This window comes from Centroberyx affinis, unplaced genomic scaffold, assembly GCF_046629955.1.
Source record: "Centroberyx affinis isolate AG114_WGS23_722 - 3 ecotype Tasmania unplaced genomic scaffold, CSIRO-AGI_Caff_v1 ptg001911l_1, whole genome shotgun sequence".
NCBI classification, from domain to species: Eukaryota; Metazoa; Chordata; class Actinopteri; order Beryciformes; family Berycidae; genus Centroberyx; species Centroberyx affinis.
The window spans coordinates 1,498-145,676 of NW_027280274.1; the positions used below are offsets into that span (position 1 = coordinate 1,498).

At 40.1% G+C, this 144,179-nt stretch overlaps 2 protein-coding genes across 2 annotated transcripts; both read left to right on the plus strand.

The window, feature by feature from the left end:
* The first annotated feature begins 1,452 nt into the window (after positions 1–1,452).
* Positions 1,453–79,840, plus strand: LOC139653304 (E3 ubiquitin-protein ligase HECW1-like). The gene is made up of 25 exons (XM_071530303.1): positions 1,453–1,686; positions 20,859–21,001; positions 21,417–21,517; positions 23,176–24,209; positions 25,487–26,047; positions 32,327–32,342; positions 39,041–39,139; positions 52,851–53,004; positions 55,862–55,965; positions 56,992–57,098; positions 59,350–59,535; positions 60,520–60,654; positions 61,742–61,853; positions 62,331–62,427; positions 63,825–63,908; positions 64,976–65,082; positions 68,825–68,939; positions 69,767–69,880; positions 70,451–70,603; positions 71,214–71,312; positions 72,373–72,502; positions 73,185–73,331; positions 74,731–74,845; positions 75,784–75,982; positions 79,729–79,840. Exons 1-25 carry the CDS (start codon positions 1,453–1,455, stop codon positions 79,838–79,840), a joined length of 4,458 nt encoding a protein of 1,485 aa, XP_071386404.1.
* An 8,545-nt stretch (positions 79,841–88,385) lies between these two features.
* Positions 88,386–134,685, plus strand: stk17a (serine/threonine kinase 17a). Its single transcript, XM_071530306.1, has 7 exons — positions 88,386–88,567; positions 116,305–116,517; positions 130,323–130,470; positions 130,933–131,059; positions 131,148–131,196; positions 132,482–132,661; positions 134,310–134,685. The coding sequence occupies exons 1-7, from the start codon at positions 88,386–88,388 to the stop codon at positions 134,683–134,685; spliced, it is 1,275 nt and encodes a 424-aa protein (XP_071386407.1).
* The last annotated feature ends 9,494 nt before the right edge of the window (positions 134,686–144,179 follow it).

Consider the following 144,179-nt stretch of genomic DNA (forward strand, 5'->3'; position numbering starts at 1 on the left):
TACCCTACTTTTCACCATTAGGTGTCAGGCTTCACCACAGGTTTGGGTTTGGGGTTTAGTTACTCTTTAAATGTTTGTGCCGCACATTGTGAAGCCATCACGCCTCCAACAGAAGAAAGGGAAGTAGCCAGCCAGGAAAGAAAATCGAGCAAAAGTTGATAGTGACAGTATCAGAATTTTCCTCAGTTCAATTCAATTCAGTTTAATGACCACACAGCCAGGCTGGTGGAATTTGTTGTTGGTACAGTCAGTGTAGCAGCTTAGTTCCAACATTAAAGAACATGAGACCAACATCAGCATACAGTAAACACCAGACATATTGCACAACATCAAATATCCACAAATACATGATATCACATACACACAACAATACCAGCATTACAGTGGGAAACAGTGCAGAATTCAACTGGGGGGTTAGCGGGATGAATTCAGGATCCGTACTGCAGTGGGGGAAGAAGCTGTTTTTAAAACGGTTTGTTGTGGTGGGCAGTGATCTATAGCGCCTCCCATAGGGCAATGACTGCAAAAGGTGGTGTGCTGGGTGGGCGGGTTCGGAGATGATTTTCCTCGGCCTTTACACAGTTCATTTTAGGTAAAGTGACTCAGTTGATGGCAGGGGGATTCCGATAATCTTGGATAATTTATTGACAATGCGCTGGAGTTTTTTATGGTGATGACTGTCCGAGCTGTTGTACCAGACCGAATTATAGCATAAGTCTGAAATTATATAGGGACCTCCATAGAAAAGCTCTCCTGGAAGCCTGTTTCTAACCAGGTGGGCATACCAGGTCTTTTAAAAATGCAGTGGAGATCTATAACCATCGGATGTTATATATTGGATGTTATATTGTATATATGCAACACTAATAACAAGCTGAGAATGGTTGTCCTCAGTTTTTTTGCACTACCCCAAGTTCATAAAGCATTTAGTCAAGAGTTGACATGTATGCAGTTCCAAATTCATAACAATAAAATAGCCATTGCAATTGAAATTAAGAGAGGATTGCAAGATAATATAGGGCTCTCTCCTTCATATTCTCTCTTCCTCATTTGTTCACCTCTCTCTCTCTCCCTCTCTCTCCCCTTCCATTAGCTTTTAAGGACGGGCCTCTCCTTCTGATGTGCTCAGAATTTATTAGTGTCTGGAGAGGGAGAGGATAAGCAGTTAGAACCAGTGTCTGTCTGAAAAGAGGTTTTGAAGGCCAATACTTATTTTTGCATTAAAGCTGCTGATATCTGTCTTCATCTTGAGCCGATATTTAATATCTTTATATTTCACCATTTTAATGCCAAAAAAATCCCAAAAATGACAAGTATTCCCCATAGAATTGTATTCTTGTCAGGGTGGAAAAGCCTCTGAAACATCATGTAGACCATGGAACACTAAACACTTTGCTCAGACCAGATGCGTATTGGTCTGAACAATGGCCAAAAGTCGCCATTTCAAGGATGATGATAGAATCCTCCTTCTGTCCCTCCTTCTTCACTTCACCCGCTCCTTCTCTCCCTCCTTCAGACCTCCAGGCGATGGGCTTGAAGAAGGGGATGTTCTTTAACCCCGACCCCTACCTGAAGCTCTCCATCCAGCCCGGGAAGCACAGCATCTTCCCCTCCCTGCCGCACCACGGCCAAGAGAAGCGCTCCGGGATCGTCTGCAACACCGTCAACCCGCAATGGAGCACAGAGGTACACACACACACACACACACACACACATTTGGTTTTAACCTTAACCGTTAACAGAGCTTCCAAACTCTTTTCCAGCAACACCCTGCTTCACATTCCCACAGTTCTGCTCACACTGCCCAGTACAACTGCAGTCTTCTTCTGTTGGGCAATGGGAGCTGCCCAGTTCCCTGTTATAATACACAGCAGAGGTGGAGACTCGAGTCAAATTTTTAATTGCTTGAGACTTGACTTGATGCATGAAGAGAAGACTTGAGACTTGACTTGACTTGGGTTCTGGTGACTTGAGACTTGACTTGACTTGGGTTCTGGTGACTTGGACTTGACTTGACTTGGGTTCTGGTGACTTGAGACTTGACTTGACTTGGGTTCTGGTGACTTGGGACTTGACTCTGACTTGGGTTCTGGTGACTTGAGACTTGACTTGAATTGGGTTCTGGTGACTTGGGACTTGACTTGACTTGGGTTCTGGTGACTTGAGACTTGACTTGACTTGGGTTCTGGTGACTTGAGACTTGACTTGACTTGGGTTCTGGTGACTTGAGACTTGACTTGACTTGGGTTCTGGTGACTTGGGACTTGCCTCTGACTTGTACTTTGATGACTTGAAAAGGTTTCTAAAGTCTTGACTTGAGATCTTGTGTTTGTGTAAATGACTTAGATTGAAAGTGATGAGATTTGTTCCAGCAGACGACTGAATTTAAATTCTGTTTTCTGAATTTGTATGGAATGATTGAATTTATTGAAGTTGAAACTGATTCTAGAAATCAAACTCATGATGCTCTTACCAAGTTTTTATCCTATTAAAACCATATTGCATTGAAAAGTCCTAGATATTTAGTTTCCTTTAAGATATTAAATTGATACTGGACTCTTGATTTGTTCTGACTTGACTTGCTGTTCTACATTTAGACTTGAGACTTGACATTAATGACATGGACTTGACTTGGACTTGGTCTATAATCTACATTTAGACTTGGGACTTGACTTGAGACTTGTGCCTCAAGACTTGAGACTGACTTGGGACTCTCACACATTTGCTAAAAAAAAGCAACACAAATCCAACAATACTTTCTCTGTCACACACATCCTCTCTCACTCCCATATTCACACATCCACCTGCTATATTTAAAGATTGAAATTGTCCAAGCTAGAGTGTCTGCATCCATATCCCTCCCTGTATCAGCTGTGTCCTTGGTAAATACAAATCCAGCATCTGTGGGACTTTAAACCGACTGCAGCTTCACAGACTTCAGCTCAAAGTCACCGGCTGCTATTGAGCAAGTGGAGAAACAACAAGTCTGGCTTTGAACACATTACAGTTTCCCAGGAGAAAAAAGGGGAAGGTTAGGAATGTTATCATTTCACTCCGGGGGCCTGCGGAGTATCGGTTTAAAAGATGGAAGGGAGAGTCTTTGTGTGTGGAACTTTTTTGGTGTGGAACTTCTGTAGCGGTGTTCTCCTTGTCTGCAGACATGTAGGTTTTGTCTCTGACTTTGAGAGGCGCTTGAAAGCAGGACTCCTGTGGTTTTTTCGAGGGTTTTCAGGGTTCGGCTCCTCTTTAATCCTGCCGGCGGGTTTCTTTTGAAAAAGACCAGCTGCTGGGTTTCGACTGGAGAGCGCGGGATTGACAGATTTTCACTGGAAATGCTGCATGAGGCTCCGTCTCACAGAATGTTTGCCTTTTATATATGGGTTATGTGTGTTTAGCTGGGCTCGTGTGGAGGTATTTTTATACAAATTATGGGTAACACTTTATAATAACCATCATTAATAAATGGTAAATTGATAGTTAATTAAACTTTAGTTAATAGTTATTTTACTGTTAACAAACAATGAAATGATCATTAATAATGTTTACTAATTATTAGTAATGTTATTTTATCATTCGTTTGTGTAATATAAAATCATTTGTTTATAAATTATATATTGTATCATAGCTTTTTACACTTTTTACCGTCTCTTATCAGCTATGATACAATATATCATTTATAAACAAATGATTTTATATTACACAAACTAATGATAAAATAACATAAATTGTAGCATTACTAATAAGTAGTAAACATTATTAATGATCATTTCATTGTTTGTTAACAGTAAAATAACTATTAACTAAAGTTTAATTAACTATCAATTTACCATTTATTAATGATGGTTATTATAAAGTGTTACCAAATTATGTACTGAAAGTCTGAATAGAAACTTCACCATGATTGTGAAAAAGTTTTTATGTTTGCGTTTTGTCAGTAAAGAAATTATGTGATAAATATATAGCGATAGAAACGCATTTGTGAATTAAATAATGAGGTGGTTGTCTGTATAATATGCTTCCATAAGTCTCTATTGTGATTGTATGACCATTGGTTGGTACATTAGAATATCATATGTGTTGTTTCTATGTGTCTGTTAACCTGTTGTTAGCAGAGATCCCTTGGTATTCAAACGCACACGTTCACAGTGGTTGTCAAACTGGGGTCCGGGGACCTCCAGGGGTCCTTGAGGGAGTTCCAGGGGGTTCCCAATAAAATGAGGAATAGTTTAATTTCAGTTAGAGAATGAATAAGAATTACTGGTAACACTATACAATAAGGGTCACTAAGTTAAGGGTTAGTTAATGCTTAATCATTAACTAACCCTTAATTAACAATTAACTAATGTGTCTGGTAATAATTTACTAATGGTGTTCATGTTAACTAAGGTATTAATTTATACATTATTTAATAGTCATCTTTATAGACTATTAAATAATGTATAAATTAATGCTTTAGTTAACATGAACACCATTAGTAAATTACACATTAGTTAACTGTTAATTAAGGGTTAGTTAATGTTTATTAAGCATTAACTAACCCTTATTAAGCATTAACTAACACTTATTTAGCATTAACTAACACTTATTAAGCATTAACTAACCCTTAACTTAGTGACCCTTATTGTAAAGTGTTACTGAATTACTATTGTAATCCTAGATTTCCCTCTCACCACCATTATCTCTCAATGTACAGTGTAGACAGTTGTACAAATCAATACAAAATCATCAACAACTATGGGGTCTAATGTGAATCTATTTGGGGGAGAGGACTGAAAAAAATAAATAAATTCAGAAGCCCTGGTACAAATTATCCTTTCAATACAATAGTATTATTAGTAGTAGTATAGCAAATGTCCTAAAAAGCCATGAGGTCCCAATATACACACATACAACACACAACACAATAGAGGGATGATTGGGTGACAGATTGAGCATGGTCTTATTCAATCAGCGGTGCTTATTGGGTTCCAGCAGTGAAGTAAAGGGATCAATCTAATCCATGGAAATCACATTTACTCAGATCAGCCAATTGATTTTCTCATTCGGGCCGTTTTTCTGAGTTTCTATTCCGGACGTGACCCATGAGCTGTCGTTAATATTTGCTTTTTAAGGTGTGCTGAATTCTCATACTTGACCATTAGACCCCCCCCCCCACACACACACACACACACACACACACACACACACAAAAACAGCTTTTCAGGAATTCAGTGAAGGATTCTCACTTAATGCCTCATGTATTATTGAAGCCACAAATTTGGATATGAACAGATCTCATCGGCCCTGGGGAAAATTGAGCAAGCACACGTTCTCTTTTTTCACCAACACAGGCTGGATATTGAAATCAGTTCTTTCTAAGTAGTAACCGAACAACATCAGTACTGCCAAGACGTTTAAAGTTTAATCGTTTTAAAAGTTTAGTGCCGACTTTATTTGTCAGAAATTACTTTTTTCTTTTGAGAAGTGCCTCTCTTCTTCCACTATACAGTTAGTGTTGTTTCAGCTTTTGCTTGTGACTGGCAAAGCAACAACGTTAGGCACATATTTACCTGCAATGCTGTTGGATTCATTCCAGACATGAACCAAAATTTGAAAAATCAAAACATGACTGGCCGCTCCATAGAGAATGAATTGCGGGAAAATGAAACAGCTATATTCACCGGTTCAAGTTTTATCTGTCTGTTTCCCGGCTCTGGGGGAAAATTGCTCATATTTGGAAATATTTATTGTAATGTTCTTGACAGTAGGGGTAATATAAATTCTTAAATTGATCATTTATGAGGCTACAATACATTCTTTCTGAGGCTAATCATGCTTTAAATAGACTACCAGTATGTCCATATTTCAGAAGTCTAAAGATTCCTTGATTTCACGAATACATCATCATTTTACATTCCCATCTATATGTTTGCAAACCTTTTCAATATTTTAGCAGGAAGGGGGCTATTGAAGGAGTTTATATCCACAGGTCCTACACCTCTAACCTAACCACACACACACACACACGTGCACATACATGTGTCCTTATGTGTCTGAGTTATGGCCGTGTGGCAGCATTGTATTTCTCACCGGTTTCCCCCGGGAGAGTAAATCTTCGTGGATCTTTAGGGCTTGGGGAGATAACCTTGATCATAAAACAGAGAGAGAGAGTAGCCACAGGAGGCGCAAGGTAAAGGAAGCAGGGGAAATCGAATACATAATCCTTCCCAGACTTACGCGACATAATAATGTGAATATTACGGGTGGAATGATTCATAAAAGTCCTGGTTCTATATGAATCGCGGTACTGAGATTGCGGTTCAGTGCGTTTTCGGTACAGTAGAAAGAAAGTGTCAGTGCCTGCTGGTTACCATTGATTTCCCCATTGAAAAAATAGACAATAACACTGACAATAACAGTCATTTTTTATTAAATAAGGTTATAAACTATAATTTATAATGATTCACAGAGCTGAGATGACATTACTGAATCAACACACTAGAGTAGATGACTATTTCTTATAATATAGAATCGTTCATTATTGAACAGAACAATGAATCAATAACAAATGCCTTTTGTTCCATATTTTTATGATGTTGTGATTAGGGTTAGACTAATTATCGGTTTGCCAATATATCAGACTGATATTGGCCTTGCTGCATGATGCAGTATGATTTATTACATATTTATTGTAGAATTGATCAATACTGTACTGTTTGTCTTGGGTTTCAGTGGAGAGTTTTAGTGTCCCATGATGGTCTAAATCCTGTTTCGGAGGCTTTACCCTGGCAAGAATAAAATTCTGCTGGAAACACTGAATACTTGCCTTTTTTTTTTGGCATGAACATGATAGCATGAAATATTAATGGTAATTTAAATACTGGCACACATATTGCAATCCAAAATATTGGCCTTCAAAACCCAAATCAGTCAAACCCTAAAGAACACATTCACAAATGCATGCCTGCATGCACGTGCATACACATGTGCATACAGACACACACACACACACACACACACACATAGACACATGCACATGCACACACAGACTATTGCTGGTTAACTGTCTGGGTGACAGTTACCCAGTAATATGTTCTGACATCACGAGGCCACATTGATATGGCAACACCATAGAGACACTATGGAGACTGTGTGATCTCCATACACATACACACACACACACACACACACACACACACACACACAGAGTTAGAGAGCTGCGTTAACCCAAGTCAGTCCATGACCTTGTCGCTCCCTTTAGTCTCCTCTTTCCTCAGCATTACATCAGCTTCTGTTTGGACCTTTTCTCCAGTTCTCTCATAGATGTGCCCAATTTGATTTTTTTCTCCTCCAAAGGCATCTAGGAAGTCTGTCATCATGCGGTGAAACTAATCAGTGCATTACATCAATGCTGAGCTGAATTATAAGGACAACCTGAAGTAGCTGAGAGATGTGAAGAGAGGCCTGGTTGCAGCTCTGAAAATACAGAATGAAATATTTACATTTGTATTGCATTTTAGGTATTTAGCAGACAGTGCTACCCAAAGTGACTGAAAACAGTCACTGTGCAACAGTAAAATAAGATGTTCATGTCTTATCAACATAAGAATAAGTGAAAAAAGTCCATTGTAATATTTAGATAGGCCTTAGATAAGTGTTTTTTTTTTCCTGAGCAGTGTCCTCAGCTGAAGGACTTTGGATTTTATGTAAGACTGGATTGTGACAAACCAATTAAACATCAAAGTCTTGGAAAGTTGAGAAACATTTAGCCTCAATCATCCACATAATCATAGAAGATTATTGTGAAAACAGCATTTTCTTCTGCATCAGAGCGCAGCCATCTGGAAAAGCTGTCAGGAAAATTACTGTAATGCAACTGCACTGCAACTCTGAGGCTTAATTAGTTAAATCGTGCTGCATAATAAATACTCACTGCCCGGCAAAAGTTTGGGGACACCTAGCTTTTGAAAATGTTTGATAAAAAAGCATGTTTTCTTTGTCAGTTTGCAATAACTTAACCCCATTTGAGACTAACTAGGTTTAGTTTGAGATAGAAAATCATACATGCAAATATTTGTGATGATAACACTAAAACAATAGATACGTTCATCAAAAAATCCTCTAGATTTGTGGTGCTGGTTGGTAGGCAAAACCTTCTCTTCATACCAAAGAAGACACTTTGATGAATATGTAGCTAAGTGTTGAATAAATAGATCCAAAGTATTAGGAAATAGCTATTTTGTTAACAAAAGCATTGCAGGCATTTTTTTCCTTTCTTCCTCATTGAAAAATAACAAAAAAAATAAAAAAATAAAATAATGCTTTGAACATTTAGAAAAGGTAAGGTGTCCCCAAACATTTGACCGGCAGTGCGGCAGATAACCTTATCTCTACTCCAAAACAGCTTGAGCTTGAGGCTTGAGTTAGCGTTAACCTGAACAAACTGTTAGCTAGCTAACTAACGAGCAAGCTGATTTAACAAACAATGTCAACATGCGACCCCTACCCCTACTAACGCTAGCTTCTGCTAGACATGTTAGCTGGAGTGCTAATATGTGTTAACAACAAGACAGTTAGCTGACATAGCCTACTAGCTAGCTAACTAGCTGACAATACAACCCGGTCTCACGGCAGTTCGTGAAATAGTCACAAAATTTAATCTATTGATTCGTGTACATGGACACGATTTTTCCATTTTTTTCGTGACACTCAGTACGACTTTCAAACTAATGTATTTCAATTGGAAGTATCTTTCGTGCCTGCAGCACGTTTTTTTCCTGTCAGTTGGGACTCAAGACCGATTTCAACCGTAAGCCACATTTAAATTTTTAACAAACGTTTTTCTTATTTAACCATGACCAAACCATTTCTCTAACCTTAACCAAGTTGTTTTAGTTGCCTAACCATAACCGTAACACAAGTTGCTTTATTTGCCAAAACTTACGTTTTCAAATCGTGGTGGAGGAACATAATTTAGGTCGTGGTGGAGGCACGTTTTTTAGGTTGTGTTCATTTCACGAAAAAAATGGCAAAATCATGTCCATGTACACAAATCAATAGATTAAAATTTCGTGACTATTTCACGAACTGCCGTGAGACCATGTTGGACAATATCTAAACACAGTGATGAAATGATCAGTTCCCAGTCAAGAACAGCACTGAAATTAACCATGTCTATTCACTTATGTTGAAATGGCCAAGCTGTATGTTTAGAAACTATATCAGCTGTTCACCATGCTGCCCAAGAACCAAGGACCTCCAATATGGCCGCCAATATGGCTGAAAACACTATTTGTGTTTATAGACAAACACAGATAAACAGAGCTGGAGAGTGTGAGTTGTGTGTCATTAATTTTTGCTTCCTCCTAGCCAGCTGAGCGGTGCAGCTGGCCCAGCAGCTTAAGTCAATTGCAGTAGAGCAAACTCAACAACTCCCCTGTCAAATCTTTAATGACAAACGTGCCTACAGAGGAACGCTTTTTTCCTTTTAGTTATTACCTTGGGGTAGAGAAACACAACAGGATTTCTCGCACATTTGCTTAAGTAATTAAGCACCAGCGTTGTTCTCCCAGCCAGCTTTTCAAAGTCAAAGTGCTCCATGGACAGTGGGGGAGTTTTTAACCCTGACCCATTTAATCACTCTGCTGTATACACAGACATTAGCCTCAAAGGAAGAATCCACCCTAAAACATTCTGCTAAAAAACAGCTATTGGCGATGTGCCTTGCGTTCCTGGGTACATTTTGCTCTTTGATGGTGTATTTTTCCTTGTGGTTTCACATTTAGATATTTCCAGCACAGCTACATTGGAGTTTAATAGTCAAAAAATGTCAGTTATCTATGAATCAAAGAGCGAGGGCTTCTTTCTAGAGCCGCCGTTTTGCATTTTTCAAGAGACGTTCAACAATCATACAGGGAGAAACCCATCGTAGAAGAGGAGAGAGACCAATTTTCTCCACTGACAGTAGCCTCAATAGACCAGAATGCAATGCAGCCACAAGACATGTCGCATTTTGAGTAAGGGGCACGACACTCACCTTTTCTCCACTTGAAACTCTTGCTCTCTTGCCGTTACTATTGTTATCATTTATCCATTTAAATGTCCAACAAGTCCAGGTGAGTTCTCTGGGCATGTTGAAAGGCATTCTGGGAAATGTAGGAAATCACAAACTGAAGCAGAAGTAGGCGAGGCAAGTTGAGGGAAAGTGGGTACAACAAAAAGGTAAATTACCACACTTCATCACAAAAGTAATTCATCAAATAACGTCATCACTATTAATTCAGCTAGCTTGAGAAGCTATAGAAGAAGTTTTGGATGTAATGAGCCTTGTCTGAGCCCTAAAGACATACCCAAACATCAGTTCAGAAGGCTGTTACAGTTGTGTTCAGTGAGCTCCGATGACCCAGATTTATAGCCAGGCATTAGCTCAAATTAACCGTCTTTGCTTTGGCTGATGTACAATGTGCCTCAGGGTCTCCTGTAGTTAAAGAGAGTGTTCAGTCATCTTTGAGGCCTGGCCATTACTGTTCCATTGATTTTATTGCATTGGAGTCACAAAGAAACAGCATTTGAATGGTGTTTTGCTTCCGAAATTTGATGTATTTCCGGTTGAAACAGAATGTTGGAAATAAGACGGGAAGGGACGGTTCAAAAGTAGGTGGTTGCACCACAACAAACATGGAAAGTGACTTAGCGCTTTGTACATAATTTTGAGCTGTCTTAATTTTTTAAAATAAATCAATTCCAACCACCGGAATGCAGTCATGGTGTTCTCCATGCCAGCCGTGGCCGTGGGCATTATGTTCTCGGATCGTCCGTCCGTCCGTCCGTCCGTCCCATTCTCGTGAACGCGATATCTCAGGAACGCCTTGAGGGAATTTCTTCAAATTTGGCACAAACGTCCACTTGGACTCAAGGATGTACTGATTAGATTTTGGTGGTCAAAGGTCAAAGGTCAAAGGTCACTGTGACCTCACAAAAGACGTTTTTGGCCATAACTCAAGAATTCATGCGCTAATTATGACAAAATTTCACACAAATGTCTAATAGGATAAAATGATGAAGTGATGACATTTTATATCCAAAAGTTCAAAGGTCAACTTCACTGTGACATCATAATGTTTTGCTTACCACTGTAGCTGAGAAAACGATCTTGGGTCATTCTACAAAAACGGTGGAAGTGCTGTCACTTACTTTTGCAGACACCAAAATCCTTTAAGTTGACCTAATAATCACATTAATTATATATGTTCAATAAATAAAGCTAAATAAAGCTAACTAGCGTTGGCTAGATCCCTAGCTAACCTAGCTAACTGTGACCAAATATCTCAAGTAATCCGAAATAAGCTTGTCTCGGCTGATCTTCATTAACAGTACTTGGTGTTCCACTGACGAGTTGGAAATGTCCGATGCAAGTAACATTAACACTGATTTCGTTGTCTATAGTCACTTTATTAAGTTACAGCAACTCTTACACTCTCTTCAGTACGACTGAAAGGCAGTCAGGAGGTAGCGTATTGACCGGGACAACTGGTAAAGCAAAGCATTATGGGAAGGGTTAAAATCCTCTATGTAGCACTGTCTGGTACCTGCCTTGTAGCAAACATTCACACACTGCTACAATAAGATGAAGTACGTCTCACTTCCCATTGTTCCATATGTTCCTCAGGGACTCCTGTAGCTGGAAATGTACTGCATGTTGCTGGATAATACTTTCGTAGCCCAGCCATACTTTGCATATATCTTACTTTAGAGGGAGTATCTCCTCAGAGCAGTGTCTCTGTTGTTTCAGTCTATTTTTTTCCCACTTGACTGTAGCAGTAATGTATATGCCTCAGGCTGCTCCATAGCTACCTACCACAGCACAGTCTCTCTTCCATTATGTCCCTCAGGGGCCTCCAAAGACTGATTTACTGCAGGGTCCCTCTTGGTAGCATCCGCTCAGCTCAAAGCCACTTTCCTTCTCCAAATAGCTGCCATGTTGAGCGGAGCGTGATTGCTCGGTAATAATGTACTGTATGTCCCTAATGGGCCTCCATAGAACGCTGGCCCAGTCAGCATAGACTCTAGAGAGGAGAACAGCACTGTGCAGTGTCGGGAGGGAAATGTGAATCATTTTAATAGTCTAAAAGGTCTGTGACATATTGTTAAAACATAATATGTCATGAGAAGAAAAATGCATTCCTGGAACGCTGTTTGATGTTGAAAACTAACTTTCAGATATATGCTGCTCTTGAATTCTATATATTAGTGATGAGATTATGCATTTGCAAATAATTACTATATGGTTTGACCAGTAATTGTCTTTGCCAATACATTGGGTTGATATTGGCCTTTTATTACAAACAAGATATCGGCTTGCCAATGTCATCTACTTCCAATATGATGGATATGATGCATGAAAATGCACAAAACTTTGCAGAATATCCCAGTACGGTCCAAAACAACACAAACTGTAATATGGGACCAGTCTTCCTGATGGTGGCTCTATAGCAACCATCCAAAATTTAAAACTTCAAAAAATCATTGAAGCCATATGTGCTACAGGTGTGCAATTTTCTGAGGATATAGGCTATATACAGTATGTGAATGTAAACTTTTGTACACTGCTACCTAGTGGAAATTATGAAGTTAATCACTCACACAATCATACATTTTTTTCAGATACTGTGAAACGAATTAAGTCGAACTCCTCCCACACCATTAAGGGAAAAATTACATTTACATTTTTTGTTTAACAAAAAAACATTTACAAAAAGAATAGCATTTTTTCCCTTTTTTCCCTGATAACTAATCGGCTAAGCTATAATTATTATTGTCCTGTGTTTCAGTGGAGCGTCTTAGTGTCTAAATGTTCTAAATATAATTTCAGAGGCTTTGCCACCCTGACAAGTATAAAAATCCAAAGGATACACTGAATACTTTTGGATTTTTTCAACAAGAAAAAGCTGAAATTTAAAGATACTACATATCGGCTTTCAGCAGCTTCAACCTAGAATCATTGATATCAGTATCAGCCTTTAAAAACCCATATCAGTTAAACGCTAGATGACTATTTATAATTTTACAGTATTGCAGCTGTAACGCCTCTGGGGCCAAACGAGGACTCTACCGATGTGCACCCCATAGTAACTCCAGCAGTCAGCTTCTGTAGCCATGGCGACGGCTCACCACAGCATAATGGCTGCACCTCAACATGCAAAAGTTCCTTACTTCATCTCCTCTACTTGTATTTCTCACTCCATATTCTGACTCTACTGTATCAACATTTCATGCTCGGTTGAGTCTTAGTCTTATATTTTCAGGTCAATGAAGGACCTTGTAGGACACTGCCATGCTTTATGGGATGTTAGAAGAAGTGAACCTCTTGTGGGGAAATGTATTGACTTTATATTTTTAGCAGAAGTTGGGTTGTGGTCCCATTGACTTGCATGTTGGGCGGTTTGGAGTTTTTTTGGAGCCAGCCCCTAGTGCAGTGGTTCTCAATGTGGGGTCCGGGGACCACCAGGGGTCCTTGAGGGCATTCCAGGGGGTCCCCAGCAAATTGATGAATTGTTAAACTTCATTATTGTGTCATTTTAGAATGACTATTTTGATCATAGTTTCACTGTTATCTCTCTACCTACAATATAGACAGTCTTGGAATTCTGGACAAAATCATATCTGACAATAAAAATATTCTCAGATTTGGGTCCGAGAGACAAAATCTCATCAAGTGGGGGTCCGTGGCCCTAATGTGGACTAAATTAGGGGTCCTTGATATGAAAAAGGTTGAGAATCACTGCCCTAGTGGACATTAGAGGAATTGCCGCCTGTTGCCACTTCCTTATTGGCTTCGAAATTCACCCGTGGTACTGGACCCACATGCATATGATATAAATATAGAAGCATCAAAGAAAAATATACAACATAGAAGAAACAATGTGTGTGTGTGTGTGTGTGTGTTAGCTGTGGCTGCTACAGTAGATTTCAGCTGCAGTCCTGTGCTAGGCTTGCTTGCTATTGAGCTGCACTTTAGTTGGCTTTAGAGTCAGTTGTTCTGTGTGCATCCGTGTGTGTGTGTGTGTGTGTGTGTGTGTGTGTGTGCGGTTGTATTTGTGTTTTCTATATGGGTGATTATAATTGTGCGTCTTTGTGTGCCTCTGTGTGCTTAATCTAAAATTGAAAGGGCTCGTGATGTTCGATCTTCAATCCCGGAGCTGAAGGAATAAAGAGAGGGAGAGAGGAGAGATAAAAAGGAGAGGAGAGGAAAAGAGGACAAGAGCGAGATGAGGAGCGGAGAGGATACAAATTAAAAAAAAAAAAAAAATGCATTTGGCTGCACGGGCTGGAAATGGCGTTGTGGTGCCGAAGAGATAGAAAAGGGGGGGACAGAAAATGGGAAATGGGAAGAGGAGGAGAAGAAAGGCACGGGGAAATGAGTGTGGAGGGCGATAAAGGAGGAGGATGAAAAGGAGTCGGAGTGAATAATTTACAAGAGGAGCCGAAAGGGAGCAGATAGAGGAAACGGAGGAGGGAAGTCAAATTCGGTGAAAGGGAAGAGGGTCGGATGGTGATGTAGAGGGAGAGAGGGATGGATGGAAGAAAGAGAGAGAGACAATGATGTGGCGGAGGAGGAGGATGTTGAGGACAAGAATGTGAAAGAATCGGAGGAAGAGGAGGAAGAGGAGGAGAGGTGCGAGGACGGAAAAGATAGGAAGGGTAGAGGAATGGAGGGAGGAATAAGGGAAGACTGTATGCAGACAAGAGGGAAGCTATGAAGGTAAACTCTGTAACGCAGTGGTTTTCAACGTGGGGTCCAGGGACCTCCAGGGGTCCTTGAGGGGGTTCTAGGGGGTCCCCAGCAAAATGATGAATTGTTAAACTTCAGCATCATTTCATTTACAAGAAGTTAACACAATTAGAGAATGTAGAAGAATGACTGTTTTGATCATAGTTTCTCTGTTATCTCTCTACCTACAATACAGATAGTCATGGAATTCTGGACAAAATCATATCTGACAATTAGGGTCTAACTGAATTAGGGTCCTTGATATGAAAAAGGTTGAGAATCTGATATAGAGAACCTTTCTGAGTTCTTTACAGCATTGATTCTCAACCTAGGACCCCTGATTTAGTCCACATTAGAGCCACGGACCCCCATTTGATGAGATGTTGTCTCTCGGACCCAAATCTGAGAATATTTTTTATTGTTAGATATGACTTTGTCCAGAATTCCATGACTATTCCATGACAACATGATCAAAACAGTCATTCTTCTGCATTCTCTAATTGTGTTAACTTCTTGTAAATGAAATAATGCTGAAGTTTAACAATTCACTAATTTGCTGGGGGACCCCCTGGAACCCCCTCAAGGACCCCTAGTGGTCCCTGGACCCCACGTTGAGAACCACCTATAGTACCATGTTCAGATGGTTCCACATAGAAGCTTCATGGAGCTGTAAAGAACGCTCTAAGATTGTATAAAATGCTCCAAATGCAGCAATATGAAAAGAACTTCTTAAGAACCACACTGGGTTCTTCATTCTGATTTACCCTTATTCTACCAAATCAGAGGGTACTTTGAGTCATTATATACAGTATATTGATTCCCTTAAACCCTTGAAGAACCCTCCTATTTCTGTGTGTGGTGCAGGGGAGGAGGGATAGGGATGTGGGGAGGGAGAGGAAGAAGCGACAGCATGGGGAGATTTAAAATGGGAGGAGGGGGAGGAATTGTTTTAACTAGGCCAGTGGGCTTTGGCAAATAGGAAGCACAGTTTTCTCAGTTCTCGATTCCAAGGTTCTTTATTGGTATGAAATATAAAAGGACTTACAGTGTGGCTAAAGCAGAAACAACACGACCAGGTAGCAACCTTGACGAAATGGTTCAACAATATTATACTGTCACTGTCTGAAACTGTGACAGGTTGATACAGATTTTGAGGCAAGTGTGGCACACTCTTTTTTTCCTACTAGAATAGATTGTAGTTTTTCATTGGGAGAAAGGTTTTCAGATTTTAGCGTTTAGGGTCAAATATATTTACAGGAGTACTTTAGTTAATTCTCTCGAGAATGTTTTATATTTCCCTTTTTGTTTAGTTGTCGATTTGAGTTTCTCTTTATGTGGGTCAGCCAGCCAACACAGTTAGTCCAGGAGGAAGCATATATAAAAATATCATTCACCTCAGCCTTCAGATGGTAAATACTACTAGAAAATACTGTTCAGTCAGCTTTGAGATGTAAATACTACTAGAAAATACTGTTCACCTCAGCTTCAGATGGTAAATACTACTAGAAAATACTGTTCATTCAGCTTTCAGATGGTAAATACTACTAGAAAATACTGTTCAGTCAGCATTCAGATGTAAATACTACTAGAAAATACTTTTCAGTCAGCTTTCACATGGTAAATACTACTAGAAAATACTTTTCAGTCAACTTTCACATGGTAAATACTACTAGAAAATACTGTTGTCAGCTTTCAGATGTAAATACTACTAGAAAATACTGTTCACTCAGCTTTCAGATGTAAATACTACTAGAAAATACTGTTCACCTCAGCTTTCAGATGGTAAATACTACTAGAAAATACTGTTCACCTCAGCTTTCAGATGGTAAATACTAATTGGGAATGGATCCTGTTTTGTCAGATTTCCAAGTTGTTTTGAACCATCAAGCTGTTTAGATGGTTCTTTCTACTTATGTGAATGCAGGATATGCTGTAGAAACCAAGCCAGCCATCCAGCAGTCGGCTATCACAGCCGCTGTTCTAGGTAGGTGGGTGGCATCAGGAATGATAGAGGCCCACGCCGTTTTCACATCTATCATCTCATGCAAACTTTATGTACACTAAATGTCCTGCTAGAATCGGGCAGTAGAACTAGGATTCCTCTCCTCCTGTGGCGGTGAGGTTTGGACAGGCTCCAAGTCCCTGGCTCTGAAGCGACGTTTAAGAAGCTTGGACGGTAGTCAGACCCCCACTGAGAGACAGAGAGAGAGAGAGAGAGAGAGAGAGAGAGAGAGAAGGGGACAGAGCACAGGGAACAAGAAAGGGAGGATATATATTTAAAGAAAATCAAACCACATACATCTATAAGCGGCTTGGAGAAATAAAAAGAAACCCTAATTTTAGCTGCTAGAAACCTCTGGCAAGACATTGTCATCCTGCAGAATAGCTTGTCTCAGTAAAATAAATACCTACTAATGTACTGAATCAGAGACCACGACTTGGCAACTGAAAAATGCTGACATGGCAAGTCGTGAAGGCCTCTGTTCACACTGCAAACCAAAATGAGACCGAAGATGCGATGCCAAATATCTCCCAATCAGAGATGTGGATTTTCCAGACAGAATCGAGGGCCTCCAAGCCCTGACAGACAAAGGAAAGATGAAAATTGTATATGGTTGAGGGCAGCCAAGGACAGCTTTTGTGTATTTACATCACAATTTGCAGATGAATATTGACCAGTCAGAAAGAATCCGGCTGAAAAAAACCTCCGGTAATCCTTGAAAGGTCTTGCTTTATTGTTTTCGATCCATTTTCTTCTGTGAAAGTATATGAGTTTGAGTTTGAGTTTGAGTTTATTAGTATTCATGCTCACAGTTAACAACTGAATGGAAGCAGAATTTACATTAATAAAAATAGAGATATATCTATACATGATTGTACCTCATAAAAATGTAAAACTATACATATCTATATACACACATGCACCCATACATTCATACTCATACATACGCATCTACAAAATACAACCATACACTTACATACAACCATGCACACATTTTAAAATGCCATAAAAAACAACGATATACAACACAAAACACAAAACAAACAAAAACAAAAACAGACCCAAAAGACCAAAAGCTATCCATCCAAAAGATATCTGTATAAACTTGCTTTTACCTATGAACATTTCATATTAATTCTTATTAGTATGTATGAGTGCTCTGGCTCTGTCAGACATTACAAAAACCTCCAATACAAGATTATAGAGCACATGACCTCAAAAATGACATGTCATCTACAGTACATGCCCTATAATTAGCAGTCACAATACCAAGAAAAAAAGAGACCATGACAGCACTTTACTGTCAGACATTAGTCAGTCAGTCACTCAGTCTGAGTGGGAAATGAGTCTCAAACTTCATTACAACCTCCTTCTCGGTCATTCTGCTGTATATGTGATGAATGAATGAAACCTTTATTGCCCCTCGGGGGAATTTGCTTTGCACAAAGAGCATAAAAGAATATCAAAAACATCAAGAACCATACATGGCAGCACATGTCATAAAAAACACATCATAAAAAGCATCATTTGAATTTTGATCAATAAAGGACATCAAGTGCAAGTTCAAGAACGTGCCAAATTCAGACCATGTGATCAGAGCTCGTTAAGCAGCTGAATGCTGCGTGGGACGAAGGATGTGATGCCTCTTTTAGTCTGCATCCTGGGCCTGCTATACCTTCGCCCTGAAGGTAAAAGTACATATTCAGACCATAGAGGGTGCTGTGGATCTGCTATGATCTTGTGAGCTAAGAACCACACTGGGTTCTTAGCATTGAACACTGAATACAAAAGGTCAAAATACTCTGAATGCAGGTCTTGTAAAACAGTGTCAGCATAGTTCTGTCCACCTTAAAACTTCTAAGTTTCCTTAAGAAGTTGCTGAGCCTTTGCAAACCTAGCGTTGGTGCTAGCATTCCATGTCAGTTTGCTATCAATAATAGTGCCCAGGTACTTGTACTCCTGTATCCTTTCTATGGTGGCCGAGACGTGTCGAACGAACTGCATATCCAAAACGCTTTGCAAATTCGAAAAACACAAGCGCATTAACGGAAAACACAAATGCAAAAATCACAACACAAATGCAAAAGCCACAACATAACAACGGAAGTGAGCAACAACGGATGTTGACAATGAAACAGGCCGACTATTATTGCCGGCGGACTATTATTGCCTGCACATTGAACAACATTGCTCAATTGTGACAATCACATAGCAATAGTAATCATAGTTAGCTAGTGAACAACGTTTCACTTACTTCTCAAACGGGCAAGAACTTTCCTCTTCCACACGTGCAGGCAATAATAGTTCGCCGGCAATAATAGTCGGCCCGTTTCATTGTCAACATCCGTCGTTATGTTGTGGCTTTTGCATTTGTGTTGTGAATTTTGCATTTCTGTTGTGGCTTTTGCATTTGTGTTGTGATTTTAGCATTTGTGTTTTCCGTTAATGTGCTTGTGTTTTTCGAATTTGCAAAGCGTTTTGGATATGCAGTTCGCTCGACACGTCTCGGCCACCTTACCTTTCAATGGTTATGTTGCTCATAATTACAGGGGACAGAGAGCAGTTTCTTCTGAAATCAATGATCATTTCTTTAGTTTTCTTTGCGTTTAAAATCAGTGAGTTATCGGAACACCTGTTATCGAAGTGGTTAATCTCAGCTCTATAAGTGGTCTCATCATCGGTTGATGCGCTCATAGGTTGACTCATCGGTTCAATCCATCCTTTCAAATTAGAACGAGGGGAGGATTTCCATTTCCTCATCACTTTATGTTAATTGGGCTGGATTGAAATGTGAAACGGAAATGAAACGGATAGAGAAGCAGGTGACCGGAGATGTGGTTGGCTGATGTCCAACATCAGATCAACATTGCTGCTGCTACTGTTGTGTCAGAGGGGAGAGAGCTATCTGCCATCAAAAGAAACTGTCCAAATCTCTTAGTTTAACATGGTGTCACTAGCATGCTGAATCTGTTGATGTCTCTACTAGACTTATTTCAAATCCCCTCCGTGAAATATCAACTGGATGATATGGTTTGTTCTGACATGACATGTTATTTCTTGTGACTGACACAGAAAACATTGGCTTGTTTTTTTTTACAGAACAAAGCTTGTTCCCTTCCTTTGAAACAACTGGATACAACATTATTATCAGGCAATGTCATGGCAGCAACCAATGTTTGTGGGTTTTTTTTTAAATACTTACAATATACAAGTCGTAGAGTCTATTTGTTCCTAACTAGTGCAAGTGCAGAAAGTGGTATGAAGCCCACACATTATCAAAAAATGAGAATAAGAGGTTTCCTATGCAAGATACGTTTCAACCAATGAGGGTTTTTGTAGTTGGATGTAGGGCTGAACAATTAATTGAAATTTTATTGAAATCGCAATATGGCCTACTGCAATTTTCAAATCGCAGGAGGCGCAATATTTGTTAAAGGTGAAATGTGTGTCAAAAATACCATTTTAAATGAAATATTGTGGTGCTGCAGAGATGTCCTGGCCTACACATCATATTCTACAGACTTAAGAAAACATCTTTGTCTGGTACAGATCCCCGCAAAAATCACACCATAATCATTTTAATGCATTTTTCTATGAAAATGAGAATAATGATGTAAAAATGATCATTCCCTCTAATATCGCAAATCGTATCGCAATTGCAATATCAGTCAAAATAATCGCAATTAGATATTTTTTCAAAATCGTTCAGCCCTAGTTGGATACTGATATTGATATTTTTTGGAGAATATAATTCTTGTCAGGGTGGAAAAATCTCTGAATAATCTGAAACATTTGGACTATGGACATTCATGAATACTTGTGTGGAACTTGATGAAAATGTATTATTAGAATTCAGGGTAAGGGCTTCCCATAGACAACCAGTTTGATCAATTCTATAATAAAAATATAACCAAACTACTTAACATCCATCATATCAGAGGTGGACAACACTGACTGGACCAGATCCCATGTTTAATAAAAGGAAAATATCAGCCCAATATATGGTCAAACAGATATAATGGTCGAACCCTCATATCACACATCAAGTGAAATCCAATGACACTGACCAGCTTAACCTTTATGAACCTCTCTTCTCTGTTTGTCCAGAGGTTTAACTTTGTGTCTCTGCCCACCGACGTCCTGGAGATCGAGGTGAAGGACAAGTTCGCCAAGAGTCGGCCGATCATCAAGCGCTTCCTCGGGAAACTCTCCGTTCCCGTCCAGAGGCTTCTAGAGAAACATGCCATCGGGTAGAACAGAGATACACACACACACACACACACACACTCCCTGCCCACTACCTAATGGTCATACATTGTTTTACTCAGAAAAAAAAAATACTTTTGGCAATTTGAAATGTCTTGAAAAAATGAAAAATCTAAAATATAGATGCAAAAATATACTGGACATTGGTTCAGTTTACATTTTTGTTTTCCCAGATATTATTATTATTATTGTTATTTGAAAGTAATAGCCTATACATTTTCAAACCAGACCTCCTATCTTGGGCATTGTCAGTCGTGATATTGGACATATTTGAACAGCAGCACTTGGCAAGATTATTGGAGTCAAATCATTTTTCTGTCTCTGTTTTTCTCCCTCTCACACTGTCTCTCTCTCTCTCTCTCTCTCTCTCTCTCTCTCTCTCTCCCTGTCCATCTGCAGGGATCGCGTGGTGAGTTATTCTCTTGGCCGCAGGTTGCCGACAGATCACGTCAGCGGCCAGCTGCAGTTCCGCTTTGAGCTGACCTCCTCCATTCACCCAGGTAGATCTCAATGCAGACATTTAATCGATCCCGCTAGCTCCCTCTAGCACAGCCTTAAAGAAATCCTTTGACATTTATAGTCGGTTGCTCTTCCTTTCAAGGCGTCTGTCACCTTAGAGAGGAAAATAGTAGACTCTTTTTAAACTGAACCAAGAGCAGCCAGGGGTAGAATGAGTACCAAAATATCCTACTCAAGTAGAAGTAAAATTGCTGATGTAGGCAACTCCTTAAAATGTACCGACTTAGTTTAAATAAAAAAGAAACAGGTAACACTTTACAATAAGTGAACATTAATTAAGGTTTAGAACCCTAACCCTTATATTGCATAATGGATGCAATATAAAATGCATCAAAGTAAAATACTTCAGTAATTTTACTTTAACTGACTAAAAATGTACCCATATACAAAAATGCAACAAGATTAAAAGTAATTTGTTACTTATGCTTATAGCTTGTTCATTCAAACCAATGGATACAGCTAGCAAGATAGCTTGAGGGAACGTGCAACTAGCAGTTCCCATTACTTTCAATGAGGAATGCCTCAGCAATAATGTAGACAAGCTGTTTTAGGGCACATAACGTTTTTCTTACAATATGACAAAACCAAGCTTTCTGTCAATAGTTGTGTTCTATTTGGAAAGGAACAATTTTTTCTCAAAGACGCACTACCTTCGAAAGTAAGTGGCCATGAGAGCCAGAACAATGGTATTGTCTCCAAAAATAACTGCTGACAGAAAGCTTGGTTTTGTAAAATTTTTTCAAGATAACAGACTGACACCGGTATGATTATACTGTGAACGTGGTGTTTTGCAAAACAACGTTTATCATAGTTTTCAAAGACTGTGGCGTATGCCCCTAGGTTTCTATTGCAGTAGAGTAGGAGGGGGCCGCCCAGTGTTACCGGACGGGCGGAGCAGGCGGCTAGCGAAGTTATGGTTTCTACTAATAGGGATCATGACGGAAAACATGTTATTTGGGCCCAGGGTTCAAACTACCAAACTATTCCTATAATTCAGTTTTCATCCAAGTAATAAGATTATTATTAAAAAATTATATTATTAGATACTATTAGATAATATTATTAGAAAATATTGGTATCATCAGCAAAGAGAATGGACAATAACTCTTGATACAACTCGTGATACAAGATATAAATCATTAACGTACATTAGGAAGAGGGGGGCCAAGTATTGACCCTTGAGGTACCCCATAAGTCAGGTTTAAATCATTTGAGGCAAATCCATTCCAAAATACATATTGTTTACAGTTACATAAATAGTTTTTAAACCACTGTAACTCAACTCCTTTGATTCCAAAAGGCTGTAATTTTTTTAAAAGAATATGATGATCTATTGTGTCAAATGCTTTTGATAAGTCAATGAACACACCAATGGTTAGTCCATTTTTACTTATGTCATTGTTTGTCGTTAGAATTGTCTTTGCCCATTCTGTGTTGTTAGTGTGTATTTGTGTTCATGGACCCCAGGAAGACTAGCAATCACTTGTGGTCCAGTTCCAGTTGTTTGAATTATATTGAGAGAGGAAATAAATATCACATATCCCAATTTAGAGAAGAAATAAGAGTAACTTTGCGTAGTCTATCCATTATGGATAGGATAGATCTCCTCCATCAATGAAGTGGATTGTTCTCCTCTTAGATGATGAGGAGGTCTCCCTGGTCATAGAGCCAGCATGTCCTGAGAGGGAGGACCAGGAGAATGTAAACCACAACGCCGATGCGCCTGACGATGACACACTAAGCCTGGGACCCGACATGCCTGACCTCCCCTTGGACGGCACTCCGAACCCGGAGACGTCCAGCCGACCGACCTCTCCAGCTGTGGCCTCTACACCCGAGGAAGTCCATCCTGAGGAGGAGGAGGCTGAGGAGACACGGGAGGTCGAGCAAGGAACCATGGAAGAAGACAACACGGTGAGGGAGGCCCACCCGTCTACCGACCCCCAGATGGACCCTGAGGACGGGGGCTCGGCTGAACGGGAGGAAGAGGCCGCCGGAGAGGGGAGAGAAGAAGGAACGAGGGAGGAGCGAGAGCAGGAAGAGGAGGAGCAGAGAGGAGAGCCTGGACCCCAAGCGGAGGAACAGGTGACAGGAGCCGCGGAAGAAGAAGAGGAGGCCGGGGAGAAATCGCAGGCGAAGCCGGACTCGGAAAATCCTGCAGCAGTATCGGAGAATGACGGGGCGGCTACTGCGGTGGCTCCTGCAGAGGGAAACTCCGAATCCCAGGAAGCCGCTGTAGAAACACCAGGGGGAGCTGTGGAGAGGGTGGGAGAGGGAGAGGGAGCGGGAGAGGACGGAGGCTGCCCCCCTTGCACCTGCCAGTCCCAGTTCAGTCCCAGCTACAACTCCGGCGCTCCCTTGCGGCGTAAGAACCGCCCCTGCTCCCTCCCGGTGTCGGAGCTGGAGACGGTGATCGCGTCGGCGTGCGGCGAGCCGGAGACGCCGCGGTCCCATTACATCCGGATCCACCACCTCCTCCACAGCCTCCCCTCGGCCCAGCAGCGAGCTCCCAGCCAAGACGAGGAGGACGAGGCCGGGGACGGGGAGAGCACCACCATCACTCAAGACACTACCTCCACGTCGCCGACGCTGAAAACCTCCAAAGATGGAGAGGAGGAGGGGCAGGAGGACGAGGAGGAGGAAGAGGAGGACACCACCCATTCGCCTTCTCAGGTATGGCCAGTGGTAAATGGGAAGGCGGGTAAACGGTGACCTCCAGTTGGCGCTCATCATAAGAAAACAGGCACTAACAGAAATGCAAATTTAGACTTTCTTTTCTTGACTTGAGACTTGACTTGATGCATGAAGACTTGGGACTTGACTTGACTTGGGTTCTGGTGACTTGGGACTTGACTTTGACTTGGGTTCTGGTGACTTGGGACTTGACTTTGACTTGGGTTCTGGTGGCTTCAGACTTGACTTTGACTTGGGTTCTGGTGACTTGACCCTTGACTTTGACTTGGGTTCTGGTGACTTGGGACTTGACTTTGACTTGGTTTCTGGTGGCTTCAGACTTGACTTTGACTTGGGTTCTGGTGACTTGACCCTTGACTTTGACTTGATGCATGAAGACTTGGGACTTGACTTGACTTGGGTTCTGGTGGCTTCAGACTTGACTTTGACTTGGGTTCTGGTGACTTGGGACTTGACTTTGACTTGGGTTCTGGTGGCTTCAGAATTGACTTTGACTTGGGTTCTGGTGACTTGACCCTTGACTTTGACTTGGGTTCTGGTGACTTGGGACTTGACAATGCATGAAGACTTGGGACTTGACTTGACTTGGGTTCTGGTGACTTGGGACTTGACTTTGACTTGAGTTCTGGTGACTTGGGACTTGACTTTGACTTGGGTTCTGGTGACTTGGGACTTGACTTAGACTTGGGTTCTGGTGACTTGGGACTTGACTTTGACTTAGGTTCTGGTGACTTGACTCTTGACTTTGACTTGTACTCTGATGACTTGAAAAGGTTTCTAAAGTCTTGACTTGAGATCTTGTGTTTGTGTAAATGACTTAGATTGAAAGTGATGAGATTTGTTCCAGCAGACGACTGAATTTAAATTCTGTTTTCTGAATTTGTATGGAATGATTGAATTTATTGAAGTTGAACCTGATTACAGAAATCAAACTCATGATGCACTTACCAAGTTTTTATACTATTGAAACAATATTTAATAGAAAAGTCATTCTTTTAAGATATTAAATTGATACTGGACTCTTGATTTGTTCTGACTTGACTTGCTATTCTACATTTAGACTTGAGACTTGAAATTAATGACATGGACTTGACTTGGACTTGACTTGGTGATCTACATTTAGACTTGGGACTTGACTTGAGACTTGTGCCTGGAGACTTGAGACTGACTTTCAAAACCTTACTTGTTGCCCCCTTAAATCTTTGTCTTTGATGGTGTTACAGTGTGTTCCTGTATAATTCTGTATATCCCTCCAGGTCCCAGAGTGTCCGGGCCCCTGCTGCCGGCGCTCTCTCCCCCGCAGCCTCTCCATCGAGCGCCTCTCTGAGCTCAACCAGCTCCTGGATGGCGAGCGAGGAGGAAGAGGAGGAGGAGAGGGAGGAGACCGGAGGCTCTCGCCCTCCTGCCCGGGGAGCGAGGAGGGGAATTACACTAACGGAGGAGGAAGAGGCGGCGTGGGGTCCGCCTCTAGACCTCCGGGCGAAAACGAGTGCGAGCTGTGCGACAACTCCTGCTACAGCACCTCCTGCTACAGCACCTCCTGCTACAGCACCTCCTGCTACAGCAACTCGGGCTACGAGGGGAGGAGCCGCTGCAGCCACACCCGCCTCTCCTCGGTGGACAGCACCCGGCTCTCCGGCAGCACCGTGTTCTCGTCCCAGGACGAGGACGAGGACGAGGAGGAGAACAGCGCCTTCGAGTCGGTGCCGGACGCCGTCCACAGCCCGGAGAGCAGGGAGGCGGGCGGGGGAGGAGGAGGAGGAGAGAGGAGGATGGGGAGGTGGAGGGAGGCCAGGAGAGGAGAGCATGGGGAGCCGGCTGTGGCGGGGCCCAGCGATAGGAACAGCAACGGTGAGGAAAAAATATTAACTTCCTATGGAATTCCTGCTGGTTTTAAATGAGATCAGAATAGAATGGAATGGAATAGATAGATAACTGGTGTGACACTGACAGCAATTAGAAGCATGGACTCTAAGGAAAGATGATACAGGGACTTGTAGCTTACACACACACACACACACATATTCCACTGTTTGTCTAGGGGTCAAAGGTCACTCTGAAGCCCTGAGGTGACACAGGCATCACAGTAGATTTCAGACAAGCAACACACTCAGCCTGGTTAGGGGAAACCAGCATTGGCTCTACATGCCTTGCAAATGGTACCAGGCCTTGTTTTTACATAAGCTGCTTGGTGCGTGTGTGTGTGTGTGTGTGTGTGTGTGTGTGCGCGTGTGTGTATTGAATTGATCAATACCACACTGGTTGTCTATGGCAGTGGTTCTCAACGTGGGGTCCGTGGACCACCAGGGGTCCTTGAGGGGGTTCCAGGGGGTCCCCAGTCAAATGAATGAAGGTTAAACTTCAGCATTATTTCACTATTTAAAGTTAACACAATTAGAGAATGTAGAAGAATGACTATTTTGATCATAGTTTCTCGGTTATCTCTCTACCTACAATACAGATAGTCATGGGATTCTGGACAAAATCATATCTGACAATAAAAATATTCACAGATTTGGGTCCGAGAGACAAAATCTCATCAAATGGGAGTCTGTGGCCCCGATGTGGACTAAATTACGGGGTCCTTGATATGAAAAAGGTTGAGAATCACCCTGAATTGATTCTGTGACATTTTGATCAGATTTTACAAGTATACATGAACATGTTTTATTATTATTAATAATAGCAATAAGTAGTAGTAGTAGTAGTAGGATTCATTAATTGTAGTAGAGGAACAAATCTCAAAAAAAGGCTTTAGTTTTTGAGATACCCCTACCCGAGGTAGAACAAAGCACAACCATGTTTTTTCATAACTTTAATATGTCTAGTTTTTGAAATGGATGGTTGTATAAAAATATTTTACTGCAAAATTAGTTTATTTGGTTGATGTTTGGATCCTCCCCAAAACCGAAAATAGTGAAAATTTAGGCTTCTCCAAAAGGGACAGAATCTGCTTTATCACATGTATCTCTGGAAATAATGATCAGAATGTCACCAAATTTGGACTGGATGTTCACAGACAGTAATTGCATACAATAAAGCAATGCTTCATCAATACCTTAGTCCATCTGTGAAATGTATACACTTAAACACAAATGAATTATAGGCGGAAATTGAATAGGAAATTAAAAATCCAAAAGGTATGTATATATATGTCTGCCATTATTAAAATAAGGAGACCAATCACCAAAAAATTTCATTTATATGTACCAAAGACTGTTATCTTATCATAAAAGTAGGTTATTTGACTATTCACTTCACCCTCTGATGTCACCAGCCCCTAACAGGTAACTAGTGCAGCCAGCACTTTAAACAGACAAATACAATGGGGCCCTATTGGTGTAAATGTGTGTGTGAGAAGGACACAAACCATAGATTAAAGCCAAAAACTACATACATTTAATGCAAACAGGTTCAATAGACATTTCTTTATCATTTTAAATACACTCTTTCTATTTATTTTAATGTTTTCTTTGAACAACAATGACAATAATAATAATAATAATAATAATAATAAACTTTATGTAGCACCTTTCATATCATAAAATGCAGCTCAAAGTGCTTTACAAGAGAAACAATAAAAATCAATATATAAAGATAAAAACAATCTTAAGATATAGAACGCATGAAACAGGTATAATAATAAAATAAATTAAAAATAATAAAGAACAATCCTAGAATAAAAAGCATAAAACAAGTACAAGTATAAAATAAAGTGAAAATAATAAAGAACAATCCTAGATATAAAAAGCATAAAACAAGTATAAGAAATAAGAGAGGTATGAATTAATAACAATGGTGTTAAAATAGAAAGATGGAATTAATTAAAAGCAAGATCATAAAAATGGGTTTTGAGCTGTTTCTTAGAACTATCAACAGAAGTTGCTTGTCTTATTTGCAATGGGAGTTTGTTCCAAACCTTTGGTGCATATAAGAACAGAAAGCTGCATCACCAGACTGTTTGTAATTCATTTTTGGGACATTTAGCAAGCCAGCACTAGACGACCTAAGGGAACGGTTTGGAACATACTCAGATAAGCAGTCACAGAGATATGAAGGTGCTAAACCATTTAGGGCCTTGTAAACAAGTAAAATAATTTTAAAATCAATCCTCAACGTTACAGGGAGCCAGTGCAATTAGGCTAGAACTGGTGTAATATGTTCTCTTTTTCTGGTTTTTGTTAAAATTCTGGCTGCTGCATTTTGTACAAGTCAAGTTGCAGCCTATCAATAGTTTTAGGTAATCCAGTAAAGAGTGCATTGCAATAATCTAGCCAAGAGAAGCCAAGAGAAGACAAATGCATGAGTCAATTTTTTGGCATCTTCTAGTGGGAGGTAGGGTCTAACTCTTGCAATATTTCTTAAATGAAAACAATGTAACATTGTTGATATGTGATTTAAAATCCAACTCAGTGTCAAGAATAACACCTAGGTTTTTTACTTCAGGCTTATTCTGTAGAGCCAGACTTCCATATCTGCTTGATATCTTTTCTCTCTGTGCATTTGTACCAAGAATTTCTGTTTTATCTTCATTTAATTTGAGGAAATTTTTACTCATCCACTGTTTAATGCTGGATAGGCAATTTATCAAGGGATTTAGGGCATCGGTGTCATCTGGCGCTACAGATAAATATAGCTGAGTGTCATCAGCATAACAATGAAAATTCACTCCATGATCACAAATAATTTTTCCAAGTGGCAGTATATACAGACAAAACAAGGACCAAGAATAGAACCCTGTGGAATACCTGAAAAAATGTCATGCTTGTCTGAAACATGGTCACCGAGACTAACTACAAGTATTAAACCAGGTCAGGGCTGTGCCTGAGAGACCAATCCAATTTTCAAGACGGTTTAGAAGTATCCCGTGATCGACTGTATCAAACGCAGCAGTCAGATCGAGTAGTACAAGAATAGAAACATTTTTGTTGTCGGCGCTCACTCTAAGATCATTTATTACTTTTACAAGCGCTGTTTCAGTACTGTGTCCCCTTCTAAAACCGGACTGAAATTTTTCATGAATCTTGTTGTGTAAGAACACATCCAACTGTTTAAACACTGCCTTTTCCAATATCTTACTCAGAAAAGGCAGGTTGGAAATAGGCCTAAAATTGCCCAAAACAGAAGAATCAAGATTGACTAGAGCTGTTTTGAGTGAATCTGGAAAATGCCTGTTTCTAGAGAGCAATTTACAATATCCAGTACATCACCAATCAAACAATCTAAGACCTCCTTAAAGAAAGTAGTGGGAATTGCATCCAGGGAGCAAGTGGATGACTTTAACTGCAAAATAATTTTACAGAGTTCCCCTTCACTAATTGTACAAAAAGAATTCAGGTTTCCCGGAGAACCATTAAAGATCAGATTTTTTTTATTTTCAACAGTATTCACAATACCAGCTCGGATATCAACAATCTTATTATCAAAAAATGATGCAAATTCCTCACATTTTGCTTTTGAGGCATGGCATATTTGGTCATGAAGCTGAGAAGGATTTAAGAGGCGATCGATGGTAGAAAATAAGATTCTAGGGTTGTTCCCGCTTTCACTGATAATCTTAGAGAAGTATGCCTGCCTCGCACAGCGTAAGGCTTTATTATAATCATATATGGATTTTGTAAGTATCTCTCGGTGGATTGTTAGTTTGCTTTTATTCCACATTCGCTCGGCTCTACAGCACTCCCTCTTGAGCAGACGTATTCGCTCATTGTTCCAAGGCATTATTTTAATCTGTGATTTCTTTTTAGTTTTCACAGGTGCCACTATGTCGAGAGCTGATCTTAATATAGAGTTGAAGTGATTTACTTTTTCACGTATCGATGAGATTTCAGCTGAGAGAGGTGGACTACGTATGTGATAAAGGAAATTGGCGGCTAAAGATGGACCTAAAAAACGTCTTTTAATGAAATGCTCTGTATTGTTTTTTGCTAGACCAGCGACAGTCACGTTAAAAAACAAACAGCAGTGATCTGATACATTAATATCAACAATCTTCTCAACAACAATATTCAGACCTCTAGAGATCACTAGATCTAGGGTGTGGCCACAGTTGTGGGTTGACCCAACAATATGTTGAGTAAAATCAAAGGAATGTAAAAGATGCATAAATTCCATAGCCTTGCAGTCCAAGACATTGTCATCATGCAAATTAAAATCACCAGTTATAAGAATCCTATCATAGTTAGTAAAACAGACTGACAGTAGTTCAGACATTTCTGGTAAGAATGAAGCTGTATGCTTTGGTGGTCGATATATAGTAATCAACAACACTGATTTTTGACTTTCCAATATAATAGCTTGATATTCGAAAGATGAAAAACTACCAAAATGTAAACACTTGCATTTAAAAATGTCTGAAAAAATAGCTGCCAGTCCTCCTCCTCTCTTACCCTCACGTATCGAGTAGATAAAACTATAATTTGGAGGAGAGGCTTCAGTTAAGACAGAGGCTCCATCAAAGTCTGAGACTCTCGCCCCGGGAAAACAGTGTACTTTAAAATCAATTGCGGTGTCCAGATTTCGCACAATGGAGTCTCTGATGATGACAATATTATCCATCTTGTTCGATGTTAACAGCGGTGAGGGTGACAAAGATGCAGGTGAGCGGAGAACTTAAAACCGATTTGTGGTGGTAAAATCCGGGGGTGGAGGTGGAGGGGATCTCGGGCGGCCTTTACCGCCTCTGCGGCTCTGCCATATGCCTACCCACGCTCCATCTGCGGGTGCAGGGGTGAAAAACGCTGCGCCCGGCCTGAGGCGTGGAGGGCGCAGAGGGGTCGGCAGGCGGGAGTTTTTTGGCGTAGATGTAGCCAGGGCACCTGCCTGGGCACCTTGCGTCTCATCCTCATCGGACCCAGCGTTGGGACCGGAGTTGATGGCTGCCCCAGCCGTACGGGCAGCATCACCGGCCCCTGCCGTCTCCAACATGGCCATTCTTGTGTTTAGCCGCATCTGTCGCTCCAGTATCTTGTGGATCTCCCCCTCCATAGTCCTCAGCTCTGCTTTGATGTTTTTGGCTGGACCGCAACAGCGGGGCCAGCCTTACAAACGCGAATGTCTGTCACTGACTGAGTGACTGACTGACTGACTGAGTGATCAAGTTACACCATTGGTCGGCCGTGGCACGTGGCACATCATAGGATCACAGAGCCAGAAATGTAAGTTTTGTTTTCTCCGCCAGCTTGTTTCTCCGCTGAGATCGGAGCACGTTTCTCCCACACAGTAAGCAGGCTGACCAAAATCATGCATGTAAGCTGAAGCTAAAGTAGAATCTATACAATTATATCATATCACCGTCGGAGAGAGAGACACAAACAAGCATGGAGGTTTCATCACACCGAGGGCTTATTTCCGACCTTCCCGAAGTTACCAGGGGCCACGGTTCCGGCCAGTGCCGATAGCTGGGCGCCGATTTGTTCCCAGTGATCCGGCCGAGATTTTGGCGGAGGTCCTGACGACGATGCTCACCAGGTGTCCGGCGAACAGCGTTTTCGACACCGATGGGTAGCAGAGCGACTGCCGCTTGGATCGGGAGGATCAATGCGGGCCGTGGGCGCAGTGGAGAGGACAGCGGTGGAGAGAGAGACGGGACGCGCTGGAACGGTGATCAGTATGGATGTATGGACTATTATTCTGTATTAGCAGTCTACAGCGGAGTTAGGTACACCATTGGTCGGCCGTGGCACGTGGCACACTCATACACGGTCCAGCCATATACTAGGTTTTGACCTAGTCTTGTTAAAGTCCCACTGAAACGGAAGTTAGAGCGTCTTTAGCTTCTGTCCTGTGATGTATTTCCCAGTGAAACAGAATATTTGAGAGGTGTACAGTTACAAGAGGGATTTAAATCAAATCCTTCGCATTTGATTGGACCGCTAAACAGTGGGCGGGGCTTAGAGTTTAGCGCGATACGGAGCTACAGAGGACTGTTGGCTCCACACACACCTCCCTCACCTGTTGTTAGATCAGGAGGAGGACAAGAGAGAGATGAATGAATTAGACCTCAGCGACATTGTTTTGGAAATGAAAACAAGGTTTTTCCCCACTGATATCCAAACACACATCTCTTCCTCTCTCTCTCCATATTGCTCTGTCAGCTACGACCCAGAAACGGTGAAGTGCGGTTTTATATGACCGGTGTGACTAGCTAGAGGTTGAAGAATGATTGATGGGTGGATGTCATGATATTATTGGTTGAAATTGGTTGGTTCATGCTTACGTAAGCACACGGCATATTTTGTTTTACAGGAAGAAAACATGATTGGATTTTGATATAAGAATACAAAGAAATTGATTTTTTAAATTTTTTTTTGGCACATATTGTTAAATAGGTGCACAATACGACTGGGGATGTGATCTAAAAGGGTTAAAAATGCATTTTTCATTTCATCTCGACTTTAAGTTCAGTTTCAGTGTCCACCTCACCGCTGATCTCCATGTCTGATATGTGTTTCTCTCCACAATGTTCCTCTCAGTTAACAGCTGACCGTTAAAAAGACGCTCTGAAACTAGCGTGGTTAAACTAGCATAAAACTCGAACTCAGATCACACTTTAAAACTTAAAAATACTTAAAAATGCTCAGAATCTAGCGTGGCAGAGAGCGTGGCAGAGAGCGGAGCCAGACTTCCAAATCTGCTTGATATCTTTTCTCTCTGTGCATTTGTACCACAATATACTGTATGATGATAATATGAGCCAACAGGCTGCATGACACAATATTTTCCAAATGATTTAACTGAAAATTTTGACTGAATGAATTGGAAAAATCAAAGATGAATGATAAATTGGATCCTAAATGAATAATCAATTATATACAGTATAGATATACAATGTGACCCAACATTTTAAGTTCTAGGGTGCAACTATGCCGTCATCCACAATTCTGTTAGGGCATCTGTTAGGAGGACCCCAGTGTATATCTATACTGTATATAATTGATTATGCCAATCTATGATTCATCTTTGATTTTTCCAATTCATTCAGTCAAAATTTTCAGTTAAATCATTTGGAAAATATTGTGTCATGCAGCCTGTTGGCTCATATTATCATCATGCAGTATATTGTCATTGTTGTTCAAAGAAAACATTAAAATAAATAGAAAGAGTGTATTTAAAATGATAAAGAAATGTCTATTGAACCTGTTTGCATTAAATGTATGTAGTTTTTGGCTTTAATCTATGGTTTGTGTCCTTCTCACACACACATTTACACCAATAGGGCCCCATTGTATTTGTCTGTTTAAAGTGCTGGCTGCACTAGTTACCTGTTAGGGGCTGGTGACATCAGAGGGTGAAGTGAATAGTCAAATAACCTACTTTTATGATAAGATAACAGTCTTTGGTACATATAAATGAAATTTTTTGGTGATTGGTCTCCTTATTTTAATAATGGCAGACATATATATACATACCTTTTGGATTTTTAATTTCCTATTCAATTTCCGCCTATAATTCATTTGTGTTTAAGTGTATACATTTCAAAGATGGACTAAGGTATTGATGAAATCTTTGCTTTATTGTATGCAATAACTGTCTGTGAACATCCAGTCCAAATTTGGTGACATTCTGATCATTATTTCCAGAGATACATGTGATAAAGCAGATTCTGTCCCTTTTGGAGAAGCCTAAATTTTCACTATTTTCGGTTTTGGGGAGGATCCAAACATCAACCAAATAAACTAATTTTGCAGTAAAATATCTTTATACAACCATCCATTTCAAAAACTAGACATATTAAAGTTATGAAAAAACATGGTTGTGCTTTGTTCTACCTCGGGTAGGGGTATCTCAACTTTTAGGGGCCTTAGTTCCTCTACTATTGAGGGTTATCAATGGGAGCGTTTTAGTGTCCCATGGTCTAAATGTTGTTTCAGAGGCTTTTCCACCCTGACAAGAATACAATTCTTGGGGAAATGCTAAATTTTCTACTAGTGAATTTTCGACTTCTATCACGAAAATGGTTCAATTTAACGATATTGAATGTAGCCTCAAAATGCAGTCCAAACATTTCGGCATAGGCCTTCAAACCCCGTTTCAGTCGAGCCTCAGTTTTGCAGCAGGCGACTGATGTGCGTGTAAACACACCGACAGAGAGAGTGAGCCCGTCCTGTGAATGACAGGCTTTAACTTTTATCAGCCGCTAGCAGGCTAAGGCTGTCATAAGTGGAATGGGGGAACGGGGGTGGACAGCGCTGTGTGTTTGAAGGTGGCTGACTGGCATGCCGCGGAGATGTCCGTGGAAAAAACTGATGTGGAGAGAGAGGAAATAGAGAGAGGAACCGTTCTGCTTTCCTCCGGAGCTTCTCTTAGAGAGAGCGGTGGCTTGCTGGTTGGCTATTGTCATTCGTTCCTTCATCCATCCATCACACCCGATGATTCAGACTCCATTGATTGGATTTTGATAAAGACCTGGGGGGGGAATGATGCATCTCACCACTGTGTTACGTCCCTAGGGGGGCACTTAAATTACAGGTCAAAGGTGAAAATGAGTCATCTCCCACACCACATGTTTCAGTGACGTGAAATCTGGTGGACATATCCAGACATCCTTGCTCTGTAAATTTGCCTCCAGAGTCATCAATGTATGCCATATTGTTTTTTACCACAACTTTGAATTTCATGCAAACCTGGGGCCGGATTCACAAAACCTTCTTAAGAAAAAAAAATCTTCTCAAGTGCCACTTTTTTCTTAACTTTAGTCTTAAGAAAAAAAATAGGAAAAAATGCCATTCTCAAAAACAGTTCTTAGCCTATATATTTTCTTAGCTTTCTTCTTGTGTTTCTTCCTAAGAAAAAAACGTATACATATTCTTGAAATGGAATTTCTCAGATTTGTTCTTGATTTTTTTCTTAACTTTAAGACGGCCCTTCACTTGTCTTAAAATACCTACAGTGAAAAGGTAAGCCTCTAATATCATATATTTAAACACATTTTAGACAAGTAGGTTATAGTTCAAAGTCTTCATAGCTTCCCCTACACTTAACATTAAGATGAACATTTATTGTAAAGCTTTATTTGGTGTAGGGCCAGGTAGGCCTCTGTCTCATGTCTGTTGAAAATAAGCTGCAAATTTTTCAATGTTTAAATCTTTGCTCTAGTTGCCCTAAATAGGTTTTTCCCCAATTGTTTTGTAGATGGAAGCACTTTGGGTTGCCTCCTAGCCTTGTCTCCTAGCCTCCTAGCCTTGTCTCCTAGCCTCAGTGGCAGTAAGCCTAAAGTTTATCAACCAGAATTAATTCAGGCCCTATTCTGAGAAGTTCTTAAGTAGGAAAATTAAAGAAATTCGTAAGAAATGAGACTGTTACTAAGAAAATATTGAGGAATTGCACTTAAGAGCCTTCTTAAGAACTTCCTAAAAATTTCCTCTTATGTCATTTCTTAAGATCTATCTTAAAAACGCATTGGTAAATCCGGCCCCAGTTTCCCCCCTTTTTCATTTATTTACTGATTGGCCCAAAGGGTGGCTGCATCATTTGTTGGGGGGCGACCGCACCTTTACCGTCACCTTGTTTCTCCTTTTGTTCCTTCCTTTTTGTATATCATTTTCTTTGTGTTTCTTTAGCTTTTCTCTCTTCTTCTTTCCTTCCCTCACTTTCCTACTTATGTTTTCTTTGACTTACTCTCTATCACACACACACAAACACACCACCCATCCTAAAGAAGGCTTTGAGCTGAAACGTGCTGTGAAGTTCTCATGAAATCAAAAAAGAAAACAATGTGACTGTTTCTCCTGTTGTGTAAAAGAAGAGTTTTGCCATTTTACTAATACAGTGGGATGAAAGACAACTAACAAGTGCTTGTAGCTGTGCATAGACACTCTTAAACATCTTCTCTGTGGAATTATTAGTCCTGAATTGTTGGTGTCATGCCTATATGTTGAAAGCTTATTTGATGATTTCAGCCATGTTGGACATATACTACGGAAGAGGATTAGGGCCACATGTGAAAAATGTATTTGAGTTCTGAGTTTAAAGTCAGAATTCTGAGAAAAAAAATCAGAATTCTGAGAAAAAAAAACAGAATTCTGAGTTTAAAGTCAGAATTCTGACTTTATTCTCAGAATTCTGACTTTAAACTCAGAACTCAAATAAATTTTTCACATGTGGCCCTAATCCTCTTCTGTAATATACAACTTGATTTTGATTCATTTAGTTATTTTATTGCATGATCGTGTCTTGTCTGATGCTTTATGAAATATAATGTATTGGTTTGAGAACCACAAATATAGCTGTTCAGTGTATCTGAGCCGATTATGATGATGAAGAAGCTGGACAATGTTTGTTTGTTTGACATGACATACATCTGATGTGATGTTTTATCAAATGTATGATTTCTACAGAAGAAACCTTTCCTTTCATTCAGCTATCACAAACTGTCATTTCCCCTCCTCCCTCTTTCAATCGAGTCACTCCCTTCAGTATCTCCTTACTTCCTCAGACTGTGTTGTTGAAACTGATTAAACTAATACTGATAATAATAAATAATACAATACAATATTTTCCCCTTGGGGATATAGACTACAAATCTCTCTAGTGAACAACAGATGTGGCTTAAAGATCTTTGCCTGTGTTCTACAGGCAGGTCCGATGAAGGAAGGAAGGACGTAAGGAAGGAAGGAAAGAAAGAAGGAAGGACGGAAAGAAAAATCTTTCAGTCCCTCCAGGAATTTCAACATTTTCTACAAAATCAACCATTCCCCATGAATTCTCCATGGCCACTTGTCACTCTGCAGATCATCACAACTACCTATATGACTTGCAATCTTCACCTGTTCCTTTACAGGACAACAAATTACCTTCAAGCTCCACATCAAGCATTTATGGCTGAAAATAATCCTAAAACACTGCTAAATCCTGGAGGGGCCGACTGTTGAAGCTGTGGTTTAGGCTGAGAACACACTATACAACTTTTCGGCCAATTATAGTCATTTTGGCATCATCATAATTTCATAATTTCCGAGTGAGACGGTGGTAGTTTGTAGTGTAAGAGGGCAGTAGCTTCAGATCACGACTCAAATCTGAACGAGTCTCGATGTGCTCTTGTAGTGTGATCTGGTCAGCTAATCAAATTTGAATGGCGATGAGCAATAGCCAATGAGAGTCAAGCGCGAGAATACAGCAGCAAGTTGTTCCACCTCCTCGATTGTTTTGGTTGTGTGTTGTAGTAGTGCGAGAGTTTGAGAATGTCTTTGTAAGATTTAGGGGTTGCATGGTGAGAGAACTCAAGTCGTGTTTGATCCCTGTCTTAATCTCATCGTGTGCAATCTCAGAACCCATCGTCTATCGGTCTGACGATGATTAGACTCTGGGGGTGACGGCCAATATTTCAGGGTTTCCGGTGTAGCCAGCGGACATCCAAGCCAAGACTTCCTCTTCCGTGCGCCGGTCATTGTTTACAGTCCGATTAGCAACTAGAGAAGCGAGAATGGAGTCGGAGTTGAGAGATGACGTCTCATATGCAGATATCTGTTTATAGAGATTAGCCGAAATGTCGTCTGGACCTAAAACACCTACAAAAAGTATCGCTGTTTGTGTATTGTACTCAACCCCAACTCCATTCTCGTGTCACAAGTTGCTAATCGGACTGATGATGAGTTCCGAGATTGGGGGTTGCATGGTGTGAGAACTCAAGTCGTGTTTGATCCCTGTCTTAATCTCATCGTGTGTGTTCCCCAAATCCAAGTGGTTGTCGAGTGTGTGCGCCTCTGTTGTACCCAAGATGGAAAAAACCTGCAAATGCCCATCGTCAAGGGGTCCCACGCAAGTTGATGTTTCTACCTGAGGTGATGTCGTTTCTACCCACGGTGAAGACGTTTCTACCTGCGGCGACAGTGTTTCTCCCCACGCTGACGTTTCTGTCCTCTGGCCGGAAGCTTTCTCACTAATGGACACTATACGGATTGGGTTTCCACCTGGCTGACCCCACCACATTCCCATCGCAGTGCGTGCTGTGTGCATTTACACCTTGCGATAACTCGCGTTTTTTCCTTATCCAGATAAGATATCCCGACACGGTAACACTTTACAATAAGGGTACAATAATTAAGGGTTAGTTAATGCTTAATAAGCATTAACTAACCCTTAATTAACAGTTAACTAATGTGTCTGGTAATCATTTACTAATGGTGTTCATATTAACTAAGGTATTAATTTATCCATTATTTAATAGTCATCTTTATAAACTATTAAATAATGTATAAATCAATACCTTAGTTAACATGAACACCATTAGTAAATTACACATTAGTTAACTGTTAATTAAGGGTTAGTGAATGCTTATTCAGCATGCTTATCAAGCATTAACTAACCCTTATTGAGCATTAACTAACCCTTATTAAGTATTAACTAACCCTTAACTTAGTGTACCCTTATTGTAAAGTGTTACCCAGACACAGATTGCGTTTTAATACCCGATGGAAATGGGGTCAGTGATTCCGTCCAGAGAGGCTGCCAATAGCCAATGAGAGTGCAGCTCATAATGAGGTGATGCGGAGCGAGCAGAGTCTGTTGTATTGACTGGTTTCATGTCGGAGATTCTAGGTTCTGACATCAGTGACATATCAGGAGTCAGCTCTATAATTAAGTGTTTGATACCCCGCCGGCCTAACTGTCTAGTGTGAGCATAACTACCGCTGAAAAAATCTGTGAAATCCGTTGTTATGTGTGTGATGCAATACGTTCTCGGAAATTTCTAAGGATTTCACAAGTCTTCTAGTGTGATGTCCAGTTTTTGCACCGTCTGTTAAGTTGTACAGTGTGTCCCCAGCCTTCTGGTGATTCGTCCCATACTGTGTTTCTCTGATGTCCCGTAGGCTCAGGCCTCTCCCCTCCCGTCGGCCACGTTCCAGTCCTGAGACCCAGCCATGACCTAAACCATTTCCCTGCCGCCACTGACCAAGCCTTACCTCCAAGTAAGAACCAGCACCTCCCAGTCTTACTTTGGAGTCACATGCCAACAGCTTGGTTGCTGTGAGTGTGGTTATGCATGTGTGTGCGTTTCTGTCATGTGCATGCTACCATGTATCTTTGCCTTCCAAGCATATTCCAGCCTGCTCTCTGTTTCCCACCAGCATTTCATTCTCACTCCATGCATACTCCTCTAAATTGAGGTGTTTAGGCTGCTGCTGCTCTACGCCAGTTGGTTCACAGCTTGATCATCGCTTGTGATTGAATGGCTTCAGAACACTAAGCTCCTCCCCTTCTTTCTGTTTCTCTGGGTACACTCATTGAAGAATGCCTCAGATTGACCTGGTCTCCAACAATAAACCAGAAGAATTGTGTGACCATAATCTGATGCTCATAACAAGAAACCACTTTAACATCTCTACTACTAGAAAGTCGAGCCAATTTACAATACCTAAAGGTGATCTAAATGCCCTTTATAGCTCTGAGGAAGCTTTAAAGGGAATTAAGTGTGTTTTTCTATCCACAATACATACCACAATAAATAGCTTCCGCAAGAAAACTAAGACAAAACCCCCTGTTTTCCCCTGTTTTATTTGGGTTTTTTTTTTAAGATTCTTTTATGGTATTTCTGCTTTATTGGGCAGTACAGTTCAGAGAGACACAGGAATGGGGAAAGAGAGAGGGGAATAACATGCGACAAAGGTCCCAGGCCGGATTCCAACCCAGGAAATCCCGGTTACATGGTACGCGCCTTAGACCACTGAGCCACCAGGTCTGCCCCCAACTCGCCCCTGGTGAAATGGAGGTATCTGGAAACTAATGGTGTTAAAAGTAGCAGCGGAGAGGCAGAGATTCCCAATGTTAAGGACAATTGACAAAGACAATTGGAAGTCTGTGAAACGTCTTCAAATCAATGTGAACGGCTACTTTCAACAACCTTTAATTCATATTTTCTTAACTCTGCAAAGATTCTAACACCGAAACCCATCACTGATCCTGCAGGTCTTACACCAGTAAATCAAGGTCTGCTTAGATGAGGTCTCTGAATCAAGAGTAAATAAGAAAATCAGCCATAATATCGTCCCATCAGCATTCTCCCAGTTGTATCTACGATTGCTGAGAAGTGTACTGCAGAACAACTTATTATATACCTCAATAACTCACCATACCAGCTGCATCTGATGCAGTTTTGCTTTAGAGACAATAATTCTACTGACACTGCTTTCCTTCTTGAGAATGGGAGGTGTAAAATTGACAAAGGGGCGTTGTCGGGGCTATATTTATTGACCTTAGGAAAGCCTTTGACACCGTTAATCATAAGGTCCTGATTAAAAAACTGTCCAACTTTAATTTTTCTTCTGAGTCTCTAGGATGGATGAAATCCTACCTTGAAGGTAGAACCCAGTGTGTCAGAGCAATGAAATGTTACCCACCCTGAGTTATGACATGGGAGTGCTCCAGAGTTCTGTCTTGGGATCCCTATTATTCAGTCTACTGTATCAATGATTTGCCCTCTGTTTGTGCTGGGTCGGAAAACCGAGTGAATGCCGATGATACAGTGATCTGTGTACATGCCAACAACAAAGAACAGGCTGCACTTAAACTTACCTCAACAATGGTCAGTTTAACTAAGTGGCTTAGAGCAGTGGTTCTCAATGTCAAACTGATGAATTGTTAACTACATTATTTAATTTACAAGAAGTTATGTAGAAGAATGACTATTTTGATCATAGTTTCACTGTTATCTCTCTACCTACAGTACAGATAGTTATGGAATTCTGGACGAAATCATATCTAACAATAAAAATATTCTCAGATGGGTTCGAGAGACAAAATCTCATCAAATGGGGGTCCGTGGACCCAATGTGTGCTAAATTAGGGGTCCTTGATATGACAAAGGTTGAGAATCACTGGCTCAGAGACTCATGTTTACATCTCAATGTGAAGCCTCAATTCTTCACAAAGAGGGCATCTGAAATTCCTGAGCCATATTAGATATTAGTCTTTATTCTAACTTTAACATCATGCCGTTTTTTTGTACTTTCTTGTTATGTCATTTCACTCATTTGTTTGACTGGTGTATGTTGATCTGCTTTTCAGTCTGATTCCTTGAATGTTGCTTGGTTGCGTATGCTTGCTTGTCTGTTGCTTTGTCAGCTTGCTTCCTTGTATACTACTTTGTGTTTGTCCTGTGCCTGTTTATTAGTGTGTTGCTATGTCGGCTTGCTTTCACGTAAACTGCTTTGTATTTGTCCTGTCCATCTGTAGTAACTCAATAGTCTGTAGTGTTTTTAATCACGGTTCTTTAACATCTGGCCACAGGGACGACAGTTGAAAATTACCCAGTTGGCTAACATTACATTGTCCCTGTTAAATAAATAAATAAATAAATGAATAAATAAATATATAAAAGAAATGAATAAACCAACCCATAAACATGACAGGTAATGTTAGAAGAGAATTGCATTTTAATTTAGCTTAGCATAGTTAATCTAGTTTCGATAGCCTATAACTTTACCCATTCTAAGAATTCATGCATTACATGTTGTCCACCAAATAAAACGATAACATTAATCGTGAATTTCTACATGATTTTCATATGAGCGCTTCAGAAAAAAAATAAATTCTTAACGTCAAGAGAATATGGTCTGAGAATGTTTCTTTATATAGCCATTGAATTGCAGAGTTCTTACTGGTCAGATTGTAGGTATCTGTTTTTGTTGTCTGGTTTTACTGGTGAGAATGTAAGTTTCTGTTTTGGTTGTTGGCTGGTTTTACCTACCAGTATATAGAATAGGTATTTAGTATGCTCCTTTAATTATTGTCTCATCTGTGGTGACCATGGATATAGTAGAGTTAACTCAGTTTACCTATCTTTGTATTTGCATAAAAAGGGGTTACCCAGCTAAATAGGCTAATGTAAATATTTATGATCTAAATTCATGTACAGTACATCACATGAAACTATGAAACTGCTGTAGATAGAGGCCTCACCAAAGCTGTGCACTACATCACCAAAATGACCAATCAGAAAGACATGCTATTCACTAACTGCACAATGAGTGGAAAGTTGCCTAAAATCACTGGTCAATAAATAAGGCCTCTTTGAACCTGTCATGGTCATGCATATGTAAATGACATGTACATTTCATAATTTTCTCGTCTTAATATTTTAGGTGGGGTGATGCAAATTGAGATTGTGTCCAATTCACTAACCCTTTGCAACACTAACTCCCCAAAATTATGGTAGCACATATACAGTATGATCCTTTGAAATGTGATGTAAACACTTTGCACAAAGAGTTTGTCCATTCAGAATCGCTGCTATCATTGCTGCAAGATGCAGCATTGTCACCAACAAATCAGGAAGCAAGGCAGAGGGTTTTCCATCCTAGAAGCTCAAGTCAGATCAGAGAATGCTCCAATTATAAAGGGGCTTTAGGGAGCAAGGGTGCAGTCTTAGTCTTACAGCGGAAGTGCTTTGCACTTGCAGTTTGTAATGAAGGGAGTTATTTGCTTGCACAGTGCTCTTTGAGGGCTTGTTAATGCCAGAATTGATTTGCATGAAGAGTGAGTCTGAGTGAATAAGATGAAAACTGTGCTCTTAGCTCAAGCAACTTTGGTGCAAAAAATGTGCAGATTGCCCTCACAACTTCTTATTGAATCTGGACCACGGTCTTTAAAAGGAGGAAAAATCAGAAATGCTTTTCTGAAAATATAATTGATTTTTGTCTATATTAGTGATTGTATAGCTTACAATGATTACCAAGTAGAGATCATAGGCCCCCAACTTTACCCCTACACTACATTACTGACGGTCACAAATAGTTGTTCTTGCAGGCTCTTTCCTTATTTGCGTCTTTACAGCCAGGTTTCCCTTTTCCCTATTATCCTGTGGTTCAGAGGACTCCACCCCCTGTATAGCACTGTATTACAATATTGATATTGGTACCTTGGCGCAATGTCATTTGGAGAGAGAAAAACACAGTGAGAGAGAGAGGCAGAGCATCCAGAGTCCTGCTGAGCTTTGGGCTTTCACTGTGGAGTAGCCAGTCACAGACTACTAAAAATAGCATCCCATACTCAATTCATCAGGGAGTTACTTAGGGGAGTTCTGACTGGCAATAGGCTGGGAAAATCACCACCAACTTAATAGTAGAAACTCACAGCGGATGATGTTTGCTGATATGTAGGCTATTATGTATCTAAGATTGGAATTTTCTCTACAATATGTGATGCCTGTTGAGGGAAAAGAGGTTTATTGCAAGATACTGTTACCACAAGATTAGAAGAAAATGACAATATATGAGTGTGACACACTTCCCGCAGGTCATTATTTAGATTTTTTTTTTTTTATAATATTTTTCATTTAAGGTTCAAGTAGCATACATAGCAGCCAAGACTATCGTCGATGTTCAGCCAGAATCACATTTTCTTTGCCATAGTAGACAACAACAACAAAAGAGAATGACACACTATTGTACAGCAGCAGAACTAAATTAAATAGTAAACAAAAAACAAAAAAAACAAACATACTAGACAATAAATAATCACAAAACCAGACAACTGAAGGTACATGTCTACTACCAGTTCTTTAGTATTGTGACAAGACATCTGACCACAAAGGATCAACCATATTTATAAATGGTCGCCATATTTTCAGAAACCCTTAAAATTATTGTATTGGCTATAGGTGAGCTTCTCTCGCAGTAAAATCTGTATCTTCGAGAGGTATACATAACCTGAGAATCACCTCTTGCTACATATAATAGTATTTTAATAAGCTTAGCATTATTTTTGTCATCTAGATTGCTTACATCTGCAGCAAGCAGACATTATGGATATGAAAGTTCTACATGGTACCCCAGGGTTGAACAAGCCTCGCCCTTTACCTGACCCCAAAAATGTTGAATAACCATGCAGCTCCATAACATATGTAAATAAGTACTGACATTTGTTTCACACTTTAGGCATAGTGGAGAATTTGGACCTGTCTTGTTTCTTAATATTGATGTACAGTTTAGCCTATGTAGGATTTTAAATTGGGTTTCTTAGTGTTACTACTGAGAATACTGTTGTACAGTGTTATCCAATATTGATTTCCAAATTTCTTCTTCTAGGTTCTTATCCAAGTCATGTTGCCATCGCCTCCTCATGTATTCAGTGGAGTGACTTAACTAAAAAAGTTTTATACATAAAAGAAATAAATTTATCAGGAATTGGCTGTATGAGAATTGTCTCCAAAAAGGATGTGTTTGGAGCTGATATTTTCTTGAGGATAAAATGTCTTACTTGGAGGTAGAAGAAGTGTGAATTTGGCAATGAGAAATTGTTCTTGAATTAGTACATGGTGTCACCATCAAAGTGCTTTAAAAGCTGGTCCAAACCTTTCTCCTGCCAGTTTTTGAACAGCGAGTCATGCATTAGAGTGGGAAGTCTGGGCTTAATGCTATTGGTGCAAGAAGTGAGAAGTGGTCCTTTAATTTTAAATAGACTTTTATCTTATTCCATGTGCACACAGTGTTTGAGAAAATTAAGTTATTTTGTACCTTGGACTTTGCTTTTTTGTAGCTAATAAGATAAACATTGTTTAGATTAAGCATCCCACAATTTATTGACTCAGTGCCTGTCCATACCCATTCAAAAATAAATGGTAACTGTGTAGCCCAATGATATAATGGAATATCTGGGACTCCCAAGTCCCCCACATCCTGAGGACATTGGAGTTGGACATATTTTCATTCTGACTTTTTTCCCTTGCCATATACATTTTGTGAATGTTGTATTAATATTGGAGATCATATTGTTGGGCAGCGAGTTAGGTAGCATCTGTAAAGGGTACAATAACCCGGGAAGAATATTCATTTAAGTACACACTTCTGCCCAGCTATGAAATAGCCATACTGCTCCATCTCTTTAGGTCCTCCTGAATGTTACTGAGAATTGTCTTCATATTTAGTTTTACCATTTTTTTAATATGAGGACATATTCTTAGTCTCAGATAAGTAATTTCCTTTGGGGACCAGTGAATGGGGACATTTCGGCATTGACTCTGTTTTGGATTAATTATCTTTAAAACCTGAGATATGGCCAAACTCTTAAAGATATTCTAGCAGATGTCTAGCAGAATTGACATATCTGTTTCAGTTCGATAGAGTAACACATCATCTGCATAAAGTGAAATCTTATGTTCTTTGTCCTTTATATCAAAGCCTTTTATTATTTTATTCTGATGAACTTGGTGAAAGGCTTGATCTCCAGAGCAAATAAGAGAGGACTAATTGGGCACCCTTGACTTGTACCCCTTTCAAGTGTGAAGGGTTGTGAGCACTGGGAGTTTATAATGACAGATGGTTTGGGTGAGGGATACAAAAACTTGACTCAGTTGATGAAATCCTTGTCTAATTGAAACTTTTCCAATGTATAAAAATGGTATGGTCATTCCACACCATCACAAGCCTTCAGTGAGTCAAATGAGATGACTAGCCCTTTCATGTTGTGTACGACAGATAGTTGCAAAATATTTTAAAAATCTAATATTAAAGGAATTACATCCTCTTATGAAGCTGGTTTATCTGGCTTAACTAAAGATGGTAGTTTAGATAGCAGCTTAGCATCTACATCAATTAATGAGATTAAAAAAAAAAATTATTGAGGGCAGTATATTGATTCAGTCCATGCTGATGCATGTGCACAGTAAACATATCAATGTCCCTCTGACTTTTAAAATTGTAAATTAGAGCTTTTCATTGCCCTCCTGACCTTGTTTTTAACCAGACAATAAATGTCAACACATAACTAAATGGTTGTCTGTCCTGGGTTTCACTACTGCTTACAGGACCATGCACAGATGTCAAGGGGGGCATGAAGTTCAAAAATAAGAGATTTAAGAAATGGGAAAGTGTCTCACCAATCAATTAGGGGTGTCTCTTAGCGTCTGTATTGAAATGTCTATTCTATTTGTAGTCCTTCTGTATGGTATAATATATTTCTGTAGCTAAGAGTTGCACCGTATCCAAGTGTTAAATCTGTATAACCGCTGGAAAAAGCATCCTGTTGGGAAATGTCATGGATTGGAGTGTTTTCTTCACCTCCAGGCATTCTCGTTGCCTCCTTTCAACTGCCAGTGAGAAATCCTCAAAGATATAAATTAATTTTCCAGCGACCTTGATCGAAAACTTGCAGCTCCACCAAGTTACATAAATCAAAAAGAACCTGAAGGAATGAAAAGAATTCAGCTACTCTTGGGCAACAATTTTACAGAGCTTTAATATTTACACCCGCATGTTTCAGCTGCAATAGCCTTTGTCAGGGTTACAGGATTACATGCATAGTCAACAATAAATATGTTCAAGAGCATCCAAAATGTCTACCTCAGAGCCCATAGGCCAATAACATGCCAGTATTAAAAAAAGCAATTGGGTTCAACCCCTCAAAGACATATAATCCCATTTTATAGTCAAGAATATTATAGCATGATAAAACATCTACATTCTGCATTCATTCCATTTGGGTAAAGACTTTTAAAATGAAAGATCTAAAAGGACTCTCTTTTCACAGTATTCTCACTGACAGAATGATGGAAACTTTTGAGATTGACATCATTGTAACAAAATTCCATAGTAGAGGTGAACCCATCAACTATTTTTGCTTGGACTGTAGGGGAGGACAAGCTTTAACAACACTGCTCCTCATATTGTGAGCTTTCTTGAAGGCCACCATTGGTTTCTCTTTAAAAGCCTGTTTCAAAACAGGATCACAAACAGGATTTTGAACATGCGAGAGAACTTAATATTCCTTGTTTTAGGGGTATGTATGTTATACATGTATACAATAGATGGCATCTTTTTATGTGTATTTTGGCCCATGAGGCAGTCCTCTCTTGTTTTACCTTCTAGTTTTTGCTCAGCCATTCCCTTTTAATGTATATTGTTGGTCTGTAAACTTACTCAACATTACATGTTTATTTTTCTTGTAGCCGTCTATCAGTGGTTTTAGTGTACATGTTTTATGAATAAAAATGTGAATGTTTTTAAGCACAGCAGTATCAGCTTCAAATAAAAAAAAAAAAACATTGTCTGTATAACACCCCCAAGCTACTTCATGAGGAAGAAAAGGATTTTTCTGTGCATCATATAGAAACAGTTCGCTAGTCGCCCTACAAAAGGTTTGCATAACTTGGAGCCATTTTTGTTCCCATTGCTGTTCCATGGATCTGTAAGGTTCAAAGAAAAAATACTTTTCAAACAAATTAAGGCAGATTCAAAAGAAAGTTTGTTGAAGGGCTCTGTGTTTGCCTGGAATTGAAGAAATACTCCAGTGTGTCTAGGCCTTTTTGATATGGGTCATTAGTATACAACACCTTAAAGGAATAGTTCACCCAAAAATGAAAATTCTGTCATCATCTACTCACCCTCATGCCAGTTGAAACACAGGTGAAGTTTGTCCATATAACACACAGGGAGGTTGCCAGCACAACTCCATAGCAGCCTTCTCCAAAACAACTGAAGTCAGTGGAGACCAGTTCTTCCTTTAATGTCAAGAGTGCACAATAAGTGTTTTCACTCAGGGGCGGGAAACTCTTGAGGAACATAAGGAACTGTGTAATGTGAGATTTCAAGTTGGGAACAAAATCTTTAATATGGAAGTCCACAAAGCTTGAAATCCTTTCAGTCATACCTCCTACTCCTGAAATCACTGGTCGGCCTGGTGGGTTAACTGGGTCTCTATGGATCTAAGGTAAAATACACAGATTTGGTCCCAGTGGGTTCTCATATAATAAAAACATGGCTACCTTAGGGGAAATATCAGAGTTTAAAACACCTCCTCTATTAGTCAGAATTTTGCTTGCAAAAGTATAGTTCAAGAGTTATCGAGCTGTCTAAAAACTCCTTGATCATAACCACAATGGAACCCCGTTTGTCTACAGGCTTGATTACAACAGACAGGTTTTCTTCAAGTCCACATAGGGCCATGTGCTGTTCTTTTGATATATTTGCTTTCGTAAAATGTCTGTTTTTATGTGGCTTTCAAATCCCTGCTCTGTGAGCCGACAGTAGGTCTCATAAAAAGTTCATGAAAAAATCAAATATCTCTTAGATATCTCTGTAAATGTAAAAACGGTTCCAAATAGCTCACAAAATATTGCCTATTGGCAGCTTTGATCAAAAAGTACTGGCATCAGACTTCAAACACACATATTATCTCTAATGATATCAGAAGTTGTTATTGCCTGCATTATGTCGTTCCCAGTATAAGGCAGGTTGGAACTATCACAAAAGGAAAATCAAAGACATACATTTGTTTTCAGTGTTTGGTTAACCTAACTAGGTGGCTGTCCCACCCATCACCTAAAACACAACCCAAACCACTTTTAGCTGCATCAAGTGGAGGAGGTAGAGAGGCAGTGTGAGGTGAGTCTTGGCATACACTTTCTAAACACTTTCTAAAACTAAAAACTTCAGCAGTGTGTGTGTGTGTGTGGGACCAGAGCAGTGTGACAGCCAACAGAGGATTTTTTTTTTTGGTCCCTGAGGGGAAACTCTCCATCTTCCTCCTCCTGCCACAGCTGAGGAAAAAAGCTAGAACTCAGTTAGAGCTGAGAAAGCTGCCATGGTCCTTGTCTTGCACGTTCGCATTGTGGCCCATAATAAACCAAACCACGCGGCATTGTGGGATATCAGTCAACCACAATGACAAACTGCCTTCTCATTCCAGTGGGGATTTTGATTCTGCCCACACTGATACAATAAAAAACAACCAATAGTATTGTGTGATTGTTAATTTTCAAAATTTCTTTTCATTTTGAAGTAGGTTAAAATTTGCATAAATGATTAAACATGATTAGGAAGCCAAACAGGGAATTGGAATAGCCCAACAAAACCAAAATTTGGTAGTGTATCTTTTTCTACCAAACTACAAAATGGACAGGAGAGTGTTCCTGCTTATTTTCTACTTTATCTTCATCAAAAAGAGCAGAAGGACAAATGTATGTTGCTTCATCCGTTTTGCCAGACTTTTAAAGATCTCGTTTCTCTTCACCGCCTCAGCTGAAGGGAAAAGTTTGGAAAATCCAGCGTTCGTCGCCAAGTTGCCTCTGCAGGAGTGTAGGCGGCACTCAGCGTTGGCGGAGGTTACCATCATTCTTGAGTGAAAACAATAAACATCCAGTTTGCTGTCTAGTGCATACCGCCACATTGTGAATGCAGCGTTAGACGGCACAACCGAGGCATGGTGGAATAGAGACAGGGAGAGAGAGAGAAGGTGCTGTCAAGGCAGAAATAGAAGCATTGAGAGAGGGGGGAGTGAGGTATGAGTAGTACAAGTAAAAGACGGCAGAGAAAGTTGTAGTTCCTTAGTAAGAACTACCACATTTAATTAAAATTAGCATCAGGGTTGGACATTTTTACCTTCTGTCTTTGCTACTTTCTATGCTCTCTCCTCCTTACTACTAGGGGTTATACTGATATATTGGTTTGCTGATATATTTCAATTGAGAGTTTTAGTGTCCAGTGGTTTAAATGCTGTTTCAGAAAAAAAAACGTGCTTCATTCACAAATTATCCATTCAGATATTACCCAATCAATTTAAATCTTGAGAAGGCAGCACCTCTTCGACTTGTATCATCCAATCAGCTAAGGTTAAGCATTTCTCCTCCTCTCACACCCAATTCAATAAAGCTTTGAATTCGTAAACCTAGTCTTTCCTGATTGAAATATCTGTGCCAGTATCATCCTTAAAAACCCTATATTGGTGGAACCCTATATCACCTAGAAGGGCTTCTAGATGTGTCATTTCTGGTTCCTCACTAGACTCTATAGGTATAAATACCATTCCCTTTAGCATCTTGCATTGCTTCATTATGTCAGGCTAATCAAATTCTGTCTGATACATGGTGACTTAATGTGTTTTGACACAATCTGCCCACTGAACCTTTTGTTTTCCCCAAAGGGATGCAATTGTTTTACTGGAGTTGATCTTGTCTTTCACAATTAAACCAATTAGCTTGTCAGCAAAGAGCAAGTCCTGCCCACCTTTCCCCCAAGGCAGACTTGAGGACATGCTTAATGAAAGTGTGGGATTAGTCATCGATTTAGGTCTGGTTGTATCATAATCTGTCCATAATCTGTAACCTACGGTCTCCCACTGATAAATATATCTCAGTACAGTATTGAGTTTGTAACTCAAACATTTTTTATATTTCTCCAATCGAAAGAAATAATATTACTTTACATATTACTCCCTGGGAGAAGTCTTTACACTACTTGTTATATTACTTTTCCGTTACTCATCTGATCTTCCCTTAAAAAACGGGACCAAAAAGTGTTCATGTTTAAAGAGTAACTAAACCCCAGACCCAGATCTGTGGTGAAGCCTGACACCTGGCACAAAGACCAGCCAATAGCAGATGGCCAGTGCAGTACCCTACTTTTCACCATTAGATGTCAGGCTTCACCACAGATTTGGGTTTAGGGTTAATGTTAATGTTTTTGCTTGATAAAATTAAAGTAGTGGGAATACTTCCACCAAGAGAAAGGCAACTTGTCTACCGTTTCCCATATAAACTCAGTCAGTATGAGAGGACGATAACTAATTATGAGGAAAAATGAATTGGGTTTATGGAATAATCATAATTCAACTTATATCTGATATTTGGAGGGGGTGATAAAAGTAATGACGTATCTTCTTGATTGGTAACTATACTATTATTACCAAATTGAGTAGAGTGTTACAATAAATGATGATATAGGCTTAGTACGACATTTAGTTTCACTGTAGAACTTTGGACATTCTCAAATGTTGTCTGTAAAATATCTGTCCACCACAACCTCCAGAAATATCATATCTGCTGTCTCTCCCATGTAAGTCTCCATCATGGTTGTATGACCATTAGTTGGCTACGGTGGCTGACAGGTGCAAATGCACTACAAGGGCCCAAAGCAGATGCATTAAGAGAAACTTCAGAAACGATGCAAATTCCAAAACACATGCAATAATCCTAAGAAAAAATGGAAACTGCAGCTTCAGAAACGCGCTGCAGAATGCCAAAGCAAATGTGTTAACATGAAACGCGCTGCAAATTCAGAAACGATGCAAATCGTTCATCGAATCGCTTCACGCCTCTAGAGTGGCGGTTCTCAACGTGGGGTCCGGGGACCACCAGGGGTCCTTGAGGGAGTTCCAGGGGGTCCCCAGTAAACTGATGAGTTGTTAAACTTCACTATTATATAATTTACAAGAACTTCACATAATTAGAGAATGTAGAAGAATGACTGTTTTGATCATAGTTTCTCTGTTATCTCTCTACCTACAATACAGATAGTCATGGGATTCTGGACAAAATCATATCTAACAATAAAAATATTCTCAGATTTGGGTGCGAGAGACAAAATCTGATCAAATGGGGGTCCACGGCCCTAATGTGGACTAAACTGAGAATTACTGCTCTAGTGGACCTTTAAGTGGAATAGGTTGATTTTCGACATGAGAGAGAGAGACAGTTTCAGCTATTAGGTCCTATCATCTAGATGTTGTTATGCCTGTTATGACTCCTGGGACAGTGTCAGTCTCTGCCCATCGTGTGATTGCGAGGCAGTAGTGATCCTTATAGGAGGAAAGACAAAGGAGATGTGAGGAAGCTTTCTTCTTCCCGCTGCCGAACTCAACACACACACTCTCTCTCTCTCGTGTCAAAAATCAACCTAGTCCACTTACCGCTCCCCTAGAGACCTGGAATGTTTCCGTTTTTATTGACTGGAGCGTTTTTCTGTTGCGTTTGTTTCCGTGGTTTGCACGTGTTCTTGAATTTGCAATGCATTCCCTGTTAATGTAATTTGCTTTGGCATTTTGCAGCGCGTTTCTCTTAGAGGTTACGGCTGGTGTGTTTAAATACATTTCTTACCGTCAACAAAATCAACAATGCGTTTGCTCTACTCCCATTACTGCATTTCCGACTTCCCAAGTTCCCTTTTTAGCCTTCAACCCAGAAGTCATTGGCTCCAATTGTAAGCTAAAAACCTTTAAATACAGCTCACAAAGACATAGTTTCCATTTTAAAAATCGTTAACTGTTACCATGAAAAGTCAGGCTGTTGTAGTTATTACCAAATCAAATTCAAATGGGAACAAATTCTTCATTACTCCGGGGACTATTTTCTGTGCTACAGAACTACTTTCCTGAGATGGAAAACGTGTTTACGGTCAGCTTATTAAGTTGTTTGAGGAAAAAGTCGGTTTGATGATGAAATATGCTGCCAGAATAACAGCATGGCTCTTTGATGTGTTTTTAATAGATTTTTTAATACAATGGAGTTCTATGGCTGGTTGGTGGCACCCGTCGGCCACCGTAGTTGGCACATTAGAATATCATACGTGTTGTTTCTAACATGTTTAAGTGTCCAGTGTGGTTATATGACCATCAATTGTTACATTAGGATATTGTGATATTGAATATTGTGTCTTCAGATGAAAAATTAGCTGACACAAAAGCATAATAACTTGCCCAGTACTAATCAATTCTAATCAGTTCTTGAAAGACTCATTCTATTTTTCTGGTGGATGTTTTCACATTAAGGAAGCCAATTTATTTCTTTGCATTTGCGTCTTATTCTTTGCGACATTTCACACACGTGCGTAAAATTCACTCAACAGTGAGATGTGAACATAGCTAATAACTATCCATACAACGCTCTCCCCCCATGTCTTCCTGTTGCCGCAGACTGGGAAGCTCGTATCGACAGCCACGGCAGGGTTTTCTACGTAGACCACGTCAACCGGACCACGACCTGGCAGAGGCCGAGCCAAACCGGCAAGTGTCACCACGGCATCCCCCGCTCGGGATCCACCCAGCAGATGGAGCAGCTCAACAGGAGGTGAGGGAGAGGAGGGGAGGCAGAAAGAGAGAGGGAGAGCTCCAACTGAAGAGTTCAGTCTGTGTAATTCAGGGGTCTGGAACCACGTGCCGGTGTTCACGTCATGTTGGGATTACCGGGAATACGTCAGCCTCCTCATGGTAATTAGGCAGCAAACACTGCAGCGAATCCACTAATGTTGGCAGTTCAAGGTGATAAAAATCCAAATTATCATTTATATTCACAATAATACAAACAATTCTACTTATGAAAAGCAAGTAATGTCTGCTGCAGTTCATTTATGGTTGATTTTAAATTCATAAATAAAAATGATTTGGTAACACTTTACAATAAGGGTACATTAATTAAGGGTTAGTTAATGCTTATTAAGCATTAACTAACCCTTAATTAACAGTTAACTAATGTGTCTGGTAATCATTTACTAATGGTGTTCATGTTAACTAAGGTATTAATTTATACATTATTTAATATGACTATTAAATAATGTATAAATTAATACCTTAGTTAACATGATTAAGGATTAAGGATTCATTAATTATCCCGTTACTAACACATGGGTGTTTGGAGCAAATTGGGGAATGTTAAGTTTCACTGAAGTCAATCATTCAATATACTTTAGACAGAACATAGGGGATTCTGTCTGTAAAGGAGTTATCATTTGGTCAACCAACTATCTTTTAAAAAAAAAAAAAAAAAAGATATTTGTTAAAATTTTGTGCTATCATTAATTTTCTTACAGCATCTACCAGTTTTTCAGATGGTCCTTATCTCGTTTTGGACTACAAAGTATTGAAACAAGTCAACTAGAATGGAAGGAAGGTGAAAGAGAAAATAAAAGAGGATTTGAGGTGAAGGGTTGAGGTGAAGACTAACAATGATGACTCACCTAGTCCTCACATGAAAAGAAATTTCATAAGTCTTATTCAGCATTACCTGGACACACCACAAATCACTAATACAGATTGTTAGAGTGGAGTAATGCTGATATCTGGTGGTTTAATAGGGAAATGCAGTCTATTAACACTACATCAATATAAGAAGGTTTTTTTTTTATTACATTAAAAAAGTAATAAAAAGTCTGCAAAATGGTGAATATTGATTTAATTTGACTCACTTATCTTGAAGTTCCCTTGCTTTCAAATCCAGTAATTATGGCACCAGATCAGACTGGTTAATTTTTCAGTTACAGATTGTCTTGTATAGTTTGGGAATTTGAAAAACATGTCTGGAAAGTATGGAAAATGTTGCGGTTCAGGTCTGATACACACATAATTCTAGCTTTTATGTTGTTGTAGAGCCACTTTGAGTCCACAGTTTTTGTTGATGTGAAGAATAATGTTCAGATAGAGGGACGCTCTTATTACCCAGCCGCTGTCAGCATGCATTATATCAAATACCCACCAAAATCAAATCCGGTCAAGAACATAGGGTCTGGGAAAAATATGGAATTTTAAAATGGAGAGCGTGTAGGAACCCTGCCAATCATCTCACATATTCTGATATTTGTCGCTGTGAAGAACAATCTTCATCTATACAGTGATATGACCTAGTTAGCAGGGGCAAGATGTCTATCTGCGTAAATCATATTGAACACCAGACAAAATCTTCAAAACAAATCAAGGTCTGGAAAAAGTATGGAATTTTTTAATTGAAAATGTGTAGGAACCCTGTATAGACTATAATGTGTCACTAAAAAGTCTACTGAATTTCAGCTGAAAAGTAATATAGATATTCAGTGTCTGGGTTGGGGTTAGGGTTAGGCTACATAGGTTAGGTTACATAGTCTGTAGAGATGCAGCAAATAGGCAAGTGACACTTCACTTGATAGTTGAGTATCAACATTGGACTATCCAAAAAAAAGCGTTACCCTTAATTTGCCATTAATTGGGTAGTTTCACCACAGTATGTGAAAGGGACCAGCAGTATTATTGGCTTTATTTTCTTATGTTGTACCACATTGGTAACACTTTACAATAAGGGTCACTAAGTTAAGGGTTAGTTCATGCTTAATAAGCATGAACTAACCCTTAATTCACAGTTAACTAATGTGTCTGGTAATCATTTACTAGTGGTTATGTTAACTAAGGTATTAATTTATACATTATTTAATAGTCATCTTTATAAACTATTAAATAATGTATAAATTAATACCTTAGTTACCATGAACACATTAGTAAATTACAGATTATTTAACTGCTAATTAAGGGTTAGTTAATGCTTATTAAAAGCATTAACTAACTAATTTTGTTTTTTAAAGGATAATACTGGTATCATGTAGAGTTATATACTTCTGTCTATGTCTAGTTTACATTTCCCCCAGTCATTTTTGCAATGCATGCTGTATGTAATAAGATTTTTAATAGATTTTTTTATACAAACTTGTCAAACCCTGCTTCAAATTAACTGCTTTCTCAGCTAGCAAAGACACCCTAAATAAAAAGACATGAATGTGATATTAAAATTTGTAAGCAAAGGATTATTTCCTTCCATTTCTTCCTGTGGGTGGCAGGTGATTGACGGGAAGCAGAGCGTAATGTAATGCAATGTAATCTGACAAAATCAAATTAAGGCTTTATGTTTACTGTAATGGGCTATATTAGCTCTGTGGAAACTGTTTTCCATAATGTACAAGAATGAATGGCCGCAAATGGCTTCTTCTGAAGATAGGGAAATAAGCTCTGATATCTCCAACTATGCTGACTGTGTGCAGACCCCACCAGGAATAATGAAAGGAAAGGGGGGCAACATACACCATTGGCACTAACTTTAAAAAAAAACACTAGTATTATCCTTTAAGGTGGAGATAAATTTAATTCCTTCAAACTCCAGTAAGTATAAACCATCTCTCCTCCTGCAGATACCAGAACATCCAGAGAACCATGGCCACAGAGGAGGATTGTGGGAATCGTAGGCTGGAGCGGAGTGGCAGTACAGAGACGGAGCCTGATTCTACACCACCAGGTACAGACTGAGACTTTATCTTCAAGAAACTTGAGAATTATCAAATTAAATAAATTTCAGTGGTGGAAAGTAACTAAGTACACTTACTCAAGTACTGTACTTAAGTACAATTTTGAGGTACTTGTACTTTATTTGAGTATTTTAGAGGGAAATATTGTACTTTTTACTCCATTTATTTCACAGCTATAGTTACTAGTTACTTTTCAGATCCATATTTTATATTTAAAACATTTGACCATCTTTATAAAATAACTACAAAATAGCATTGTTATAGATTAGACTACCCAAAAGTACAGCTAAATTGTTAAGATTAGCTTCACGTTGACAACTTTAAAATGCTGCTTACATGTACATGTATGTCAGTAAATCAGTATTAATATTCCAATAATTTATGAAAGATATAACTCTCTAAATGGGGACAGTTTGCATAATGAGTACGTTTACTTTGATACTCTAAGTACATTTGGCTGCCAATACTTATGTACTTTTACTTAAGTAAGATTTTGAATGCAGGACTTTTACTTGTAATGGAGTATCTTTACATTGTTGTATTGCTACTTTTACTTAAGTAAAAGATCTCAGTACTTCTTCCACCACTGATTAATTTACTGCTCCGTTAGTCAGCAGTTGTCAAATCACATTTCAACATATCCCAAATGCACACACATAGACTCATGCACTAATCTCCAGTTGGCTGACACAGACATATATGGCGATAACGACGATAATTTCACTTTGGAAATTTGACTAAACCTATTGATGTAAAAATCTACTGAAGTAAAAAGTATCTCATTTAAAAGTTTAAAAAAAGTTTAAAAGTTCATTTTCTAATGCAATGCTTATGTACTCTGTAGTGAATCTGATTTAAAATGTAGCGACGTTCAGTAGTTACTAAGTCAAAACATACTTAAGTAAAAGTTCTGCTGACTTCAAAAAGTATTCAAAAAAGTACAATTACAGTAGACAAGAGTAAATGTAATTCTTCATTTACTTTCACTCCTGGTGGTTTGTGTTGTCTGTCTCCAGGCCCCGCCTCCCCTGTCAATCACCAGAAGATCAGCCAGCTCCTCCAATCACCTGCCGTCAAGTTTGTCACACACCCGGAGTTCTTCACTATGCTGCACGGCAACTATGTGAGTACTGCAATCACACACACACACACACACACACACACAAACACATACACACACAATATTCCCTGTACAGACTTGACTGCTGAAGAAGAACCTTGTGATTCTTGCTGCAGGTCAGCAAGTCTGATAGATACGGTAAACCTATTCAGAATCATATTTCCATAACCTATAGTATATGACCTTTTCATATCCTGAATCCCATTTGCTGAAATAGCTTATGTTAGCATTAAAGCCCATTCACATCTAGAACTATAAAGTGAACTATTTAAATCGTTCTGAGTGAATAGAATGTCTATGTTCCCACTACAACAATAACTACAAAAACATCCAAAATGATAACTGTAACTATATTTCTGGTTCGATCAGACCAAACTATTGCATCAGGATCAGTTCAGTTAAGGGCTTCCCATAGACAACCAGTGGATTATTGATCAATACTACGATAAATATGTAATGAATCAAACTGCATCATATTGGAGGTGGATAATACTGCAGATATCCTAATATCGACAAAGCCATATATCGGTCCAACTCTAGTTCTATTCCTAGAGTGTGGCTATTGATCGCTCTGGGCTCGTCGCAGCGTCCTGCCAGAGAACAGAGACTGATAGCAGGTGGATCAGACAGCAGGAAGGTCAGGAAAATGAGATTTCACAGATGACAACAGACACATGATGACACAGGAGGTTTATAAAGTACAAATGTCATGGAAATTATTATAGACACACGTGTAGTTATGTAACCACATGTGTATACATACAAGGTAACCAGGCTTTTGGCTGTGGATTGGCCTGTCTAAGGAGATTCACTATCATATTTTTAAATCACTTCTTATAGACTGGCCTTCATGTGATGTCTTTAATTATTTAGTGTCTTTAGTCCCCACTGGTCATGGAATTTATGGAATACCATGGAAGTTCGAGAGATTCCAGACAGGGAAAGTCAGGGAATTTGATCAATTCTCTGGGGAAGTCAGGAAATATCAAGGGATTTGAAAAATGTAATTTATATATATATATTTTCCAACTTTCTACATGGATTGTCGTAGAAAAGTCATGAAATTTTACATCAGGGCCATGGTGGGAACCATGGTGGGTGTATTTTTTACGCTTTATTCTTATCCCTTTATGTTATGGTTGGCTTATTTTCTCCCAAGGCACAGTTCATGATATGTTGTATCTGGGAGATATGAGCATGAATGTAGGAATCATATAAATGATATAAAGCATTGCACATGAGGTAATTTTTATTGCATCTGGTGCTGCTGCTTTTATGTCTCCTGTATATACTGTATTTATTGAATAACCTCTTTTACTGTTTTATTGATTGATGAGAGAACAAAGTTTTCTGAATCTGAATCTGATCTCAATCTATATAGTTATAGATTATAGATAACTAAAAGAGCTATGTCAAATTATTGGAAACATGAAAATATATCATCACATTTGCTATATATGACATATACCCTACAAATTATGTGTTTAATGTAAGAGTGAAGAAAGCATCTGTTACAGACATACGCACACCCACACATAATAATAATAATAATAATAATGATAATAATAATGATAACTTTATTTGTATAGCACTTTTCTAAAAAAAACAATGTTTACAAAGTGCTTTACATACAATAAAACCCAAAAGCAGTGATGTGAAACTACCACAATGAATGATAGAAAAATAAAAATAAATACAAAATATATATATATATATATATAATAGAAAATAGGAATAAAAGGTAATATGTGAGGTAAACAAGTACAACTAAAAACACACAAACAAACAGAGATACAATTAAAAACAGATCGAACTTTACATAAAAGTGTGTGCCGAAAAAAATTATAAAAAAAATAGGAATAAAAGGATTTACAAGAGATAAACAGGTACAACTAAAAAAAAACTAAAACAAGCAAACAAACAAACAGATACAATTAAAAACAGATGGAACTTTAAATAAAAGTGTGTGCCGAAAAAAAAAATATAGGAATAAAAGGTAATACAAGAGATAAACAGGTACAACTAAAAAAACAAAAACAAACAAACAAACAAACAGAGATACAATTAAAAACAGACGGAACTTTAAATAAAAGTGTGTGCCAAAACACAAGAAAGCAATAAAATGGAGATACAGGTGCACATACACTCACACACACACTAATACACACAAATGCACACCAAAAAACAAGATAAAGAGAGCTTTTTCCACTGTGATGGATGTAAAGACAAACAGGTGAGTGCCTTCTGTCTCCAGGGGGCCTACCGGATGTTCACCAGCAGCAGCTGTGTGAAGCACATGATCCTGAAGGTGCGCCGGGACGCCAGGAACTTCGAGCGCTACCAGCACAACCGGGACCTGGTGGTCTTCCTCAACAAGTTCGCCGACACCCAGCTGGAGCTGCCGAGGGGCTGGGAGATCAAGACCGACCCCCAGGGCAAGGTAGGACGGCCCGTACGAGCTAGTGTGACTGCTACTGGGAAGAGCGGTCCCAGGCCCATGATCATAGTAGATGAGTTTTTCCTCATGCTCAAAGACAAGGTGCAGCTGTGAGTGTCACTATGAAACCAAACCCCTTAATTGTATCCCTGAAATGTCCTTTTTTCTCATCACTTAAACATTAATTATCCATTAAAAATAACAAAGCTTTAAAAAAGTAAGGTTAGTATCATGGGTTTTTAAGGGAGTTATTCATGGGTTGGTTCGTGGAGAGACTAGAAATTCAGGGATTTTTCATGCCTTTTGCTGCATGGTGATCAATGGAAAATTTTACATGAAATTAGAAAGTAAGCAGTCAAACATTAAGGGTGTTTAAGGAGGTTTTGGTCTCCTCCATTAATAACTAATTAAATTAAAGAGTAACTAAACCCCAAACTTAAATCTGTGGTGCAGCCTGATATCTAATGGTGAAAAGTAGGGTACTGAACTGGCCTTCTGCTATTGGCTGATCTTTGGTGCCAGGTGATGTCACCTTCTATAGAGTACAACAGGTGGTGACATCACCTGGCACCAAAGATCAGCCAATAGCAGATGGCCAGTTCAGTACCCTACTTTTCATCATTAGATATCAGGCTTCACCACAGATTTGGGTTGGGTTTAGTTACTCTTTAAGGGGTGAATTCGTGTAAATGTAAGGTTATTTTAAGGGATTAAGAGAGAGCAGGTTGCAAGGAGCAAGGAGAGCAAGGAGAATAAAGTCATCTTCGTTATTTCTCCATTTAGTTTTAGTTTTCATGTGTTTGTTACATATTGTAATGTGTTGTAATTTGTTTAACAGTCATGCCATTAAAGCATCTGTAAATCCGAACACTTTCCTTTGATGTTGGTGCTTGTGATCTCTGTGGTTTTCTACGGTACATACTGTCTACTTCAAGGATGTTTGTTTTTCTTCGTTACATTTCTGTTATTTTTCCTCCGGTCTTCCAGTCGTTCTTCGTGGATCACAACAGCCGAGCGACGACCTTCATCGACCCTCGGATCCCCCTGCAGAGCGGCCGGCTGCCTGGCCACCTCGCCCACAGGCAGCACCTGCAGAGACTACGCAGCTACAGCGCCGGGGAGGTACACACACACACACACACACACACACACACACACAGAGGTGGAATAGAATATACTAAAGTACTGTAAATAGAATTGTCTGATCCATCACCTAAGGATTTCTGACTAAAAATGATCAGCACACCCAGCAATATATTCAATAAACATACTGTATTTATTATGCTCACAAATGCAGCAATGTATACAGTTCACAATATAAAAGCACTCAGTCCCAGATAAGTCAACAGTTGTACAGTACATATATATCTAAGAAAAAGACATTATAACAAAATAAAATAACCTAAGTACTGTTTTTGTGATTCTCTCTATTATATTGCTATCCCTTTTAAAACAATGTCTGATAATCCAGGACCTATGTACTCGAAGAAACATGTACATATGCTATACAAATCATTCACTCTACACCTATCACCATCCCAGTGTTCTATGTGTTTTAGTTATTTCTTTATTGTTTGTTTGTTTGTTTGCTTTTTTTTACTTTTTTGTTTATTTCCTTTTCCATATATACATGCATATCTTTAAAATGTATTTCCATTGTGCCTTTATGGTTATCTGTTATAAAAGAGCATTATATTATTATCTATGCATTTTTGTAACCTTTTGTCTAACTGCTCAAGTAAAGATAATTGAAATTGAGATAGATTGATATTGATAGATAGATAGATAGATAGATAGATAGATAGATAGATAGATAGATACTTTATTCATCCCCTTGGGGAAATTCAGGTGTCCAGTAGCTCACACAATCTGTATTAACATATAACTATAGATTAGAGACAATACACAATAAAAGAAGGTAATGCAGCATGCACAGGGTTAAAAACCAAAATTACTTAAAAGCAAAGAGTCATATCAATAAATAAATAAATGAATAAAAGGTGCCAATAAAAAGTATCACATAGTCCTTGAGGGTTATTGCACAGAGTCCAGCAGTATTATTGCACAGAGTTCACATAGTCCTGGGCAGAGTCAAGCCTATACAGTGTCCAGTAGTATTATTTCACAGAGTCCAGCAGCCAAGGTCATGAGCCCTGCCATTGACTGAGGTGTTGTAAAGATTGTGTGTCCTGTCCATGTTTGTTCCCAGGCCTCTGATGTGTCCAGGAGTCGCGGGGCGTCTCTGATGGCCAGGCCTGGAAACAGCCTGGTAGCTGCCATACGAAGCCAGTACCACCCTGACTTACCACTGGCCGCTCCATGTAAGCACTGTCTATGGCGAACGGACACACACACACACACATGAACATACACACACACACAAGACACAGAGGTAACACATACAGATCTGAATTAGGGTTCCACTGATACTGTATATGTGACTGATATTGACTTTTTCGTTTTTTTTATTTGAAATCAGATCTGGTCCAGTCAGTGTCATCCACCTCTGATATGATGGATATGATGCAGTTTGATCGACTCCCTAGTTATTGCATAAAGAATCAATACTACACTAGTTGTCTATGGGAAGCCCGTAACCTGAATTGACCTAATGAAACATTTAGATCAGTATGCATGAAGACACCCAGTGGCCATCTGGAGCCATGAAATATTCCCAACCAGCTGCTTTCTCCTCCTGATGGCTTTAGTTAACATCTCCCAAGGACTTGTCAGATACATGCTGTGTTATTGTCCATCTGCTTATCTCTCTTTCTCTCTCTCTCTCTCTCTCCCCCCAGCTTACAATGACAAGATTGTGGCGTTTCTCCGACAGCCAAACATCTTTGACATGTTGCAGGAGCGGCAGCCGAGCCTGGGCAGGAACCACGCGCTGAGGTAGCTCCTCCTATAACCTGACAGTCACTTTCAACCATCAGCTTTCATTTTTTCTCCCAAAATTCCCCAACTTCAAATTCCCAAATGATATTGTCTGCCTGGAGAAGTCACCCATTTGTAATCCTGGGTTTCACTCTCACCACTATTATCTCCCTATGTACAGTGGAGGCAGCTCTAAAAAAAAAAATCAATACTAAATCAACAACTACTAAAATCTTCCCATATGGGGCTAAATCTAATAATCTAATGTGTGTATATGAAAATGTTTGAGAAAGCCCTGGATTCCTCTTTGATGTCTATTTGCTTACCAATGCTATAGGATTCAGTTTCCCTTGTGTGTGAGTCAAAGTGTGTATTTAGCAGCTTGACTTAAAGTCCCCCTAATTACAGTGAGGCACATAGACACACACACACACACCCTATTTTTAAGGTGTTGAAAGCTGATGATTATCTTAAAAGCATTCCAGAAGGCGGAACTCTCACCACTCCACCTAAACACACTGGGTGGGTGGAGGAGTCAAGTGAAATAAACGTTCAAGGGATTTTAGCTTTGTAATAGAGGAAAGTTTCCATGGCACTCAATGTGGCAGATCAAAAAATAAATAAATAATAAATTTAGCATTGGTTGTTTATATACTGGCTTTACATACTGTCCATATTTGTGAAAAGAAATCAGTCATTTTCAAAGTTTATTGCTGAAACCAATGAAGTTCGCAACCTGTGGAATAAGCACAGTGACTCCTTTTTATAGATTATTATGGCACATATAAACATACTGTAGTGGGAGTTCACTCATAGATATCCATAAAGGCACACATTCTATCATTTCTCTGCACCAAACATGTATGAATCATACATAGAAATGTTTTTAATTGATTTTGGATTGCGCATTGACTTGATTTGCTGATTTGTATTTCTTGGTATGTGTAGAAAAGAACCACAGCTGCGACAACTCGGTATATAAGAAGTTCAAAACAACAGTGCCAGGCCAGTAGAATAAATCAAAAAACATTCCTGTGCATGGATTATTGAAGTATTGTCAATAAATAAAGTAGCACTGTACAAAATAAAAGTGCAAGGTACAGAAATATTTGGTATTTGTTTTCGAGGGAATCCGGTCATTGTGTCCCATAGATTTCTTAGTGAGACATAACAGATGATGTGAATTGAATGAACCTTATACTTTTATATACTAAAACCTGACCTATAGCATAAAGCCTCTACATAACATTCCCTCTTACCAGTCCAGACAGAGAGTGAACGGTATTTTCTAGTAGTATTTACCATCTGAAAGCTGATGTGAAAAGTATTTTCAAGCGGGAAGCTCGTATCTACCGTCTTTCCTATATGACATGAATGCAGCATGATCTTTATGCACCGTTTTGTTGACCAATCAGAGAGAAGATCCACTACATTCGGACGGAGGGTTCCCAGGGGGTGGAGAAGCTGTCGTGTGACGCAGACCTGGTTATCCTGTTAAGGTAAAAAAAAAACTTTGCTGACTCCATCACTGACGCGTACTATTTATCCAACACCACATTCTCTTTTACAGTATAGTGCACTACAAAGTGTATACTGCATTCACACCCTTGACTTATTAAGATAATAATGGTCAGTAGGCTAATATGGAAGATATACACTGCCCGTAAAAAGTTTGGGGACACCACATTTTCCTTTATTTTTAATATTTTCCACATTTTAAAATAATAGTAAAGACATCAAAACTATAAAATAATACAAATGGAATTATGCAGTGACCAGAAAAGTGTTAAACAAATCGAAACTATCTTATATTTTAGATTCTTTGCCTTGATGGAAAGGCAAAGGCTTTGGAAAGAAATTCATACAAAGGCGTCAACTTCACTATTTATATTTGTCTAAGAAACACATTTCAAGCATTTAAGCATAAGCCTTTAGATCAAAATGGCTTTAAGAGAATGAAAAACATAATACATTCAATCAAGTGTGTCCAAACGTTTGACGGGCATTGTAAAAGAAATTGCACATTTATAATCCATAACTGTACTTTACACCATTCTGATGCTGCATTCACCTCATATGGGAATTCAACAAAGCAAACACTGCAATGTGCAACAAACAATCCAACAAGTAGTTGTGTCCTGCCATGGCATTTTAAGGTTGTCATCGCAAAATGACTTATGTGATGAAAATATTTAATTTTGTTGGTTTTATTTGAAATGAATATATCATTCCCTACACTTGACTATGGATATTCCCTTATTGGTGACACCAGAATTCAGGAAATCGGGGTCCATCGCCAAACCCTGATTTCCAAAGTAGAATTTCCCACCTGAAAGCTGAGGTGAACAGTATTTTCTAGTAGTATTTCCCATCTGAAAGCTGAGGTGAACAGTATTTTCTAGTAGTATTTACCACTTGAAAGCTGAACTGTACGGTACGTTCTAGATATGTACCATCTTTCCCACATGGTGTGAATGCAGCATTCTTAACCTCTTACTTGGACTTTATAAGTACAAAGGAATGCCACCTATACTCTTCTGTTCTGACTTCTCTTCCGTTCTTGTAGTTTGTTTGAAGAGGAAATCATGTCTTTCATTCCTTCTCACCCCGTCCACCCTGGCTTTGGCTTCTCTCCTCGCTGTTCCCCCGCCTCCTCACCGCAGAACTCTCCTGGTAGGTTCCTTCAGCCTGCCAATCACACTTTTTCTTCTCAGTTTGAGTGATCTAACATTCTTGTATGTGCGATAAAGCAGAATCTAAAGTCTCTTCACTTCACTACAGTACTGTCTTTCTATCTTTCTTTCTGTCTTTCTTTGACTAAATGGATAACATGAAAAAGTCCAGGACTTGTTTCCGTCATGGTCCTTGTTATTTCAGCCTAAGCGAGTTGCATTTATAGTCATACAAGCAATCAATAAAATCACATCCTAGAGCAGGGAACAGACGGGTTACGTAACGCAGTTCCTTACAAGGAGATGTTTTCCAGCAGTCTCTTTAATTCTACCCTTGAAGATCAATTGATTGTGGATATTTTAAAGGTAAGTGGGCAATTAATTCTACTCCAAAGCTCCGGTACACAAGAATGACTCATGGACTTCATGGAAAAAAGCTCAAATTAGCAATGTTTGCTGTAGCGCTGTGTTTTTCTACCTCAAGCACCATTTTACAATAATCTTCAAGGGTCTTGAGTGATCCACCATTTCCGATCTTGTGTACTATACTGAGTTATAGTCGATGAGCTCTGGCTTCTGCTGGTGACCTATTGAGATGTAGAAAGTGAGTTTTGCCCACATGATTCCTGTAATTCAAATATAATACCATTGTGATCAATTCATTTTGGGATACCTGCAAAAGCCAATCATGACACCTTAATATTCCAGGTTCCCACCTACGATGATGGAGGACAAACTAATGGTTTTTGTCTCGGTGAGGCAAAGATGGTTAAAGCAAGAACTAAAACCACCCTCACCATCTTGCTGAGGGACACTGGTCCTTTCCCACTTCTCAAACTGATACAGTAGGCTACTAGCTATTATCATCACAGTAGCCTATTATTTATTACAATGGAGATTGATTGTACTTTTACCATGAAGGCCCCTAAACTGTGGAACTTGAGAAACTTAGGCACAACCATCATTTAATCATTTCGTTAAAAAGCGTTTTTCTAGACTTGTTTTTATGCAATTTGTTTTTAATCTTGTCTTGTGTTTAATCGTGTGTTTTTTGTCTTATATTTTGTTGTTTTTTTATTTAATTGTTTGTTGTTTATTATTGTTTATTAAATGGATCCCCATTAGCTGACGCCTTGGCGACCGCTAATCTTCCTGGGGTCCACAAAAAGGACATAAGACATAATACATACGATACATAACATAAAACATACAGTTAAAATGGTACAATCAGATACTTAGGTGTATAGTATCAGTACTAACAATATACATTAGATTTAGTCAAATACAATTGGTTCCAGTCATATGGTCAAGTGTGCCTTTAATAGTTTTTTGAATGCCAATCTGTTTTGCGTGTGAGTTATGTGAGGAGGTAGTGAGTTCCAAGACATTATTGAACGGTAAATAATGAGGAGGTTTGTCCTTGGGGTTGGAGGTATCAAGTGACCTGAACTGGCATTCCTGGTGTAATGGTTATGTCTGTTGCTTGTGTTTATTACTTGGTTAAAGAAATATTCCGGTGTCTGATTAAATGCTACATTTCTGAAGAACATGAGGAGGCTATAGTGGAGTTTAATTTCAACTGAGAACCAGGACAAGCGCGTGTGCATATATGCTATATTTGTGCGTGGTGAGCAATGGAGTGCCAATCTGGCAGCTCGATTTGTAATAATGTAATGTATTGATTTTTTCCTTTGACATACAGTATTTTCTTTTGAATGGTTCCTATTTTATGTCCTCCTTTTGAGTACAGGTTTTATGCCTCTGTGTAAAGTACTTTGTAAACTTTGCTTTCTGATAAGTGCTATATAAGTATAGTTTATTATTATTTTGCCCATCCAGTCATTCCATATTTGGAAAGGAAATCTATTGCTCTAAATTCCATTGACCCTGAGTGAACTAGGTGGACCAGTGCCAGGATCATTGACCCAGTATCCATGACAGCAAAGACCCATGCTAATCTAGCATGCCATCTGAAGCACAGCCAATACTAATGTTAACTGAGAGAAGGACTAGACCTGGTCCTCTTTAATGAGAGCCACAGCTCTGAAAGAATGGGAGCAGCTGGATAGAAAATTGGGTTAATGACTGTTTTCTGAAGTGGCATGTGGTTAAATGGATCACCTACAATCCATCAGCCCATCAGGTTCTTGATGATGACTAAACTAGCTAACTGTATATAAAGTAGTTCAAACTAGCTCCACCTCCAGCAGCTACAACAGTAACATGCTGCTTACACACTGATGCTAATGCTTTTGCTGCTAATACTTACGTACTTTTACTTAAGTAGGATTTTTCATGCAGGACTTTTGGTTTTACATTGCTGTATTGGTACTTTTACTTAAGTAAAGGATCAGAGTACGTCTTCCACTACTGTCTATCCTTATGAAGACCTTCCATTGACTGTATTTATTGTCTAAACCCCAAACCGAACAGTAAACTAACCTTAACCTTAGCCCTTACCATAACCTAAAACTAATCGTAATTCTAATCTTAACCCTAAACCCGAGTCCTAATGCTAAACCAACCCAGGTGAAGAACAAGTCAGGAGTGCAACATGTCCTCACTTTGATGGTCTAAAACTCCAGCTGGTTCTCACAAGAATGGAAGAACACACACACACACATGGAGGAGCCCCTTACCAGTAATCATCGTTGTTTGAAAGAGCCCGCTGTGCTGTGTTGGAGTGCACTAATGTTATCCTAATGAGCTCCACTAGACATTAGGCAGGCCGCAACAAGTGTGTGTGTGTGTGTGTGTGTGTGTGTGTGTGTGTGTTGGGGGTATGATGCATGTTGTTATTGATTGGAGGTTCTATAAAGGGAAATTGGGCCACAGCAGGGAAGCCTGGCTTCTAATTGTGCCTCATTCATTAGGTCTGCTATTGTCTCTGTGGAAACGTGACCTGGAAAACCAGTGTAAGAACTGGTCTGAGTCCAGTTGAATTGCCCTACATCTTACAAGTTACAAACTCATTCACTTTCACTGCAAACAATAACTGAGTATTAATATCTTCTTCTTTTTTTCATATAAATTCTGCCAATGGAGTGAAATCATCTGACAAGTCTTGTTTCAAGATTTCAGGAAACAATGGACTATCTTGAAAAAATGATTTGCCTTTAAGAGAATGCTGATTGTTCACTTGAAGAATCTTGAAAAATTAAATGCAGAATTATCTCATAAATTGTCAGAATTTCCAAATTCTGATGGAGATGGAGAGGTTTTTTGTAGTGAACCTGAAGCAGAGATACAGGCAGCATGGAGGCTTTATCTGCTGTAGATGTGTGATGGAGCAATGGAGAGAAATCAGCTAGTCAGTGTGGTCCACCTCTGATATGATGGAGGTTCCTCCCTGATCACAGCTAGTCAAGATGTTTTATTATTATTGTTATTTTGTATCAGATGTTTGACCAGAGAAATCATTCCAGTGTGGTGTGGGAGGATTTTACTCAACCATCTGTAAAACATCTGAAAACCTGTCTCACTCTGCCTTAAGGAGCTGCTAACACACCTAAAGCTATTTCATTAGATTTGTTTTAAATGTTTGTAATTTTTGAAATGAAATTTAAAGATATTGAATATTCAGTTCAACTCTATTGGAGAACTCTAACCACCACACTGTGTGTGTGTGTGTGTGTGTGTGTGTGTGTGTGTGTGTGTGTGTGCGTGTGCGTGTGCGTGTGCGTGTGCGTGTGCGTGTGCGTGTGCGTGTGCGTGTGCGTGTGCGTGTGTGTGTGTGTGTGTAGGCTTGCAGAGGGCCCGGGCTCCAGCTCCTTACCGCAGAGACTTTGAGGCCAAACTGCGAAACTTCTACAGGAAACTAGAGGCCAAGGGCTATGGCCAGGGACCAGGCAAGATCAAGTAAGTCTGTGTGCAAATAATACAATAGTAAATATTAAATATAAATAATAATAATGCAATCAATTAATGTCAACTAATGCATTTACTAATGTCAGTTAAACATGAATAACAACATTAACAAAGACTAGTTAATCTTAAATGCGCGACTGCAGTAATGAATCTTTATACATTCATTTGTTAACAATGTTTGTTAACAATGTTAACTAATGTGTTTACTAACATGAATTAAGTATGAACAGTGACAATTTTGTTATACATGTTTGTTAACAATGTTAACTAATGTGTTTACTAATGAATTAAGCATGAACCGTGACATTAACAATGATGAGTTCATACTAAATGCAGTAATAAACAACTGCATTAAGTAATGTTGTTATACATGCTTGTTAATGCCAATGTATTGACTAAATTGAAACCCTACTAAATCATCCTACTCATACTTATCAATATGATCTATTGTGTATATTGTGATTGTTGTATATAACTGTATATTTTTACTTATTTGTTAATTATTTCATATTGCATATTTTATTTTTTGGTATATTTTCATACACATTTTCATTACTTTTTTTCTCATATTTTAATTCATTATGAACATTTAAAATCTTGGCTGCATGTACACTCTTTCCCATTTGCTCAATCATATTTTTCTATTTCTATATTCTGATCTTCTGATATTCTGATATTCTGATCTCAACTCATTATTCCCATAGTGTTTTTCATATCTTACCCATGAGGAAGATTGATTATTTCTTGATCTGCATCTACCCAGTTATCTCCAGTCCATTCTGTATACAGTATATTCAGTCCCATCCTGCTCGTTGCAGACTGCTGATCAGGAGAGAGCATCTGCTGGAGGGAACCTTTAACCAGGTGATGGCGTACTCCCGCAAAGAGCTGCAGAGGAACAAGCTCTACGTCACCTTCCTGGGGGAGGAGGGGTACAACACGCACACACACACACACACACACACACAGAGACACTCACATATGGGTTTTTGAAGGCCAATACTTATAGACTGAAGCTGCTAATAGACGATATTTTATGTCGATATTCAGTATCTTCAAATTTGACCAAATATTCAGTGTTTTCCCCATAACTGTATTCTTGTCAGGGTAGAAAAGCCTCTGAAATAGCATTTAGACCATCATGCAACACTAAAACTCTCCATTGGAATCCCTAATAATAATAAGAAGAAAAAGACAAAGAAGAGGAATGAAACATATCCATGCATCCGAGTGTGACTCTGCATCAAAATGCATCATATCCATCATTTCAGAGGTTGGACAACACTGATTGAACCATACCTGATTTTTAATAAAATGACAATATCGGCCCTATATCAGTTTCACCCCACCACCCATACACACACAGACACATGTAAACACAAAAACTTCTAAAATACTAAACTATCCAAACGTATACAAAATGTTTATCTCTCTCTCTCTCTCTCTCTCTCTCTCTCTCTCTCTCTCTCTCTCTCTCTCTCTCTCTCTAACCCTCTCTCCAGGTTGGACTACAGCGGTCCATCCAGGGAGTTTTTCTTCCTCTTGTCTCAGGAGCTGTTTAACCCGTACTATGGCCTGTTTGAATACTCGGCCAACGACACCTACACCGTTCAGATCAGCCCCATGTCGGCATTTGTGGAGAACCATCTGGAATGGTGAGCGATCAAACACACATATACAGTGAATCAGTGTTTTATGAATGAACTCTTAAAAAACGGATTAAAACTTCTTATTCAGAGTATGAAAAGGGTGAACACACACACACCCTATTTAAACTGGTAATAGTGAAGATCCTCACTTTTTTATTTAGTCTCCATCTTTGTCCCTCAGCCTCCTTCCCAGAGATCACATGTCAATCAAACAGTGTGGGCGGAGCTTGGGTTTTCTGTCGATGCAGTTTGAGTTTCTCTTTTCTTTGTCTGTTCAGCCATGGTGGCTATCACTGCTCATGCTAACTACCCAGTTCTTCTTCTTCTGTTTATTCCAAACAAACTGGAAATGTAAAACGCATCACTTCCTGTGCTCCAGAGGATTTTTCCCTGGAAAGAGCGACCAGACACCGGCTGTTTAGAACAGCAAATGTAAAATGTCATTGGCTATTGGGAATTTATCAACATGGAAACTCTAGTGAAATAGTAGAACATACTATATTTTTGCACCACAGCACTTTTTGTTGTTTGGAAGTCTGAATTCCTACTGATGCTTCTCTGTGTGTGTGTGTGTGTGTGTGTGTGTGCGTGTGTGTGTGTGTGTGTGTGTGTCCAGGTTCCGTTTCAGTGGTCGTATCCTGGGCCTGGCTCTGATCCACCAGTACCTGCTGGACGCTTTCTTCACCAGACCCTTCTACAAGGCCCTGCTCAGACTGTGAGTACACACACACACACACACACACACACACACACACACACACACACACACACATACAATCACTTCTGTGTCTTCTATTTCTTTGTTTTCTATTTCTTCTATTTAGGTTATGACATTTTAAGGAAAAGCTTATATTCCAAATTAATGTAAATAATCAATTTTGTGTGACTATGTGTAGACTTGGGTTCGACTAATATAGGTTTTTGAAGGCTGATATTGTTACTGATATTTTTGGATTGAAACTACTGGTAGCTGACATCATGTGCAGAAATTCAGAATCAGTAAATTTGACTATTTTGTGCCAAAAAAAAAAAGTGTTTCTCTCAGAATGTGATATTCAGTGGTAAGGGAAACTCTGGGTACATTACTGCCTTTAAATTAATAATTCATTTACAAAAAAAAGGTAATACTTTACAATAGGGTACATTAATTAAGGGTTAGTTAATGCTTATTAAGCCTTAATTAACAGTTACCTAATGTGTCTGGTAATCATTTACTAATGGTGTTCATGTTAACTAAGGTATTAATTTATATTTATTTTATTATATATACAGTATATAGTTTATTTAATAGTCATCTTTATAAACTATTAAATAATTTATAAATTAACACCTTAGTTAACATGAACACCATTAGTAAATTACACATTAGTTAACTGTTAATTAAGGGTTAGTTAATGCTTATTAAGCATTAACTACCACACACACAGTTAATGCTTATTAAGCATTAACTAACCCTTAACTTAGTGACCCTTATTGTAAAGTGTTACCAAAAAAACATTATTGAACAATAACGTAAATAAATAGAATGTGCAAAGGAAATAAAGATTCATTGCAGGTTTTACAGACTGTTGATTAAAATCCTCTCACACCACACTGGAATGAAGTCATTGGCCAGACATCTGATATGAAATAATAATAAAACATATTGACTAGCTGTGGTCAGAGAGGAACCTCCATCATATCAGAGGTGGACCACACTGACTGGACCATATCTAATTTTAGGACAATATCAGCCCAATATATTGGCAAAGTGATATATCCCAGCTTCTCTTCAGGCCGACGGACCTGTCCGATCTGGAGTATTTGGACGAGGAGTTCCACCAGTCTCTGCAGTGGATGAAGGACAATGACATCACTGACATCCTGGACCTCACCTTCACAGTCAACGAGGAGGTCTTCGGACAGGTTGGACCGATTTAAAAGACTGAAAACCGATCACAAACACCATGTAACGTTAATTCATTGGGATGGGACGATATATCAAATTCAATATATCGCGATACAAAAACGTGACAATACATATCGCGGGGCAGAAAAATGAATCGTGATATTAGCTCCATTTTATTCTGCTGTACTAATCACAAATGAGACGCTTGACCATCACAATTTCACAAGCTCTCCATCCAAATTATTAATTATTTGCAATTTTTAATGACATTTTTAAATTGTTGTTTACATTCTAGTGAGCCAATGGCATCGCTAGAAAGATTTGTGTCTCAGAAATAAACACAATTCTGCACAGTCAGACTTTGTTGTCACTGAACTTTTATTACATCATATCCTGGTTGTATTGAATCGTGAACCCCATATCGAATCTTATGAGATAAGCATATCGTCCCATCCCTAGTAATTTACAGATATATGGCAAAAATAGATATTCATCAAAATATTAGTCATATTAATAAGAAAGAACAAGAATAAAAATACTTTCTTCTACCTGCAACCTTGCTTTTTTCCTCAATACATACTATATAATACATCATGTAATTTTTCCTCAATGCATATTATTCCTCAGTACATACTACTCTTATGAATCCAAAACACATGCTACTTCCTCCTGTTATGAGGCGTCTTCCTGTGTTGCTAGGTGACGGAGCGGGAGCTGAAGTCGGGCGGCTCCAACCTGCAGGTGACCGAGAAGAACAAGAAGGATTACATAGAGCGGATGGCCAAGTGGAGGGTGGAGAGAGGAGTGGTGCAGCAGACCGAGGCGCTGGTCAGAGGTTTCTATGAGGTGAGTACTACTAGAAAATACTGTTCAGTCAACTTCCATATGTAAATACTACTAGAAAATACTGTTCAGTCAGCTTCCAGGTGGTAAATACTACTAGAAAATACTGTTTACCTCAGCTTTCAGATGTAAATACTACTAGAAAATAAGGTTCACCTCAGCTTTCAGATGTAAATACTACTAGAAAATACTGTTCAGTCAGCTTCCAGGTGGTAAATACTACTAGAAAATACTGTTCAGTCAGCTTCCAGATGGTAAGTACTACTAGAAAATACTGTTCAGTCAGCTTCCAGATGGTAAATACTACTAGAAAATACTTTTCAGTCAGCTTCCAGATGTAAATACTACTAGAAAATACTATTCACCTCAGCTTTCAGGTGTAAATACTACTAGAAAATACTGTTCACCTCAGCTTTCAGATGTAAATACTACTAGAAAATACTGTTCACCTCAGCTTTCAGATGTAAATACTCCTAGAAAATACTGTTCAGTCAGCTTTCAGATGTAAATACTACTAGGGGCTTTCTGAATTCTGACATCAACAACAAGGAAATAGCTGTAGTCAAGTGTAGGGAATGATATATTAATTTCAAATAAAACCACCAAAATGAACGATTTTCATCTCATAAGTCACTTTAATTTAACTCTTGAAGGGATAATCCACCCTAAAACATTGTAAACACTGTTTAAAAAAGCAGCTATTGGTACCTACCTTGCATTTATGGGTCCATTTGCTTGCTTGGTGGTGTATTTTTCTTATTCCTGCAGATAACTGGCCAAACATAGACAACATGACATCAGGTTCAGATATTTCCAGCACAGCTTCAATGGAATTCGATAGCAGAATGCCAACAGGTTTTGGTGTCAGTCCCTCAGAATCAAACAGCATGGGCTTCTTTCTGGAGCCGCCAACATTCAGCTATCATACAGGGAGAAATCCATCGTACAAGAGAAGGAGATACCAATTTATCCACTGCTCCATAGCCTCACTAGACCAGAATGCAGTGCAGGCATAGCTCTGAAGATCTGTCATTGGCAGTGAAGCTCTCTTCCACAGCATTGTTCTCTCTCCACTCTCAATTTTCTCGACTGGAAAAACGTTCTCTCCACATAAAACAGGAAACCACTAACTGAAGTAGATGTAGATGAGGCAGGTTGAGGGAAAGCGGGTACACTAAATTACGGCACTTTGTCACAAAATAACTCGTGGAATGAAATTGAACATCACAGATTGACGATATCTAAGAGTTTAAGAGGATCTGAAGGTGGGTTTTTTCTTTAAAATGCCACAGTAGGACACAACTATTTGCTGGATTTTTGAAACTTAAAACTTCAACTTCTGCACTTCTGAATTAAAACAATTAAAACTACCTGTGTATGTGTGTGTGTGTGTGTGTGTCAGGTGGTAGACTCCAGGCTGGTGTCGGTGTTTGATGCCAGGGAGCTGGAGCTGGTGATCGCCGGCACAGCGGAGATCGACCTCAACGACTGGAGGAGCAACACCGAGTATAGAGGAGGTGAGGGGCAAGATGGAGGGAAGGAGGGACGGGAAGATGAAGGAGGAGAGGAGGGGAGAAAGGACATGTATGAGGAGGGTTTCCACTGGTCATAGAACTCCTGGAATTATTATTCCAATCGGTGAAAGTAAGGCTGAATGACAGCGATAACAACAGAGTCTCTCATAGACTCCATTTATTTATAAGTCAGCCACTGAAAACAATAGAAACTCCATTCAACTTCTTCTTCTTCAACTTCTTCAACTTCTTCTTCAACTTCTTCAACTTCTTCAACTTCTTCTTCAGCTTCTTCAACTTCTTCAACTTCTTCAACTTCTTCATCTTCTTCTTCAACTTCTTCAACTTCTTCTTCAACTTCTTCTTCTTCAACTTCTTCAACATCTTCAACTTCTTCTTCAACATCTTCAACTTCTTCACTTCTTCAACTTCTTCAACTTTTTCTTCTTCAACTTCTTAAACTTCTTGAACTTCTTCTTCAACTTCAACTTCTTCTTGAACTTCTTCTTCTTGAACTTCTTCAACTTCTTGAACTTCTTCTTCAACTTCTTCAACTTCTTCTTCAACTTCTTCAACTTCTTCTTCAACTTCTTCTGTCAATTTGATGTGTTGAGTTCGAAACACTATAATCGCTGTTCGCGGCTATATTTGTTGTTATTATTATTGTTATTGTTATTGTTATTGTTATTATTATTATTATCATCATCTTGGGTTTCTACTGAGAGTTTTAGTGTCCCATGATGGTCTAAATGCTGTTTCAGAGGCTTTTCCACCCTGACGAGAATAAAATTCTGGGGGAAATACTGAATTTTGACCTTAATTTTTTTTATGTTTTGGCACTAAAACAGTCAAATTTAATGATATTGAATATCGGCACAAAATAGCTTCAGTCAAAAATCTATATCGGTATCGGTATGACACCTCCGAATTCCTTTCTCCAGGTTACCACGACGGCCACATCGTGATGCGGTGGTTCTGGGCCACCGTGGAGCGCTTCAACAACGAGCAGCGCCTCCGCCTGCTGCAGTTCGTCACCGGGACGTCCAGCGTGCCGTACGAGGGCTTCGCCGCCCTGCGGGGATCCAACGGCCTCCGGCGCTTCTGCATCGAGAAGTGGGGGAAAGTCACCTCACTACCCAGGTATAAGACTCAACAGAGTTCTCTACTGTAAGGCCGGAGTCATTCCTATGTTCCCAGGGTCCTATATTCCCCAGATTTATATGGCACATAATGGGAACATGACAAAGGGTCTTATGTTCCCAGGGTCCTATGTTCCCAGGGTCCTATGTTACCAGAGTCCTATGTTCCCAGGGTACTCTGTTACCAGGGTCCTATGTTACCAGGGTCCTATGTTACCAGAGTCCTATGTTCCCAGGGTCCTCTGTTACCAGGGTCCTATGTTACCAGAGTCCTATGTTACCAGGGTCCTATGTTACCAGGGTCCTATGTTCCCAGGGTCCTATGTTCCCAGGGTCCTATGTTCCCAGGGTCCTATGTTCCTCAGATTTATATGGCACATAATGGGAACATGACAAAGGGTCTTATTTTCCCAGGGTCCTAGGTTCCCCAGTTCTACATATGTGCTCTCCCAAGGTCCTATGTTACCAGGGTCCTATGTTCCCCAGCTCTATATAGCACATAATGGGAACCTGAAAAAGATGTTCCCCAGCTCTGTATTCGCTTAATATGGTTAGTTAGGGTTAGGGTTCGGGTTTAGGGTTAGGGTTAGGGTTAGGGTTAAACATAGGACCCTGGGAACATAGATACGCTCCCGTAAGGCCATGTTCACGCTATTCCACTTTTTTTTTTACATTAAAGTCTATGGGGAAAAGGTCCACTTTGATATGATGCTCTGCCTGGTGTCTGTTTAGTCCTTTTTTTTTGAGACCACATGACCTGGACCGTTAATTTGTGTGTGTGTGTGCGTGTTTTGAGAGTCGACCTATCACAAGGAAAAACAGGTTAGGCTTTCACTGTACGTAGGCAGAATTGATTGATTGATTGATTTCACCTGACAGATTTTAAAATGTACATAGGTTTGAAAGCCCTTAGGCCACAACCATACACATATAGTAAAATTGTCGAGGAATTTTAAAAGTTGGCAGTAGTTTGTTCTCTGATCACAGAGTCAGTAAGGAACACATCGATTGTGTTGTGGGAGTGTCAAAGTGTCTTGACAGTTGGACATAAGTGCAGTTTGCTGATAGTGGCAGTGACTACAGCTCGTCGTTATGGAAACAGGTTTTTTTTTGTCAGCACAAAATTCAGTTGAGGCAGCACTCTTTCCACACAAAAGCGGGATAGTGTGGACGTACCTTAATGTCTTATTTTTTAAGGACTAGGTTTAATCTCTGTCAGGCAGACCAGGGCTTAGCTAGCAGCAAGCAGATCCTTCCTAATAGACACCAATACTATAGTGTGATCATACCAAGATCTAACTATTTAAGAAAGAAAATTCTGCTTCGTCATGACTATAAATTATGAAATACGGGAACAAAAGGTATCTCCACAACATTGGGACAATCACATCAGAAAAGTGGATAATATATTGGCAGAATCAACACTAAAAAACTCACTATCAACCAACATGTGGTCACTTTTCCCATGGGACATAGAGCAGCTTCTGATTAGCAAGTGGCAATTCTTGTGAATTGCCTCTTGAGTGAAAGACAAAACCATGTAAGTTAACAATCCTATGCATGTGAGTGCGATAAAATGTCTCAGGAATTACCAAAATTGCTCAACCCATAGACCACACAGAGCAACCTTTCAATTAAAAAAACATGACAATCGTGAAAATTAGAGTTACAAGGTTTAGAAATGACAGCAGCAATATGTGCTACAGTTATTTCTCACACCGCAAAGTGTCATGTATAATCCACCTCTGCTGGAGTCGTTGCAGTTCTTATACGTGGCGCTTTGGAGCAGCCGTATGAACTGAGGGCTTTGGATCCTAGACATGTCATTAAGGTTGTTCCTTCCACTCCAATGTGACAAGGAGCTAACCTGTTGGAATGACAAATGGACTGGAATCAGTTGTTGTTCCTTGTTCTGTGACTCTGACATTCTGATGAGCTGCTGGAGGATTTGATCTAAAGGGGATTCACTTCACTCCCTGGCAATGTTCCTCCCAGGTTCTGGCATCACAGTAACAATTCTTCTGAGATATAAAGTCTCTTTATTACGACACACAAGGCCAGAATCCTAAATAGACACACACAACTGCCCTTCGAGGTAGACAGGGCAGACGTATCCCTCTCTGCTTTCCCAGGGCTCAGTTTCAAGTTCAAGTTCATTTATATAACGCTTTAAAAACGAAAAACAAGGTCTCAGTCCCCAGGCTTTGGCACCTACTGAGAGAACAGGCAGCAGATATACAGGTGTTAATGGGAATCAGATGCCCCTCAACTCTCTGCTGACCCACACTTGATCCTTGAACCAGCTTGCTTCATACCACCCAACTGGATTTTTAGAATAGAGTAAGACAGTGTAACCATGTACTGTGGAGGGCCAAGAGTCTACAGGTCTTCATTATAGTCTAGTCTTTATTTATACAGCCCTTTATCACAAGCATGTCTCAAAGGACTTTACATAGCATCATATACAGTACATGTCACATACAGCACATACTACCCTCTTACACATATATCAACGTGGGGTCCGGGGACCACCAGGGGTTCTTGAGGGGGTTCCAGGGGGTCCCCAGCAAATTGATCAATTGAACTTCAGCATTATGTCATTTACAAGAAGTTAAGGCAATTAGAGAATGTAGAAGAATGATTATTTTGATTTTTTTGATCATAGTTTGACTATTGTCTCTACAATACAGATAGTCACAAATTTATATATATATATTCTCAGATTTGGGTCCGAGAGCCAAAATCTTATTAAATGGGGGTCCGTGGCATTGATGTGGACTAAATTAGGGGTCCTTAATATGAAAAAGGTTGATAATCACTGATATACAGTACCATACTACACACAAACGCACCTATATCGCACCAATTTTCATCTTCAATCCACCTGAGCTGCATGTCTTTGGACTGTGGGAGGAAACAGGAGCAACCCAACTAGAGAGAGGGGAACTTATCATTGAAATTAGCTGCTGTAGTGTTTGGTTGGAAGGAAAACCTGCAGACTCTTGGCCCCTAGAGAGTAATATGGCTTAAATATGATTTCATTATCAGTACTTGAAGCTTTAAACGCTTTGACATTGCCCACATGACTTGACTACAATGCACCAACCCAGCAGAGCAGCTTCTCTGGCACGTCCCCTACTCTGCGGATTAGAGTATATCTGATATTGTACTAAGGTGTGTTCCTCTAACCTTACGGCGGCAGCACAGAACATTCATTTGGCAAACAGCGTGAGATCTTCTTTAAAAATCGGAGCCGGCTCAGCAGAAACAGAGAGCGGGACTCGGGTTGCACTGCAGAGCGGGGACAGTGCCAGAGTTTGACTTTGTGGACAGTGGAAGCTTCAGCATCAGCAATATAGGGAAGCTAAATAAGGGCTGGTTTGGAGGTGGAGGTGTATGTGCCCCTGTGTGTGTCTGTGTGTTCGTGTAAAGACAGTTGAGGTAGTTAAAAGCAATTCCAATCCAAAAAAAAGTAGCAGAATAAACACAGAAACAGAATAAGTTTGTAATGTGTAATATTCCTGCGGTTTTGTTTACAATAATTTTGCCTCCTGTCTACTTATGGCTCCCTGATCCTTTTGATGCCAATAAGGAAAGAACTGACAAATAAGAAAGAAAATGTATGTAGGAGATTTGGGTATACACTGCTAGTCATGGTTCTCTAACATGCCTATCTCTCTCTCTCTCTCTCTCTCTCTCTCTCTCTCTCTCTCTCTCTCTCTCTCTCTCTCTCTCTCTCTCCTTCAGGGCTCATACTTGTTTTAACCGTCTGGATCTCCCTCCCTACCCTTCTTACACCATGCTATACGAGAAACTGCTGATCGCTGTGGAGGAAACCAGCACTTTTGGCCTGGAGTGAGACAACCAACCCAAACTAGATTCCATCTATGGAATGCTGGCTGGGCCAAAAAGGAAAAAAATCAAAATGATCCAACACTCATGGGTTACACATTTCTGAAATGATTCAGTACATGGATTGTGTTGACTTATTCAACAAAGTTTTTGGTCATGTGGATATATGTAAGTCACTGTTATGGTACTATGTGTTTGAACCTTTAAGAGTGTGGGCTTTACTTAGCTTTGAGGATCTTTATGACAGTACCCAGCACTTAGGGCAACACAACGGGACAACTGTTATTTTTCTATTACTCATTAAGACTGGAGATTACCGAAATGCTACAATGTCTTTTTTATATTTATATATATATATGGCATACCCAAAGAATGGGTATGAAAAAAGGAATCAAGCTCATTTAAAGTTGCATGCACTGAAATGCATCATCCAACCAATGATAATAACAATAATAATAGATTATTTACCAACAACACAAAGTTGAGCAATGAAGGAGATTATGAAACAAAAGTGATGCAAGGACATGAAAGCAGCAAATTAGGAGGTGAAGAACACTTAATGAAAGATCTTTACATGAAAGCAGATCTATAAAAGTTTCTAGGATCTAACTCCAGGAGCCCTGATGGCCTGAGGACTGATCACCTCTTGTTTTTGATCTAGACTTTGGAACAGCCAATAGGAACCTGCCCAAGTCCCTCAAGCTGTGATCCGGCTCATATGGAATTAAAAGATTGGTGATTTAGCTTGGTGCCATTCCAAGGCCTTCAAAGTGAACAGTAGAATCTTAAAATCAAATCTAAAACTAATAACCAATATAAAGACACTACAATCTGAGTGATATGATCTCATCTTTTGGTCCCATAAGAATATTAGCTGCTGGATTTTGTACAAATTGGAGATTAAAAATGGATTTTTGACATTGGGCAGGAATATATAGAGTTGCAGTGGTCTAAACAAGCGATAAAAGCATGGATGATCTTTTCCAGAGCACTGACTAATAAAAGTAGCTTGATTTTGGAAATATTCCTCAAATGAAAGACACAAGATCATACACATTTCTTAACCAGTTCGTCAAAGCTTAGATTAGCATTAGAAATTACTTTTAATGGAGTTGCGTGGTCTGAAATGGACTGTTTTGGTTTCGTTAAGTTGGAAAAAATTCTGAGGCGTCCTGCACTTTATGTCTGGAAGGCAAGTAAGGAGAGAAGCTAGACTATCAGTATCACTAGGTTTTATGGATAGATGTGTGTGATCAGCGTAACAGTTGAAATGGATATGTTTATGGATAATACGTCCAAGCAGAAGCATGTAAATGGAGAATAAAATGGGGCCCAAAATTGATCCCTGTGGGACACCACTCATAAGGTCTACTGAGGATTAGGATGACTTACTTAATGATCAACTGGAAAGAGAGGAGCTGAGCCAGTCAAGATATAATTAAGTCCTGCTAGTTTATTAGCCGTTCTCTTGTTATGGCCTGAGTGTTTTCATTTAGCCATGGCAAGGTTTTTGGTCTTGACTTTTTTTTTTTGTCCTTAAAAGGAGCAACATCAAAAATATTCAGGCAAGTGCTATTAAAATGTTCAAAAAGCTCCTCAGTATTGAGCAGCGGCATTAGCGTGGTGCTGGAAGTGGCTGCCAGAAAGGCCTCTGAGAATTTGCTAGTAGAGTTAGAAATGGAGGAGTAGACTGATACACAGAGGCTGGGAGATGGGTAATGCAGGAGTACATTGAAAACAATGCCCTTATGGTCAAATACATACTGTTCTTTGAGTATCACATTCGTCGCAGTGAAACCAAACAGCAAAACCAGGTCAAGGGTATACCCCTTTGAATGGGTTGGTCCTATAACACATTGAGCTAGAATAAAAGACTCAGTAAGATTAATAACATCAAGAACATTGGATAAGCAACAAATATGGATTCCAGTCCATGGTGAGTAAATCCATGCAGGAAATGGACACTGAAGTTCATGTTCTCTGGACTTCTGGACCACAATGTTTATGGCCAGAAGTCAATGTTGCTGTCATCATTGATGAAGACCTCCAACAGTTTCTTAAGGTTTCTTCTTTTCTCTGCCACGTTGTCAAAGGCAGAGAGAATGATGTCATGTCTCCTCCAACAAGGCAGCCATCATCTCCAACACAAGGGCTTTGGTTCTGGGATTCCTTTTGTTGAGACTGGGGGGTGATCTCGTTGACCCAGGGTGGCTGAATCAACCCCAAACCCGACCGGTAGTTCATGATTCCTCGAAGACAAATAATGCACGTGCGCATTGTCTCTCTGGCTGGCTATAGGAGACTTTCTATGAATCCTGTTGGCCAGAGTGGTGCTTAACCGTACAGTCAGGGCACTAGCATCTCTGGTCATGTCCACGTGAATGGGAGCTGCTAGTACTCTTATTCAAGTCTTCCACTGACGACTGAAGGATTGAAGGATTTCCTCTCTCTAACAGTGTGCCACCATTCTCAAGCTCCACCATGTCAAGTAAGGATTTGCTCTGTGCATGGGACAGGTAATCCAATATCCAAACCTTTATTCTTCTTATTGAGAAACTCCTGGGCCCAATGAGATTGGTGCAAAGGGATATCTCTAGGTCTTTAAGGACCTAGGTGGCATATTGGATCTGCTTCCTGAACCTGTAGGGCACTCGTCCTCCTAGAAACTCTTGACCTTGGTCAGCGAAGGGTAATGTGTACCCATATTATATTGGGAAGGGGGACTTGGACAAACCAATGTAATGTATGCAATAGTTAAGACCTTTACTCCAGTCTGCTTCGCAGTCAGCCATGATTTTTTTGAACAAACGCTATGACTGCAGTGTACGCTCTGCATTCCCAGTCCCTCCATATAGACCGGCATCTCCAGCCCAGTTATGAAACTGTGCCTCAGTTATTTTCTGCCTCAAATGTGGCCTGTGAAGTGTTTCATAATTTCATGTTTCTTGTTTTTTGGAGTCTCCTGTACAATGGGTGAAGTTGCCGTGCATTCACACTGTGAGCAACATGGTCAGCAAGTCACTGGACGTCCCATTTATCTCCTATAGAGCTGAGCAGTCAGGGAATCTCGGCCGTTGTCTCGACAAGCTCGGGGGCCGAGAAAAGTTGGCCATGGCCGAACTTTTCGCGGTCATCGGCAGTCGACAGCCAATGAGATTTCCGCGCTTCCTTCTTTCCCTACTGATGGGATTTTGTTTCATGAACAACAGTTCCGCATTCAAAGCTTCCCAGTTCTCTACAACTTTTATTTGAAAGACTACAGGAATCTCAAAAACAATCCTTGTAGAGTTCTTGCTGTTTATGTTCGATTAATGCTACGCAATTAGTGCTTGCTATGTAACTCACGTTCTGAAAGGCAATACCAAAGCTGCGAACAATACATGATTTGCCTGTTCAAAACTTTGTAGCTGCAGACCACTACATATAACCAAGTTGATCACAGTGTGAACACGGGGTTAGTGTGATGATAATGTCATCCTCCAGTGCCTGCTATACAGTAGGCTGCATATAGAGAGAGAAACCCTGAGAGTGTCACCGGACAACATGTGTCTCCTCATCATTCCTACAGTACTGCCCGTCCAGACCTGCTGAGTCACTGTGGAGTGGAGTGCCAGAGTGTATACTGTAGGTGAGCCAGCACAGATGACGCAACCGACTAGAGATAAGATTAGAATGAAAGAGCTCTCTCGCTCTCTCTCTCTCTCTCTCTCTCTCTCTCCTGGCAAACTCATTGTATTGGCAGTCAGACTAAAAGTGCTGCAGTCACCCTTGGCGGTGGCTAGGCCTTATCCAAGCACCTCTACAACCACGAGGGCGAGGCTGTGATTACGTTGCATTATCCCCGTCTTTTTTTTGGTTTTTGTTTTTTTCTATGATCTTTTGTACTGTTATTTATACCGTATCGTATTTGTAAGTAACGGAAAGGACTGGAACTTTCCTTTGAATGTTTCGTTGGTTTGCGGTTTTTCTTTTTTACGACGTGATGACACGCATCGGTCTAAGAGTTTGCCTTCACTTTTTAAGCCTTTCTGTTTTCTATTTGTGTCTTTTCTATTATCGATCAAGCTAGCTAGTTATCCGTCACTCGATGCAAGAAATGTGTTGCCGTCACCGGTTTCGTCTGTTTCTGTTTCCATTCGGATCACAGTATTCCTCTTCCTCTGTCCACCGCCGTCTCTGGTGGTGTTATAAAAAAAAAATGTGGTTCTGTTGATGTTTTCATGGGAACTCCATGCAAACGACAAGAGAATCAGAGCTGCATTTATTCAGCAAGTGATCTATGCTCTGGACAACTTATTTGAAAAAGAAATTACATGCAAGAAGTTCCACTAATTTTTTTTTTTATGTACTTTTTGTTGGAAATGTCTGTAAGTGTATTTAAAGATAAAATATTTGTCTATTTTTATTGGGGTTTATGAAAAAATGTAATGTAGAGCATATGTTGACACACTGTAGATCTTACACATAATGATATTTATTCAGGAAAATGAATGGCCAAGAACACACCCCCTTAACAAATCCTGAAATATGTAACACTGATATGTAAGTGCATTGATAGAAGCTATTAGAAATATTTGAAAAATAGGAAGCTTTTGGGAGAAATAATGTATCGTGGGATCTATACGGGAAGCTGGGGCAGTGGCAAATTGTAGCGGCTGTTCCGTATTTATGTCTTTTCAAGCTATTTATTTGTCTATTTATTTTCACTATGGAAAAAGGAATAAAGGGAATATTTGACGGTAAAGACAGATGTACTTATTTTGATGGATTTGGTGGAAGATTTTGGGGGGATTGACACAGAAGCATGCATTTCTTGTTTTGTTTCTATAGTTTTTTCGTGTGTAGATAATATGTTGAAAGATACAGTTCTGATTTTGTCTGAGAACGGGTTGCTAAATACTCAGGCTGTGCTATCGCTCCATCATACCATACCACCGTTTATGTATATCAATAAAAAGTTCACTTTGTTACCTGGCTGCTGCTTTGTGGATCCATCGTGAAAAATTGAAGGGATGAAAAAGTTGAGTTAAAATGATCCATTGAATTTTGAATTGGTCAAAGTCATTGAACTGACGCACCACATGTACTACTTCCTTTTTCCTTCACTTCCCTTCACTTCAATCACTTTTTAAATCTATTAGCAAGTACATGTTAGCTATTGAGCAAAATTCTTCTATACAGTGGTATTACCATTTTACTTATTCTATAAGTTGTATAGACAACTGAGAACAAGCCTATTCTTGTTTTATTTTCAAATTTCATTCCCAGTTCAGTTTCATTTCAGTTATTTTTTAAAAAGGGTTTGGCAGTTTTAGTGTAGTTATTAAAAAAAAAGTAGTATTATAGTAAAATACTTTTAGTTACATTCTTATTTAGTTTAAGTCATTCAACAGCAATGCCAATGATGCATGTTGATGGTTCATAAAATTATCTTTGGATAGCATAGGTATCAGTGTATTGTGAGCTAGTACAGTGATTCTCAACCTTTTTCATATCAAGGACCCCATTAGGGCCTCGGACCCCCATTTGATGACATTTTTTCTCTTGGACCCAAATCTGAGAATATTTTTATTGTTAGATATGATTTTGTCCAGAATTCCATGACTATCTGTATTGTAGGTAGAGAGATAACAGTGAAACTATGATCAAAATAGTCATTCTTCTCCATTCTGTAATTGTGTTAACTTCTTAAAAATGAAATAATGTTTAACAATTCATCAATTTGCTGGGGACCCCCCGGAACCCCCTCAAGGACCCCTGGTGGTCCCCGGACCCCACGTTGAGAACCAGTGAGCTAGTAGACCTGAAAGCTGGGTTCTCCAAGATCTTGAAGAAGTAAGGTGTCTTTACAGTAGTTTACTTCTACTACTGCTACTTCTACTTATTACTGGATTCCCATTGTACCTTTCTAACCAGAGCTGTCATACAATCTGGTAAAGTGTAGTTTCATAGATAAGGTATAGTAGCAAATACTGTATACTCAAGCACCTACACAATGTAACTCAAGGTCCTTGGCACTTCCCTGCATGGCCAGCGGAGGGAGATTGGAATCCCTCCCAGATCTCCTCAATGCACTTTTAGATCTATCTCTATCTTTATGTCTCTATAGCTATATATCTATATCTATAGCCTATATTATATTCTGTTCAGGGATGTAGTGGAGGGTAAACCCACCTAAACTCAGTTTGCCTACCTTTTTATTTTCAGAAATAGAATTTTCCAACCTTTTTAGGCCAACATAGATTTTTGAGATGTAAATTCATACTATACAGTTTAGTATATGAGGATAGGGTCTTAAGGGGAAAAAGCATAGATTAATGCTTTTCTGTATATATAACAGATTTTTGTTTAAACTGATGGTTCTTGTCCTTATGATGATCAGCATTGCATCACTTATTATATTATTAGTATGATCTCTAGCACTATTTCTATCTACATCACGTTTACCAGTATCTCATAATAAATGACTGCTATATAAGGAGATGTTTTACTGTGAGAGACTGGAAAACATAATGCTGAAAAGTGAAGGAACCCATTTTTTCCCCCAGCTTCCTAAGTGAAACTGACACTTAAAATCTGTATTTCAAATGTGAAAGGAGCAGATATTGTTTTTATTTCAAACTGCCTGGGAACTTTCCTTCCCTCTCAGTGGAGCTTATGATGCAGACTGCTGTGTTCTGTTTCATTAGACTCTGGAAATGAGGCAGGCCTGGGACGAGGAGACTACAAGCCCCGCCCTGTCGCGCGGCAGTAAAATGCTGCATTCAGGTACCATGGGGAAAAATGGGCAGAAGAACTTTAAGGTTTAAAGCGACGACTTGGAAGTAGTCCCACGTTTTAAATTGTTTGAAGCCATCAGGACGCCATGATTGACGTTTTCTGCAGACTCCAGATCAGCTTTTTCACACTGAACATACATAGACTAATGCCACGTTCATGTCATATTTATGGTAAATTTGTATTTGTATGGCACTTTTTTTAAACAGTGTTACAAAGTGCTTCACAAAATAAGTACAGCACTAAAACTGAATTAAAAATCACAAAGAAAGATCAGAAAACATAAAAAAAGGGACAATTTAAGGAAAAGACATAAAAAGGACATAAAATCAACAGTAACTTCAGGCTTTGACAAAAGGCCGATCACCCTTAGTCACCAGCTGGGACCTTGGAATGACCAGCAGGGCCCCATACCAGATTAAAGTGCATTACAGTAGTTCAGGTGAGGGGAAATAAAAGCATATATAACTCTTTTTAAATCATCAAAAGATAAAAATGACCTAATTTTTGAGATCTTCTTCTTAACTTGATTGTTGAAACAGAGGTCAGCATCAAAAAACACTCCTAGATTTCTAGCAGCCTGCTTAATATTATCTGATAGGCTGCTGAGTTTGTCATAAGGTAGGCTAATGGAATATGGTGGATCAAATATGATCTCAAATTTAACTAATTTAATTTTAGAAACTTTTGGGATATCCGCCATTTGATATCGGTAAGGCAGCTAGACTAGCCTACTAGAATTGGTGGATTTTAGTGGGACATACAGTTGGGTGTCATCTGCATTACAGTGATAAAGAACATCAAGGTGAGGTAATAGAATGGTGTGGTCCACGGTATCACAAGCAGCACTCAAATCAAACAGGACCAAATTAGGTATACATCTGCTGCAAGGTATAGGTCATTTTTGACCTATGGGTCTGAGCTATGGGCCTGTAATTGCTAAGGAGGGGATCTAAATTGGGTTTCTAAGGCATGTTTAAAAAAAGAGGGGAAAATACCAGTGCCCAAGGACCTATTAATAATCAGTAAAATACAAGGACTAACTTTTGCAAGTATCTTTTTGAAATTAATATATCATCCCCTGCACTTCACTACAGGGTTTGGGTTAGGGGTAGGCTATTTCTCTGATGGTGATTTCAAAATTCAGTCAGAGAAATTGGGGTCCATCACCAAAATCCGAGTTCCCAAGTAATATTTACCAGCTGAGAGGTGAGGTGAACGGTATTTACTAGTAGTATTTACCATCTGAAAACTGAGGTGAAGAGTATTTTATAGTAGTACTGACCAGGTGAGATCTGTATGAATGCCATTTTGATATTTGATATTTTCAAATAGGAAAGACGAACCTGCAGTTTTTCCCCATGCGCTTTGAATGCAGCACAAAGCACAACGCTCCACCCAAATGGTCGACCCGTGTGTCAATCAAGACAGTTTCCATGGAGACTGAAAGCAAAGTACCAGTTAGTTTGTCAGCGAAGAGCAAGTCGAGTTCAGGACCGTTGTCAAACACACAGCCTACTAGAGAGCACGAGCTGCATAATTTCATCAAAATGAGTCTATCATTTACGTTTTTTGAAAGAATATTAAAGTATACGGATGCTTTTGACTCTTAGGCTGCCAAACAGAGATACCTTGCTGGTCATTGTATCACGAATGTTTGCTAATTTGTAGCTCAACTGTTTTTTTTTTGGGGAAGTTTGGTTTGCGGTATCGTTTGGTGTGCTGGTGTTCGTTGACCAACTTTTCAGCTTGAATATACTGATCCAAACGACGCCATGATCCCTGAATGTCCCCGGGCCGGGGAGACCAGGAGCCGGACTCGGTATCAGCACGGACAGGCTGCCGAACCGAACCAGACCCGCAGCGCCAGCGGCTTGTTGTCCGAAATTAAAACCACCATCAAGAGCGAACCTTTCACCGAGCACTACACCATCATCCCCGGCAAAGAGCTTGGAAGGTAGGACTGGCTGTTGAAGTCACTTAGAGAAAAAGAGTTGTTTGCAGGTGTTACACGCAAATGTAGTCCTACACTCCATTAAAAAATCTGGAAATTAATTTTTGCCTTTCTTATCACGAAATATACATTCCAAGCAGAACAATACTTTAGACTTTTTATGAATCATTAGGCTGTACTGGTAAATTCGGCATACATGCAATCTCCTAAACGGCTCCTGTTTCAATAAAATCTAAACTTTTAGAACGGATTCACACTGCTTTCTAACGTCCACTATCGTGTGTTTCGGTGGAAGACGATTGTGGGAATAACATGCGAACCACAACTAAAAGGCGACATTTGATTGAAATAACTGTTGTTTGAGGGATTATATGTATGCCGAACCTGCCAGTGGAAGCTAATAAATCGTAAAAAAAAGTCTTTACTACTTGTTTTACCCTCTGTGCATCTGCCAATAAGCAAGACAACAGTAAATCACCAAATTTCTGGACGGAATTTGGTCTGACGTTGTTGCCATACACTAGGGAACGGATGATGCTGTGGAGTTGGACTGAAAGTCGCCATTTCGGGGTAATTGCGCATCCTCAAAACACGTTTTCAATTTAGCTTCTCACTAATAACCAGCAGCTGAAATGGTGCTTGTTGTTGTTGTTGTTGTTGTTGTTGTTTACTTGGCAGGGCAGCTCGGTCAGAGTCAGTGTGTGTGGGACTGGCTTTGGAGCTGCTGCACCTGAGGCTGCCTGCCAGATACTGTTGGTGTCCATGCCTGCTTGGTTTTATTGGGTTACAGAGAAACAGGGATGGGGGCCTTGGGATGCATTTCAACAGCAAGGCCACTTTTTTTTTTTCCCCTTGAAGGTGGACACATAGTGTACACTTCTCTCTCTTACTGACTTTAGCTAGTTACCTTTTTCCTCAAGGCAGGTTGAAACACAGTTTGTGTCCTCCAAATTACTGTCTAGTGAGCCAGCATGACTTGGCAGTGGTGATAAATTGCCTTGGCATGCAGTGACTGCCTACAGCTGCCTTGTGAGATTGTATGACCTATCAGATAGCTGTCCACCCAAGTCTATATTTCCAAATGTTTACATATTCCACATTACAGTACCAAGACAAACTCCTCGTGCTTTGGCTCTAATTGTCTTTGGCAATATAGAAGTCATACCCAGTCCATTATTTCATGCCAGGGCTGTGGCTATTCTGTGCCCCTTTCAAGGTTCCTACGCACGTCTGGAAAAGTATTTAAAATAAAAATTGATCATTTCCAGGGCTTGAATAGTTTGGGAATTTGAAAAAAATGTCTGGAAAAGTATGGAAAATGTTGCGGTTCAGGTCCGATACACACATAATTCTAGCTTTTATGTTGTTGTAGAGCCACTTTGAGTCCACAGTTTTTGTTGATGTGAAGAATAATGTTCAGATAGAGGGACGCTCTTATTACCCAGCCGCTGGCAGCATGCATTATATCAAATACAGACCAAAATCAAATCCGGTCAAGAACATAGGGTCTGGGAAAAATATGGAATTTTAACCGTGTAGGAACCCTGACAATCATCTCACATATTCTGATATTTGTCACTGTGAAGAACAATCTTCATCTATACAGTGATATGACCTAGTTAGCAGGGGCAAGATGTCTATCTGCGTAAATCATATTGAACACCAGACAAAATCTTCAAAACAAATCAAGGTCTGGAAAAAGTATGGAATATTTTTAATTGAAAATGTGTAGGAACCCTGCCCTTTTGACCAACTCCCAATGTGTCAGAGGGTTTCTTAATGGTTAATGATTAGAGGAAATGCCCTCCATCCTGTCGGCTCAAGTAATCTGGGAGAAATCCATTGACAAAGTCACAAAGCAAATCCCTTTTTGATTAGAATATGCCTTTACCATGACTAATCAAGTCACCAAGTGACTTCAGCCACGCTGTCACTGTCAATCGGTGCTTTGTCAGCCTGTTTGAAAAAGCAAACAGTATTGTGGCAGTGTGTGTTGACCCATGTACAACCTGGCAGATGCTGATAAGAGTTGCGTTTGGACTTGGCTGACTCAAAGTCGTTTCGGCCAACCGTCTCCTGTTATAGAGCTATAGCGAACTATGTGTGTGAGGCACAAAAGAGGCTGTGTGTGTGTGTGTGTGTGTGTGTGTGCGGCTTTGCATCGTATGACCTGACATTGTGACTGAGATTAGCTGGCAGGACAACATCAAAGGTTGCATTAATCTCCATGTAAACACTGTTCTATAGCATTGTAGCAGACCAGCGGGCATTGACGTAGAATAGAATGGTAAATACATAGGAGTAATTCCATCAATGTAATACAGGGATTAAATATGTTTCCCTATCCTAGTGTGTTTGTTGTAAGAAGGGAAGGCCAATAACTGTGTGGATAGCAGGATTAGACTGATATAAGGGGTCAATATTGGTCTTTTCATTGAAAATCTGATATAGTCCAGTCAGTGTCGTCCACCTCCGATATGATGGAGGTTCCTCCTTCTTTTACTCAACAGTTTCAGTGGAGAGTTTTAGTGTCCCATGATGGCCTAAAAGCTGTTTCAGAGGCTTTTCCACCCTGTTAGGAATACAATTCTGGGGGAAACACTGAAGTTTGGGGATTTTTTTTGGTATGAAAATGGACAAATAAATAAAATAAAACAAAAACAAATAAAATCAATAAGTCAATATTTTTAAATTTGACTATCAACAGCTTCATTCCCGAAAATATCAGTATTGGTATCTGCCTTCAAAAATCCATATCGGTTAAAATCTATTGGATATAATGTATGTCTAGATAAGTGCACCCAAGACCTGCTGGAACAAGGTGGACATGAATCAGGTCCTTATAATCCATGTCAAGTTGGGGTTTTTTTTTGGGGGGGGGGGGGTCAGAGTAACATTTCATTTTGCATCTTGATTCAAACAGATCTAGACCTCTCCCTGCTTGGCTATATAATAAATAAATCCAAAAATAAATAAATGTCAAGCAATTTTCACCCCATTGAGCCTAGTAAGACAATGAATGAATTTGAAAGAAGCACACGAATCAGCCGGAGGGCCTGTTAGTAGCTTTAGGGATTTTCACCAGATGACCTTTCCGTGTGTGTCCAACATCTAGGAGTGTGTGTGTGTGTGTTTTGTGTTTGGCAGTTATGGAGGGGAACACGTGGACGAGGCTCGTCCCTCAGCGTCAAATCCGCTCCCTCAGAAAGTGAGTTTAGAGTGGATGCCTGAGGCCACGCTGGCCGTCTGTCTGAGGTATTTTTAGGGCCAAAAACACCAAGGAAGGCTTTGATGTTTGGTGGGAGTTGGGGAATTGAATCTCTGTCCTCAGACCACCTCTCAGTTCACGTCAAACTCGACATTTCCCGCTAAATTGAATCAGGCTGTGCAAACAATTTATGTGTCGGACCAGAAGCTTGAAGTTTGAGCTCTGACTTCACATGGATTCTCCAGGCATGTACAGTTAACTGGAGTGTCAGTCTAGCTGGAAACACTAGGCTTTGTTTGGTAGCAGCACACTAGCTGTTAAACAGATCTGGCATCAGTGACGTAGTGGTAATTAAAAAGGTGGGTCAACTGTGACCTCCTGTTGGTGATCATCATAAGGCAAACAACCACTAATATAGATAAAGTCAATTCTAATTTCAGGAAAAGCATTAATTTATACTTTTTCCCATAGTATCCTAGGGCTGGGCGATATGGTTGGAATCAATATCGCGATAATCATAAGGATTTTTTTCGATATCGATATATATGACGATATGGCTCACATATAATCAAATTAATGTTCATCATATTGAACCGAATGGTAATGTTTGGTGTGATGTTAAACGAAACTGAAATTTTCACATAATATTCCTACCATACCTCATTTTGTCTGAGTTTCTAAATAAAATTAGCTTGGTCTCATCAGTTCAGACAGCAGAATTGTGCGTCTCGATATCCCAAAATCACCATATCATCATCATCAATATAATCCCACTGAAAGACGATAAATGATAATATTGAATTATCGTCCAGCCCTATAATATCCTATCTTTGTTCAGCTTACAACAGTTTGATACTAAGTTGTATTGTACAAATTTGTATCGTAAAGATTTATGTCAGCCTAAAAAGATGATGAGCGCTAAAAATGTGGGAAAATTTTAGGTGACTTAATCCTGCACTCACATCCTTGAATAGAATAGAATAGAATAGAATAGAATAGAATAGAATAGAATAGAATAGAATAGAATAGAAATCCGTGTCTGACATCAAGCCCACATCTGAATCTGGTCTGGTGATTGTTTTCTCGTCTGCTAACAAGACATTTTATTTTGAAAGTTTCCGAAGCCGTTGGTTGTAGCTTAGTTTTTTCAGCAGGCACATTGTTTTGGTGATTAATCAGTGTAATAGATTAAGGAGTTGCTTATCTTTGGCCACAAAACCTACACCAAGTTCATTCCCTGAGTGACTCTTGGCTAGTTCCCCGGCTAAGCCATCTGAACTCGGCAGTGGAATTCCATTCATGAGGCTTTTTCCAGATTAGAGGCTGGCCATAAGCGAGGCTTTGTCTGTCCAATCACTGCTAGGTACGTCCCACTGCCGGTTTGTTATGAATGTGAGTTTCCAGTTGGAGTATGGAACACCATCAAAATGTATGGAAAAAGATTAGTGCCTGCAGAGAATGTATTTCAATTGCATACATTTGAATTTGTCGTGCTCATACTGATCTTCAAAAAATTCATTTGTTGATTGAATAAATAAATAAATTGGATTTGTAAGACACAATTAGAAAATTGAATGGGATTTTATTGAAATTAACTTTTACCTATAATTTCAAATTTATTTTTCATTTACAATTTTCAAAGTTCTTTTCAAATTGAGCTCTCTGAGGCACACATCCGGGATTTCAGGAAAAAAAAAATACACAAAAATTCAACCAGTAACACCGGAGAGCATACTGGTACTGCTAGTAGCTACTAGTTTTCCCTAGTCACTGTGGCCGAATCTGGACATAAGCTCTCCGAAATGGGTTGAACGATATTGACAAAAAAATCGCTTTAAACGGTGATTCATATCATCACAAGTTTTTCTTGTCAGAATTTTTTAGAACTTTAAAATTGTTAAAGGTTTGGTTTCGTTAAAAAAAAATAGATGGCAGTGTGCAGGATTAAATGAATTTGAGTATGATGAAAGGTTTTCACCAATATTGTACTTGATTCATTGACAGAAGATTACCCAGAGCACTAAAATACTTGCTCTCTTAAATTAATTGCACCTTCTGCGATTTGAAAATTGCAAAAGTTCATATTGCCATTTCGATTTTTTTTTTCTTTTGGTGTAGTATTTTCGATGAATTCCTGACCAAAATGCGACAAGTGAAAGTCCAGAACCAAGACGATGAAAAACAACTAGCTAGTAAAAACTAGTAGTAGTAATATCTGTACACTCCGACATTGTTGGATTGAATCTTTGCTCGTTGCTTTTCCTAAATCCCTGGATGTGAGTCTCTGAGAGCTCAAACTGATTTGAGAAAACTGAATTTGAACTGAGACAGCTGAATTTGAAATGACATTTAAAAGTAAAATTCAATGATAATCACATTCAGAGCTGCAACGATTAATCGATTAATCGATTAGTTGTCAACTATTAAATTAATCGCCAACTATTTTGATAATCGATTAATCGGTTTGAGTAATTTTGTTAAGAAAAATAAGTCAAAATTCTCTGATTCCAGCTTCTTAAATGTGAATATTTTCTGGTTTCTTTCCTCCTCTATGACAGTAAACTGAATATCTTTGGGTTGTGGGCAAAACAAGACATTTGAGGACGTCATCTTGGGCTTTGGGAAACACTGATCCACATTTTTCACCATTTTCTGACATTTTATAGACCAAACAACTAATCGATTAATCGAGAAAATAATCAGCAATGAAAATAATGGTTAGTTGCAGCCCTAATCACGTTCAGTTTCCAATTGTGGCTTCAATGGAATTCAATGTAAGCATGATTATTTATTCATCCACTTGAAATACAGTCTCCATACAGATGTATCTGTCACATGTTATTCTACTCTGTGTGCTCTGCTCATGTTGTTTCTGCAGGCGAAATGCACCGACTGTACAGCTGGGCAGAAAATGGAAGCATGATCATAAGAGAAGCATGTAGAGCATTCTGTCTGTAACATGGCTTTGTAGCAATGCACTGTGCTGTACAGTTGAGTGTGTGTGTGTGTGTGTGTGTGTGTGTGTGTGTTCGCCCCTCGCCCCTCTCCACCCGGTTGCCCTCCCAGCATTCCTGCTCTATGGGTAAACTCCCCCGCCCCTGTGGATTTAACCACAGTTTTTCCTGCCTATTAGGTGGCCCGCTAAGTGTTTTTTTCCGGGCCTATGAAGGGGCACTTTGAACCTCCAACACAAGCCTCGGTTTGTATCTGCCGTGAACACACACGCATTTACAAGACATCACTCCCTTTGATTAATAAAGACGCTTTCCACCCTTCATACCACCTACACTAAAACATATATTGAGAGGAAAGGAAAAGGAAAATGCCCTCTGCTTGTGCTCTGTGTCTTTATTTTCACGCTTTAAATAATAACATTTTCACATAACTAAATGTTTTGCTGCTCTCTTTTTCTGATTGTTGCTGTTTTAAACACCGGGTGTCAGAAAGGTCTTTCTCAGGAAAAAATAGTCCGGCACACAGGAATATGATGCTTTTTATGTTTCTGGCAGCAGCAACAGCAGTTTGTTTGGAATAAGCAGAAGAAGAATAATAGCAACTAGGTAGCAACATCATGGCTGGGAACAGTTTATCTGTTTTTAGTTATGAGGAAAAGAAGGGAACAAAGCAGGAGAAAATGAAATGTCTTAGGTTAAAACAATGGCTTTTAACCTTTAGAGGAACTTCACATAAAGGAGCCAGTAGGGCTGAACAATTAATTTAAATTTTATCGAAATCGCAATATGGCCTACTGCAATTTTCAAATCGCAGGAGGCGCAATATTTGTTAAAGGTGAAATGTGTGTCAAAATACCATTTTAAATGAAATATTGTGGTGCTGCAGAGATGTCCTGGCCTACACATCATCTTCTACAGACTGAAGAAAACATCTCTGTTTGGTACAGATCCCCGCAAAAATGTCCACCAAAAAAATTGCAGCACAAAATAACTTGTGGAACACATTTCCATGGGGGGAATTTTCCTTTTAAACAGTTTCAATATTAAATCCCACCCATCAAATGCCCCAGTAATATTTTAGCTGGGAAAAGTGGAGGTAGGAATTAGAGGGCTGAGGTGTCAGCAGCACAAAAACCCATAGTAAATGATTACTGGAGCCTGGGTTTTACTTACTTAGCATCTATCCTAAATCTTAAATCTTATCTTAAATGAGGCTTTTGGTCTTTATCACATGGGCTTGGTAGAGATATAGAAATCAAGATAGCCTTCAGTGTCCATGGATTAAATATAGCCTGCATCTCTCTCTCTCTCTCTCTCTCCCTCTCTCTCTCCCTCTCTCATACACAATCCACCTCTTTAGGATCTTTCCTATCCTGCTCTAATTAGTAAAAACTAGGCTACCTCTTCAGCTTGCCGTTAGGGGATCTGGCACCGCAATTTTATTTTAACCAGAGTTCACACATGCACACATTGGATCTGGTGGGGGTTTTTTTTTTTGTGTTTTCTTTTTCAACTTTTATTTACCGAGGGAAGTTTCGCAGCTCTGGCATGCTCTTTTTCATCAGCCGTCTGCCTCACATTCATACAGTTACAAATATTCACTACCGGGAATAAACAAGTACAACCACAGTCTTCTACTGTTTTTACAACTTTCTTCACATGCTTGTGGAGTTAAAGGTAATGAGGAACCAGGTAGTTTGTCCAGTGCAGTGCAGTGTGGAATCTGGCTGGTGTTGGCTTATTATTGGTTAGCTATAGGTGTGTTTTTGAAGGCAGATGCAGAATAATCTATAGAATATTGGATTAAATATTCACTAATCTTTAATCAAGAACACACTTCTTTTCCCAACATTTCGTTTAGCAAAGTTTATGAAACAATCAAAATATCAGCTTTTTTGACCAATGCAGAGGCTAAAAGTTCTATCCAGTGTAATCTGTGAACTAAACGACCAAAATTATTATTTTCAAAATGTAAAAAAAAAAAAATCAAATAGACATATGTTATTGTTGAATGAATGTAAGAGTATTTAGCCTTAGAACAATATGATACAAGTTCACGGTGCTGTGCTGTCTAGGCCAGCGGTTCTCACCGTGGGGTCTGGGGACCACCAGGGGTCCTTGAGGGGGTTCCGGGGGGTCCCCAGCAAATTGATGAATTAAAATTAAAATTCACCATTATGAATGTAGAAGAATGACTGTTCTGATCATAGTTTCACTCTTATCTCTCTACCTACAATACAGACAATCATGGAATTTTGGACAAAATCATATCTAACAATAAAAATATTCTCAGATTCGGGTCCAAGAGGGAAAATCTCATCAAATGGGGGTCGGGGGCCCTAATGTGGACTAGATTAGGGGTCCTTGAAATAAAAAAGGTTGAGAATCACTAGTCTAAGCTACTGCTCTATCCATTGATTTCTTAATACATCCATGGACGTCATTGTTCTTTTTACTCTCCAAGTTCAGTGGAGAGTTTTAGTGTCCCATGGTCTAAATGCTGTTTCAGAGATTTTCCCACCCTGAGAAGAGTCACATTTTGGGAGGAGATACACAATACCAAGTTCAGTAGTATTGCAGACCAAACAGTGGTTCTCAGCATCCTGTGTGCCATTCCTCCTAACTGCCACTAGGGGCAGATAGGCTAACAGTGAGTGAGTTACTTTCTGGATCCATGAGGTTTTTTCGCATCAGAAAAAAAAAAAGAAAAAATCCATTATAGTCATACTCAATGTGTTCTATATTTTCCAGTCTGTGTTTGACATGTGAATGAGCCTCTCATGCTTTATTCATCCTCCCCTGCCACAGCATTAATGTGTCTTGTAGTAAGCCTCTTATTATGAATGACCATAATTTGCATGAAAGGGAATATGATTCGTACATGACCGCGGTGGATATCTGAAGGCACAAATAGCAATAGCAATCATAGACATGTGATGTGAAATATTGCGTTTCCCGACTTCTCACAAATTCTTTTTTAAAATGAAAACATAAACCGAGCAGAGATGGAGCTGTGAAGCGATGGAGCCCAGGTTTTCTTACAGTTTTTAGTATCCTGTGTGGTAGATAGGGGGTGGGAGGGTTAAGGTAGGCTCAGGATGGGGGGGTGGGGGGGAGTTAAGGTAATACCCTCCAATACCTTCTCCCTCGACCCGGCAGGCAGAGTGGGTCCCAGATGGCCGGCAGCCAAGCTCCTTTAGTGGCTACGACAATAGTGAAGCAGCCATTGTATTCCATATGGTCAAGAACCAAAGCTTTTTCCATGATGGGACTTAGTGACAAACGCACACACTCGCTTATTAGCCCATATGGTCCCGGGCCGAGCTTCTTTAGTGGTCGCCTGCCCCTTTGGGCAAGGACGTCACACTATGAGCCCGCCTGTTACTGTTTGATGCCGATATCTTTTGGATTGTCTTGTTTTTTTTCGTTTTTTTTAATGACAAGTATTTAATGTCTTTATTCTTGTCAGGGTGGAAAAAATCTCTGAAACTGCATTTAGACCATAAGACACGAATACTCTCCATTGAAATCCAGCATAATAAGAAGAATAATAATATATAAGAAGAAGAAGACATATTCATACATACTTGATTGGAATCTGATGACAATGTCTGATTAGAATCAGTTCAGGTTAAAAGCTCCCCATAGATCAGTGATTCTCAACCTTTTTCATATCAAGGACCCCTAATTTAGTCCACATTAGAGCCACGGACCCCCATTTTATCTCTTGGACCCAAACCTGAGAATATTTTTTATTGTTGGATATGATTTTGTCCAGAATTCCATGACTATCTGTATTGTAGGTAGAGAGAGAACAGTGAAACTATGATCAAAACAGTCATTCTTCTACATTCTATAATTGTGTTAACTTCATGTAAATTAAACAGGACAGAAGTTTAACAAATTCTTCATTTTTCTGGGGACCCCCTGGAACCCCCTCAAGGACCTCTTGTGGTCCCCGGACCCCACGTTGAGAACCGCTGCCCATAGACAACCAGCAGGGTTTTCCCGGCTCACAAAGAGGCTTAGGTGGCCGGCCTGGCTTTGTCATCACAGCTAATTTAACAACCAATTACCTTCTTCTATTCTTAATAAAAAGCACCATATTGGTTAAATATATCAGTGTGACCCTACTGTCCAGTTTCTCCTGGTGTCTTGCAACACCCCCCCATGTTAAAATCAGGCTCCACTGAATCCATGGTGTCAGAATTAGGTTAGAGTGAATGACAAGCCGTAAAGTTCATTGTGGCATCTCTTAGTCTTCTGGCACATTCTGTAACACATTGGTGTCAGAAGGAGTGTAGGGGGGGCGTGCAGAGCTGTTACATCCCTACTGGGCATCAACATGTGTTTTGCCCCCTCTGCATCCTTCTACACTTACCCTAATGTCAGAATTTCCTAGTTGTGGGGCAGTTTTAGTCTCCGATCCCATGGCAAAAGTGTCCCACAACTAAGAAATGATGTCATCTGTCATGCTTTTCAACACTGCTGAACTGTCTACTGTCTAAGCAATGTGAGCAGTGACATTTGATGCATTGTTTAAGTCGGTTGTCAGGTCAGCAGGGATGTCGGGGCTAAGCAGTCTTTGGCCAGGTTGGGTGATATGATCTGAGCCATGTCATCTCTGTAATCACCAGCCTGTTGAGACAAACTGTCAAACTGCCTCTACCATGGCTGAGGCTTGGTGGTCAAGTGCAACTTAAGTGTGTTTTTTTTTTCCAATCACCAGGTTGTATACAGCTCTTTATCTTTGGTGTCTCTTGAAAATGTATGGGTTTCTACTTTTACTTGATGATTTACTATGATTTTGCATATGAACATTGGTAATATGAATTGATGTGAACCCACTTGATATGAATGTGATTTGCTTCATCTGTTGCCCCCAAGCATCGCAAGGTTGCACACCACCATATATTGTGATCAAGATTATTTATCACAATTATTGTCTCGGTCTCAGGAAATACAATTATTTTATTGCACTTTTGCACCTTAATAAGCTATATTGTCCCTTTTTCATTTTTTTTCAGTGCAGTAGCCTATTTGTCCAAGCAGCAGTGGCTAGAAAATCTTGTTTTCACTCTTACTGTCTTGCTCTTGTTTTTACAAAATCCAAATACTAATTTACTAATAATTACTTTGGGTCACAGCTTCAAGAATCCGTACTCGTTTGTGGTCACCTGGTTTAAAACCAAAGTATCTGCAAATGACAGATGATGATCTGCTTTTAGGAACCAAAACATTGTTTTCAGTAGGGCTGGGCGATATGGTTAAAATCAATATCAGGATAATCATATGGATTTTTTTTCGATAACGATATACATCACGATATGGCTCACGGGTGCCTAAATGTCTTTGAGTGACAGATGCATAAGGCAAAAACCAAAAAGGTAGATACTGAGAGAGACATATAATCCCACACTGTCCACACTTACATAATACTTTATTGCAACGTTTCAGTCATAGGACCTTCATCGGGCAAACGTGTGTGTGATGCTTACCTGATGAAGGTCCTATGACCGAAACATTGCAATAAAGTATTATGCAAGTGTAGACAGTGTGCGGTTTTTAAGTAAAATGTGCTTGTTCTCATCAGTTTAGACAGCAGAACTGTATGTCACGATATCCGAAAATCACCATATCGTGACAATATGATTCCACTGAAAGACGATAAATGATAATATTGAATTATCGCCCCAGCTCTAGTTTTCAGGATGTTTCTCTCCAACTTCGGGCCGATCCGTTCTTGTCCACTTGGCTCGTTGGCACATTTTACCAAAGATTGTCTATGTAAGGTTTCTCCGCCTGCTTCTCCATCTTAACTTTAGTTTTGGTCACATGGGTGCACGTTGCGCATTCAAAGGTTGTGATTGGCCACGCATAATGGAAGCGCTTGATACACCACACCAGGAATTTAAGGGGAATTGAAAATCTAATAAACGCTTGAAAATCACTGAATTACATAATTATCAATCATGGAAACATAAAATCGCGATATACGATTGTTTACAATTCATTTTGCAGCTCTAGACTAAAGCATTTTTTCTGTCATAAAATACATGCTACTTAAAAATACCCTCGCTGTCGAGTGTGACCTCATTCTTTTGAATAGATCTTTGATACCAGGGTAACACACTGCCTGGTCTGAGCACAGTGACCCATCTACAACCCACGCCTGGCTCTCCACTGTCCACAGCAACTCACACCTTCACTTATCTATGTGTCTACACAGCATTTTGAGCAAATCAGATCAGTTGTCTTTTGATGTAATACCATCATTCCTTTCTATTTATTTATATTTGCTGTGCCCTCCTCTCCTTGTCCAGAATCTGCGCTTCAGAACGGCCAGTTGTGTACGTACAGTATATCGAGTTAAACTGAGAATACTGACAGGTGAGATCAGTCATCATAGCTTTAGCAAAGGCATGTTCTCCTTTCCTAACTGTACAGTCTGTTCTCTAACTATATAGTCCATCTATTGTAGACATAGATGGACTAACAATTCCCTGCTAAAGGTGAATTTCTTTGTCCCTACTAAGTTTCAGGGACTCCGGGTTGCACACAAGTTTATGCTGAGTTACTTTTGTGGGTGTCTGTGTGCATCCGGGTTGGCCGATTCGGACAAATACATCGGGGATCGAGGGTGCGGCTGAACCCAGTGCCGCCGGAAAGTCCCTTGCTGTTTTCTGGCCGACATAAATGACCTTGATGTTTGGTCATTTAAAATGTAGCCTAGTGCAAGGCACACGGACGGGGAAGCAGATGCTCAAGTTGATTTAAAATGTATTTAGAGCCAGAGTTTTCCTCAGGGTGCTTTGTGCCACCACTTCCTACTGGGAATGTAGTTTTTTTTCTTGACTGCCAGGACTTGTACCATAATTTTAAAACGTAAAAATGCCCCTACCATGCCTACACCATGCACACTGGTTAGCCTACTTGTGATTGGCAATATATGCGAAGACGATTGGTTGACAAGAGGATGTACACCGTCACCCGACTCAAGTGTGCATGCGCCGCAGGGAGTCTGTTGATGTAAAGCCCAGAGAGCATGTCCATTCAGCTCTTGGCATGGCAGCAGCAGCGTTTGGCCCCGAGCCAGCAGGCATCTTTATTACATTAAATCTATCTAGGGTTGCCTGGACGGCTGCCATAGGTCCCAGCTATGTGTCTGAAAACACCGGCCTGGCCCGGCGGACAAGCCACAGGGGTAAAGGATGAGGGATCCACTGATATGGGTTTCTCAAAGGCTGATACAGATACTTTTGGATTGAAGCTGTTGATAACTATTTTGTGCCGGTATTCAATATCCTTACAATTGCCCATTTTGATGTCAAAACATTCTTTTCATTGGATACTAAAATTCTCCATTGAAATCCAGAATAACGGTAATTACATTCATGCATACTTGTTTGTATTCTGGTTAAAATGTTGCATTAGAATCAGTTCAGGTTAAGGTCTTCCCATAGACCAGTGACTCTCAACCTTTTTCATATCAAGGACCCCTCATTCAGTCCACATTAGGGCCACGGACCCCCATTTGATGAGATTTTGTCCCTCAGACCCAAATCTGAGAATATAATCTTTATTGTTTGATATGATTTTGCCCAGAATTCCATGACTATCTGTATTGTAGGTAGAGAGATAACAGCTATGATCAAAACAGTCATTCTTCTGCATTCTCTAATGTGTTAACTTCTTGTAAATGAAATAATGCTTAAGTTTAACAACTCATCAGTTTGCTGGGGACCCCCTGGAACCCCCTCAAGGACCCCTGGACCCCACATTGAGAACCACTGCCATAGACAACCAGTGTAGTATTGATCAATTCTACAATAAATATGTAATCAATCAAACTGCATCATAATCATCATATCAGAGGTGGACGACACTGAATGGACCAAGTACGATTTTGATCTCTATTTTGATCTAACCCTTGCCAGGACACAGAGGGCATGACAGATCATTGTGGGAGTTTTTCAGCCAACAAGCAGCAAGAAAAGCTGTTACAACAGAACAGAGTCACTGGAGCTCAAGTTCATTGCAGGGCAGATGCTTGCCAACACCGAGCTTGAACCCCGTCAGAACGATATTGGTCTGAGTTAGGCTATCTATCTAAGAGTGAGAGAGAACGTTTTTAAAATCCCCATCTCACATCTGATAATTTTCTTCTTTTGTCACAGTCAGTTTATCAATTCTTGGCCATTCATCATTGTCGAGTCAGAATTAACCAATATATCACTGGGCCAGTGGTTACAACTGTGGGGCCAGTGTGTCAAGCCCTCTATTAGATTTTATGTATTAAAACATTAATCAGTATATTAATGCACACAGAGCACAACTGTTAGGGTCTCTGCTGCAGCCTGGCTGTAGGCTGGAAACTCCCACATCCATCAAAATCAAACCCCTTGATTTTATCCCAGAAATGTCCTTAATTTCTCATTACATAAACATTAATTATTCATTAAAAATAACATAGTTTTAAAAAAGTAAGGTTAGTGTCATGGATTTTTAAGGGATTTATTCATGGGTTGCTTCGTGGAGACAATTTAAGGGATTTTTTATGCCTTTTGTGCAGGTTTACAAGGTTATTAATGAGTTATTAATGGAAAGTTCCTGTCTCCCTGAATTTTACATTAAATTAGAAAGTAAGCAGTCAAACATTAAGGGGTGTTTAAGGTGGTTTTGATGGGGTCTCCTCCATTAATTACCCACCAATAACACCTTAACTCATTTTAAGCTGATTTTGCATGAATTAAGGGGTGAATTAATGTAAATGTAAGGTTATTTTAAGGGACTACTGGTTCGTAGAGCATCCAGTAGACCGCTCCTTTGCATGCACATATACATACGCATACGCACACAGACCCACAGACACACACACACACATACATGCACACGTATGCACAAAAGCCATCTCTTTCAGGGTGTAGCCTGTGAATGAGGTTGTTGGCTTTGGAAATGTGCTGACTCGGCTGTAGAAAAGGCTGTGGTGCCCCTGTATGGTTTTTAAAGAGCAGACTCGGACTCCCAAACCGAGCGGCATCTATCTGCCGTTCCCAAGTCCGACCGCACCCAGAGAACGGAAGGATCTTCAAGGGGGTCTTTGGTTAGGCTAGTGGCTCTAAATTGATCCTTGATACCGCAAAGAACTCTCTGATTTGTTCAAATAAAAAGTGAAAATGAGCTGAGCTTAGATGTTTCTCTGAGGGTGAAATGACAAATGTTTGTCTGATTCCTGATATTTGAATGACGCACACCCTGTCACTCAACAGTAGGACATACTGAACTAGCCTTTTTACTTACTCTTCCGGTTGGAGTGTGACGTAATAGAAATATGACGAATATGATGAATATATGTGAATAAGGTCAATTAAAAGTATTTTGAACCCTGCTGTCAGTATGTTATCTTGAAAAAATTGTAAAAAATCTAGCTTTCTGTCAATAGTTGTGTTCTATTTGGATAGGAACTATTTTTTCTCAAAGACACACTACCTTCTAAGCCGGTGTAAGCGTCCACGAGAGCCAGAAGCATCCAAAAATAACAGAGTTTTTTTTACAATTTTTTGTGTTTTGCAAAACAACGTTATCATAGTTTTCAAAGACTTTGGCGTATGCCCCTAGGTTTATATTGCAGTAGAGTAGGAGGGGGCCACCCGGTGTTACTGGGCGGGTGGAGCAGGCAGCTAGTGAAGTTATGGTTTCTAGTAATAGGGATCATGACATTTGACATGATCACATGATGACATTTGGGCCCAGAGTTCAAAATACTGAACTATTCCTTTAAATATAGGCCTGCAGCAATCTCTTTCTCTTTATCCCTGTCCATCTGCTTTTCTCAGTGTTATCATTAGCGAGTTAGTATTGTAACAAGGGGTTCCACTGGCAGGGCCGGACTAACCAACCACAGGGCCCCTGGGCACACATGTCCAGTTGGGCCCCCCACCTCTCGGTATGCACAAACAATACAAACGTAAACCTTTTACAGGTTCAAAGTAATCTGAAACTCAGCTTTAGCTATTCCAAACTGCCATTCCTTCTATCTAGAGCCCATTCAATTTGAGAGTGGTAACATTCGTCCAACCCCAAGGCAAGCTTTAGTTCCTAGTTTTAGGTGGTGGGACTTCCCTTTGTTTACATTTGGATTGCCGGTTGTGGCTTTAAGGAGGCGAGGTGATAGGTGGTGAGAATAAAGGACCAAAAAAAAAGTTAAATGTTGAAATTTATTGAAAAGGTTTGACTGTCTGTACCTAGACCCCCCCTGCCCCACCAGTATATTATTAGTGCTCTGCATCTTAGCTGGATGATACTCACTAAATGCACTGCTCATAAAGAAAAAGGAGACTTACAGGGAATTCTTCACGCAAATTATTTTTGCAATTATTTCCTATCAGACATTGTTGGACAAAATGGACTACTTGCCCCCCCCCCCCCCCCCCCCGATGCACAAATTGATGGACATATCTCTGCATATCTCAAAGATATCAGTGCTTGGATGTCTGTGCACCACCTCAAGCTCAATCTTGAAAAGACGGAGCTACTCTTCCTTCCAGGGAAAGATTGCCCTCTCACAGACCTCTCCATCTCCATTGACAAACACCACTGTGTTACCCTCTCAGACTGCCAAGAACCTCGGAGTGATCCTGGAAATCCAGCTGTCCTACTCTGCCTACATTGCAGCGACAACCCACTCCGTTATCCCTCTACAACATCCGCAAAATTTGACCATTCCTTACGAGGGAAGTGGCACAACTCCTGGTCCAGGCACTCCTCATCTCCCGCCTGGACTACTGCAACGTTCTTCTGGCCGGGCTACCTGCCTCTGCCATCAGACCTTTACAGCGCGTGTTCAACCAACCAAAATTCTCTCACGTCACTCCCCTCTTCCGGTCGCTTCACTGGCTTCCCATCTCTGCACGCATCAAATTCAAGACACTGGTACTCGCCTACAGGGCATTACATCAGACTGCCCCCCCCTATCTGCAATCTCTGGTCAGGTTCCAAACCTCGCCTCGTTCCCTCCGCTCCTCTACCCTTGCAGGTCGCCTCACCCCTCCATCGCTACGTGGGCTCAGAAGTCGCTCATCCCGGTCAGGACTCTTCTCATCCCTGGCGCCACAATGGTGGAACGAGCTCCCCCCTTCTGTCAGAACGGCCGAATCACTGTCCATCTTTCGGCGGAGACTAAAGACACATCTCTTCAGGTTACACGTGGACCCTTCTTGAACTAACCTATCTTCTTACCCTTCTTAAACTTTAAAGAAAAAAAAAATGTCAACAAATGCTACTTATTCCTATTAAAAGTCTCACAAAATTAAGTTAATTTTGATAGTTTGGACCGGGTGGCGTTGCGGCTAGCGAATGAAGCTAGCCTGCCAGCCGCTCCAAAGGTGCGGTCTGGCAGTTAGTGATGACGGTTCGTTGAAGAGGTGCTGGTTGGTAGGAACAGACGCGGTTCGCCTCCCGCTGAAGCTAGCCTGCCAGCCAGGGGCCTACAAAAAGGTGGTCTGGCAGTCCTGATTGAGGTGCGGTTCGCGTCCCGCTGAAGCCAACCTGCCAGCCGCTCCAAAGGTGCGGTCTGGCAGTTAGCGATGGCGGGTCGTTGAAGAGCTGGTGGTTGGTACAAAGAAACGCAAACCCGTCACCCAGTCCAAACTATCAAAATTAACAAAAAAAAAACAAAAACTAATAAATCTAGGTTCACCAGCTACTTTTCCTGAATTTCCCCAAGGGCATTAATGCTATCTTATCTTATCTTATAGGTTTGTAGGCCCTTGTCAAAGTCTACAGTAAGAGCTTTACTAGGGGCTCCAGGGAATGTGCTGGGTACTGCTGCTGCAGCAGTACTTTTAAGCCAGATGGTAGTAGTCATAGCGGCAAGCAACAACACTGCTGCTACTACTACAGCTGCTGCAGCAGTATAGGCCTAGTAGTGGTAGTTCCAGTAGTTCTCATTACAGATATCTGAAATATTTTAAAGTAGCCTTTTGGCTAGTCATAATGTAATGAGAGATATTGTAAATTAGCATTTAAGATATCTCTCATTACTTTATGACCAACCGAAATGCTAATTTAAGATATCTCTAATTACATTATGACTAGTCAAAACGCTAATGTAAGATATCTCTAGTTACATTATGTCTAGCTAAAATGCTAAATTAAGGTATCTTTTATTACATTATGACTAGTCAAAACGCTAATTTAAGATATCTCTAGTTACATTATGTCTAGCTAAAATGCTAATTCAAGATATCTTTTATTACATTATGACTAGTCAAAATGCTAGAGGTATCGAACACAAGGCAGAGTCCAGTTTGGGATATGATTGGCATGCTTGTTGATTGATGACATGTGGTTTCGATAGTGAATGTCCCGTATCACAAACAAACTCAATGAGATTGAAAATGAGATCCATTTTGTTTTGTATTGCCCACATTAACACGATTTAAGAATGAGACTGTTTAATAAAGTGGAGCCTGGTCATGAAATTTCTGGTAATCATGGAATTTAGAGAGGTGGATTGGAGACAGGGAAAGTCAGGGAACATCAGTGAATTTTACAAATGTGTCAGTTGGAAGTAGTGGAAACCAGACTTTAGAAAAGTGTTAACAAACCAGAAAGGAAGAACATCTCACATTGAATGGAAGCACTCTGACTTCGTTCTGGAACGTCATGGAATTTGCATAAGAGCCATGGTGGGAACCCTGTGTAACGCAGTTCTAGCCTCAAATCAAAGACTTATGTCTTGGCTGGTCTTTAGGGTATTGGAGGAAAGGGTTGACGGCCGCTGGTTGGCTGGTTTTTAGATTTCTTCCTCTTTTTTCTCTCTCTGCTTTTCATTTTCGTCTTCAGAGTTAGAGATCTGCTAGAGGCTTGTCATTAAAGAGATTCCAATAGAAAGCCAATAGCCAATAGAAAGTTCAGCATGTTCCTATTTGCCCCTGGACTGGACCACACACACACACACACACACACACACACACACACACACACACACACACACACACACACACACCCTCATCACAGAACTGTACCACACTCTCTTGCAACACAATGTACAGATTAGCAAGCAATTAGCTTGGCCTCTCCTCCCCTCTTTTCTCCTCCTCTTCCTCTCCTCCCCTCTTTCCTTCTCTTCCTCTCGTCTCTTCCTCTCCTTTCCTCCTCCTCTTTCTCTCTTTTTCTTCCTCTGCCTCTTCCTCCTCCTCTCCTTATACCACTCACTCATATAATTCAATTCAGTTCATTTTTATTTTTTTTGATGAGTTCATAACTGTAAGCATTCTCTGGCTCTGTGTTTTACTAGCAGCCCTCCTCACCAGCACCACTTACTCCACTACAGTATTAGGGCATGATTAGGGTTTGAAGGGGTGAATGAAGGATTGAAAGAGTGAAAGGAGGAATGCCAGAGCCACCCAGTCAAGTGGATGGGAAAGCCTCTTAGAGCGTTTGGATCTGAGCCGGCTTCAAAGTAGCCAGTATACCAGGAAGGACTGGCACTGCAGCAACAACAGTCTCCTCCGAAGCACTCTGATGGAGATCCAAGGCTCGAGTGAACGCAGTGAATGTTATGAATGCGAGGGATTAGGTCAGCCGCTGAGTTTCAAAGTAGCCCAGAGTCACAAGACGAGACTCTCAACGACAATGCGTTTTCATGTTTCCCCACAGTGAAATCAGGGGGGCGAAGGGGTGGGCGGTGCCGGTTGTTAAAGACCCTATAGACAACTTTTTTGCTTTAACTTATCATTATGAAGTTGATTGCACAGTGTAATGGCTATAGAATAATGACACCATCTGCGTTTAGATTGATTCCCTATAAGCCTCGCTTTCACTATGCAATTCTGCCACCGAGTACGATCTCCCGGGAGAACGAAGGCTCGACTTACGACACAAAGGACGTGCGTCATCCATTGCGCAACCAAAAGAGGAATAGGATAGGTTTTCCTCTGCCTTACTCTGCCTTTATCATAGCACTGAGATCGGGGTTTCTAGTTCAAATTGGGATTCTTCCCCTGGACAATCAGTGTAGTATTGATTAATTCTACAATAAATATGTAATCAGTGAAACTATCATATCCATCATGTCAGAGGTGAATGACACTGACTGTCCGATATCTGATTTTTAATAGAATTTAAACTAATTTTGGCTCCATATAAAAGTTGAATCCTACAGGACACCGTTGACAGCCATAGCTTTTAGACTGCACACACACACATACAAACCTTTGAATATGTTACGTCAATACTCTATCACTTGCTCTCACACACTTTTGATTGCGCACACACACATGGCCGTACACCTGGTGGTTGTTGGCAGTGTCCATATGTGTGTCAAAGGTGAGGCAAAAGGTAATTATCTAGCTAATGAGATTGAAGGGAATGAGTTTAAGTGGTCTACGTCACTCCGTCACTCTTTCTGGTCTGTCATTCTTTCTAGTCCGTCACTCTTTCTGGTCTATGGTGCAGTTTGATTGATTACATATATGTGGAATTGATCAAATCAATACTATAATGGTAGTCTAATTGAATTCCGTGACCTGAATTGATTCCAATGAGACATTTTGATCAAATGCCATAAGTATGCCTTAATACAATAACTTTACTTGTAGAGCAGCTTTTCAAAAACAAAGTTTTAAAGACATTACATAAAAAAAGATATTGAGAGTTAAAGAGAATTCCATGAAATATTTCAATAATGAATTACTCAAAAAAAGAACAAAGCATTAAGAGTCTAGGAGTTATAACAGACAGCAATAAAAAAAAAAAAGGTTTTAAGAAGAGATTTAAAAGACTAAACGGACTTAGCTAGACCAAAACCCATATTGGTCAAACCCAAGAACCTAGTTTCAGTTATTTTTGTGGACAGATATATTTCTGTGCATAGGAAAAAAATACAGAACTTGCAGATGTGGTCATGTGCATTTACTAGCTGTTGACCAGAAATTTCAGATGCAGGAACCAAATGTACAGATAAAGTGATAATGTGTCAGGACCACGTGCACTGATGTCTGATCTCATATTATTTCTAAATGGCGGTGGCATTCGTAGCTCCCAGCTCCTTCTGCCCCATGACTCTCACATGAGGCCAGCTGAGGATGAAGCAGCCCAGTCCAGGCCTCCAGGCCCCAGCACTGCTCTTCATGCTGTGTACTCTCCGATAGAAGGCCTTTATGGCTTCTACAGACCGTTTATTCATGGGGTTTTTATCAGCGATCGGACATGTTCTGTTCTAGCCCTTGACCGTGCTCATAGTTTCTTGATGGATGAATTTGTCTCAGCCTAGATGTCCCTTTTGCCCCCATTTTGCAGGCCAGTTTGTTCAAGTGGCAATGAGTAAGGTTTTACTGTCCAATGAATGTTCATCCCTTGCTTCTGCCACTGTGTATCAATTTCCACACATCCACATTGTTTTTCTAAAAATATTTTCTAGGAGTCCAAAAAAAGAAAGAACAAATAAACATCTGAGGGGAGAAGTGACCATGGTTTCTGTGAGGGATCGGATTGGGAAAAGTAACCTCTACCATATATGAGAGAGAGAGAAAGGAGAGAGAGAGCAAGAGAGAGAGAGAGACTGACCCATCAGAGCACTGATATGCAATAAAATGTTCTTTGTGTTCTTTCCAATTTGTTGTAAATGGTCAGATTTAGATAAAATAAGTTGAAGACATTTTATTTTTTATTGAAATTTACTCCGTTTACGATGTCATAAACACAATCTGAATCAACAAGTAACTCTCAATTCTTTTTCATGTTTTATTGAAGACTTTTTTTTAAGCATTCAAAGCCTGGGCTGGAAAAAAAGTATGTGAACTTTTAAAACTTAAAACGGACTTCTGTTAAAGGGGGTAATCGGAGTCGGGTCAATGTGATGACATTCAGATATGGGTTGGAGATGCCCAGCCCTATCAAAAAAAAAAGCCACTAATTTGGTTACCAACAGAGTCTGCTCTTCACAACAGAGATCTGTTGAAGTGAAACATGCCCGGAGAGATTTCAAGAGATTCCAGAGAAGTCTCAGAAGAAGGGTTGTTGAAGCTCATGAGGCTGGAAAGGGCTATAAAAGCATCTCTAAATATAGACTTGGGCCTCCATCAGTCGACAGTCAGGCAGATAAATGGAACAAATGGAACAAATTCAGCACTGTTGCTGCTCTCCCTAGGAGTGGGCGCTCTGCAAAGATCACTGCCACACAAATCTCAAGGAGGCGACAAAGAACTCTAGGGCATCAGCTCAGGCTCTGCAGGAATCTCTCGCACTTGCTAATGTCTGTTTTCATGAGTTCACAATAAGAAAAGCATCAGACAGGAGTGGTGTTCATGGAAGGAAACCACTGCTCTTGAAAATAAAAACCATGGCTGCCTGTCTCAAGTTTGCTAAAGACCACCTGGATGTTCCTCAATGCTATTGGAACATTCTGTCGACAGATGAGACAAAGGTTGAAAATGTTAACAAAAAGGGAATCCAACACCAGAACCCCAAACCCCAACACCCAACCGTGAAGCATGCTACAGGGAGCATCATGGTTTGGGGCTGCTTCACTGCCTCGGGGTCTGGACAGCTTGCAGTTATTGAAGGATCAATGAATTCCAATTTGTTTCAGGAAGTTCAACAGGAGAATACCAGGGTAACTGTTATCTGAAAATTCAAAGAGATTGGGTCACGCAGCATGGCAATGACCCTAAGAACAGAAGTAAATCTACAACAGAAGGGCTTAAACTGATGAAAACTTACATTGTGGAATGGCCAAGAGTCCTGTGGCATGAGCTGAATCGAGCCGTTCATGCCAAGACATCCCAAAGATATCAATGAACCGAAAGAGGAATGGTACAAAATACCTCCCAACCATTGTAAAGGTCTGGTCAGCAGCTACAGGAAACGTTTGAGGTTATTGCTGCCAAAGGAGATTCCACCAGTCACTAAACTCTAAACATTCACATACTTTTTCCATCCAAGGCTGTCAGTGTTTAAACAAGGTCTTTGATAAAAACATGGAAAAGTACAATTGTTTCTGTGTTACTTGTTTGTTCAGATTGCGTCAGAAAATCAGACCACATTTTGGGAGTAATTACTACAGGATTTTTTCCCCCCCAACTGTATATCCACGGGTGTTGATAGGGTTGTTGATCAATGCCAATTGTTCAACGCTTTCCAACCTCCGCCCTGAGTTTTGCAATAAAAACTCCCCCCATCCATTGGATTTTCAAGACACTCCCCAACCCCCCTCCCAAAGAACAACTTTAAGATTTCTGCTTTCAAGAATCCCATTTATTCCCAAGTATTTTTCTTCGGAAGCGAAATAGACAGTGTAAGAAAATACTGACAAACTATCATTTTCTTAAGACTAAACTTAAGAAAAACGTATCCAAACACATATTATTACGCCGCTGGTGATGTTTGAACCGTTCATACAACGGTTTTTCATCGACATTTCGGCAGAATAAATTTCTTGAATTTCAAATCGCCCCCATAACCAACAAAAGATGACATTTTTTGTCAAAAAACTTTCTTGGTAAAGTTGGTAAATACGCTGGCTAACCATGGATGTAGAGGCTAACTGGCTGTGCAGCATCAGTGTCAACAGAGCGGCCGGATGTCAGTCACTAGGGATTGGTTAGGGGAAAATCAACCATTTAGCCTGAGGCAAGTGTATCCTTAATTGGGAACAAATTTTAATTATTCGAAATTTGTAATAATAATTAGATTGAACTATAATAAATGAGAATTAATTCTTCTAAGGCACTTACTCTATGTGTCTTGATTATCATGTCTGAATAACTTCTATATTTTAGGCCTCAATGCAGTGTTATTGTGGCACTCCCTTGCTATGTTGGCAGAGGGTTCGTTCAGTGTGTCCTGATGCTGCCAGGGGATGTTTTCATATTCCAGCCCCACATTGCCATACTACATTGCCTAATGTACAATTAGTCCTATCTATTCCATTGATGAGACCTTTGCCTACAGATTTTTCATCTCTGAAAGCCATGGTGAGCAGAGCAGACCAGGTCATCAATCTCTGAACCCATCGTCTATCGGTCTGACGACGATTAGACTCTGGGGGCGACGGCCAATATTTTAGGGTTTCCGGTGTAGCCAGCGGACATCCGGGCCAAGACTTCCTCTTCCGTGCGCCGGTCATTGTTTACAGTCCGATTAGCAACTGGAGACGCGAGAATGGAGTCGGAGTTGAGAGACGACGTCTCATATGCAGATTCCTGTTTATAGAGATTAGCCCAAATGTCATCTGGACCTAAAACACCCACAAAAAGTATCGATGTTTGTGTATAGTGTGGAGAAACTTTCGACTCTCGCGTCTCAAGTTGCTAATCGGACTGTTAACAGTGACCGTGTTTCCTCTCTGAGCTTTGTCCTTCTAGCTGAGGACTTTCAAAGCCTCACTACAGTTCCGATTCCACTGCAGGGTCAAGTCAACACAGCAGTTGTATTTTCTGTATCCTACATTAATAGTGCACTGTAAATAAAATGTAGTGTTATATGTATATGCCGTCTATGTGTAATGGTTACCAAAGTCTTCATTCCAAATAATCATTATGTTATTGAATAGTCTGAAAATTACCACCCATCAAGTGCCAAATACTGGTAAACTTTAACTTTCTGGTAACTTTTTGAGACAGTAACATTTGAATGGCTCCATTATATACAGTCTTTGGCCTTTGTCTGTTTTCAAACTTTGTCCCTGCTGGCCACCATACACTGTCTCTGACTGTCAGACAATCAAACCAAGGCAAAACAATGCCACTGTATCAAACAGGCTCCTGATTCCCCGATATGCTGCTCTATACTGAACTTCCTGAATGGTTAACCAGCCGAACGTTAGTTGAAACTTAACGTTATTCCCATGTAACGACACATAGCAGGTGTAAGGCCACCTGAAACCAAGACAAAAAAAGATCCATTGTGTAAGTGAGAGCAAGTTTTAACGTCTGCTCTTTTTTTTACATCTGGTCTTTCTCTTTATTGGATTTTTCAGACAGGACCTGTCAGTATACAAAGTAGCATCGAAAATGGGTGGAATGAAAATTGTGAAAAATCTATATTAATTTTGCCCGGTAAAAATTGTTCTTGGCAGGTACATTTTGTTTGTTTACCAGCCCTTTGCAGGTGTGCCAACAAGTTAATTTTGGACACCAATACAGGAGTGATGTTGGTGTCTGGTTTTTGCATTCATGAGCTGCAGTTGTGGAGTGTCCGTGTGAGTGAGTGTGTGTCGGTCTTGGCTGTGGATGGGTCAAATGCAGCCTGGCCACTGCTACTGATTATTGGAGCATCGACTGCCAACAGTAGCCAGAGGGGAGGGCTGATGTGGACTTGTCATCTCCATCACCGACTTGATTTGAGAGGATTCCCCTGGGCAACACACACACACACACACACACACACACACGTGCACACACAGCGCTGTGCGGTTCTCACAACACCTTCCAGCCTGCATTGAAATTGGGTCAGGCCACAAAAGCAGGCAGTGGTGATGGAGAGAAGCGAGGGGGGAAAAATGGTGGGGAGGGGTTTGAATTAGGGTTTTGAATGAGATGAAAATATGTCAAATGCAAAAATGTAATAAAACCTGAAATACATGCGGGAGGGAGGAAGCCTATCAAATGACACAGAAGAGCTGGGAAGACACAGTAAGATGGAACTTGTTTCATACCAGAGCTTTGCTAAAGTCTACTAGTCAAATTTAAAGTTGCACTAGCCGATTTTGTACATCAGCGGTAGGGTTGAACGATTTTGAAAAAATATCTAATTGCGATTATTTTGACTGATATTGCAATTGCGATATGATTTGCAATATTAGAGGAAAACGTATTAAAGTTATTACGGTGTGATCTTTGCAGGGATCTGTACCAAACAAAGATGTTTTCTTAAGTCTGTAGAATATGATGTGTAGACCAGGACATCTCTGCAGCATGACACTATTTAATTTAAAATGGTATTTTGACACAAATATTGCGCCTCCTGCGATTTGAAAATTGCAGTAGGCCATATTGCGATTTTGCTAAAAATTTTGATTAATTGTTCAGCCCTAATCAGCGGCCACGAATGGCAATTTGAATAACTGTTTGAATTTTGAAAACTACAATTCCTAGAAGTCCTGTAAGGTGACATCAGTGAACGAAATGTATTCGTCCTGTGAAAGTGAAAATCCACGTGTGAATTCAAAGCACGTGCTTTTTTTGGACACGTGGGTTTTCATATGTGAACAGTTTTTTCTCATGTTGTACTCTGACATCCCATATATTTTTACTTCAGATGTGGAAAATTTGAATTCATAGGTTAAAAGTGTTTTTGTTTATTTTTCACATTTTCACCTGATATGACAATATTTCACATGTGACAACTGAATTTTACATGCAGAGACAATTCACGTGTAAAAAATATCATGGGAAATTCCACATGTTCACATTTGAAAAAACCAACATGTGTCCAAAAAGCACATGTGCAGTGAATTCACATGTGATTTTTTTTTTCTAAGGGTGGGTACTACTACTACACTATACACAGAACTTCCACCTCCAGCCACTACCCAACCAAATCACATCGGTAGCGCCTCTAGAGGTCATTTGTTTTGTGGGGTTAAAGTTGAAATTTTGTTAAGTTTGGGTGTAAAAAATTTTTAAGGCAGTGTGCATTGCTTTTGATTGAAAGCGCAACACATTTTTACATAAAAACCATGCCTTAGTACAGCTTTAAATTCGGGCTCCAGCGAATCTATGGTGTCGAAATGAGACTGGACTGAATGACAAGCCGTAAAGTTCGTTGTGGCATTTCTCAGTCTTCTGGCATGTTCTTTAACACAATGGTGTCAGAAGGACTGTAGGGGATGTGCAAAGGTGTTTGTGCAGTTACTTCCTTACCTATAAAACATGGCCGTTTTTCTTTGGCAGCATGGTGCTAAAAGTAGGCTGTTGTGCATACGCATTTGAGTCGTCTCCTCTGCATATTCTACAATTACACTTACTTGAATGTCCGATTTTCTGAGGTGTGGGCCAGTTTAGCCCACCGATACTGTGGATTTGTCATCTGTCATCCTCTTAAAATCTTGCCCCCTGCAGGAGTCATTCCTATGTTCCCAGGGTCCTATGTTCCCCAGTTCTACATATGTGCTCTCCCAGGGTCCTATGTTCCCAGGGTCCTATGTTACCAGGGTCCTATGTTCCCAAGGTCCTATGTTACCAGGGTCCTATGTTCCCCAGCTCTATATAGCACATAATGGGAACCTGAAAAAGATGTTCCCCAGCTCTGTATTCGCTTAATGTGGTTAGTTAGGGTTAGGGTTAGGGTTTAACATACTGTAGGACCCTGGGAACATAGGACCCTGGGAGAGCACATATGTAGAACTGGGGAACATAGGACCCTGGGAACATAGGACCCTGGGAGAGCACATATGTAGAACTGGGGAACATAGGACCCTGGGAATATAGGACCTTTTGTCATGTTCCTATTATGTGCCATATAAATCTGGGGAACATAAGACCCTGGGAACATAGATACACTCCCCTACTGCAGCTTTAAGTTCCCCGTAATCTTTATTTCGAGATGTACTGACGGTCCTCTCCTCTCCCCAGGGGGAAGTTTGCCGTGGTCAGAAAGTGCGTGGAGAAATGCACGGGTCGCGAGTACGCCGCAAAGTTCATGAGGAAGAGGCGGAAAGGCCAGGACTGCCGGACGGAGATCATCCACGAGATCGCGGTGCTGGAGCTGGCCACGGCCAGCCAGCGGGTGGTGGACCTCCACCAGGTCTACGAGATGGCCTCCGAGATGGTGCTGGTGCTGGAGTTGTGAGTATCGAACCCAGACAGGGAAAAACACCTCGCCACGTACTGACAAAAGCCGTCTTTCTGTCCAACTGTAAAGCGAATTTTAAGCAAAAAAAAAAAAAATGTGCAACAAATGTGTTTACTGCAACTAGGCTGAAGAAAATACACGTAAAAAAGCACATCCATGAAAATTTGCTTTTCAAGATTTGATTAGTCTTGGACAAGTTGTTACTGTTCTTTATTATCACATAATTTTGGCCATATTTCATGCTGCCTTAAGACAAAAACAAACAATTGCACTAGCAATATTCTTGGCAATATAATTATGAATTTGACAAATGTGTTTCCATTGCCATTAATCAAATTTTTTTATTGTCAAAAAGCGTTTCCACCTCAAAGGAGCATAAAAACATTTTTGCGATATTGAGAAACTTTATCAAAATTTGCTTTTACTGTCCAGCTTTTCAAATTTGATACATCGACCTTGGATGGAAACCCAGCTATAGACTCACTCACGCACTGGGCATAAAAAACACAAACGCACTGATTGCACATTAAACAAACACACACATGCGCAAACATCCACATGCTGGATAGATTGGCTGTGTTGTACTATTGGATGTCGTTGGTGAAACAAATGCCATGAAACAGCATCAGTAGACACAGAGACCAACTGAATTTGAACAGAATGCCTTTTTCAAGAACTTTTTCTGTTTTTTTGGTTTGTTTTCCATCACTTTCATGTTAATTTGGACTGTTTTCCCACGCATGCACTGCGATTAAAGATATTTTTTTAATCCATTTTGCCATACCTCTCACTCCCATTCAATTCCAAACACCATAGAAACCAACTCCCGAGACTTCCAGTTTGGTCGGTAAAGTTAATCCACCACTGTGAATGAGAAGCCAACAAATGCTAATAGATGAATGCGTGCATCCAGAAATCCATCGTAGAAGAGGCAGAGAAGCCTCAATAGACCAGAATCCAATGCAGCCATAAGGGGCATGACCCAATGTCCCAATGTTCACAAACTAGTCAGCTATAGGGCTGAACAATTAATCAAAATTTTATCAAAATCGCAATATGGCCTACTGCAATTTTCAAATTGCAGGAGGCGCAATATTTGTTAAAGGCGAAATGTGTCAAAATACCATTTTAAATTAAATATTCTACAGACTTAAGAAAACATCTTTGTTTGGTACAGATCCCCGCAAAAATCACACCATAATCATTTTAATACGTTTTTCAATGAAAATGAGAATAATGATGTAAAAATGATCATTCCCTCTGATATCGCAAATCATATCGCAATTGCAATATCAGTCAAAATAATCGCAATTAGATATTTTTTCAAAATCGTTCAGCCCTAGAATCCACTGAACATCACAGATTAGTGATATATACCCATGTAAGAGTATCTGAGGTTGGAATTTTCCTTAAAAGACCCTATCTGCTATATCATTTACCACCGTGTGATGCTACGTACTATGATGTCTGCTCTGAATTTCAGTCATATAGATTAATGCCAGGCCAAAAATATTGGTTTCCCCTTCACTACATCCTTGGTTGGCCATAGAAAGACAGAATTGTATATGAGTGACCGTTTCAAAGGGAACGTGTGAGAGGAAAATAGAGACAGAAAAGCTGAAATGTTTTAGTCCTGGAGGGCTTCGGGCCAAACTCTCATGCTCCACCGAACACTAGCTATTCCCGCAATGTGCCTCGCCTGTGTCCCCCCTATACACAAACACACACACACACACACACACACACAAACACACATTGTGTTTGTGGGATATGGGTGCGATTGACTGACATATTGAGTCTTCTGGTCAAGAGGTGAAGGGGAGAGCAGGGAGGACTGACAGTCGCTTAGCTTAATAAATCTATCAGTCACACTGGTTAAATATCTACTGTAGAGTCCAGTTATTAAAATGGACATGTAGGGAGGAAAAGAAAAATGATCACACACACACACACACACACACATCCAAGCGTCCTACTATACCCAGTGTGTGGACTACAGTAGCTCCACCAGTTGTCCATGATCTCATCTCCCTGGTCACGTTATGCCTGGCCCCTGCTTGACCTGGTTCCCATAGCGTGTTTGTGTGTGTGTGTGTGTGTGTGTGTGTGTGTGTGTGTGTGTGTGTGTGTGCGTAGAGGTCATAAGCAATGAATGACAGCTGATCCGGACTGTCTCAGTCGCTTTTGATTTAGCGGCGTGCCTTCAAGTGTTAGAACAACACAGATGTGTGTGTGTGTGTGTGTGTGTGTGTGTGTGTGTGTAATTTTGGCACGCCAGGCTGATCGAGAAGCACCCCCCACCCATCACCCCCCCCTCGCAGTGTGACTGGCATGTGCCCTATTGGATTTTGCCAGTATCTATCGCCATAGCGAGACCCACCGATACTACACACTCTCACACACACACACACACACACACACACACACACACACACACAGTCATTCAAACAGTTGAGCGCATGCCACTAAATCAGATGCTATTGGTAGAGTCTGGATCAGCTTTCATCTATCGTTTATGACCTCTACACACACACACACACACACATATACATATACTGTATATATTTAAACATATCCATGAGATTACAATACCATTGGTTATGCCAGTGTTTTCATTACATGGACACACAATTCCCTATTTGTTTGAAAGAGAAACAGACCTTTTTATTTTCACTTCATGACATCATTTGCTTCGCTGTCTTCCTAAGTTGTTCTAGCTGGTATGTTTCAGTCGGCTGAGCTAGTTTGACCCAGGAAGCCCTTTTTTTTTTTTCATTGTAGGGTGGACTATAGATCTGTCTCCATCCGTTCGTCCATCACACCCGATATATCAGACACCACCGATCAGGTTCCAGCATTTTCAATTTGACACTAGCTGCCCCAAGGGTCGACTGCATCATTTGTACGATCGACCGATATGGGGCACCACAAACGCCAAAAAGCAAATACTAGCAGATAATACAAATGGTCCTACAAATGTATTATATACTTGAAACACTGAGCTGAGCACGAGCTGAGATTATATTGAGTGGAAAGTCCTCCCTTTTCTGAACGAAACAAGGTATAACACTCCAAGGTTTGATATACATTTGATTGAAAAAGAAAAAAAAATCTCAAGGAAAGAAAACACCCCTCATTATATTGCCAAGTATCAGATCAACCAAGCCCTAAAAGATCTGGCTATGGACGATGATGATGATGATGATGATGATGAGGAGGAAGTAGCTGAGGAAGATGACTAAAGGCTGAAGACAATTGAAAAGAAAAAGGACAGCTGCTTTTTTGAAAAATGCTTTATTTTCCATTTTATTGTATTTTTTTAGTTATACAGTAGGCCATCTTGCTGTGAAATGTAAATGCAAGTTATCAAGTTACCCCCCCACTCGCTAAAATTGGATTACATTTCTGTTTACGGCGGACCGTAGTCCCGAATTGTATTCCGTATTAAAACGAACAGACGTGGCCGAGCCGGGGGGAGAGGATAGAGGAGCCGGCGAGGCTTAGTCAGCGTTAGCGTTAGGGGATAATTGATTAGCCTGGTAGATTAGAAGCCAAGCTACGAAAGGACAAGGACTACCCCACTAGAGCCAGGGACACACTCTTTTCCACAACTCTATTATGGCTGATTGGGTTTACAGTAAATAACAAGACCATAGTCACTAGGGATGGGGGACATGGGGTTGAATATGCTAAGGCTGGGCGATATGGTTGAAATCAATATCATGATAATCAAAAGGATTTTTCTCAATATCAATATATATCACGATATGGTTCATGTATGCAAAATCACGTTAAATAATCAAATTAATGTTCATCTCATTGAACCGAATGGTGATGTTAGGTGTGTCAAAACAGAAATATTCAAATAATATTCCTACCATACCTCATTTTATCAGAGTTTTTAAGTAAAATTTGCTTGTCATCATCAATTCAGACAGCAGAAATGTGTGTCACGATATCAAAATATCTTCATATCATCACGATATGATTCCACTGAAAGACGGTAAACGATAATATTGAATTATCGCCCAGCCCTAGTTAAAGCTGCCAATCGCCGATATTTTATGCTGATATTCAGTATCTTTAAATTTGACCATTTTCTTGCCCAAAATAAAAAAGTATTCATCTTGAGTTAGGGTGAAGAAGCCTCTAAAACATTTACAGTTGCCATGTTTTATTTCAACAAGTCTGTTATTTCATTCTGTCTGTTCATTCTGTTCGTAGCGTTTTACAGGATTATGTGCTGTCAGTGGCCATACAATGCAGTCTGCCCTGTTAAGAAGATCCCATAAATGCCCCTTAAATGCTCCAGCCCCCCCACCCCACTCCTCCCCCACCTTAGTCCCATAATCCCAATCCCAAAGGCATTGTTCACAAATTGGATAATCCAAGTTTAACCGGCGCACTGAATGGGGATACATCAATGTAGCAGCCACTTGAAATCACCACTCAACCATCTAGTAACGCCCTAGCAACCATATATTCAATTTTTATTCATTAGTTAATTGATAATCCGAATTGTTTTATCTCCTCCTGCTTGTTTTTGCTTTCCTTTTATTATCATATTCCTATTTCTATTGCTTTATTTAAGTCCTTTGCTGTTCTTTCATCTGTAAAGCAGCTTTGTAAACTCTGTTTTTGAAAAAAAAATAAAGAATATTATTAAAACATTCATGCATGCACATGTGGAATCCGATCAAAATGTCTGTAATACACAACCAATATAGTATTGATCAATTTGACAGTAAATATGGAATCAATCAAACTGCATCATATCCATATCATATCAGAGGTGGACGATACTGTCTGGTCCATATCTGATTTTTTTAATAAAAGACCATATCAGCTCAATATATCGGCACAGTGAGATGTCACTCTAACCCTGACACACACACACACACACACACACACACACACACACACACACACACCCAGAGGAAGCTACAAAAATCCATTCACCGCCTGCTGAAAATAAAGGGATGAGTGCCGGATGGAAGCGATCCCCCGTGTGATTGCCAGGGCTCGTGTCAGCACCATTCAAACCCCCCTTCTCTCCTTTCATTTCCCCCCCCCCCCCCCCCCCTCTACATTTTTTTTTTTTTTTTTTTTTTTAATATGGAAGGGAAATAGAGCGGAATGCATTCAGTCTTTCTGGGGAGGGATGTTGTTAACAGACTCTCTTGTCTGTTTTTTTTTTTTTCTCTCTCTCTCTCTCTCTCTCTCTCTCCTCGTCTTTTCTTTCCCCCCCCCCCCGACAGCTGACGGATATTTCGGGGGCAGTGGGGCAAATGGCGAAAGAACAAGGGGGTAGAGGGGAGGAGCGGATGGGGATGAGGATTCGACTTGACATTATAGGAAGCTATTCATACCGAAAGGGGCCAGGGATCTTATTCATGCTGGTAAAGAGAGAAAGAAAGAGAGAGAGAGAGAGAGACGGGTGAGGGAGAAAACAGATAGAAGGCATATAGAGAGAGAGAGAGAATGAATGAGGGAGAGCGACATAGGGAGCTACATGGCCTCATTGCCTGGCCGAGCTCCAGCAGGAGAGTTCATTATGTCAGCTGAGCTGGGTCGCTCGCACGTGACCGGCCCGAAGCGTGGTCGCTCGCCCAGAGAGAGAGAGGGGGGGGGGGGGGAGAGAGAGGGGGGTGATGCTGCATTCACATCCAGTGGAATGACTTTATGGTTCAAAACAACAACTTGCTTGGGAGCGTTTATGCGTTTCGAAAACTCGTTTAAAAGCATTAGGACAGTGATTCTCAACCTTTTCCATATCAAGGACCCCTAATTTAGTCCACATTAGAGCCACGGACCCCCATTTGATGAGTATTTGTCTCTCAGACCCAAATCTGAGAATATTTTTATTGCCAGATATGATTTTGTCTAGAATCCCATGACTATCTGTATTGTAGGTAGAGAGATAACAGAGAAACTATGATCAAAACAGTCATTCTTCTACATTCTCTAACTGTGTTAACTTCTTGTAAATGAAATAATGCTGAAGTTTAACAATTCATCAATTTGCTGGGGACCCCCTGGAACCCCCTCAAGGACCCCTGGTGGTCCCCGGACCCCACGTTGAGAACCACTGCATTAGGATGCCCACGATTGAAGGTTTTTGTCGACTTTTGGTCGCTCCTGATGAGCTTTTTCACACTTGACACACATGAACTTAGTGATGATACATTTGAGTTTGTGTTTTATAGCAAAGCAAAACATTGCAATGTCCAGCACAAACCAAAAATCCAGCAACTACCGTCCTATCCATCATATCAGAGGTGGAAAGTAACTAAGTACATTTACTCGAATACTGCACTTAAGTACAATTTTGAGGTACTTGTACTTTACTTGAGTATTACCATTTGATGCTACTTTATACTTCTACTCCACTACATTTCAGAGGGAAATATTGTACTTTTTACTCCACTACCTTTATTTAGTTACTAGTTACTTTGCAGATTCAGATTATTAATACAAAATATAATCAACTAATAAATGGTGATGTATTATTATAGATTACTGTAAGCTACCCAGCAGTATATAAAGTAGTGGAAATCAGCCCCACCTTTTCCAGCTGCAACATTAAAGTGATGCTTACACATTAATGCATCAATAATTATAATTCAATAATATAATATATACTGTATTATTCTGAAATGGTCCATTCTGCATAATGAGTACTTACTTTTGTTGCTTTAGTACATTTTGATGCTAATACTTTTGTACTTTTACTTAAGTAACATTTTGAATGCAGGACTTTTACTTGTAACAAAGTATTTTTATACTGTGGTATTTCTACTTTTACTTAAGTAAAAGATCTGAGTAATTCTTCCACCACTGATCATATCAGAGGTGGACAACACTAACTGGACCCAGATCCCGTTTTTTAATAAAAAGGACAATATCGGCGAACTGATGTATCGTTTAAGAAGTCAAGAATTATGTCTTCTATCTGTGTGTTTCAGTCATTTTTGTCTCTCTCTGCACCCCATAGTAGTTCACCCCACCCCTTCCCGCTCCCCACACCCCCCCCGTCATTATTAGTGTGTGTGTTTGTGTTTACCGTACGACTGAAGCAGGTCAGATACGAAGAGGATTATTTAGGTCAGCTGCCGCTCACATTTTTTTTTTTTTTTTTTTTTTTTTTTCCCTCCCCCGCTTCCTCGTAGATCGTCCCGTGGGCCGAGCGCGACTGGCGGGGCCGATCAAAGCCGGATCGATCGCGGTTCCCACGGCGACATCGATTTCATTAATTACATTAGCAGCACGCCGCAATCAAACCTCTGACCGCCCTCTGGCCCGCGTGAACCCGACCTCTCACGAAGGCTTCAAAGCCACTCTGTCAGGCTCCGACAGAGAGATACAGGCAACCGGGCCGATCTGCTTTTGTTTCATCGTTTGAATGGAGCTTGTTTTGTGTTTTTTTTGTTCTGTTTTTGTTTGTTGTTGTTTTGTTTTTTTACATAGTTCATTTCTGCCAGAGAGGCTGACCCATTTTAGTGAGGCTACTCGGTCACTGGGGTCTTCATTCAAAATGTCCAGTTGATTAGCTTACCTCTATTTGAACTGCTGAATTGTCTTTTGAAGGCCGATAATACTGTTTTGGACTGAAGCTGCTGATCGCCAATCAGTTGTTATTGTTATAAATTAACACGTATTCAGTGTTTACCCCAGGATTTTATTTTTGTCATGTTGGAAAATCCTGGAACAGCATTTATATCATGGGCCACTAAAACTCCCCATTTCAATCCAGGACAATGATAATAACATAACCCGCTTCAATGGGCTGGGCGATATGGTTGAAATCAATATCATGATAATCATAAGGATTTTTCTCGTTATTGATATATATCACGATATGGTTCATGTATGCAAAATCACGTTAAATAATCAAATTAATGTTCATCTCGTTTAACCGAATGGTAATGTTAGGTGTGATGTCAAACAAAACAGAAATATTCAAATAGTATTCCTACCATACCTCATTTTATGAGAGTTTTTAAGTAAAATTTGCTTGTCATCATCAATTTAGACAGCAGAAATGTGTGTCTTCTCAGATTTGGGTCTGAGAGACAAAATCTCATCTAATGGGGGTCCGTGGCCCTAATGTGGACTAAATTAGGGGTCCTTGATATGAAAAAGGTTGAGAACCACTGGATTAGACCATATTTGATTTTTAATAAAAGGCTAAGATTGGCCCCATATATCGGTCTAACCCTGCTGATAACACAACCCCAATGGGATCTTACACATCAGAATGTGTACAGAATAATATGCCTGTGTAATTATTGTATTTCCAGTCTTTAAGTTAAGTTCCTATGTACTATAACTTCCAAAGCAGACACACAGGGAGTGAGGTGTTGTTGTTTTCTGTGCTACACATTGGATCAGATGCAGTCTGATCCTCAGAGGAATGAACTTACATTCCACATACACGTGCCGAAAGCAGCTGTGTGTGTGTGTATGTGTGTGTCTGTGTGTGTGTGTAAGCATCAGATTAGAAGGGGTTTCCCCCCACTGCCCAGACATTCTCTCATCTCTCATTCTTTCATACTCTGACCTAATTATGAATTGGACTCATTCTCCTCTCCTCATGTTCCCTGGTTTTACTCCCCATATTCTCTCTCTCTCTCCTTCTCTTGCTCTCTCATTTGGAAGCAGTAGGTCACAATTTCTGGCCCCACAAACAAGGCAGTCTGTGTGGGGTTAGACGGGTGTGTGTGTCTGTGTGTCTGTGTTAGAGTTGGACAGTAACCAAATTTCATTTTTGACTCACTACTCACTACCATAGGCTTCCAGTGTATCCGAAGACTCACTGTGGAGGACCAAATGTGACACAGTAATATGATATTGAATAAATTTTTGAAGAATTAAGAAAAATCACGGCAAAGTTGAAGCTTCATTAATAACTACTGTACAGATTTTTGAGATCAAATATGATTGTAAGACCTTTCTATAAATGAGGCACATGGTTCTCTATCAGAAATACTAGGTGAGTGTTGCACTGTGGAGCTATGAATGAAGATATTATTATTTGGTTAATGTGAGAACAGCAACATTGTACAGGGTTGATGTGGTGGTTGAACCTGCTGCCTATGGTCATATAAAACTTGAAAATCACAAATCCCAGAAGTCACAAAACTCAAGATGCATTTTTTTTTATATAATAACACTACATTCATAGCTTAATTGAAGCATAAATAAAATTGTATGACACATGGTGTTAGAACACATTTTCCAACATGGTTGAACAAATAAGTTGACCATTTCTGGGGGGAAATAATTAACCTTCAAAAAAAGTCTGTGATGAGAAGCCTTCTCTATATTCCACCAGCAACAGTGTTTTTCAAGTCAGAGACATAGCTTATTTTTAGTCTTCCAAATGGGAGTCATTCCTATGTTCCCAGGGTCCTATGTTCCCAGGGTCCTATGTTCCCAAGGTCCTATGTTACCAGGGTCCTATGTTCCCAAGGTCCTATGTTACCAGGGTCCTATGTTCCCAGGGTCCTATGTTCCCAGGGTCCTATGTTCCCAAGGTCCTATGTTACCAGGGTCCTATGTTCCCAGGGTCCTATGTTCCCAGGGTCCTATATTCCCCAGCTCTATATAGCACATAATAGGAACCTGAAAAAGATGTCCCCCAATCGCTTAATATGGTTAGTTAGGGTTAGGGTTAAACATAGGACCCTAGGAACATAGGACCCTGGGAGAGCACATATGTAGAACTGGGGAACATAGGACCCTTTGTCATGTTCCCATTATGTGCCATATAAATCTGGGTAACATAGGACCCTAGGAACATAGGACCCTGGGAACAGAGATACGCTCCCAAAGTAGTTACTAAAGTTCAGTCAGACAACTCGTAAAACAGATTTATTGACAATGAATGCATATAGATACAGAGTTCAGTATGGAGTCTTGTTTCTGATCCCTGTGCGCATACACAGGGTTTTTCCTGGCTCAAAATGAGGCAGAGGTGGTACTTTAATCCTGATCATGTGCACACTTATACGCGTACCTCCCTTAGGCTAAGGTACGAAGAATGCCGTTTGTCCCAGTTAACGGCCATGCCATTTACAGTAGGCCATTTGTAGCTGGATTCCTCCTATACAACAGTAAGAACTTTTGCCTCAAGTCCATGCCAGGTGGGTCAAAAGGCTCCGGAGTTCAAACCACAGTAAGAGCTAAGATAATTTTTCCAGCATATGTCGTTGGGAGTCTGACCATGTGGTCGGGAGTGTTTCAACAGATTCTCAGTAGCAGCAGGAGGGATCATTACAGAAACCACCACTCTACTTTTGGTCACTGCCTCTTGTCCATGTACAGTTACTGTACTGTAGAAGACTCATGTTGAATCTGCACACTCAGAGGAGAGACTCACTGATGCATAGTTTTAGTTTACGTTTCTAGCAGCGGTGTGACCAAGTCAACTTTGCTCGAGTCCCAAGTCTTGAGGCACAAGTCCCAAGTCGGTCTCAAGTCTTGAGGCACAAGTCTCAAGTGTTGAGGCACAAGTCCCAAGTCGGTCTCAAGTCTTGAGGCAACGAGTCCCAAGTCGGTCTCAAGTCTGGAGGCACGAGTCCCAAGTCGGTCTCAGGTCTTGAGGAACAAGTCTCAAGTCAAGTCCAAGTCAGGTCCATGTCATTAATGTCAAATTTCAAGTCTGTAATGTAATGTACAGACTGTTACATAATGTAAATGTAAAACAGCAAGTCAAGTCAAATGTAAAACAGCAAGTCAAGTCAGAACAAATCAAGAGTCCAGTATCAATTTAATATCTTAAAGAAAACTAAATATCTAGGACTTTTCAATGCAATATGGTTTTAATAGGATAAAAACTTGGTAAGAGCATCATGAGTTTGATTTCTAGAATCAGTTTCAACTTCAATAAATTCAATCATTCCATACAAATTCAGAAAACAGAATTTAAATTCAGTTGTCTGCTGGAACAAATCTCATCACTTTCAATCTAAGTCATTTTACACAAACACAAGATCTCAAGTCAAGACTTTAGAAACCTTTTCAAGTCATCAAAGTACAAGTCGGAGTCAAGTCCCAAGTCACCAGAACCCAAGTCAAGTCTCGAGTCCAAGTCGTGGGTCTTGAGTCCCCACCTTTGGTTTCTAGAATTTTAAATTCTAGTGTCATTTTACAGCATTCTCAATTTCAATTTGACTTTGACAATTCCAAAAAGTCTTATACGTGCTTATACGTTGCAGATGTGATCTTAGATGTGAATGTGTTCAAGCTGAGATGAAAATGTGTTCAACTTTCATGACCAAAGAGCAAAAGGGACACCGATATATGGTGTTCAAAAACTTCTTGCGAACTTCTCCCTGAACTTCTAACACAAGGCTTCAGTTTGAACCTCCAGGCTGTATTACCGGTGTTTTCATTCTCTTTAGTCACACTGAAGTCGCTCTTCTTCTCACCTTCAAAAAACCAAAACACACTTGTTCACCCTCCACTTCCTCTCCACCTTCCTCCCCTCCTCCCGGATAAAAACCTAATTCATCGGCACCCTGAGGGGACGCCTTGTCTATTCCTGACTGCCCTCTCTCTCTTCGTTCATCCACCCCACCCCCCCCACCCCCTTCCATACCTCCTGCTAATTGAGTTTATCCATCAAGGGTTTATCTCAGGGCGAAGGAAATGAAGCGTAATTTGGTCGCACCCCTGCCGAGTTTAGAGCGAGGAGCGTACGGCGGTGGTTTTAGTCGTTCTGATTGGTTCCGGACCGTCTTTCTTTCGCCGTTTCATTTCCTTTCATAATCGCTACCTTGTTTTCCTTTTCGCGGCTGCGATCGGAGGAGTGGAGCGCGGAGATGAAGCGATAGGCCGACGGTACAAATGACCATATTCAAGCGAAGCTCATAATTAGTTTGCTATCTCTGGAGGTGCTCTGCTATTTCTGCCACTGCCTCCAGCAAGTCTTAACACACACACACACACACACTTACGCATGGATAGTGATTTATTGCCGTGGTGTCCTGTGAGATTCGCTTCTGAATCTTTAAAGCTGCACAAGCTTTTGCATGTAAGGAGCTCCAAATGGCAGCGAGAGGTAAAATGTTTGAACTTCCAATACCTGGAAATCCTGTGAGGTGATATCAGTAAACTGCACCCCTAATGGACCCCTAATTTAGTACACATTAGAGCCCCTGACTCCCATTTTTATAAGATTTTGTCTCTCAAACCCAAATCTGAGAATATTTGTATAGTCAGATATGATTTTGTCCAGAATTCCATGACTATCTGTATTGTAGGTAGAGAGATAACAGAGAAACTATGATCAAAACAGTCATTCTTCTACATTCTTTAGCTCTCCAATTGTGTCAAACTTCTTGTAAATGAAATAATGGTGAAGTTTAACAGATAATCAATTTGCTGGGGACCCCCTGGAACTCCCTCAAGGACCCCTGGTGGTCCCCGGGCCCCACGTTGAGAACCACTGCTTTATACCAAAGGATACCAAAGGGACAAGAGAAGCCAAAGATCTAATATTTAAGGCAGGGGGGTCTCTGCATTGAACCCCTAGATGGCAGTGTTGCATATAGTGTTGCTTCAGATTTATTGTGAACCCTGTATGCATGGCTCTCCACATTAGGCTACATCACCATTTATGTATACAATACCATATTTGCTCCAAGACTGATTGAATCATTGTATTAATGCTTTATTTCTTATAATTTGTTGGAGGATTTCCATAACACTTACCACTAACAGCTGTATACATAAAATAAACACAAAAAAGGCTATAGTGCAGCCATGGGTAGTCTTGGTACTGGACCTGTCTAGCAGCTTCTACACCAGTGGTTCTCAACATGGGGTCCGGGGACCCCCAGGGGTCCTTGAGGGCATCCCAGGGGGTCCCCAGCAAATTGATGAATTGTTAAACTTCATTATTTTGTCATTTTAGAATGACTATTTTGATCATAGTTTCACTGTTATCTCTCTAACTACAATAAAGATAGTCATAGAGTTCTGGACAAAATCATATAAAATGGACATTATGCCATACCAGTTTAATTAGATGTTTAATGGATTCCTGCTTATAAGTGAAGTGAGTGAGCAAAAACAGACAATTCAAATAATAGAATATTAACTTGATAACGAATAAGAAAACAAATAATAAAACCTAAAAAACTGCCACAATATGACGGTTTGTGTGATTGACCTTAACCCTAACCACGGCAGCCCTACTGATATATCTATCTAACCCCAATTACCTCCAGACCTCAGATCAGCTTAATGGTGTTGTCGGGTAGTGTCAAGGCGAAGCATGACTTCTTCTCCCCTGTGGAATACCTAAAGGCTAGACCGATATGTGGGGCCGATATTGGTCTTTCATTAAAACTCAGATATGGCAACCTCTGATACACTGAACATGATGCAGTTTGATTGATTATATATTTATTGTAGAATTGATCACACACTCACACATACTACACTGTTGTCTATGGAAAGGCCTTAACCTAGCACTATCATGTTGGGTTTCAGTGGAGAGTTTTGGGGTCCCATGATGGTCTAAATGCTGTTTCAGAGGCTTTTCCACCCTCACAAGAATACTATTCTAGGGGAGTACTTGGAATATTCAGTCAATAGTCTTCACTATTAACTATCTAATTAAGGGAAAATGCCCAAAAATATAATCTTTTTTCTTCACATTTTTTGTTCAGTGCTCCGGTTTGTTGGTCAGGTACATTGTGCAGCTTTGAGATGTCAAGGAATAATATTGACTTCCATTGACCTCCATCCATTTCTGTGTGTTTGTTTGTGTGTGTGTGTGTGTACACAGTGCGGCGGGAGGTGAGATCTTCAACCAGTGTGTGTCAGAGCGGGAGGAGGAGGCCTTCAGTGAGGAGGACGTGAAGAGGCTAATGAGGCAGATCCTGGAGGGAGTCACCTTCCTCCACCAGAACAACGTAGTACACCTCGACCTGAAGGTCAGCGGACACACTCACACACACACACACACACTCTTTGATTAGTCCATCTTATTTTGTATAGGCATTCAGATAAGATAAAGCTGTATTGATCCCCGTGGGGAAATTATATCATTACATAGGATGCAGCAAAGTAAAATAGGATATGAATAAGAAATGGGAGTTCTCTATTGCAGTGGTTCTCAACGTGGGGTCCAGGGACCACCAGGGGTCCTTGAGGGGGTTCCAGGGGGTCCCCAGCAAATTGATGAATTGTTAAACTTCACCATTATTTCATTTATAAGAAGTTAACACAATTAGAGAATGTAGAAGAATGACTATCTTGATCATAGTTTCACTGTTATGTCTCTACCCACAATACAAATAGTCATGGAATTCTGGATAAAATCAATGCAATCATGCAGATTTGGATATATGCGGTTTTCCTTCCTAGTACTAACATATTTGATCTGCGTCTGTCAGCCTCAGAACATCCTGCTGACTAGCGATGCACCTCTGGGCGACATTAAGATCGTGGACTTCGGTCTCTCCAGGATGGTCTGCAGCCATCAGGAGCTCAGGGAGATTATGGGAACTCCGGAGTACGTTGGTGAGTTGGCGCTCAATCCCAACTTCAACCACCTTTGCATTGATTTAATTATTAATAATAACTGGTATGTTTCTGTATGTCTTTGCAGCTCCCGAAATCCTGAATTATGAGCCCATAAGCACAGCAACAGATATGTGGTAAGAAAGCTTCCATGTTCCATGTTCATATGATAAGCTGAATAGGTTTGCTATGTTAATTCCAGGGATGCCATGTAAATTCTAGGGCTGATGTGACGATCTTACATCATCACCAGTTAAAAAATTATGATTTGCCTTTACATTAAGATCATAGACATCCTGATATTTTCTAGTAGCTATAACCCAGGTATTATTTCTATTCCCAACTTTCACTATAGCCTACTATTTACATTCACTGCTTTCACCAAACTTTTTACACAAGTAACTTTCCTACCAGCCTGAAAGTTTAACATTTCCTGGCTCAGCATCTTATTTGAATGCATAGCAAAAAAGGCCTTCTGCTGCCTTCAAGTGCTGTTGGAAATACCATAATTACAAGTTGACTTGAGCGACCTGGTGGTAAATACTGGGAAACATTGTAATGAAAGGATATAATAAAGCAAAAGTTGAGATTTTTTTTGTGATACCCGAGTTGCTCGGATGTGTGGAGAGCATGGAAGACAAGTCAATAACTGATGGTTAAAGTGATGCATTTTATTATTATGTTATTGTTTGGGATTCTGTAGAAATAATTAGCGTCGATGTATGTTTCTTTCACTCTTTGATTAACTTTTAGCTGTCACCTATTTTTGTTTTTAATAAATTAAATTCACTTACACAATGTGCCTTTTCTCCTGTTCAAAGACGGGAGTTGGGAAATACCTTGCAAAAAAGGTTTTATTATTATTATTATTATTATTTATTTGAGTCTTACTTTCATTTATGACTCAAAGCAGTGCAGTGAAACTAGAACTTGTTAAAACAGGTCTGAAAATCTGTTAAAAGTCATTATTTAACTTAATAAACCAATTTTACTTTTATGACATTTTATTTTCTTGTTGGCACTTGCTACAAAGAGTACTATACTGCTACAATTTGGGTTGTACTTTTCAGTAACTTAATAGTTAGTTAATGCTTAATAAGCATTAGTTAACCTTTAATTAACAGTTAACTAATGTGTAATTTACTAATGGTGTTCATGTTAATTAAGGTATTAATTTATACATGATTTAATAGTTTATAAAGATGACTGTTAAATAATGTATAAATGAATACCTTAGTTAACATGAACACCATTAGTAATAATGCTTATTAAGCATTAACTAACCCTTAACTTAGTGACCTTTATTGTAAAGTGTTACCAAATACTGCAATGCATATTGTGAATCATTCAATTATCTGAAAGTACTCCCTTTTGCTGTAGGAGTGTCAGAGTGCTAAACCTTGCTCTGTGCTCTCTGTTCAGGAGTATCGGGGTTTTGGCCTACGTGATGCTGACGGGAATCTCTCCGTTCCTGGGCGAGGACAAGCAGGAGACGTTCCTGAACATCTCCCAGCTCAACGTCAGCTACACCGAGGAGGAGCTGCAGCAGCTGGACCGGGCCGCCCTGGCCTTCATCCAGACGCTGCTCCGCAAACAGCCACAGTCAGTCAAGAGACATGAAACTTTTAGACAGAGAGGCCCTTGTTCATTCATCTCAACAGTGATAGCATTGATTGTGTTCAAAAGTTTGTCACTTACTTTGCTGTAGAGCTTTACTTTCCTCCCAGTTCGCCAGTTGCACTGTTCTCCAATACACACTCAAGAATCAAAGCAAGCTCCACAACAGTTGAACCCAAAAAGTGATGAAAACACGTCTTTTCAATATATATTTCACTTCATAATCATGTAAGAAGAGGCATTAAGTCATTAAAATGGTGGATTACTCATTTTGAGGATAGGGAAAAAAAAGTCTACAATTTTGATATATTGGCAAGATTGTATGTAGTCCATGGGCCAGGCCAGATATCAGTACCATCTGAGTGGGCAAAACCTTACCTATACTAAATTGTTTATAGGGTCAATATAAGTAAATTAATATATGATATCCTTTCCACAGGAGCAGCTTTTCATATTTATTGGACATTTTGTTATTTTCCCCTATTAGCGCCTGTAGGAGATTTTGTTGTTGGTGCTATTCTTGTTTTCTTTCCCCCAATATAAATTATTTCTAAATAAATTATGTAATTGAAAATATACAGTATATTTAATATGACATCAAATTAGCATATGACGTCATCTGGCAGCATTTTGAGCAGCCTATTGTTACTTGGAAGAGTTGGCAACACTGAACTGTCTCAATTTACCTGAACAAACTTGGTTTCTGGCTTTGTTAGCTAGCTAACTAGCCAGCAGGCTAATAATTTAGCAAAACAACTGATGCTGATGTTAATGTGACTACTAGCCACTGTCACTAGCTTCTACTAGATATGTTAGCAAGGGTGCAAATCAGATTTGTTAACAGCAAGACAGCTGACCAGATACTATGGTTAGCTAGCTAATGAGCTGGCATTATCTAAACACAAACTCAGTCAGATATATCAGTGGTGAAATGATCAAAAACAGCACAGAAATTAATTAAAATTTATTCTTGACCTGGCAATCCGGCTAGCATTATTTCACATAGCATACTCTGATATACAGTAGCATGACATGGCTAACTGGTTTGTTCATTATCTAGGCTAACCTCTACAAAATATATGATATGCCATGACAAGCCTGGCTAGTTTAATCAATATCTAGCCTTTATATAGCATATAATATGGCATGACAAGCCTGGCTAGTTTGGTCACTATCTAACCTCTTCATTGCATGCTGTACAATAATATAGGATGATAAGCCAGATTTGTAATGATTTTCACCTCTGCTAACACTTTTCATTATCCTTGTAGTAGGACAGGAGGGCATAAAGCTCTTCTGATTGTATGATTGTTAAGCTTATGGGTATTGTAGTAGTTGTCATGGAAGCATCATTAACGGGTGATGAAAAAGCTTATTTCTCAATATGGATGTTGAAACATTCATTAAAGATAGATAGTTTATTGTCCTCAGTGAGGATAATCTTTTGCTTGATGACAGTTGCAGTTACACAATGAGACGTTTTCCTACCCATTGGAAGACACTTAGCCTACTTGATGCCGCAAATATCACCAACAGGTGAATGGTTGGTTAATGTGGGGAAAAAAACTCTTCCAGAATGACAGTAACATGTGACATTCCAGCTCTGTTCATCTGTCTGTCTGTGTGTCCTCAGGGATCGGGCCACAGCAGAGCAGTGTCTCCAGCACCCCTGGCTTCAGTCCTCGGAGCCTCAGAAGACCCAGACGGTCAAGGAGATCCTCCCGGCGGAGGTCCAAGACGCATCCAGCGCCACCAGCAGCGCCGCCAGCAGCCCCGAACCTCCCGCCAGCCCGACCGGGGGCGAAGAGGAGGACGCGGAGGAGGACGGCCCGGTGACGGAGGAGCTGATCGTCATGGCGGCCTACACCCTGGGCCAGTGCCGCCAGTCCTCGTCCTCGTCCTCGGAGAAGGACGCCCTGGCGGCCGAGCAGAAGGCCATCTCCAAGCGCTTCAAGTTCGAGGAGCCCTTCAGCGCCCTGCAGGAGGTCCCCGGGGAGTTCATCTACTGACGCACCACCCACCCACCAACCTTTGACATCCCCGTCTGAAGGGGAAACCAGTTAGTGTTGTCACGAAACCAGAATTCTAACTTCCGTACCAATCCTAAGTTTAACATCTAAAAATTCGATACTACGGCAAACACGCAAAACCATCAAGCAGTGTCGCAGAACAACCACTGTGCTTTATTTTCACCAAAAGCACCATAAATACCACATGAATATCAATAACCTAACTTCATATTCATCTTTGCAATGAGAACAAACCACAAAATATACGTTAAGAACTTGAATAAAACCGTGCGATGATGTCTTCTAAAATCAGTGAGATGTTTTGCTAAGTTACTTGACTTGGACAGCTTTGTAGCAACTTCCGCGCAGGGATTTCGATGTCGGTCCGGTGTCTATCTGTCGGCCCTGTAAGCCAAATACTTCCATATTTGGCTCTTGGCACCAGTTTGTCAAACAGTCTAGGTAGACTGGGATCCAGTTCAAGACGTGGTAGAGTTCAAGACGTGTCGGATGTTTCCAGAGCCAGACTGAGTATCTGTCTATTCAAATCCTTCTCCTCCACTTCTTCCAATCCACACCTTTACGTTCAGTTGAAGTATCGAACGTTAACAAAATTAAACTAGAAGGGCACTCGGAGAGCGCAGACCTCCGCCAAGCTTTGTGCTATTATTGCTTGTTCGTGAGTCGGATCCGGATCCTCTCCAAAATTTAATGGGTTCTTCCTTGGCCCATGCTACACCCTTCCACCAAGTTTCATGAAAATCGGGCCAGTAGTTTTTCTGTAATCCTGCTAACAGACAAACAAACAAACAAACAAACAAACAAACGGCACCGAAAACATAACCTCCTTGGTGGAGGTAATACCGAATTCAGTCTTTCGCAGTGGTATCGAAGTCGTGTTGAAATTCCCGGTTAGCGTGACAACACTACCTCCAATCGCAAATCGACTCCTCCGCGCAGTTTAAATCTACTAAAAATCTAGCCAGCCTGATCACTCTGAGGTTATACGAATTCAAATATTCCCTTACTTATATAGGTATAAAAATTCACTTCTTATTTCTCCAGTTAATGCATCACCGCCAAACTTGATTGGCACCTTTCCCTAAACAAAATCCTTAAAGGAAAAAATCCCCCTAAAACACTAACGCTGTTAAAAAACGGTTAGCAAACGGTGATCTACCTTTCTGATTTTTTTTCTCTTCTTATTCCTGCGGATGTAATATTTCCAGCAGCAGCTTCAGTGGGGTTTGGTAGTGTTTCAGCGAGCTAAAACATCAGCGGTAACCATCAGGTTTTGGTGTCATTATCCCTCAGAATCAAAGAGCGAGGGGCTTCTTTCTAGAGCCGCCATTTTGCACCGAGAGACGTTCAACAATCATACAGGGAGAGATCCATCGTAGAAGAGGAGAGAGACCAGTTTCTCCACTGACGGTAGCCTCAATAGACCAGAATGCAATGCAGCCACGAGACATGTGGAGTAAGGGGTGAAAGGCGTTCTGGGAAATGTTGTCAAAATTGTTGCTGTGGGTACGCTAAAAATTGACAGCACAGATTGATGATATCTGAGTGGATTTTCCCTGTTTAAATCCTTCATTTGTAGTATATGTATTAGGGATGCTAACATGGTCCAATATAGTCACTTATTATTCAAATCAATAAATGCATATACAAACTATACCATTCCAATCATCATCCATCTGCTATATACTGATGACCGAAGGGGTTGATTTGCAGTTGGGACCGTTTGTTGCACTTATTAAAACAAATCAGGAGAAGCAAACTTCTCTCGCTTTCATACCCACCTTATGATTTCTGAACTCATAAGCCAGACCAATATCTGTGTTTTATTTCTGTCCTTCTCTTCTTCTGTGCTGCTTTTTTTCCTTCTGAACAGGACCAGGTCCTCCTCACTCCGCCTCGTCGTGTGGTTATTTTTTCCCTTTGTGGTTTTTATTTTCTTCTTCTTTTGGTGCCATGCTTGGAGAAAATATTAGACGATTTCCGCCATCGCTATTTTTTATTTCAGGTGTTTTTTCTGTGTAATATTGCAGATATATTTGAGACAGGGTTTTTTTTTTGGAGTATTCTAATTATATGTAAATGAAACAAATTTCTGTTGTTTTTAAGAGTTATATTTGATGGTACTAAAGGTCTAAAGAGCCGTTGCACGCATTCATCCCAGATCGGGGATTTGCCTTCCCGGGTTTAAATCCTTTCTAAAGCAATAAATGACAGATCATTTTACACTTGTATATGTAGACAGCGGGCGCTCTGAGCTTCCCATTGAGTCCTTACTGTAAATTTGCTCCAGGTTTTTGTCTCCATGAAACGATAAGCTCCTTTATAATGGGAACAAATTTGTACATGAATGTCTGGTACTGTAAATAAATGTCTCGGAACGGACTGCTGTGTTGAGTTTGTGATTATCATTAGTGGAAGGAGGATCTTGATATATTATGAAACAGTAAAAATCTTACTTAATGCACCAGTTATTGTAGTGGGAACACATACATTATATTTACTTAGAATGATTTCAGTCTTTTTATAGTTAACATTCTAGATGTAAACGAGTCTCAAATATCTTTTTAGAAGGCAAATCTACTGTTTATTAACTATGAATCAATAGGGATTCAACATCCAAGGAGTTAGATAGCAGCCTCCTTTTGTTAATAGTAGTTAGTTAGTTAGTTATTTTATTGACACAAAAAGATAAAACATTTGGGTCCAAACAATATACAATATACAAAAAATCATATATACAATAAACCCATAAGTTAAAATATCAAAGAGCGAGGACTTCTTTCTAGAGTCTCCATTTTGCACCAAGAGACGTTCAACAATCATACAGGGAGAAATCCATCATAGAAGAGGAGAGAGACCAGTTTCTCCACCCACAGGAGCAGGAGAGAGACCAGCATGCAATGCAAGTAGAACTGCAGTATAAGTAGAACTCATTAGTAATTTAATTTAATTAGTAATTTAATTAAGTTATCAATAGGCTTGGAAAAATCCTGAAACTTCCCTTTGTTAAGTGTTGAGCTGCAGCAGTACATCCAGTTACCACTAGGTGGCAGCAGGTCTCCTTATATGAAAGGCCATTACTGAAGAGCTGATAGCACTGTGCATCACCCAGTATAGGACTTTATCATATTCTGCACCCAGAGTCTCTGGGGTGCAAATGGGTTTTACTTTTGAAACAAAAGATCTCAGTGTGATCAGTTTAACAAAAATAGAATAGAAATTACAGCAAATTCCAACATTGCAAGAACATTATGTGAATGAAAGTATGAAAAATTAGGAGTGTGTGCAAAATAACAACAGCAAAATATCCTGAGACAATATCTTGTGATATCACACATTTACATTCACTTTTCTCTAGGAAATGAAACATATGCAGTATTAAACAATTGAGAAATGAATACAGATGTGGAGATATATGCAAAATACACATAAGAGAATATGAGGAAAACATCACACATAACAACAGTGTGAGAGTGTGTTTTTGCTGATGCAGGAAGGCGTTAGCTTGAGAACATGAAACGCTTTATTGTTTGCACATGCCTGATTTAGCCTGAGAAAAATGTTTCACAACTAAGAATTGTATGCAGCGTTTGTGTCTGCCTCTGCAGGAAGGTGGACCATGAATATTTATGTGCCCCGTCTCACTCCACGGTGTGAGAAAACCAACTTACTGACTGAGGAGAGGCTGAGAAAACAACACATTCCCATCATCTCCAAACCCTGCAGGATCTCAGCCCGACTTTTCTATTGCTGACCGTTATTTATGCGGGGGAAATTCAACTCGCTCAACCTTTTGGTCATAAGCCTGTTTCTACTGCCAAAAAACTTAACTATAAATTCATTAAATTCCTTCCAAAGAGCCCAGGCAACCAGCACAGGAGTTTGTGTAACTTCTCTGACACTTTATATACAGCATGAACTTTCTTGTTTGGGTCTTCAGTAGGAGTGAGATGTGCTGGCAGTGCTGAAATATTTCCAAAAGGAATCAATACACACACACACACACACATTTTGAATATGATACTAGAACAACAGATGCTGGCAGTTAATGGGTATCAACGCTGGTCTCCATACAGTGCCGCTAATTAAGCTTGACACCAATTACCCTCCTGCACCTCAACACAGAGCTCCTGGGACACACATACACACACATATATACAGTATATATATATAGCCTGGGCTCTCCATCATGGCAGGCAGGATGACAAGGGGACATTAGTCAGCATCTCTCTCCTGACAACGCTGTTGTTCATTAGTAGAAGTGGATGCTGTGTTTCCCAGCTGCAACAGAACACAACATACTGGCTCTGGTTGACCTGGTAGAATCATAGGAACAAGGTTAATTCACTGAAGGTTAACAAAAGGCTGCAGTAATCCACACCATCATTTACTGCATCACCATCATCCTCCTCATAAGGTTAAAAGCTTGCAGGGTCACTGCAGCAGCAAATAATAACAGGATACAGCAAAATAAAAGATAATAGAAATAAGAATAGAGCAAATGAGGGTGTAAAAGGTAACGAAACTGACATGCCAAGAACATATTTAGTAGGGCTGAACGATTTTGAAAAAATATCTAATTGCGATTATTTTGACTGATATTACAATTGCGATATGATTTGCGATATTAGAGGGAATGATCATTTTTTACATCATTATTCTCATTTTCATTGAAAAACGTATTCAAATGATTATGGTGTGATTTTTGCGGGGATCTGTACCAAACAAAGATGTTTTCTTAAGTCTGTAGAATACGATGTGTAGGCCAGGACATCTCTGCAGCACCACAATATTTCATTTAAAATAGTATTTTGACACATTTCACCTTTAACAAATATTGCGCCTCCTGCAATTTGAAAACTGCAGTAGGCCATATTGTGATTTCGATAAAAATTTCGATTAATTGTTCAGCCCTAATATTTAGTGGAAATGTATGAATGAAAAGTGTGAAATAAGTTACAGCATTGTGAGGGTGTGCAAAAGAGCAGTAGAATATAATGAGACAAAGATAAAATGAGTGAAAATATGTCCAATATGGAAATGCTAAAAAAATAAAAGAATTGTTGCCATCATTCTTACCAGCACTATCATTATCGCCAGCAGCAACTCTCATCCACTCTTACTGGTCCACTGCATCCTTCCATATAAATATGTAAATGCAATGAGTTTTATCTCTGAAGGGCTCCAGACAAAAATTGAGAAGGAATCTTTAACCTGCAGCATGTTGTTGGATTGGGCAAAAAATGCCTTTAAGTCATGTAAAGATAAGAATATCACAGTGAAATAAATGTAAGGTATGTCCATGCCAGAAATCCACAGCTGCAAACTCCACAAGCATTCTGTCCAAGCACTTGATCGATGAAAGAATTTCTCATCCATATCCATAGCCTCTGTTATCATTAACAGTTCCTCTCATTGAAACATTTTACTTTCGAAGTATATAAAAAGAGAAAAATAAAATGTGTATGGTCAAGATGAAACAACAGGTCTATTGAATAGGCCAAACGAAGCCTATTCAATAGACCTGTTGTTTCATCTTGATCATACACATTTTATTTTTATTTATCTAGTTTATTTGATAGAGACAATGCAGATTAACATAGTGCCACTTCAACTCATTACAAACAAGATGATGCAACTAATGTTCTGCATACAGAGATTATAGCTGTTGCTAGTTTCCAACTCCTGTCCCTAGTTAGGCTTTTCTGAAGAGAAAAAAGAAGAAAGTATCAAGGTTGCATAGAGTTACAGAGCATTATTTAAACAAGGAAAAATGAAAAATGAAAAAAAAAAAAAAATCACAATAAAATAATCAAGTCATTATTAATGAGCTCTGATTTTGCTTCAGCCAGCCTTTAACATTTTCATTAAAAACCTTAATGTCTTGGATTGCCTTGTTCTGTCCAAAGGCAGTCATGCCTTTATGTTTACTTACTTGCATTATGCTATTACTTGCTTAATAAAGCACAAAATATATATATATATGTGTTTGTCAATGGACTCTCCATTGTGGTAAGATTAGAGGATTAGTATGTTTTAGAAAGTAACGTAAAAGTAAAGTACTGTGATTACTTTCCTCAGGGAGTAATGAGTATCATTCCAATTGGTAACACTTTACAATAAGGGTGCATTAATTAAGGATTAGTTAATGCATAATAAGCATTAACTAACCCTTAATTAACAGTTAACTAATGTGTCTGGTAATCATTTACTAATGGTGTTCATGTTAACTAAGGTATTAATTTATACATTATTTAATAGTCATCTTTATAAACTATTAACTCATCAGCTAACACAAGCAGGAGCTGAGACTACAAACAGTGATGCTGATACTGTGCCTGTTTTGTTCATGTGCTGAAACAAACAAAGAAACAAAACTAACACCGTAATTAAAAAATCCCACTGTTCCTTTGTGTTATATTTTAGAAGCCGGGTCCTGCAGTCTCTTGTGCACAACAAACAAGACGAGTCTAACAGCCCCGCGACACTGAATATTCGTTACTGCTGGGAATCGAACTCCGATTGAGAGTCTGCAGTCTAACTCCCTGCAGCACACTTTTACCCACGTGACCCATAAAGTGGTAGAAACGGTTTGTAAGTGACTCAAGATATTTCTCACCCATGCTTTCTGTCAACAAAGACTAGAGAGAAGTGCTTATTTTTGAGACAGACCATCCGTTTGACCTTTGTAAGGACCGAGCCTTGACAGATAAAATGGCCATGACCTGCAGTAGGTTATGTTGGTAAGATGATGCTCCTGATATTTGACTTTGGACACATTCACAAACTGGCTGTTAGGGCCTTACTGACTGCAAGTCCATCTCAAAAACAGCCAAACAACTATTGGGCTCAGTCTCTGCAGTAACAGTTGCCTGGATCATGTGAGGATGACGATGCATTCTGTGTCCTTAAATGTTCTTAAGTTTTGTTAAACCTCTGGAAACCTCTCATGTGAATAATAATGGAATGTACTGGATTCAAAATAAAGCATTTAAAATAGTGTTTGGCAGGTGACGACCTCATATCTCCAAAATATCAACTTTCAGCAAAGAAAAACAGCTCTGTTTTTAGCTCCATGCATTTTTCAGATTTCCAACAGGTTTTGAAAGGGTTTCATAAGCACCAAGAGTCATAGAATTTATTCAACCCACAGAGCAGCATGTAATCCTTCAACTGAAGTTTAACAGGAAAAACAGGAAAATCAGCAATGTTGGAGTTAGAAGGTTTTCATGTGATAACAACATGCAATTCCATGATAATTTCTTCATTTTACATGAATTCACAGTAAATGAAATAAACTGACTGACATGGACTGACTGGAATGCAACACAACATTTATTTTTGAGAAACACTCTAAAGCAACACAGATGAAAAATGTTTTATACAGCCGGCGGAAGAAGCGGCGCACTCTCTTCTTCTTGGTCTTTTCGATCTCTGAAAAGTAAAACAGGACAGTCAGTTCCTCAGTTCATCTTGATGGATGTAGCCATTAGCTACAGTGTGAACAGACCTGATGAAGAACTCCTACCTGATATGGTGTCAGAGGATCGTTGCACCTCCTCTTTCCACCAGGGAGACTCAGAGGAACCAGAGGAGCTTCAGCAGGGAGGCTCAGAGTAATCAGAGGAGGTTCAGCATGGAGGCTCAGAGGAACCAAATAAGCTTCAGTAGGGAGGCTCAGAGGAACCAGAGGAGCTTCACCAGGGAGGCTCAGAGGAACCAGAGGATTTTCAGAAGGGAGGCTCAGAGAAACCAGAGGAGGTTCAGCAGGGAGGCTCAGAGGAACCAGAGGAGGTTCAGTAGGGAGGCTCAGAGGAACCAGAGGAGCTTCAGCAGGGAGGCTCAAGGAACCAGATAAGCTTCAGCAGGGAGGCTCAGAGGAACCGGAGGAGCTTCAGCAGGGAGGCTCAGAGGAACCGGAGGAGCTTCAGCAGGGAGGCTCAGAGGAACCGGAGGAGCTTCAGCAGGGAGGCTCAGAGGAACCGGAGGAGCTTCAGCAGGGAGGCTCAGAGGAACCGGAGGAGCTTCAGCAGGGAGGCTCAGAGGAACCGGAGGAGGTTCAGCAGGGAGGCTCAGAGGAACCACAGGAGCTTCAGTAGGGAGGCTCAGAGGAACCAGAGGAGCTGAAGCAGGGAGGCTCAGAGGAACCAGAGGAGCTGAAGCAACAGCAGAGTCCATTTCTGGGCTTGGTGTTGTTTCCTCGCTCAAACCTCCATCAAAGGGGGTTGAGTTCACAGCTCCATCAACTACAGTTGGCTGAGTGGAATCAACTAGTTCCACCTGAAGAAGGAGAGAAGTTTGAATTTTGGAAAATGAAAGTGTTTGTTTTTACTCCACTGCATCTAATGCGACTACTCTATCATACATGTATGCAGCAGGTCTTCTTACCTCTTTGGTGTTCAGCACAGACATTTCTGTGTGTTTCTGTGGCTCGAACATCACACAGATTTCCCCCGCTGTGACTTCAGCGATCCTGGTCAGCAGCTCTCGCCCAAAGCGGTTCAGCTCCTTCACGAGGAGGTCTGGTGTGTATTGCTCTCTCACCTTCTCCTGGATAGAAAGGACCTTCTCGTCCCGGATGGAGCGGGAGAAGGCAGCCTGACGGTCCGTGGAGGTCAGAGAGGCGGAGAGCTTGTCCTGAACGGCTTTGGTGAGTCCCACAGCCAGGTCGCCGAGCTGCAGCGAGGGCATGACACACGAGAGGCTCGCCGGATGAATCCAGAAGCCCTGCAGCACTTTGGGCACAACCAGCATCGCCACCTCCTGGGGGCCGAGGAGGCTGGAGCCGGGGCGCTGCTGCTTCTGCATCAGGCTCCTGGTGGCTTTCTCAGCCAGTCGCATGATCTGAGGGTCTTGGTGAGAGGCGCTCAAAATGAGATGAAATACACATTTTCTATATTTCTTTACTATATCCTATTACTATTGGCTGCTGCAAAGCCCCAATTTCCCCACGGGAATCATTCAAGTTTCATCTTATCTCATAAATGTGACTTACTGAAAACAAGGACTGTCGGCGTCTGGTGAGTTGAGCACCATTCGGGCTTCAAACTCAATGTCTCTCATTTTCATACTGATGTTCACCTCCCACACCTGAAGAACACACACACAAGAAATAGGATGCACCATTCAGATCTGATATATATACAATATCAATCTATTGTTATGTGATTTACTCCAAACTAAGTATATTCATGATCATGTTCTTACCAGCGAGAGGAGAGGCTGGACACTTTCATCAAAACCCTCAAGCTCATATCTCCACAATCTTCAAATAGAAAGAAAACAGAAGGGACATCTTAACTGCTGCTCTTTTTTCTTCACATTAGAAACAGACTAGCTTAATATGAGCAGAGTTGATGATAGATTGAGTGGTGGACTGTCTGTATGTGTCTCAGTTAGTCTTACCGCTCCCTGAGAGATTTCTTGCCCTGCTCCACCAGCCAGTCAGTCATGTCCTCAGCTGACAGTTCAGA

Coding starts and splice junctions, on each gene's coding strand:
- stk17a (XM_071530306.1), top strand. CDS start 88,386: ATGATCCCTGAATGTCCCCGGGCCGGGGAGACCAGGAGCCGGACTCGG. Junction 88,568..116,304: donor CCCGGCAAAGAGCTTGGAAG/GTAGGACTGGCT, acceptor TCCTCTCCCCAG/GGGGAAGTTTGCCGTGGTCA. Junction 132,662..134,309: donor CTGCTCCGCAAACAGCCACA/GTCAGTCAAGAG, acceptor GTGTGTCCTCAG/GGATCGGGCCACAGCAGAGC.
- LOC139653304 (XM_071530303.1), top strand. CDS start 1,453: ATGATAGAATCCTCCTTCTGTCCCTCCTTCTTCACTTCACCCGCTCCT. Junction 21,002..21,416: donor CTAGAGAAACATGCCATCGG/GTAGAACAGAGA, acceptor GTCCATCTGCAG/GGATCGCGTGGTGAGTTATT. Junction 72,503..73,184: donor ACGAGGAGGTCTTCGGACAG/GTTGGACCGATT, acceptor CTGTGTTGCTAG/GTGACGGAGCGGGAGCTGAA.